The sequence below is a fragment of the Pristiophorus japonicus genome, chromosome 9 (assembly GCF_044704955.1).
Source record: "Pristiophorus japonicus isolate sPriJap1 chromosome 9, sPriJap1.hap1, whole genome shotgun sequence".
In the NCBI taxonomy this organism is placed as follows: Eukaryota; Metazoa; Chordata; class Chondrichthyes; family Pristiophoridae; genus Pristiophorus; species Pristiophorus japonicus.
The window spans coordinates 129,592,080-129,736,258 of record NC_091985.1 but is presented as its reverse complement, the minus strand read 5'-3'; the positions used below and the strand labels follow the sequence as shown (position 1 = coordinate 129,736,258).

At 49.1% G+C, this 144,179-nt stretch overlaps 1 long non-coding RNA gene across 1 annotated transcript; it reads left to right on the top strand.

Moving 5' to 3' along the window:
- The first annotated feature begins 59,182 nt into the window (after window positions 1-59,182).
- Window positions 59,183-98,648, top strand: LOC139273225 (uncharacterized). Its single transcript, XR_011595041.1, has 3 exons — window positions 59,183-59,269; window positions 70,347-70,452; window positions 97,587-98,648. It is a non-coding gene; the product is annotated as an uncharacterized lncRNA (long non-coding RNA).
- The last annotated feature ends 45,531 nt before the right edge of the window (window positions 98,649-144,179 follow it).

The window sequence follows — 144,179 nt, the reverse complement described above, 5'->3', positions numbered from 1 at the left end:
GGCCCCCACGCACACTACCACACACACACACACCCCCCGCGATGTTCCGGCCCTCAGTGGTCTTCTTTCCTCCCCCCACCGATACAACAAAGTCTGTTTGGGAAATGCACCCACACCCACCTGTAGAAATAGTAGAGTCTCCCTCCTTCCACACTGGATGTTGTTGGTTTTTCCCCCTCTCTCCAACTCCTTGCAGAATGGTAAAAAAGTTGAAATGTTTTCTTTTCTCCTCCTCTCCCTCTGGGTGAAAGTGGTGGTGAAGCCCCTTCCTTCCTTCTTTTCCTGGGCTGGTCTCAGGGCTCTCCAGGCAGGAGCAAAAGTTGCTAGCTGCTCTCCTCACTGCTCACAGCTCCAACTGAGCAGGACACGCCTCCACTGCTCCACGATTGGTCCTTGTGCATGAAACTCTTTTGAGTTAACCTGCAAAAACATAAAACATTAAAACCATGCCACCCGACCTGGGTGACACAGCAGACATTTTCAAGGCCCCTTTTTTTTTGGGTTTTTGGTTTTTTTTTGGGGCGCTAAAATCATATTTTTCCAGTGCCCCCTATAAAAGGGAAGGGGGACACTAAAAGCACCGGCAATTAAAACAAATTAAACTTAAAAACGTAAAATCAAATTAAAATTTGGTTGCCGGGCGTGATGATGCACTCCAGTCCCTCCGGTGCCCACCTCTCGCGGAAGGCCGCGAGCGTACCGGTGGACACCGCTTGCTCCATCTCCAAGGACACCCTGGACCGGATGTAAGAGCAGAAGAGAGGCAGGCAGTCAGGTTGAACGACCCCCTCGACCGCCCGCTGCCTGGACCGGCTGATGGCACCCTTGGCCGTGCCCAGGAGCAGTCCTACGAGGAGGCCTTCGGACCTACCCGCTCCCCTCCGCACAGGGTGCCCAAAGATCAGGAGAGTGGGACTGAAGTGCAGCCAGAATTTCAGGAGCAGCCCCTTCAAATAATAAAACAGGGGCTGCAACCTTGTGCACTCAATAAAAACATGGAACACGGACTCTTCCAGACCGCAGAAATTGCAGGCGGCCTGGGAGTCTGTGAACCGGCTTAAAAATTTGTTGCACGGCACTGCTCCGTGCACCACCCTCCAGGCCAAGTCCCCGATGAATAGTGGGAGGACCCCTGCGTAGAGGGCCCTCCATCGGGGACCCCCGCCTCCTCCGGACGGCAAGATGGTACGCCATGGCGTGTCCGGACGGCCGGCGAGGATGGCAAAGTTGAGGGTGTGCAGAAGCAGCCCGTACAGGAAACCCCTCCGCGCGGAACTGAAAGGCACGGAGGGGATTTCCCCGAGGCGGCTCAAGTTGTGAGGCGCCGGCCCCCGAGGGAGGTTCCGGGGTTTGGCGCCGATGAGGAATTCCGTCCGGACGGGGGTCAGTTCGGACGGGATCTCCCCACGTGCTTGAGCCTCCTCGATGCACCTAACGGAGTCAGGGCCCAGAGCTGTTTTTAGCGACTCGATGGCATCGGCCGCCTGGCGGACGTTGGCAGAATTTATGCGCCGCGCCAGCGTGTCTGGCGCCATCCAGCCCGCTCCTCCGCCATCGAGCAGGTCCCTGACCCTGGTCACCTCACCAGCCACAGCCCTCTCTTCCGACCGCCACATAAAACCTCGGCCGTGGAGGTACGGATTCCCGAGCAGCGGCTCCTGCAGGACGGCCGCCACTCCAGCCGGCGGAGAGCTGCGCTTGGTGGAGACTTTGTTCCAGACCCTGATGAGTTCCCTGTAAAAGACAGGCAGCTCCCGGAGGGCGGTCCTGGCACCCCCCAAGTTCACAAACAGGAGCTGCGTGTCATAATTGAGGTCGAGCTGCTGGCGGAAGAAATACCTCGCCAGAGCGCACCACCTAGGAGGGGGCTCGACGTAAAGGTATCTCTGCAGGGTCTGAAGACGGAAAGTCGCGAGCTGGGCGCTGACGCACACCAACGACTGACCGCCCTCCTCAAGCGGGAGACTCAAGACCGCGGCAGAGACCCAGTGCTTCCTGTTGTTCCAGAAGAAGTCCACCAGCTTCTTCTGTATCTTGGCGACAAACGCAGGGGGAGGGGTCAAAGTGACCAGCCGGTACCACAGCATTGCGGCCACCAGCTGGTTTATGACTAGCGCTCGACCCCTGTAGGACAGCACTCGGAGCAGTCCTGTCCAGCGCCCTAGGCGAGCGGCGACCTTGGCCTCCAGCTCCTGCCAGTTCGCCAGCCAGGCTCCCTCGTCGGGGCTAAGGTAGACTCCCAGATAGAGGAGATGGGTCGTGCTCCAGGCAAAAGGCCTGAGCTCCTCCGGCAGGGAGTCCACCCGCCACTGACCCACCAGGAGTCCGGAACATTTCTCCCAGTTGATCCTGGCGGAGGACGCGGCCGAGTAAATCTCCTGGCACTCACGCATCCTCCGCAGGTCAGCGGGATCCTCTATCGTGAGGAGCACGTCATCGGCGTAAGCCGAGAGGACGACCTCCACGCCCGGCCCTTGCAGAGCCAGTCCCGTCAACCTCGTCCGCAAGAGGCGCAGGAAAGGCTCCACGCAAACGGCGTATAACTGGCCGGACATGGGGCATCCCTGGCGCACCCCTCTCCTAAAGCAAAGGGGCGCCGTCAAGGACCCGTTAACCTTAATCAGACACTCCGCGGCGGCGTACAAAAATCGGATCCGGGCGACGAAATGCGTCCCGAACCCGAAAGCGCGCAGAGTTCCGAGCAGATAGTCGTGATCCACCCTGTCGAACGCCTTCTCTTGGTCGAGGGATAGGAAGGCGACCGACAGACCAGCCTCCTGGGAACAATGGATGAGGTCCCGGACCAAATGGATGTTATCGTGGATTGTCCGGCCCGGGACCGTGTATGACTGGTCGGGGTGGATCATGTGGTCCAGCACGGCACCAAGGCGAGCAGACATCGCCCTGGCGAAGATTTTGTAGTCCGTGCTGAGGAGGGAGACCGGACGCCAGTTCTTAAGGAGGCGGAGATCGCCCTTCTTAGGCAGCAGGACGATGACTGCCCTGCGCCAAGAGAGGGGCATCTCCCCGGTCGCCAGACTTTCCCCCAGGACCCGCGCGTAGTCGCTCCCCAGGACGTCCCAGAACGCCCTGTGGAACTCCACGGTCAGCCCGTCCAGCCCCGGGGATTTTCCCCTCGAGAGCCGGGCGAGGGCACCGGTCAGCTCCGCCAGGCTTAGCGGAGCTTCCAGATTTTCGGCGCCCTCCGGGCTGACCTTCGGCAGGTCCTCCCACAAAACTCTACGCGCTTCCTCGCTGGACGGATCCGGAGAGAACAGAGCCCCGTAATATTCACGGGCCCTGTTGTTGACGCCCTCCGGATCCGAGACGAGAGAGCCGTCGTCGGCCAGCAGCGTCAAGAGCTGCTTACGGACACTCTGCCTTTTTTCCAGCGAGTAGAAGAAGGGGGAGCCGCGGTCCAGATCTCGCAGGAACCGGATCCGCGACCTCACGAACGCGCCTCGGGACCCGACGAGCTGCAGGTCCTTCAGCGCGGCCTTCTTCGCTTCGTACACCGTCCGCAGGGCCGGGCCCTGGACAACTTGACCGAGACGGGCTTCTAGGTCGAGCACCTCTTTTTCTAGGCGCCCGACTCTGGCCGCCCGCCTCTTGGTCGACCCCCTCGCGTACTCTTGACAGAAGACGCGGACGTGAGCCTTGCCCACGTCCCACCATAGCCTCAAGGAGGGGAAGCCCCCCTGCTTCCTTCTCCAGTCGGACCAGAATCGACGGAACGAGTCCTGGAACCGCACGTCCTCCAGCAGCCGGTTGTTAAAGTGCCAGTACGCGGACCCCGTCCTCGCGCGGAGCGAAGCGAGCTCCGCCCACACCAGGTGGTGGTCCGAACACGGCACCGGCCGCATGGAGGCCGCCGGGACGCAGGAAACGTACGCCCGAGACACGTAAAGGCGGTCGACTCTAGACCATCCAACTCCAGGCCTCACCCAAGTAAAGGCGCTGGAGTCGGGGTGGAGATTTCGCCAGACGTCCACCAAGTCGAAGGACCCGACCAGGTCCCTCAACTTCTCCATCGCCGTCATGCACTGCGGGGCACCGGAGCGGTCCCTCGCCTCGAGGGTGCAGTTAAAATCCCCCCCGAGGACAATGCAGTCGCCGACGTCGACGGAGCCAAGAAGAGCGGACACCTCTTCAAAGAAGCGCGTTTGCTGCGGGCCGGGATGAGGGGCGTACACGTTCACGAGATGGAGCGGCACGTCCCCCAGGTGAACCGTTACGTGCAGCAAGCGGCCTGGCACGGGCTCCTCGACCCCCAAGATCTCCGGCTGAAAATGCGGGCCCAGCAAGATGGCCACCCCACTAGAAATGGCGGTGAGGTGGCTCATGCGGACCTCTCCTTGCCATTCCAGGAGCCACGTGACTTCGTCTCCCGGAACGGTGTGGGTTTCTTGCAGGAAGCACACCGCATATTTCCCCTCCCGCAGGAGCGAAAAATTGTCAAATCTACGGCGTGCCCCTCTGCCGCCGTTGATGTTGAGGCTGGCTATGGTTATCTTCATGGCAAAAGCATAGTGCAACCTCTACCTTAACCTATTGTGGGGGAGGGAGCGGAGTCTTTTGTTGAACTCCGCTCCTTCAGCAGCCCAGCGAGGAACTTTTTGAGCCGGCGCAGCTCAAGGCCTTGAGCCTTTAATAAGGGCCCGCCCGCGGCCATGGTTTTAGCGGCGGCGCGGACGGACGCGACGAGCAGCCCCGGCTCGGACCATCTTTCCAGGGCCAGACGGGCTTGGTCGCGGCGACCCCGGCACTGGACCAAAAAGTCCCGGAGTTCCTCTGCGGGAATGAGGAGGGTCTCAGTGGCGGCCGCGAGCAGATCCACCGCCTCACTGGCGATGGACTCGAGATCTTCACCCGCGTCCTCCACCGAGTCCCCGTCCCCCTCCGGGAGGTCGCCGCTAGCAGCCGGCCCGTCGACCGCACGAGGTACGGCAAACGGCCCGGCCGCTCCATCTGGCCCTGGCTCTGCCCCGATCCCACCCCCAGGATCGTCGGCAGAGGAGTCCCCACTGGGCTCTTTTAAAATTGGTGCTGGGTCGGGAAGCGACAGCGGAAGGGGTTCCTCGTCCGCCCCAGGAGCCGGGGAACACGGAGAGACCTGGTTTAGAAAATTCTCCAGGTCCACCAAGTCCCTCAGCTCCAAAGTAGAGGGCGAGGGTTGTTGTTCTTCCCCCTCCCCGCCGCCTCCCCCCAGCCCAGCGTGTACGGATTCATTAAACTTTTCCATTTTTTCAGTTTCTACCGAGTCGAGCAAATCCCGGGGGAAGTTGGGTATTGGCTGGGCGGGCTCAGGTTCGGCCTTTTCGGCCCCGCCCGCCTCGGTCCCCGGGACGCTCGACCCGGCGGCTACGCATTCTTCCTCTGGCCCCACGCCCCCCACGACAGGCAGATCTTCCACGCCCTCCCCAGGAGGCAGCGGCTGGGCAGCCTCGACTGCCTCACCCTCCTCGGGGAAAGACTCCTCGCGCCTGCAGCGCAATTTGGGGGCGCTGGTGGGGGACGCGGGACACGCGGCGGGCACCGCCTCCTCCGCGGAGGGATGTTGTTCCCCCTCCGCCTCATTGGGGCGGTGCCTCTTTTTGTTCCTGGGGGCGCGCGGAGTCAGGGAGACCTCCATGTCTGCCGAGGCCTCCCGCTCCGCCCCCCCCTTTTCCTTTTCTTGCCCGCGCCCGGGCCCCTCTGTGGTGTTGTTCAAGGGCTCGGGCACGGGCTCGGGGCACCCCGCGCTCGCCGGTGACGGGGTTGGGCTGAGCGCGGTGGTCAAATCATCTGGCGCACTGAGGGGACCCGCCTCTTGATGTTTTGCCTTCTTCCGCGCCTTCTTTCCGGTCGGACGCTCTCCCTCCCCCCCGCCGGAGGCCCTGAAAACAAAGGCCTCCGACGATGCCCGCGCACCTACGGCTCCCGGCACGCGGACGCAACTAGGGGGAGGGGTGGCGGCGGCGCCAGCCTTGGCCGCCTTCGGTGGTTTGGCGGCCTTGGAGGCGGGGCAGTTCTTGCGAACATGCCCCACCTCTCTGCAGGCATGGCACCGCACGCCGTCCGACGTCCAGAAGACGCGGTAGGCAGTCCCCTCGTGCACCACATTAAAAGACCCCTCCGTCGTCTCCTCCCGCGCCAGCCGGACAAAGAGCTGGCGGTGGAAGGAGAACACGTGGCGCAGGCTGCTCTCCCTGAGGCCGAGCGGTATGGGGTTGATCCCCGACCTTACCTCCCCCAGTTGGTGTAGGTGAGGGAGGAGGAGCCCAGCGGGAACAAAGGGCGGGACGTTCGATATGATGACCCTCTGCGCGGTGGCCTCGAGAGGGTCCACCGGCAGGAACGTCCCGCCCACCGTGAGCCCCTTTTCGAGGGCCAGGGACACCGCCCGCTCCGACCCCAGGAAGAAAACAGCCTTCCCAGACATCTTGGAGGCTGCGACAATGGCCGAGGGGCCGACTACCCCAGCCATCGCCCGCACGCACTCCTCAATGCTCATTGTGGGGTGAGTGTAGCTCTTGACCCCGTGTTTTTTTGTAATGAGTCTGAATGGTGGCAGGGCAGCGGGTGGCGCAGGAGGTGCCGTGGAAGCGGTTGCCACCTGCGCATACGTCTTCGCTGGCCCCGCCACCGGCGTGGATGGGGTCGCCATCACGGGGTCCCTTTAAGGGCTACACCCACCCCAAAGTCACAGGCCTTAATGGTCTTTAATGGCCTCGTATGTTAACTGAGCAGAGGAGCCCTTAACGAGGCACCTCTTCCCTCGTTGGCAATTGGGGAGAGGCCTTGCTCCCTCTGCTCAGTTGTCTTAATTGTTTTTTTTTTATTAATTTGGAAGAAAGAGGCCTCAGAGAGAGAGGGGAGAAACAGAGTAACAGAGAAAGAGAGAGGGGGGTGGGAAGGGGGGGGCTGCGAGGGCAGGTCTCCCCTCGCAGCTGTGGGTGGGTGCACTCCCCAGATGGCAAAACACACAAGCACAGTCTTTGGGTTGGTCTTCAGGTGGGGGGAGAAGACGTCTTCACCTGGGGTAGCTAGAGCCACCAGGCACACACTCCTAACGATGTTAATTGGTGATTTAAACAATCTTCAGCCTGGTAGCTCCAGCTATCCCAGGCTAGGCAATTGGGTGGGGGGGGGGTTCAGTTTTGTGTGGGGCCTAGTTGTAGCAAGGCCCCCACGCACACTACCACACACACACACACCCCCCGCGATGTTCCGGCCCTCAGTGGTCTTCTTTCCTCCCCCCACCGATACAACAAAGTCTTTTTGGGAAATGCACCCACACCCACCTGTAGAATGTAGAGTCTCCCTCCTTCCACACTGGATGTTGTTGGTCTTTTCCCCCTCTCTCCAACTCCTTGCAGAATGGTAAAAAGTTGAAATGTTTTCTGCTTCCTCCTCTCCCTCTGGATAAAAGTTGAAGGTGAAGCCCCTTCCTTCCTTCTCTTCCTGGGCTGGTCTCAGGGCTCTCCAGGCAGGAGCTCAAGTTGCTAGCTGCTCTCCTCACTGCTCACAGCTCCAACTGAGCAGGACACGCCTCTACTGCTCCACAATTGGTCCTTGTGCATGAAACTCTTTTTGGAGTTCACCTGCAAAGCATAAAACATTAAACGGTGCCACCCGACCTGGGTGACACTCCAGACATTTACAAGGCCCTTTTTTTTCCCCCCCTTTTTTTTTTTGTGTTTTTCTTTTTTTTTTTGTTTTTTTTTGGGCACTAAAATCACAATTTTTCCCCAGTGCCCCCTATAAAAGGGAAGGGGACACTAAAAGCACCGGCAATTAAAACAAATTAACTTTAAAACGTAAAATCAAATTAAAATTTGGTTGCCGGGCGTGATGATGCACTCCAGTCCCTCCGGTGCCCACCTCTCGCGGAAGGCCGCGAGCGTACCGGTGGACACCGCGTGCTCCATCTCCAAGGACACCCTGGACCGGATGTAAGAGCGGAAGAGAGGCAGGCAGTCAGGTTGAACGACCCCCTCGACCGCCCGCTGCCCGGACCGGCTGATGGCACCCTTGGCCGTGCCCAGGAGCAGTCCTACGAGGAGGCCCTCGGACCTCCCCGCTCCCCTCCGCACAGGGTGCCCAAAGATCAGGAGAGTGGGACTGAAGTGCAGCCAGAATTTCAGGAGCAGCCCCTTCAAATAGTGGAACAGGGGCTGCAACCTTGTGCATTCAATAAAAACATGGAACACGGACTCCTCCAGACCGCAGAAATTGCAGGCGGCCTGGGAGTCCGTGAACCGGCTTAAAAATTTGTTGCACGGCACTGCTCCGTGCACCACCCTCCAGGCCAAGTCCCCGATGAATAGTGGGAGGACCCCTGCGTAGAGTGCCCTCCATCGAGGACCCCCGCCTCCTCCGGACGGCAAGATGGTACGCCATGGCGTGTCCGGACGGCCGGCGAGGATGGCAAAGTTGAGGGTGTGCAGGAGCAGCCCGTACAGGAAACCCCTCCGCGCGGAACTGAAAGGAACGGAGGGGATTTCCCCGAGGCGGCTCAAGTTGTGAGGCGCCGGCCCCCGAGGGAGGTTCCGGGGTTTGGCGCCGATGAGGAATTCCGTCCGGACGGGGGTCAGTTCGGACGGGATCTCCCCACGTGCTTGAGCCTCCTCGATGCACCTAACGGAGTCAGGGCCCAGAGCTGTTTTTAGCGACTCGATGGCATCGGCCGCGTGGCGGACGTTGGCAGAATTTAGGCGCCGCGCCAGCGTGTCTGGCGCCATCCAGCCCGCTCCTCCGCCATCGAGCAGGTCCCTGACCCTGGTCACCTCACCAGCCACAGCCCTCTCTTCCGACCGCCACATAAAACCTCGGCCGTGGAGGTACGGATTCCCGAGCAGCGGTTCCTGCAGGACGGCCGCCACTCCAGCCGGCGGAGAGCTGCGCTTGGTGGAGACTTTGTTCCAGACCCTGATGAGTTCCCTGTAAAAGACAGGCAGCTCCCGGAGGGCGGTCCTGGCACCCCCCAAATTCACAAACAGGAGCTGCGTGTCATAATTGAGGTCGAGCTGCTGGCGGAAGAAATACCTCGCCAGAGCACACCACCTAGGAGGGGGCTCGACGTAAAGGTATCTCTGCAGGGTCTGAAGACGGAAAGTCGCGAGCTGGGCGCTGACGCACACCAACGACTGACCGCCCTCCTCAAGCGGGAGACTCAAGACCGCGGCAGAGACCCAGTGCTTCCTGTTGTTCCAGAAGAAGTCCACCAGCTTCTTCTGTATCTTGGCGACAAACGCAGGGGGAGGGGTCAAAGTGACCAGCCGGTACCACAGCATTGCGGCCACCAGCTGGTTTATGACTAGCGCTCGACCCCTGTAGGACAGCACTCGGAGCAGTCCTGTCCAGCGCCCTAGGCGAGCGGCGACCTTGGCCTCCAGCTCCTGCCAGTTCGCCAGCCAGGCTCCCTCGTCGGGGCTAAGGTAGACTCCCAGATAGAGGAGATGGGTCGTGCTCCAGGCAAAAGGCCTGAGCTCCTCCGGCAGGGAGTCCACCCGCCACTGACCCACCAGGAGTCCGGAACATTTCTCCCAGTTGATCCTGGCGGAGGACGCGGCCGAGTAAATCTCCTGGCACTCACGCATCCTCCGCAGGTCAGCGGGATCCTCTATCGCGAGGAGCACGTCATCGGCGTAAGCCGAGAGGACGACCTCCACGCCTGGCCCTTGCAGAGCCAGTCCCGTCAACCTCGTCCGCAAGAGGCGCAGGAAAGGCTCCACGCAAACGGCGTATAACTGGCCGGACATGGGGCATCCCTGGCGCACCCCTCTCCTAAAGCGAAGGGGCGCCGTCAAGGACCTGTTAACCTTAATCAGACACTCCGCGGCGGCGTACAATAGTCGGATCCGGGCGACGAAATGCGTCCCGAACCCGAAAGCGCGCAGAGTTCCGAGCAGATAGTCGTGATCCACCCTGTCGAACGCCTTCTCTTGGTCGAGGGATAGGAAGGCGACCGACAGACCAGCCTCCTGGGAACAATGGATGAGGTCCCGGACCAGATGGATGTTATCGTGGATTGTCCGGCCCGGGACCGTGTATGACTGGTCGGGGTGGATCATGTGGTCCAGCACGGCACCAAGGCGAGCAGACATCGCCCTGGCGAAGATTTTGTAGTCCGTGCTGAGGAGGGAGACCGGACGCCAGTTCTTAAGGAGGCGGAGATCGCCCTTCTTAGGCAGCAGGACGATGACTGCCCTGCGCCAAGAGAGGGGCATCTCCCCGGTCGCCAGACTTTCCCCCAGGACCCGCGCGTAGTCGCTCCCCAGGACGTCCCAGAACGCCCTGTGGAACTCCACGGTCAGCCCGTCCAGCCCCGGGGATTTTCCCCTCGAGAGCCGGGCGAGGGCACCGGTCAGCTCCGCCAGGCTTAGCGGAGCTTCCAGATTTTCGGCGCCCTCCGGGCTGACCTTCGGCAGGTCCTCCCACAAAACTCTACGCGCTTCCTCGCTGGACGGATCCGGAGAGAACAGAGCCCCGTAATATTCACGGGCCCTGTTGTTGACGCCCTCCGGATCCGAGACGAGAGAGCCGTCGTCGGCCAGCAGCGTCAAGAGCTGCTTACGGACACTCTGCCTTTTTTCCAGCGAGTAGAAGAAGGGGGAGCCGCGGTCCAGATCTCGCAGGAACCGGATCCGCGCCCTCACGAACGCGCCTCGGGACCCGACGAGCTGCAGGTCCTTCAGCGCGGCCTTCTTCGCTTCGTACACCGTCCGCAGGGCCGGGCCCTGGACGACTTGACCGAGACGGGCTTCTAGGTCGAGCACCTCTTTTTCTAGGCGCCCGACTCTGGCCGCCCGCCTCTTGGTCGACCCCCTCGCGTACTCTTGACAGAAGACGCGGACGTGAGCCTTGCCCACGTCCCACCATAGCCTCAAGGAGGGGAAGCCCCCCTGCTTCCTTCTCCAGTCGGACCAGAATCGACGGAACGAGTCCTGGAACCGCACGTCCTCCAGCAGCCGGTTGTTAAAGTGCCAGTACGCGGACCCCGTCCTCGCGCGGAGCGAAGCGAGCTCCGCCCACACCAGGTGGTGGTCCGAACACGGCACCGGCCGCATGGAGGCCGCCGGGACGCAGGAAACGTACGCCCGAGACACGTAAAGGCGGTCGACTCTAGACCATCCAACTCCAGGCCTCACCCAAGTAAAGGCGCTGGAGTCGGGGTGGAGATTTCGCCAGACGTCCACCAAGTCGAAGGACCCGACCAGGTCCCTCAACTTCTCCATCGCCGTCATGCACTGCGGGGCACCGGAGCGGTCCCTCGCCTCGAGGGTGCAGTTAAAATCCCCCCCGAGGACAATGCAGTCGCCGACGTCGACGGAGCCAAGAAGAGCGGACACCTCTTCAAAGAAGCGCGTTTGCTGCGGGCCGGAATGAGGGGCGTACACGTTCACGAGATGGAGCGGCACGTCCCCCAGGTGAACCGTTACGTGCAGCAAGCGGCCTGGCACGGGCTCCTCGACCCCCAAGATCTCCGGCTGAAAATGCGGGCCCAGCAAGATGGCCACCCCACTAGAAATGGCGGTGAGGTGGCTCATGCGGACCTCTCCTTGCCATTCCAGGAGCCACGTGACTTCGTCTCCCGGAACGGTGTGGGTTTCTTGCAGGAAGCACACCGCATATTTCCCCTCCCGCAGGAGTGAAAAATTGTCAAATCTACGGCGTGCCCCTCTGCCGCCGTTGATGTTGAGGCTGGCTATGGTTATCTTCATGGCAAAAGCATAGTGCAACCTCTACCTTAACCTATTGTGGGGGAGGGAGCGGAGTCTTTTGTTGAACTCCGCTCCTTCAGCAGCCCAGCGAGGAACTTTTTGAGCCGGCGCAGCTCAAGGCCTTGAGCCTTTAATAAGGGCCCGCCCGCGGCCATGGTTTTAGCGGCGGCGCGGACGGACGCGACGAGCAGCCCCGGCTCGGACCATCTTTCCAGGGCCAGACGGGCTTGGTCGCGGCGACCCCGGCACTGGACCAAAAAGTCCCGGAGTTCCTCTGCGGGAATGAGGAGGGTCTCAGCGGCGGCCGCGAGCAGATCCACCGCCTCACTGGCGATGGACTCGAGATCTTCACCCGCGTCCTCCACCGAGTCCCCGTCCCCCTCCGGGAGGTCGCCGCTAGCAGCCGGCCCGTCGACCGCACGAGGTACGGCAAACGGCCCGGCCGCTCCATCTGGCCCTGGCTCTGCCCCGATCCCACCCCCAGGATCGTCGGCAGAGGAGTCCCCACTGGGCTCTTTTAAAATTGGTGCTGGGTCGGGAAGCGACAGCGGAAGGGGTTCCTCCTCCGCCCCAGGAGCCGGGGAACACGGAGAGACCTGGTTTAGAAAATTCTCCAGGTCCACCAAGTCCCTCAGCTCCAAAGTAGAGGGCGAGGGTTGTTGTTCTTCCCCCTCCCCGCCGCCTCCCCCCAGCCCAGCGTGTACGGATTCATTAAACTTTTCCATTTTTTCAGTTTCTACCGAGTCGAGCAAATCCCGGGGGAAGTTGGGTATTGGCTGGGCGGGCTCAGGTTCGGCCTTTTCGGCCCCGCCCGCCTCGGTCCCCGGGACGCTCGACCCGGCGGCTACGCATTCTTCCTCTGGCCCCACGCCTCCCACGACAGGCAGATCTTCCACGCCCTCCCCAGGAGGCAGCGGCTGGGCAGCCTCGACTGCCTCACCCTCCCCGGGGAAAGACTCCTCGCGCCTGCAGCGCAATTTGGGGGCGCTGGTGGGGGACGCGGGACACGCGGCGGGCACCGCCTCCTCCGCGGAGGGATGTTGTTCCCCCTCCGCCTCATTGGGGCGGTGCCTCTTTTTGTTCCTGGGGGCGCGCGGAGTCAGGGAGACCTCCATGTCTGCCGAGGCCTCCCGCTCCGCCCCCCCCTTTTCCTTTTCTTGCCCGCGCCCGGGCCCCTCTGTGGTGTTGTTCAAGGGCTCGGGCACGGGCTCGGGGCACCCCGCGCTCGCCGGTGACGGGGTTGGGCTGAGCGCGGTGGTCAAATCATCTGGCGCACTGAGGGGACCCGCCTCTTGATGTTTTGCCTTCTTCCGCGCCTTCTTTCCGGTCGGACGCTCTCCCTCCCCCCCGCCGGAGGCCCTGAAAACAAAGGCCTCCGACGATGCCCGCGCACCTACGGCTCCCGGCACGCGGACGCAACTAGGGGGAGGGGTGGCGGCGGCGCCAGCCTTGGCCGCCTTCGGTGGTTTGGCGGCCTTGGAGGCGGGGCAGTTCTTGCGAACGTGCCCCACCTCTCTGCAGGCATGGCACCGCACGCCGTCCGATGTCCAGAAGACGCGGTAGGCAGTCCCCTCGTGCACCACATTAAAAGACCCCTCCGTCGTCTCCTCCCGCGCCAGCCGGACAAAGAGCTGGCGGCGGAAGGAGAACACGTGGCGCAGGCTGCTCTCCCTGAGGCCGAGCGGTATGGGGTTGATCCCCGACCTTACCTCCCCCAGTTGGTGTAGGTGAGGGAGGAGGAGCCCAGCGGGAACAAAGGGCGGGACGTTCGATATGATGACCCTCTGCGCGGTGGCCTCGAGAGGGTCCACCGGCAGGAACGTCCCGCCCACCGTGAGCCCCTTTTCGAGGGCCAGGGACACCGCCCGCTCCGACCCCAGGAAGAAAACAGCCTTCCCAGACATCTTGGAGGCTGCGACAATGGCCGAGGGGCCGACTACCCCAGCCATCGCCCGCACGCACTCCTCAATGCTCATTGTGGGGTGAGTGTAGCTCTTGACCCCGTGTTTTTTTGTAATGAGTCTGAATGGTGGCAGGGCAGCGGGTGGCGCAGGAGGTGCCGTGGAAGCGGTTGCCACCTGCGCATACGTCTTCGCTGGCCCCGCCACCGGCGTGGATGGGGTCGCCATCACGGGGTCCCTTTAAGGGCTACACCCACCCCAAAGTCACAGGCCTTAATGGTCTTTAATGGCCTCGTATATTAACTGAGCAGAGGAGCCCTTAACGAGGCACCTCTCCCCTCGTTGGCAATTGGGGAGAGGTCTTGCTCCCTCTGCTCAGTTGTCTTAATTGGTTTTTTTTTAAATTAGGAAGAAAAGGGTTCTCAGAGAGAGAGGGGAGAAACAGAGGGTAACGGAGAAAGAGAGAGGGGGGTGGGAAGGGGGGGGGGGTCTGCGAGGGCAGGTCTCCCCTCGCAGCTGTGGGTGGGTGCACTCCCCAGATGGCAAAAACACACAAAAAACACAGTCTTTGGATTGGTCTTCAGGTGGGGGGAGAAGACGTCTTCACCTGGGGTAGCTAGAGCCACCAGGCACGCACTCCTAACGATGTTAATTGGGTAAATCTTCAGCCTGGTAGCTCCAGCTATCCCAGGCTAGGCAAATGTGGGGGGTGGGGGGGGTTCCAATTGTGGGGGGGGCCTAGTTGTAAGCACGGCCCCCACGCACACTACCACACACACACACACCCCCCGCGATGTTCCGGCCCTCAGTGGTCTTCTTTCCTCCCCCCACCGATACAACAAAGTCTTTTTGGGAAATGCACCCACACCCACCTGTAGAATTGTAGAGTCTCCCTCCTTCCACACTGGATGTTGTTGTGGTTTTTCCCCCTCTCTCCAACTCTTTGCAGAAATGGTAAAGTTGTTAAAGTTTTCTGTACTCCTCTCCCTCTGGGTAAAAGTTGGTGTTGAAGCCCCTTCCTTCCTTCTGTTCCTGGGCTGGTCTCAGGGCTCTCCAGGCAGGAGCTCAAGTTGCTAGCTGCTCTCCTCACTGCTCACAGCTCCAACTGAGCAGGACACGCCTCCACTGCTCTACCATTGGTTCCTTGTGCATGAAACTCTTTTGAGTTTACCTGTGAAAACATAAAACATGTATCCGTGCCACCCGACCTGGATGACACACACAAGACATTTACAAGGCCCTTTTTTTGGGTTTTTTTGGGGGTTTTTTGTGGGGTTTTTTTTGGGCACTAAATCAAATTTTTCCTTTTTCCAGTGCCCCCTATAAAAGGAGAGGGGGACACTAAAAGCACCGGCAATTAAAACAAATTAAACTTTAAAACGTAAAATCAAATTAAAATTTGGTTGCCGGGCGTGATGATGCACTCCAGTCCCTCCGGTGCCCACCTCTCGCGGAAGGCCGCGAGCGTACCGGTGGACACCGCGTGCTCCATCTCCAAGGACACCCTGGACCGGATGTAAGAGCGGAAGAGAGGCAGGCAGTCAGGTTGAACGACTCCCTCGACCGCCCGCTGCCTGGACCGGCTGATGGCACCCTTGGCCGTGCCCAGGAGCAGTCCTACGAGGAGGCCTTCGGACCTACCCGCTCCCCTCCGCACAGGGTGCCCAAAGATCAGGAGTGTGGGACTGAAGTGCAGCCAGAATTTCAGGAGCAGCCCCTTCAAATAATGGAACAGGGACTGCAACCTTGTGCACTCAATAAAAACATGGAACACGGACTCCTCCAGACCGCAGAAATTGCAGGCGGCCTGGGAGTCCGTGAACCGGCTTAAAAATTTGTTGCACGGCACTGCTCCGTGCACCACCCTCCAGGCCAAGTCCCCGATGAATAGTGGGAGGACCCCTGCGTAGAGTGCCCTCCATCGGGGACCACCGCCTCCTCCGGACGGCAAGATGGTACGCCATGGCGTGTCCGGACGGCCGGCGAGGATGGCAAAGTTGAGGGTGTGCAGGAGCAGCCCGTACAGGAAACCCCTCCGCGCGGAACTGAAAGGCACGGAGGGGATTTCCCCGAGGCGGCTCAAGTTGTGAGGCGCCGGCCCCCGAGGGAGGTTCCGGGGTTTGGCGCCGATGAGGAATTCCGTCCGGACGGGGGTCAGTTCGGACGGGATCTCCCCACATGCTTGAGCCTCCTCGATACACCTAACGGAGTCAGGGCCCAGAGCTGTTTTTAGCGACTCGATGGCATCGGCCGCGTGGCGGACGTTGGCAGAATTTAGGCGCCGCGCCAGCGTGTCTGGCGCCATCCAGCCCGCTCCTCCGCCATCGAGCAGGTCCCTGACCCTGGTCACCTCACCAGCCACAGCCCTCTCTTCCGACCGCCACATAAAACCTCGGCCGTGGAGGTACGGATTCCCGAGCAGCGGTTCCTGCAGGACGGCCGCCACTCCAGCCGGCGGAGAGCTGCGCTTGGTGGAGACTTTGTTCCAGACCCTGATGAGTTCCCTGTAAAAGACAGGCAGCTCCCGGAGGGCGGTCCTGGCACCCCCCAAGTTCACAAACAGGAGCTGCGTGTCATAATTGAGGTCGAGCTGCTGGTGGAAGAAATACCTCGCCAGAGCACACCACCTAGGAGGGGGCTCGACGTAAAGGTATCTCTGCAGGGTCTGAAGACGGAAAGTCGCGAGCTGGGCGCTGACGCACACCAACGACTGACCGCCCTCCTCAAGCGGGAGACTCAGGACCGCGGCAGAGACCCAGTGCTTCCTGTTGTTCCAGAAGAAGTCCACCAGCTTCTTCTGTATCTTGGCGACAAACGCAGGGGGAGGGGTCAAAGTGACCAGCCGGTACCACAGCATTGCGGCCACCAGCTGGTTTATGACTGGCGCTCGACCCCTGTAGGACAGCACTCGGAGCAGTCCTGTCCAGCGCCCTAGGCGAGCGGTGACCTTGGCCTCCAGCTCCTGCCAGTTCGCCGGCCAGGCTCCCTCGTCGGGGCTAAGGTAGACTCCCAGATAGAGGAGATGGGTCGTGCTCTAGGCAAAAGGCCTGAGCTCCTCCGGCAGGGAGTCCACCCGCCACTGACCCACCAGGAGTCCGGAACATTTCTCCCAGTTGATCCTGGCGGAGGACGCGGCCGAGTAAATCTCCTGGCACTCACGCATCCTCCGCAGGTCAGCGGGATCCTCTACCGCGAGGAGCACGTCATCGGCGTAAGCCGAGAGAACGACCTCCACGCCCGGCCCTTGCAGAGCCAGTTCCGTCAACCTCGTCCGCAAGAGGCGCAGGAAAGGCTCCACGCAAACAGCATATAACTGGCCGGACATGGGGCATCCCTGGCGCACCCCTCTCCTAAAGCGAAGGGGCGCTGTCAAGGACCCGTTAACCTTAATCAGACACTCCGCGGCGGCGTACAAAAGTCGGATCCGGGCGATGAAATGCGTCCCGAACCCGAAAGCGCGCAGAGTTCCGAGCAGATAGTCGTGATCCACCCTGTCGAACGCCTTCTCTTGGTCGAGGGATAGGAAGGCGACCGACAGACCAGCCTCCTGGGAACAATGGATGAGGTCCCGGACCAGATGGATGTTATCGTGGATTGTCCGGCCCGGGACCGTGTAGGACTGGTCGGGGTGGATCATGTGGTCCAGCACGGCACCAAGGCGAGCAGACATCGCCCTGGCGAAGATTTTGTAGTCCGTGCTGAGGAGGGAGACCGGGCGCCAGTTCTTAAGGAGGCGGAGATCGCCCTTCTTAGGCAGCAGGACGATGACTGCCCTGCGCCAAGAGAGGGGCATCTCCCCGGTCGCCAGACTTTCCCCCAGGACCCGCGCGTAGTCGCTCCCCAGGATGTCCCAGAACGCCCTGTGGAACTCCACGGTCAGCCCGTCCAGCCCCGGGGATTTTCCCCTCGAGAGCCGGGCGAGGGCACCGGTCAGCTCCGCCAGGCTTAGCGGAGCTTCCAGATTTTCGGCGCCCTCCGGGCTGACCTTCGGCAGGTCCTCCCACAAAACTCTACGCGCTTCCTCGCTGGACGGATCCGGAGAGAACAGAGCCCCGTAATATTCACGGACCCTGTTGTTGACGCCCTCCGGATCCGAGACGAGAGAGCCGTCGTCGGCCAGCAGCGTCAAGAGCTGCTTACGGACACTCTGCCTTTTTTCCAGCGAGTAGAAGAAGGGGGAGCCGCGGTCCAGATCCCGCAGGAACCGGATCCGCGACCTCACGAACGTGCCTCGGGACCCGACGAGCTGCAGGTCCTTCAGCGCGGCCTTCTTCGCTTCGTACACCGTCCGCAGGGCCGGGTCCTGGACGACTTGACCGAGACGGGCTTCCAGGTCGAGCACCTCTTTTTCTAGGCGCCCGACTCTGGCCGCCCGCCTCTTGGTCGACCCCCTCGCGTACTCTTGACAGAAGACGCGGACGTGAGCCTTGCCCACGTCCCACCATAGCCTCAAGGAGGGGAAGCCCCCCTGCTTCCTTCTCCAGTCGGACCAGAATCGACGGAACGAGTCCTGGAACCGCACGTCCTCCAGCAGCCGGTTGTTAAAGTGCCAGTACACGGACCCCGTCCTCGCGCGGAGCGAAGCGAGCTCCGCCCACACCAGGTGGTGGTCCGAACACGGCACCGGCCGCATGGAGGCCGCCGGGACGCAGGAAACGTACGCCCGAGACACGTAAAGGCGGTCGACTCTAGACCATCCAACTCCAGGCCTCACCCAAGTAAAGGCGCTGGAGTCGGGGTGGAGATTTCGCCAGACGTCCACCAAGTCGAAGGACCCGACCAGGTCCCTCAACTTCTCCATCGCCGTCATGCACTGCGGGGCACCGGAGCGGTCCCTCGCCTCGAGGGTGCAGTTAAAATCCCCCCCGAGGACAATGCAGTCGCCGACGTCGACGGAGCCAAGAAGAGCGGACACCTCTTCAAAGAAGCGCGTTTGCTGCGGGCCGGGATGAGGGGCGTACACGTTCACGAGATGGAGCGGCACGTCCCCCAGGCGAACCATTACGTGCAGCAAGCGGCCTGGCACGGGCTCCTCGACCCCCAAGATCTCCGGCTGAAAATGCGGGCCCAGCAAGATGGCCACCCCACTAGAAATGGCGGTGAGGTGGCTCATGCGGACCTCTCCTTGCCATTCCAGGAGCCACGTGGCTTCGTCTCCCGGAACGGTGTGGGTTTCTTGCAGGAAGCACACCGCATATTTCCCCTCCCGCAGGAGCGAAAAATTGTCAAATCTACGGCGTGCCCCTCTGCCGCCGTTGATGTTGAGGCTGGCTATGGTTATCTTCATGGCAAAAGCATAGTGCAACCTCTACCTTAACCTATTGTGGGGGAGAGAGCGGAGTCTTTTGTTGAACTCCGCTCCCTCCGCAGCCCAGCGAGGAGTCCCTCGAGCTCTCGCAGCTCAAGGTGTTGCGCCTTTGTCAAAGGCCCGCCCGCGGCCAAGGTTTTGACGGCGGCGCGGACGGACGCCTTGATCAGCTCTGGCTCGGACCATTTTTCCAGGGCCAGTCGGGCTTGGTTGCAGCGACCCCGGCTCTGGGTCAAAAAGTCCCGGAGTTCCTTTGCAGGAATGAGGATGGTCTCGGCGGCGGCCGCGAGCAGATCCACCGCCTCGCTGGCGGTGGTCTCTAGTTCTTCTCACGCGTCCCCCACCGAATCCCCATCCTCCTCCGGGAGGTGGCCGCCAGCAGCCGGCCCATCGACCGCACAAGGTACGGCAAATGAACCGGCCGCTCCAACCGGCCCTGGCTCTGCCCCGATCCCACCCCCAGGATCGTCGGCAGAGGAGTCCCCACTGGGCTCTTTTAAAAATGGTGCTGGGTCGGGAAATGACAGCGGAAGGTGTTCCCCCTCCGCCCCAGGAACCGGGGAACAAGGAGAGACACGGCCATAGGAAATCCCCAGGCTCCCCAAGTGCACCAGCTCCAAAGTAAGGGGCGAGGGTGGGTGTTCCTCCCCCTCCCCGCTGCCACCCCCCGGCCCAGCATTTACAGTTTCATTAAAAACCTGAATTTCAGTTTCTGCCGGGTCGAGCGACTCCCGTGGGAATTTGGGTATTGGCTGGGCGGGCTCAGGTTCGGCCTTTTCGGCCCTGCCCGCCTCAGTCCCCGGGACGCCCGGCCCGGCGGCAATGCATTCTTCCGCTGGCCCCACGCCCCCCACGACAGGCAGATCTTCCACTCCATCCCCAGGAGGCAGCGGCTGGGCAGCCTCGACTGCCTCACCCTCCCCGGGGACAGACTCTTCGCGCCTGCAGCGCAAATTGGGAGCGCTGGTGGGGGACGCGGGACACGCGGCGGGCACCGACTCCTCCGCGGAGGGATGTTGTTCCCCCTCCGCCTCATCGGAGCCGCGCCTCCTTTTGTTCCTGGGGGCGCGCGGAGGCAGGGAGACCCCCATGTCTGCCGAGGCCTCCCGCTCCGCCCCCCCCTTTTCCTTTCCTTTCCCGTGCCCGGGCCCTTCCGTGGTGTTATTCAAGGGCTCGGGCACGGGCTCGGGGCACCACGCGCTCGCCGGTGACTGGGTTGGGCTGAGCGCGGTGGTCAAACTTTCCGGCGCACTGAGGGGACCCACCTCTTGATGTCTCGTCTTCTTCCGCGCCTTCCTTCCGTTCGGACGCTCTCCCTCCCCCCCGCCGGAGGCCCTGAAAACAAAGGCCCCCGACGATGCCCGCGCACCCATGGCTCCCGGCACGCGGACGCAACTAGGGGGAGGGGTGGCGGCGGCGCCAGCCTTGGCCGCCTTCGGTGGTTTGGCGGCCTTGGAGGCGGGGCAGTTCTTGCGAATGTGCCCCACCTCCTTGCAGGCATGGCACCGCACGCCGTCCGACGTCCAGAAGACGCGGTAGGCAGTCCCCTCGTGCACCACATTAAATGATCCCTCCGTCGTCTCCTCCCGCGCCAGCCGGACAAAGAGCTGGCGGCGGAAGGAGAACACGTGGCGCAGGCTGTTCTCCCTGAGGCCGAGCGGTATGGGGTTGATCCCTGACCTTACCTCCCCCAGTTTTTGTAGGTGAGGGAGGAGGAGCTCAGCGGAAACAAAGGGCGGGACGTTTGACACGATGACCCTCTGCGCGGTGGCCTCGAGAGGGTCCACCGGCAGGAACGTCCCGCCCACCGTGAGCCCCTTTTCAAGGGCCAGGGACACCGCCCGCTCCGACCCCAGGAAGAACACGGCCTTCCCAGACATCTTGGAGGCTGCGACAATGGCCGAGGGGCTGACTACCCCAGCCATCGCCCGCACGCACTCCTCGATGCTCATTGTGGGGTGAGTGTAGCTCTTGACCCCGTGTTTCCTGGTTATAAGTGTAAAAGGTGGCAGGGCAGCGGGTGGCGCAGGAGGTGCCGTGGATGTGGACACAGCCTGCGCATACGTCCTTGCTGGCCCTGCCACCGGCGTGGATGGGGTCGCCATCACGGGGTCCCTTTAAGGGCTACACCCACCCCAAAGTCACAGGCCTTAATGGTCTTAATTAGGCCTCGTATATAAACTGAGCAGAGGAGCCCTTAACGAGGCACCTCTCCCCTAGTTGGTAATTGGGGAGGGGCCTTGCTCCCTCTGCTCAGTTGTCTTAATTGTTTTTTTTTTATTAATTTGGAAGAAAGAGGCCTCAGAGAGAGAGGGGAGAAACGGAGTAGCAGAGAAAGAGAGAGGGGGGGGGGACTGCGAGGGCAGGTCTCCCCTCGCAGCTGTGGGTGGGTGCACTCCCCAGATGGCAAAACACACAAGCACAGTCTTTGGGTTGGTCTTCAGGTGGGGGGAGAAGATGTCTTCACCTGGGGTAGCTAGAGCCACCAGGCACGCACTCCTAACGATGTTAATTGGGTAAATCTTCAGCCTGGTAGCTCCAGCTATCCCAGGCTAGGCAAATGTGGGGGGTGGGGGGGGGTTCCAATTGTGGGGGGGGCCTAGTTGTAAGCACGGCCCCCACGCACACTACCACACACACACACACACCCCCCGCGATGTTCCGGCCCTCAGTGGTCTTCTTTCCTCCCCCCACCGATACAACAAAGTCTTTTTGGGAAATGCACCCACACCCACCTGTAGAAGATGTAGAGTCTCCCTCCTTCCACACTGGATGTTGTTGGTCTTTTCCCCCTCTCTCCAACTCCTTGCAGAATGGTAAAAAAATGTTTGAAATGTTTTCTGTTCTCCTCCTCTCCCTCTGGGTAAAAGTGATGGTGAAGCCCCTTCCCTCCTTCTCTTCCTGGGCTGGTCTCAGGGCTCTCCAGGCAGGAGCTCAAGTTGCTAGCTGCTTCTCTCACTGCTCACAGCTCCAACTCAGTAGGACACGCCTTCACTGCTCCACGATTGGTCCTTGTGCATGAATGACAGAAGGATAGTTTGCAGGTGCAGCAGGTAATCAGGAAGGCAAATGGAATGTTGGTCTTCATTGCGAAAGGGATGGAGTACAAAAGCAGGGAGGTCTTGCTGCAACTGTATAAGGTATTGGTAAGGCCGCACCTGGAGTACTGCGTGCAGTTTTGGTCACCTTACTTAAGGAAGGATATACTAGCTTTGGAAGGGGTACAGAGACGATTCACTAGGCTGATTCGAGAAATGAGGGGGTTACCTTATGATGATAGATTGAGTAGACTGGGTCTTTACTCCTTGGAGTTCAGAAGGATGAGGGGTGATCTTATAGAAACATTTAAAATCATGAAAGGGATAGACAAGATAGAGGCAGAGAGGTTGTTTCCATTGGTGGGGGAGACTAGAACTAGGGGGCACAGCCTCAAAATACGGAGGAGCCAATTTAAACCAAGTTGAGAAAAAATTTCTTCTCCCAGAGGGTTGTGAATCTGTGGAATTCTCTGCCCAAGGAAGCAGTTGAGGCTAGCTCATTGAATGTTTTCAAGTCAAAAATAGATAGATTTTTAACCAATAAGGGAATTAAGGGTTACGGGGAGAGGGCGGGTAAGTGGAGCCACGACCAGATCAGCCATGATCTTATTGAATGGCGGGGCAGGCTCGAGGGGCTAGATGGCCTACTCCTGTTCCTAATTCTTATGTTCTTATGTTCTAAAAGAGGGGACTGATGCCGACATTGAAGTTAAGGAGGAAGAGAGTGAAATATTGGATGGGATAAACATAGTAAGAGAGGAAGTATTAGCATCTTTGAAAGTCGATAAATTGCCAGGACCAGATGAAATATATCCTAGGCTATTAAAAGAAGCAAGGGAGGAAATTGCAGAGGCTCTGACCATCATTTTCCAATCCTCCCTGGCTACAGGAGTGGTGCCAGAGGATTGAAGAACTGTTACCATTGTACCATTGTTTAAAAGGGAGGAAGGGGTAAATGGAGTAATTACAGGCCAGTTAATTTAACCTCAGTGGTGGGCAAATTATTGGAATCAATTCTGAAGGACAATATAAACCTTCATTTAGAAAGTCACAGATCAATCAAGGATGCTTTCCTTTATTAGCCGAGACGTAGAATATAAAAGCAGCTAAGTTATGCTAGAACTGTATACAATAGATGGCCGGAGGTCCACTTCATGGAAGGAGGAGAGGTCAGAGTAGCCATAGCCATTGTGCACACCATGTGCTCACCAGGTGCACCACGGTTGAGTGAGAACAGTGCCCTGGGAGAGGCCAGGACATTGCTGGAGGAAGAAACGAAGATCAGGACGTCGCTGAAGGGAGGAAAGCCTGAACATCGCCGGAGGGAGGAAGGCCTGAACGTCGCCGGAGTGATGAAGGCCCAAACGTCGCTGGTCATCAAATTCAGCCTTGAACAACGCGGACCATTTTCCATACCTCGGGAGCCTACTATCAGCAAGGGCAGACATCGACGACGAGGTCCAACACCATCTTCAGTGTGCCAGCGCAGCCTTCGGTCACCTGAGGAAGAGAGTGTTTGAAGACCAGGACCTCAAATCTGGCACCAACCTTATGGTCTATAGGGCAGTAGTGATACCTGCCCTCCTATATGGCTCAGAGATGTGGACCATATACAGTAGACACCACCAGCACTGCCTCCGCAAGATCCTGCAAATCCACTGGGAGGATAGACGAACCAACATCAGTGTTCTCGATCAGGCCAACTTCCCCAGCATCGAAGCACTGACCATACCCGACCAGCTCCATTGGGCGGGCCATATCATCTGCATGCCCAACACGAAACTCCCAAAGCAAGTGCTCTACTCGGAACTCCTTTATGGCAAGCGAGCCCCAGGTAGGCATCGGAAACGTTTCAAGGACACCCTCAAAGCCTCCTTGATAAAGTGCAACATCCCCACTAGCACCTGGGAATCCCTGGCCCAAGATGCCCTAAGTGGAGGAAGAGCATCTGGGAGGGCGCTGAGCACCTCAAGTCTCGTCACCGAGAGCATGCAGTAACCAAGCGCAGACAGCGGAAGGAGCGTGCGGCAAACCAGACTCCCCACCCACCCTTTCCTTCAATGACTGTTGCACCTGTGATAGAGACTGTAATTCCCAGTCACCTGAGAACCCATTTTTATAGAGTGAAGCAAGTCTTCCTCGATTTCGAGGGACTGCCTATGATGATGATGATGTATACAACACTAGTTAGGCCATAGCTTGAGTACTGCGTACAGTTCTGGTCACCACATTACAGGAAAGATGTGATTACACTAGAGAGGGTACAGAGGAGATTTACGAGGATGTTGCCAGGACTAGGAAAGTCTAGCTCTGAGGAAAGATTGGACAGGCTGGGGTTGTTTTCTTTGAAACAGAGGAGGCTGAGGAGAGACCTAATTCGGCACCATTACCTCCCCATTGGACTAATGGGGCCCCAGATATGATGGCAGCAGTCAGTGCTTGCACGCCATCAATTTGAGCCTTCATCAGAGCACACAGTGCATTGATGTCACCATGCACTGACGACATGGCAGAATGCAGGTGCAGTGTGGTCTTGGCCTGCCGTTCAATGGCTACTGCCACATCAGCCATGGCCCGCGCCATCATGTCTGGGACCCCATGGTCACTTATGGCATCCATCATCCTTTGGTATCTACCAAGGATGGGCTCAATGGGCTCCTGAGATGCAAATGCAAAGGTTGAAGCAGCCTCCACCACACTCAAAGCAAGTGCAGCCACGCTCTGTGGGATCCTCACCAATGCACCCATTAGCTCACGGTGCATCTACATTGACTCCCTGGACATGGGTTACAAGTCCAGGTCCCCATCTGCCTGTCTGTGAGCAGGACACATGGGCCCTCTGGAGAGCTGGCCCCCGAGCTTCCCCTCACACAGGGTGTTGCTGCAGGCCATTGGGGCCAGGAGCCTCAGCTTCATCCAACCCCGGGAAGATGGCCTCTTCCACCTGTGACATATTCTTTATGACATCACAACACACTTATACTACAAGATGTCTCTACAGGACTTGTCAGGTGACCTTGTCACATGATGCTTTTATTAGATTAACATCAGCAGTTGCATTACCACAGTAGTCCACTAAGTGGAGCAGTAGTCCACTAGGTGGAGCTCTAGATTAAACTTCTCCCTCCTTAATGAAGAAGTAATTGTAACAAAATAATTATTATACATAACTTGCATGGTAATACACAACAAAAGGTATGGACTTATGTTGTCATATTTACAAATCAAACTTAACCACTGGTTTTCTGTTTTGAAGAGGATACCTTCGCTCTTGAACAGAACCTTCTGGTGAGGTCCTGGAGGTAGGGCTCATCTCCACCCCTACGATGCAGCTCACACATATTGTGCACAAGTTTGACCTGCAATAACAAAAACAAAAAACTTGTTAGTGGCTGTGTAGGTGCTGGTGTGCCACATATAGTCAACATAGCCAAGTTTGCTGATGATACAAAGATGGGAGGAAAAGCAATGTGTGAGGAGAACACACAAAATCTGCAAAAGGACATAGACAGGCTAAGTAAGTGGGCAAAAATTTGGCAGATGGAGTATAATGTTGGAAAGTGTAAGGTCATGCACTTTGGCAAAAAAAAAACCAAAGAGCAAGTTATTATTTAAATGGAGAAAGATTGCAAAGTGCTGCAGTACAGCTGGACCTAGGGGTACTTGTGCATGAAACACAAAAGGATAGTATGCAGGTACAGCAAGTGATCAGGAAGGCCAATGGAATCTTGGCCTTTATTGCAAAGGGGATGAAGTATAAAAGCAGGGAAGTCTTGCTACAGTTATACAAGGTATTGGTGAGGTCACACCTGGAATACTGCGTGCAGTTTTGGTTTCCATATTTACGAAAGGATATACTTGCTTTGGAGGCAGTTCAGAGAAGGTTCACTAGGTTGCTTCCGGAGATGAGGGGGTTGACTTATGAGAAAAGGTTGAGTAGATTCATTGGAATTCAGGTGATCTTATCGAAACATATAAGATTATGAGGGGGCTTGACAAGGTGGATGCAGAGAGGATGTTTCCACTGATGGGGGAGACTAGAACTAGAGGGCATGATCTTAGAATAAGGGGCTGCCCATTTAAAACTGAGATGAGGAGAAATTTCTTCTCTCAGGGTTGTAAATCTGTGGAATTCGCTCCCTCAGAGAGCTGTGGAAGCTGGGACATTGAATAAATTTAAGACAGAAATAGACAGTTTCTTAAACGATAAGAGGATAAGGGGTTATGGGGAGTGGGCAGGGAGGTGGAGCTGAGTCCGTGATCAGATCAGCCATGATCTTATTGAATGGCAGGGCAGGCTCGAGGGACCATATGGCCTACTCCTGCTCCTATTTCTTATGTTGTTATGTTTTTATCTTAAATGTCTGCAGTAGGGTACTCGTGAGTAATATGGCAGTGTGCATATAGGCATTTCATCCTGCGTGGCTTCGCATAGTGGATGTGTGAATGGTGGGTCTGGGACAAAAGCAACTACCAGTAAGTGTGAGGCTTAGGCCTGTGACCACATATGAAGAGTTGAAAGGTGCTGCCAGATGGGCTCAGGCTGAGTAAGGAATTAGAAGATGAGAGACTCTTGGATGGGCAGGGCATGTCTGGTGAGGCGATCGAGGGGTCACAGGCTGGCTTCAGCATGGAGGAGCATGGCCTGGTAGACGTAGAGAAGGGGTAGACATCACAAAGTCTTTACATTGTGTGAGATAGTGAGGTTCACAAGAAGACATTGGAAGATGAATGGAAAGGGTACTCACCCTGATGACCCTAGTAAGATTGTTGAATTTATTGCGGAATTGCATTGCTGTTGTGGCCACCGTGTTCTGGGCTGCAACATGCTGTGCCCCCTCCCTCCACAGCCTTGTCAGAATCCAAGGTGGTGGCTTTCACCCCCTGCAGGCACTCCAGCGAATCTCCACTGCCTCCAGCAGGGAGATAGCTGGTGTCCTCCTTGCTCCTCCATTTTCCACTCTGAAGACACTGTGGAGCTGCTCATGTGCTAACTTACCTTGCCGCGCCTTTGAGACTTGGATTCTTCCGGGGTCTGAATCGGAGTTCGGCGCATGCACAATGGCTCCGCAAAATTTAGCACCATAACTTTTGTTAGCGCTGCGCCCCCCGCCCCCCCCAAGTCAAGTGTGTAACAGTTGATTTTGCGCCACCTTTAGTTCTTAGTCCAATTCTGAAAAATTTCTCAGAGGGAGGCGCAGACTTTTTCAAGGCGATAAAATTACTGCTCTGCCTGGGTTACTGCCCCAACTAAGGCGCGACTGATTTTCTCCCCCAATAGCTTTGATCTTCCCGATATTTAGTTGGAGGAAATTTCTGCTCATCCAGTACTGGATGCCTGACTAGCAGTCTGACAATTTAGAGACCGTAGAGCATGTTCCTGCTAAGGTGCATGCGCGCACAGCTACACAGTAATCTGAAAAGTCCTGCGCAGGCTGCTCACCGTTTTTTACATTGTAAATACTGCGCATGTGCAGAAATTTAAAGAACGGAGTGACTGTTGCCAACAAACCGGAAGCTGTGCAGAAGCGTACTGGGCATTCCAACCATCGGAAGCGTGGGGGTTTATGCTATTTTTAAAATGATCACGCTAACAAGCTTGCTCCCTTCCTGGCTTTCCGGCTTTTTCACCAGCCCACTCCCTTCCCGGCTTAATATTTTTTTTTTTAACGAACCCACTCCCATGATGAACCTGCAGCGCACATGCGCAGACCGCTTCCAGTTCATTGGCAGCAGTCGTGCCCTGAAAAGAAAGCGCTCGCACAGAAAAAAAGCACAGCTTACAGGGAACATTGTAGTGGAGGGATTTATTGATGGGTGATGTCAGCATACATGTGGAACCAGACGTTGGGCCTAAATTCAGCCTCCCAAAAAGGCCACTTACCGCCAGAAAGCGGCGGCCAGGCGGCGGTGTCGAGCGGCCACCGACTTCCGGCCCAATGGCCACCACGATCGAAATTCACCTCGGGGATTTTTCTGCCAGTCCCCATTTCTGCCCCGCTGCTGCCGTCCGTCTGAAGCGCATCATCAAAGTGCGCACCGCCATTCTCCCGCACCTCCATGGCACCGCCCCCACCCCCCAACCCCACGAAATTTAGCTCCAAAAATCAACGATCCGCTGCACGGTGGCCCGACAGTTTATCCTGTTGGTGCACCTTCCTTTCACTGTGTGAGCCATGGCAGCACGGCGGCCCTTCGAGGGAACGGCGCACTGCCGCAGCCGCCATCTGTTTTTTTCGCCAGCCAACTTCCCGATCGGCCGGACAATTATGGCCCTGTGTTCAGCCGGGCCACCGACAGGCAGCCTGGCATCCCCATTTGGGTGCCAGGCCGCTGGCCCGGCCAAAACCCTCCCTGGTGGCCCAGTGGCCGAGCCTAAATAATCACTGCTTCTCTCCCCTTTAAATGAAGGGACAGACATGGTGACACACACACGCACTGAGTGACAAAGGCGGAGACTCCATCCCACCCCTACTTCCGTCCCTCACCAGCACTTACCGCTGCACTTCCGGTCCGCTCCAAAAAAATTGCCAAAGAGCTGAAAATGGAACAAGAGTCCGCCTCGTCTGATGCGATGGTAAAAAGATTTAGATGCACCAGGTTTCCTGTGGGGGTGAATTTCTACCCTGTTGTATTTAAAAATAGATTAACTGGCCGTTCATCTCGTTGCAGCTTGTGGGGCCTTGCAGTGTGCACTTTGGTTGTCACATTTGCTTACATAACTGTAACCGCAGTTCAAAAATAAGTTTGTTGATAGTGAATTGTTTTGGGATGTTTCTGAGAAGTTTGGTGAGGCGCTTTGTAAAATATAAGTGCTTCTTTTCTTTGCTGTAGCTATAGCTTGCCACTGGATGGCACAAGACACACATCTGTCTTTTCGTCTAACTTAATAACAACAATAATAACTTACATTTATAGAGCGCATTTAATGTAGCAAAATGTCACAAGGCACTTATTAACAAGAGTGATATCTATAAAAACATTTTTGACACTGAGCCACAGAAGGAGATATTAGGACAGGCTTGGTCAAAGAGGTTGGTTTTAAGGTGCATGTTAAAGGAGGAAAGAGAAGTAGAGATGCGGAGAGGTTTAGGGAGGAAATTCCAGAGCTGGGGGCCCAGGCAGCTGAAAGCGCGACCGCTAATGGTGGAGCGATTAAAATCGGAGATGCGCAAGAGGCCAGAATTGGAGGAGCGCAGAGATCTCGGAGGGTTGTAGGGCTGGAGGAGGTTACAGAGATAGGGAGGGGCGAGGCCGTGGAGGGATTTGGAAACAAGGATGAGGATTTTAAAATGATCATTTTAATTTTTGAATTTTTCATTTCAGATGCAGTTGCTGTGTAAGTTCTGACTAAACATTATTTACAAAGGGCAGATAATTGGGAAGAAGATATTAAAGATTTCCTAATGATGCAGCCAGTGCAATTAACAACCTGCTACAGCTGCAAGGTATGCTGACTGCATTGAAATGTGAGGAAGGCACTATGAAAATATCTCAGGCGAATGGGAGCTCATTATTTAGCGGGTCTGCCCACACGTTTTAGACTTAAAAAAGCTCCACGACAGTGAAGAGAAAAATGAAAAGTAAAATTAAGGAGTATGTTTATGAGTTCACACCCCCAATGTAGAGTCTCACCTATTGAGAGGATATGTTGGGAATTTTGGCACATACTCCTGGCAGTTCATAATGCATGCTGGGACCACAACTGGTTAAATTACCTCTATAGCCTATAATAATAATAATAATAATAATAATAATTTTTATTTATATAGCGTCTTTAATGCAGTAAAACATCCCAAGGTGCTTCACAAAAGTGTAACAAGATAAAACATATAAATTTGACACCGAGCCACAAAAGAAGAAATTAAGGCAGATGACCAAAAGCTTGGTTAAAGAGGTAGGTTTTAAGGAGCATTTAAAAGGAGGAAAGAGAGGTAGAGAGGCGGAGAGTTTTAGGGAGGAGCCAAACAGTTGAAGGCACAGCCACCGATGGTTGAGCAGTTATAATGTGGGATGTTCAAGAGAGCAGAATTTGAGGAGCGCAGACATCTTGTGGGGTTGTGAGGCTGAAAAAGATTACAGAGATAAGGCCATGGAGTAATTTGTAAACAAGGATGAGAATTTTGAAATCGTGGTGTTGTTTAACTAGAAGCCAATGTAGGTCAGAAAGCACATGGGTGATGGGTGATCGTGACTTGGTGCGAGTTAGGTCACGGGCTACAGAGTTTTGGATAACGCCAAGTTTACGTAGTGTAGAATGCGGGAGGCCAGTCAGGAGTGAGTTGGAGTAGTCAAGTCTAGAGGTAACAAAGACATAAATGAGGGTTTCAGCAGCAAAAGTGTTGAGGCAGGGGCATAGGCGAGCAATGTTATGGAGGTGGAAAAAGGCAGTTTTAGTTATGCTGCGGATATGTGGCTGAAAATGAATTTCAGGGTCAAATATGACACCTAGTTGCGAACAGTCTTGTTCACCCTCAGATTGATGCTAGGGAGAGGGCTGGAGTCAGTGGTTAGGGAACACAGTTTGTGGCGGGGAAGATAATGGCTTCAGTCTTCCCGATATTTAATTCGAGAAAATTTCTGCTCATCCAGCACTGGATATCGGACAAGCTATCTGACAATTTAGATACCAAGCAGGGGTCGAGAGAAGTGGTGGAGAGATAGAGTTGGGTGTCGTTAGCGTACATGTAGAAACATGATATTGTCAAGGGGCAGCATATCGTTGTGAAATAAGAGGGGGCCAAGGACAGATCCTTGGGGGACACCAGAGGTAACGATGCGGGAGTGGGAAGAGAAGCCATTGCAGGAGATTTTCTGGTTACGATTAGATAGATGAATGGAACCAGGCGAGTGCAGCCCTACCCAGCTGACCAATGGTAGAGCGGCGTTGGAGGAGGGTGGAGTGGTCAACTGTGTCAAAGGCTGCAGACAGGTCCAGAAGGACGAGGAGGGATAGTTTACCTTGGTCACATTGACAAAGGATGTCATTTGTGACTTTGATGAGAGCCATCGCGGTACTGTGGCAGGGGCAAAAGCCAGATTGAAGGGATTCAAACATTGAATTCATGGAAAGATGGTCACGGATTTGGGACGTTCAAGTACTTTGGACAAGAAAGGGAGGTTGGAGATGGGGCGATAGCTAGCAAGCAAAGTGGGGTCGTGGGTTGTTTTTTTGAGGAGAGGGGTGATGACAGCAGATTTGAAGGAGAGGGGAACAGTACCTGAGGAGAGAGAACCGTTAACAATGTCAGTTAACATGGAAGCCAAAAAAGGAAGCTAGGTGGTCAGCAGTTTAGTGGGAATAGGGTCAAGGCAACAGAAAGTGGGTCTCATGGACAAGATGAGCTTGGAGAGATCAAGAGGGGAGAGCGGAGAGAAACTGGAGAGAGATACGAGTTTAGGGCTAGGGCAGATGGGAGACTCAGAGGAAGTTTGGCCCTGTGGGCTGGGTGAAGGAAGGGAACTTGCAAATGCAGCTGATCGGATGGTCTCAATCTTTGAGACAAGTAAGTCTATGAGCTCCTCACACTTGTTATTGGAGGAGAGTGTGGTGGAGACAGGGAAGCAGTTCTATTATCATCAAATTCAAGACAGGAGTTGAGCTACTGAAAATAGGGATGATGTGAAATAAGCAACCCTCAGAGATCCTCCAGACCAAGCTGCAGGCTTGCAGACAGTTCCTCTCATATACCCAGTGTGTATTCCGCCACAAGATCATGAAGCTTCCAGGTTTGATTGCCACTTAACCTTCCACACGGCAGTCCCAGAAAGTGGCAGACAGTGGGGTAGATGGCAGGGAAACCCTCCAAGGACCCGGCCCCACCTCCTCCAATGCCATGTGCCCCTATATTTTCTTGTTGCATCAATTTTTTTAAATCCAACAACTCTAAGCGTGGGGACACAATACTTATCTGAGTTTTATCCAGAATATATAGGTGCTGTTTCCTTTTGTTCTGATTTCTGGACTTTGGCTACTTGGCTGGAAAATGGTTCTTCTCTAACCATATATTACACTTTTGGAACCAAGCAGAGCAGGCAGCATCTATCTGATATGACATTATTCATAATATCTGCAGTCTATCTGAAGAGCTTGCAAAAACTTGTTGGACTTCATATTTGGAGTCATGTTCTCCTTTTTACGCAATTAAATATTCAACTTGTTCCTGGATGCTATTTTTTTATTTGATCATGGGATGTGGGTGTCACTGGCAAGACCAACTTTTATGGACGTGTTTATTTGCAACACTTAAAGCTCTGATTGGTCCCCTTGGAGGACAAGACACACCCAACAGTTTCTCTGGAATGTGTAATTAGATTCTCCCTGTCGATGTAATCAGTCACTTTACAAAGTGTAATTAAAGCCATTCTTACTGCCGACTCCAGGTAGAACAGAGCTCACTTGGAACAGACAGGGCTCACCCTCGTGGGTTAAGACCTCCTCCCACTCCCTTAAAACAAGTTCCTGCTCTCACCGCCCAAGTTCCTGGCATACTCCCTCCCCTCCACCCCCCCACCGCCCAAGTTCCTGGCCTACTCCCCCCCTCCCCCCCGCCCAAGTTCCTGGCATACTCCCTCCCCTTCCTCCCCCCCCGCCCAAGTTCCTGGCCTACTCCCCCCCTCCCCCGCCCAAGTTCCTGGCATACTCCCACCCCTTCCTCCCCCCCCCCGCCCAAGTTCCTGGCCTACTCCCCCCCTCCCCCCCTCCCCCGCCCAAGTTCCTGACCTATTCCCCCCTCCCTCCCACAGCCCAAGTTCCTTCCTGACCTACTTCCTCCCTCCCGCGCACAAGTTCCTGACCTACTTCCTCCCTCCCCCGCCCAAGTCCCTGACCTCCCCCAACTTTCTGACATCATCCCCTCGCCCACGTGCCTAACCTTCTCCTACCACCCCACGTGACCCAAGTTCCTGACCTCCCACCACCTAAGTTTCTGACCATCTCCCTCCACCCAAATTTCTGTCCTTCTCCCCCTGCCCAAGTTCCTGACCACCTTCTCCCACCAAATACCCCCCTCTCCCCGCCCCCCCAGGTTACTGACCTTCTCCCCCTGCCCAAGTTCCTCCCTCATGGATTCATGACTTTCTCCCCCCAACAAGTTCCTTACCTACAACCCCCCCCCCCTGCCCGCCACCCGCCATAAACGGGGCATTGTGTTCAGGTAATGGATTGTTAAAAAGTTTATTGGGTATGAAGTGAATAGTGACGGTGTCGTGACTTCTGGATTTCGTCCAGTCTTATCATCTGATTCACGTTCTCGCTCTCAACCCCCCCATTTAGACATGGATTACTTTCTTCCGCCAACCCCAGTATGCTCTCCTAACCCTAACCCTAACCCTAACCCTAACCCTAACCCCAACTCTCTCCCCCTTATCTCCCTCTCTCTCCATCTCTGCTGCTGCTGTCCGGGCCCTGGAACTGCATCTGCTGCGCTGATTTCCTGACCTGCGCCGATTTTGTTAACTGCCCAGAAGGTTTTTCCACAGAGGTCATATACGCCGTCCAAAGAAGAATTGGAGTAAATCGGAGTTAGAAACATAGAAACATAGAAACTAGGTGCAGGAGTAGGCCATTCGGCCCTTCTAGCCTGCACCGCCATTCAATGAGTTCATGGCTGAACTCATTGGCCAAACTTGCTTAAATGGCCAGAATTGGCATGGGTGGCAGGTAACGCCCCCAATGAGGTAAAAAAAAAAACTACCCTAAAAAAATCATAATTAACTGAATTTTACACTGGTATATAATCTTTGGGGCAACTTGGCTTTTTAAATTTAGGCCAAAAAAAGCGGCAGGCACACAAAAATCGGCGCAAATAACTGGAAAATTGAGCCCAAAGTTTTTATTTTTAAATTCCTTTGCAGCGATTCGCCAGAAAAGGGTCTTGTGAATATTTTGCGATTTTTGGTTTTTTGGAAAAATATTTTTTGTGTTTTCCCTCCTCCCTAGGCATCCCAACTTGCAGCGGTAATTGGTCTCAGACTAAAGTTGACGAGGATCCACCGCGAATCCTCATGCAACACTGATTTTTCCCACCAGGCGGATTTTTCCCCACCTTTTCTTGAATCTTCAACCTCGAAATCATAGCGGAGTCACAGGGTTTTGTTGGTGGCAAACCGGTAGTAACGGTTTTGGATGAATTTCCAGCCCTTTCTAGCTAAGGTGTGCTACATATGCCTCTCATTGTTTCACCTGGATTTTAGTTCCGATTGTTTAAACCGTGGGGTTCATAGGTTTTATTGGTTCTTCCAATGCAGAAACCTTCCATTTTCTCCAAGAACAACATTAATTTCAGTCTTGCCTTCATTTGTCTTAAACTCAAAACAAGCAAGTACTTTTAGTGCCTATCTGTTAAGACTGGTAATTAGTGCAGCAGTTCCAGCTTCTTTTGTCTGCCCAAACAATATGTTTTGCAATTTTGTAGTTGTTGCAGATTCTCCTGAAGCTTTTCCAATTGCTTGCTAACTTGCCTGTCATGTCAGATTTTGCTGGAATATTTTCAATATTCAATTCACAGGCCTGTAGAGGGGCTGCATTTCTTATGCTCAACATTTGTTCTATTTTAAATGGCTTTCCTGCTGATATAGCAATACAGAAGAGGTTGCAATAAAATAAAACCAATGCCAGATCAGAACCAGAAGAATTGCATACAGAATAAGTACATCGAGATAGACATAGAAAATAGGTGCAGGAGTAGGCCATTCGGTCCTTCGAGCCTGCACTGCCATTCAATGAGTTCATGGCTGAACATGCAACTTCAGTACCCCATTTCTGCTTTCTCGCCATACCCCTTGATCCCCCTAGTAGTAAGGACAACATCTAACTCCTTTTTGAATATATTTAGTGAATTGGCCTCAACAGCTTTCTGTGGTAGAGAATTCCACAGGTTCACCACTCTCTGGGTGAAGAAGTTCCTCCTCATCTCGGTCCTAAATGGCTTACCCCTTATCCTTAGACTGTGACCCCTGGTTCTGGACTTCCCCAACATTGGGAACATTCTTCCTGCATCTAACCTGTCTAAACCCGTCAGAATTTTAAACATTTCTATGAGATCCCCTCTCATTCTTCTGAACTCCAGTGAATACAAGCCCAGTTGATCCAGTCTTTCTTGATATGTCAGTCCCGCCATCCCAGGAATCAGTCTGGTGAACCTTCGCTGCACTCCCTCAATAGCAAGAATGTCCTTCCTCAAGTTAGGAGACCAAAACTGTACACAATACTCCAGGTGTGGCCTCACCAAGGCCCTGTACAACTGTAGCAACACCTCCCTGCCCCTATACTCAAATCTCCTCGCTATGAAGGTCAACATGCCATTTGCTGTCTTAACCGCCTGCTGTACCTGCATGCCAACCTTCAATGACTGATGTACCATGACACCCATGGTACAACTTAACGATATACGGTATCAACTTAACAACAATTTGTAGTAAAATGTCCCAAGGCGTTTCACAGGAGTGATTTATCAAACAAAATTTGACATCGAGCCATATAAGGAGATATTGGGGCAGGTATCAAAAGCTTGGTCAAAGAGGTAGGTTTGAAGCAGCGTCTTAAAGGAGGAGAGAGGTGGTGAGGCGGAGAGGTTTAGGACGGGAATTCAGCAGAAAAGCACAGTTCTTTGGGAATCTGACTTTTTTTCCAGTTGAAAGCTGCCTCAACTGGACCTATTGCCACTCATGCCCATTGGCTGGACAATGCCACTACTTCCTGCCCCCCTCGCCTAGCAGGTGCCTTATCCTCGCGATACTGGAGTATGCGCCTGTTACTTTATTCAAATAGCCTGATCCCAGGAATGCCAACAGGATCATGGACACTTGGGGTTCAGCGGGCAGAAGTCCTACTCTGTTGTAGGTATGGCATTCCGTAGCGGGATCACAGACTTTTAGGACCGGAGTGACTTATCTCCCATTCTGTCGCTATACAATGTTTGCTCTTACAAGCCAGTAGATAAATGACAAAACAATCTCAAGTCAAAAACATGCCTTGTTTACTGTTCAGCCATATTAGCTAAAGCACTTACAGCTGTTATTCAAATAACCTCAAGGTCAGAGGGAACAGCCAGAGAACTTCATGCACTTGATTACGGGGTACAAAATTACAACAATATTGCTGCAACATTGTGAGAAAATCATTTTTATCATAGAGACAAAAACTAGTTAGTAACAGCAAACTACTGTGGAGCAGAATAATATCCTTGCTTACTGCTAGACCTTAGCTAGTCTACCCACAAGTCCAGTTAGGATCTGTTTGTTTCAATTACCTCAAAATAAGAGACGCGTGATGACAAAATGGGGGCAAAATTACCCCGTGCTCGGTTTGGGGCACTTCATTCGAATAAAACGATTTTCTTTTGACTGGCGATAGGCGGACGTAAGAGCCCCAGAATTGGGCACTTTAACTTAAAAAATCATCCGGGCGCTCTCGAGGCAGGAGGGAGGCGGGAGTGGCGTTCTGTGAGTCAGCACCACGCTGAGCATATCAATGCGATGTGGACCTGCTGCGTCACGCTGACACAACACAATGTTCCTCCCCTTCTCTTAAAGGGGTGGGACGCTGCAAACCATGGAGCCAACTCCCTAGCGCCAACTGGACCACCAGGGAGGGCTTCGACTGGGCCAGTGGCCCGGCACCCAAGAGGGGATGGCGACCTGGCCAAACCAATAATCGCCATTGTCGGGCCGATTCCAAAGTCGGCCGACAATAAGAAAAATATGGCGGCCGCGGCGCAAGGCCCTCTCCTTTCAGGGCGCCCCAGCCAGCACAGCTTTGCGACTCACAAAGCTGTTGGTGGCATCGCCCCGCACCAATCTCAACTCACGCTGGGCAATTTCCCCCGCAGGCCGCAAAGGGGTCGGCGCGGGGCAATAAGGGATATCATCGCCGTGTGCGCCGCTGCCCAGGGTGAAAACTACGGGGCACGGCACAAAGCCTTTCTCGCCCATGGCATCGTGGGGGCAATTCCGGGCGGGTCGCTTCTGCTGCCTGCCCCGGGGCGAAAAGTACTTATCGCCCCAGAGGCGCTAATAGGCCTTTTGCAAAGGGACAATTTCGGTCCCTTCATTTCCATTATAACATAATTAGTTAAAGAGCTACGTGGCTAAGACTAGACTTGTCTTTACTCAAGCCATTAATGGATATTTCTGGAGTGAGTTGTAAGAAGTCAAATGCTATTGGTTTCTTGTAAAGAAACCTGTTTTTATACCAAGCCAAACCTTGGCTACAGACTCCCATCATTCCATCGCTACCAATCTCTCTCCAATTCTATAAGTGTGATTCATTTATTAGCCTAGTCATAAGCTTGGCATCACCGAATCACTACTTCCTCATTTAGATTATCTTTTTTCCTGTTCTTTTCAACCTGGTGGTTTGCATCTCAGTACTAGTCCGTCATGTTTATTTCTCAATTTACAAACAATTGGAAGTCTTTGAAGAGGGTGCTGTCACAAGAGGAGGTCCAGAGCTATTTTCAAAAATATCCAGAGCGAAGCCAAGGAAGACTTTCAAAGTTTAGGTGAGTAGCCTGATGAGCCAAAGGAGGAGGAATGCAAGAAAATGCACCAAGCCAGATTCTCATAAGAGGTATACTCCATTATTGGAAAGGTCTACAAACACAAGGGCCCCGATTTTAACTCTAGGTGGATTCCCCGCTCAGGCCGGAGTTAAAATTACAGTCGGGTCTCAATTATGTCATTAGGCCATAACATGCACATGTAAAGCAGGACACAGTTCGCTCCGGGCGTGTGTCCGTGCTGCCTGCTCCGGAAAGCAGTTTAAAATTGCAGATGTTGGGATCATGGCCGCTTTTGGACAAGTAAAAGCCAGGGCGATTTTAACTGCCCACCCCCCAGGGCTAACATTATCCCCAAATACTCACTTTTTTAGACTTAAATGAAAAAAGATCTCCTAAGAAGGTCAAGAAAGTAATATATAGCCCAATAAGAAAGAGCACTTCCATCAACCTCAAGATTATAGGTAGATAGAGACAAACTATTTCCGCTGGTGGAGTCTAGGGCAAGGGGGACATAACTTAAAATCAGAACTCGGCCATTCAGGAGAGAAGCCAGGAAACACTTCTTCACACAAAGGGTTGTAAGAATAAAAGTGTTTAGTAATGACAAAATTGATTCTGTATATATATATAAATGTTAAAAGATGAGATTATACGAAAAGACAGTTTTGAAAGAGGCAAAATGGAAGCTCACATGTTCTGTTTGTATATTGTCTTCTGGCTGGACAGAGCTTAAAGGAACAAAGGATTGGAAAGCCATTAACTTAATCAAGGAATGGCACTGGGTCCTCCAGACAGACACATGTGTGAGGAGAGCCAATAAGGAACTGCCCTGGAACCAAGACCCAATCCTGGGGCTTTCTGAGAAACAATGGACTTAAGGGATATAAAAATGCAAGCGCAAAGCTTGCTCACTCTCTTCCCTCTTCTCTCCTGAGCACATGGCAAACCATCCTCTCAAGACCAGCCATGTGCTCAGCCAGCCAGAGGAAAGTGACATATACCTTTTTATAATCTGTTGTAACTAAGTCGATCTGTAGGATAGCTGACGACTGCTGATAGATGTGCATGTGTGTGTGTTTAATAAACTATTCCAAATTGTTTTAAAAGAATCAGTCCTGCTATCAATTTAATGCCAGAGATTTAGAAATCTTACAGGGTGTTAGGAGTATGGAACCCTTTCCCACAAAATTCAATAGCTACTAGCTCAATTATTCATTTTAAAGCTGAGATTGATAGATTTTGCTCACCAAGGGTCTTAATGGATATGGAGCCAAGGCAGTTGGATGGAGTTAGGACACAGATCAGCCATGATCCCACTGAATGGGAGAACAGGCTCGAGGGGCTAAGTGGCCACTCCTGATCCTATGGTCCTATAGTCAAGGTGAGGAAGATACAAGCTGGTGTGAATAGATGGATTAAAGAGAAACTGCCACATCTCTCTGGATGTAACAAAAGGCTTGTTTCCCTATTTTTCTCCAAACAATGGAAAGTATATCTGATACAATTCAGGAGCTAGATATAGAAGATATAGACAGACAGACCGACTGACAGAATGACTCCGTGGGTGGCACTTTTGTGTGTTCAAGTCCCACTCCAGAGACTTGAGCACAAAAATCTAGGCTGACACTTCAGTGCAGTGCTGAGTGAGTGCTACATCGTCAGAAGCACCCTCTTTCGGCTGCGATGTTAAAACTGAGGCCCCATCTGTTCTTGTCTAGATGTAAAAGATCCCATGGCAGTTTGGTCATTATCACATTGCTGTTTGTGGGAGCTTGCTGTGCACACATTGACTGCTGTGTCTCCTACATTACAACAGAGACTACACTTCAATAATACTTCATTGGCTGCAAAGTGCTTTGGGACATCTGGTGGTCATAAAAGGTGCTATATAAATGCAAGTCTTTATATATGAGCTTGTGACCTTTTTCTGTTGCATCAGTCCTAGTCCTACAAAGGATCTCTTCTGGTTGACCATGCCAGATCTGATGAACAATCCCACCTGATATATTAATTGTTATGTATGTAACCCTAGGCAACCTGTATCATACCACCACCAGAGGGCCTACCAGTTGGAGTCCCAAGGGATCCCAGCATCCATTGGGAGCACTGTATATAAGCAGGCCTCCCATGCTGTACCAGCACTCTGGAGTTTAAATAATGGAGCTAAGGTCACACTTACTCACTGTCTACGGTACTCAGTTGCATTACTTTATTATGAGCATAACAATTGGCGACGAGATAACCAACAACCATGCGAAAATGCAAAGGACTGTTGGTATCCTGGAGAAATTCTCAGAAGGGGATGATTGGGAAGCCTTTGTGGAGCAACTCGACCAATACTTCGTGGCCAATGAGCTGGAAGGGGATGAGAACGCTGCCAAACGAAAGGCGATCCTTCTTGCTGTCTGTGGGGCAACAACCTATGGCCTCATGAAGAATCTTCTAGCTCCGGTGAAACCAACAACCAAATCCTATGAAGAACTGTAGTCTGGGAGCACCTAGATGCGAAGGAAAGCGAAGATGGCGAAATATTGATTCTACACGTGTCAACAATCTGAAGGCCAGGAAGTGGTGAGCTACATCGTCGAACTGAGGTGCCTTGCAGGACATTGCAAATTCGATGGATTCCTGGAGCAAATGCTAAGAGACATTTTTGTGCTTGGCATTGGCCATGAGGTTATCCTTCACAAACTATTGACTGTTGAAACACCGAATCTGAGCAAAGCCATAACGATAGTCCAGGCATTTATGTCCACCAGCGATAATACCAAACAAATTTTGCAGCATAAAGAGATTTCGGCTAGTACTGTTCACAAAGTAACATCGTTTCAGGCAGGAATGCACATGGCAGAACGTACACGCCGGCAGCTGCATGACCTCAGATGACCCAGAGTCTGCCATCAATCGTTAATGCGAGGCAGTTAACACCTTGTCGGCGCTGCGGAGGTGATCATCGAGTCCATCAATGCTGCTTCAAACACTATGCGTGCAAAGGCTGTGGAACAATGGGACACCTCCAGCAAGTGTGCAGATGAGCTGCAAACCCTGCAAACCACCATGTTGCAGAGGAAGATCGATCCATGGTGGATCAGGCTGAACTAGAGACTCAAACCGAGGAGGCAGAAGTGTACGGGGTACACACCTTCACCACGAAATGTCCACCGATCATGTTAAAAGTTGAACTGAACAGAATTCCAGTATCCATGGAATTGGACACAGGTGCGAGTCAGTCTATCATGAGCAAAAAGGTCTTCGACAGGCTGTGGTGCAACATAGTCACAGGCCCAAGCTTAGCCCCATTCATACCAAGCTAAGAACTTACACCAAAGAGCTGATTCTTGTTATTGGCAGAGCAGAAGTAAAAGTCTCCGACGATGGAGCAGTGTACGAACTCCCACTATGGATTATACCCGGAGATGGCCCAACACTGTTCGGCAGAAGCTGGCTGGGAAAAATCCGCTGGAACTGGGACGACATCCGAGCGCTCTCGTCCGTCGATGACACCTCATGTGCCCAGGTTCTGAGCAAGTTCCCGTTGTTGTTTGAGCCAGGCATTGGAAGTTTTTCGGGGGCGAAGGTGCAGATCTATTTGGTTCCTGGTACACGACCCATCCACCACAAGGCACGGATGGTGCCATACATGATGCGAGAGAAAGTGGAAATTGAGCTGGGCAGGCTGCAGCGAGAAGGCATCATCGCGCCGGTGGAGTTCAACAACTGGGCCAGTCCGATTGTTCCGGTTCTCAAAGGCGACAGCACGGTCAGAATTTGTGAGGACTATAAAGTAACAATTATCGGTTTTTCGCGACAGGACCTGTCATGTATGTAACCAGCATACTACTGTAACCCTTATACAATTGTAACCCTCATGTAACCACTACATACTGTACATACTTACCAGAAATGCGCACCTTGACCACAGGGGGTGTACTTGTGGGAGACACGCCTTACCTGGAGATTCAGGTATATAAGGGGAGGTCCCTCACAGGGTCAGCACTCCTTGGTCCCGGTAATAAAGGTGAAGGTCACAGAGTGACTGTGTCTGCAGTACATGCCTGTTGTGATTATATTTAAGAGTTAAGGACTCAACACCTGACGACGGGAAACAGGAATCACTGAACCCAGAGGATGGCCACCGGTAGCTCAGAGGAACGTTACTGTGTGGGTGAAGACTGGGACGATTTTGTGGAGAGACTCCAGCAGACCTTTGTCACGAAGGACTGGCTGGGAGAGGATGCGGCTGACAAGCGGAGGGTACATCTACTAACAAGCTGCGGGACAAAAACGCTGATGAAGGACCTGCTCACACCCCACAAACCGGCTGACAAGTCTTTTGAAGAGCTCAGCCAGCTGATCAGCGAACACTTAAAACCGGTGAGCAGCATACACATGGCCCGGCACCGGTTCTACACACACTGACATCGGGAAGGGCAAAACATCTCGGACTTCGTGGCAGACTTGCGGCGCTTGGCAAGCCTCTGTAAGTTCTCAGACGCCTGCAGGGGGGAGATGTTAAGGAATTTTTCAGTGAGGGCATTAGCCATGCAGGGATCTTCAGGAAGCTCCTAGAGACCAAGGACTTAACTCTAGAAAGGGCAGCATTGATAGCTCAAACTTTCATAGCCGGGGAAGAAGATACCAAGCTAATTTACACGAGTAGTCCTGGGTCCAGCGTGGCGATGGACCAAGGAATTAACGTGATAAACACGGCTCAAGATCTCACAGTCAGGCAAAGGCATTTTGAAACTGCAGCAGTCAGACAAAGGCATTTTGTAACTGCCCAAGCTGAAACTGACTCTAAGGTGGGCCCCCGACAGGGACAATGGAGAGGGGAGCGGCAATTCACGCCATCAAGGGGACCATTAACACCCACCATCAGAGTGTTTAGAAACAACCAAGGGAACAATCAGAGAGGAATGTCTGCTAACAGTCCTTTTGTGAACAACGATCTCAGCCAATGCTGGAGATGCGGTGGCAGACATTATGCGAAAAGCTGCAGATTTCAGCAGTTTGTCTGTAGGAATTATAATGCCAGAGGACATTTGGCTAGGGTTTGCAAACAGCCGGTAGTGAGGCTAATCTATGAAACAGAGGAATCAGGTGAGGGGCTTGAAGTGCAGGACAATGCCTGGGGTAAAGCCATGGATGCTGAAGTTCAGCGGGTTCATGTGGCTGACGTCCACAGCTCATACACCAAAATGCCACCCATGATGATGAAAGTTTTATTGAATGGCATCCTGGTGCGCATGGAGCTGGACACGGGAGCTAGCCAGTCCCTCATGAGTGCACAACAATTTGAGAAACTATGGCCCCACAGAGCTAGCAGGCCCAAACTGGAGCGAATTAATACGCAGCTACGGACGTACACCCAAGAGATCATTCCAGTGCTAGGCAGTGCAAACGTGGTGGTAACACACAATGGGTCACAGAACCGGCTGCCACTCTGGATTGTTCCGGGAAATGGCCCCGTGCTTTTGGGAAGGAGCTGGCTAGCTGAGATGAACTGAAAATGGGAGGGGTGGGTGGGTGGCACCCCGGACACCAGACCAGTGCACCACAAAGCCAGACCAGTGCTGTACATGATGCATGAGAAAATAGAGAGTGAACTGGACAGGCTGCTCAGAGAGGGCATAATTTCACCCGTTGAATTCTGTGACTGGGCAAGCCCCATTGTTCCTGTCCTTGAAGCGGACGGCTCGGTTAGGATCTGCGGTGACTACAAAGTCACCATCAACCGGGTGTCCCTGCAGGACCAATACCCGCTCCCGAGGACGGAAGACCTTTTTGCCACGTTGGCAGGTGGCAAGCTGTTCACTAAATTGGACATCACTTCGGCCTACATGACTCAGGAACTGGCTGAAGAATCCAAGCTTCTGACCACCATCACGACGCACAAGGGTTTATTCATCTACAACAGGTGTCCTTTTGGCATCCGTTCGGCAGCCGCCATCTTTCAGAGAAACATGGAAAGCTTGCTGAAATCCATTCCCGGCACAATCGTATTCCAGGACGACATCCTAATAATGGGTCGAGACACCGAGGAACACCTCCACAACCTGGAGGAGGTGCTACGCCGACTGGACTGGGTAGGCTTGTGACTAAAGAAGTCCAAGTGTGTGTTTTTGGCCCCAGAGGTCAAGTTTTTGGGCAGGAGGGTTGCCGCAGACGGGATCTGGCCTATCGAATACAAAACAGAGGCGATCCGTCGTGCACGCCGGCCCGGCAACACATCGGAGTTGCGATCGTTCCTGGGACTTTTGAACTATTTCGGGAACTTCCTGCCGAACTTAAGCACCTTAAGCCGTTACACGTGCTCCTGCGTAAGGGCTGTGAATGGTTTTGGGAGGACTGTCAAGAACGGGCTTTCAACAGGGCGCGGAACCTGCTTTGTTCGAACAAACTGTTAACGTTGTATGACCCCTGTAAAAAACTAGTTTTAACATGCGATGCATCATCATACGGGGTTGGGTGTGTGTTGCCCGGCGAAGCATTAATTCATATATTCTGTTACAAATTGTATATTCTGTTACAAATTTTAAATGTCTTGGATTAATTTGAAAATCAAAAAAATTGCAGAACTATTTTTTAAGGCAGGGTAATGGAGACGGACAACTCCAACCGGTGGCTTATGCCTCCAGGTCACTCTCCCAGGCAGAGTGTGGGTACGGCATGGTCGAAAAGGAAGCACTCGCTTGTGTTTATGGTGTGAAAAAAATGCACCAATACCTTTTCGGCAGACCGTTCGAGTTAGAAATGGACCACAAGCCATTAACTTCTCTGTTGTCTGACAGCAAGGTGGTCAATGCAAATGCGTCAGCCCGCATACAGCGATGGGCTCTCACGCTGGTTGCGTATGACTACACCATACGGCACCGGCCAGGCACCGAAAACTGCGCTGATGCGCTCAGCAGGCTTCCCCTTGCCACCACCGAGGGGCGGCGGAGCAAAGCGCTGAGATGGTCATGGCCATTGAGGCTTTTGACACCGCAGACTCCCCCATCACAGCCCGCCAGATCAAACTCTGGACCAACAGGGATCCCCTCCTATCCATGATAAAGAAATGTGTCCTGACGGGGGATTGGGCGCCCACGCACGGGGCGTGCCCCGAGGAGGTCAGACCGTTTCAGAGACGGATGGATGAGCTCTCCATCCAAGGTCACATGTATGGTGGCCGGGGATTGACTCAGTCCTGGAACACTGGGTTCGCAGGTGCACGACGTGCGCCCAGCTGGGCAATGCCCCCAGGGAGGCTCCGCTCAGCCCGTGGCCCTGGCCCACCAAGCCTTGGTAACGCATTCACGTGGACTATGCGGGCCCGTTCATTGGAAAAATGTTCTTGATAATTGTCGATGCATACTCAAAATGGATCGAGTGCATCATATTAAACTCGTGCACGACATCCATCACTGTGGAGAGCCTGAGCACGGTTTTCGCAACCCACGGCTTACCGGACATTCTGGTCAGCGACAATGGCCCGTGTTTCACCAGCCATGAATTCCAGGAGTTTATGTCGGGTAATGGCATCAAACATGTCCGGACGGCGCCATTCAAGCCGGTTTCCAATGGCCAAGCGAAGCGTGCGGTCCAAGTCATAAAGCAAGGCATGCTCCACATCCAAGGACCCTCTCTGCAGTACCGCCTATCGCGCCTCCTGTTGGCCTATAGGTCCCGGCCGCACTCGCTCACGGGAGTTCCTCCTCATGAAACGCACGCTCAAAATGCGGCTGTCCTTCATCCACCCAACCCTGGCAGACATTGTTGAGGGCAAGTGCCAGTCCCAAACCGAGTGCCACGATCGTAACTCAAGGGAGAGGTGGATAGAAATGGATTTTTGTACTTAACCATGCATTGGGACCCAAGTGGCTGGAGGGCACCGTAATTGGTAAAGAGGGAAACAGGGTCATAGTGGTCAGACTCAATAATGGGCAGATATGCCGCAAACACTTGGACCAAGTAAAGAAAAGGTTCAGCATAGACACCGATGAACATGAAGAAGAGCATGAGATGTCAACCACACCACTGCCAGTGGACGAGCAACAAGGACAATCACCAGCATGCACAGTCCCTGCGGCCAGCCCGGACAGGCTGGAATCACCTCAGGTGACAGAAACGCATGCCAAAGCTCAGCCACCAGAGCCTCAACTGCGGCGCTCCACGAGAGAGCGTCGACCACCTGATAGACTTTGAGTCAAAAAGACGTGAGGGGGGAGGTGATGTCATGTATGTAACCAGCATACTACTGTAACCCTTATACAATTGTAACCCTCATGTAACCACTACATACTGTACATACTTACTAGAAATGCACACCTTGACCACAGGGGGTGTACTTGTGGGAGACACTCCTTACCTGGAGATTCAGGTATATAAGGGGAGGTCCCTTGCAGGGCCAGCACTCCTTGGTCCAGGTAATAAAGGTAAAGATCACAGAATGACTGTGTCTGCAGTACGTGCCTTGTGTGATTATGTTTAAGAGTTAAGGACTCAACAGGACCAGTACTCGCTACCCAAGGCAGACGACCTATTTGCGACCCTGGCTGGAGGAAAGACGTTCACCAAGTTGGACCTGACCTCGGCCTACATGACGCAGGAGCTGGAGGAATCGTCGAAAGGCCTCACCTGCATCAACACGCACAAAGGTCTGTTCATCTACAATAGATGCCCGTTTGGGATTCGATCGGCCACGGCTATTTTTCAAAGGAACATGGAGAACCTGTTAAAATCGGTTCCGCGCACTGTCGTTTTCCAGGACGACATACTGGTCACAGGTCGGGACACCATCGAACATGTGAAGAACCTGGAAGAGGTTCTAAGTCGGCTAGATCACGTGGGACTCAGGTTGAAATGCTCGAAGTGTGTTTTCCTGGTGCCAGACATCGTGTTCTTAGGGAGAAGAATCACGGCAGACGGCATCAGACCCACTGAGGCCAAGACAGAAGCCATCAAGAATGCACCGAAACCACAGAACATGACTGTTGTGTATGGAGAATGAGTCAGACTGAACACTGTGAGCTCAAAGTAAAGTGTGACCGTAGTCTTTTATTGCAGGTCTCCAGAGTGCCTCTCCAACCTGTGAAGCCTCCTTAAATACCTGTTCTCCCAAGAGATTATGGGATCCATTGGGACTCCGGGGGATGAGCCCTCTGGTGGCTGTACAGACTAAATACAAGTCCACATATATAACAACACTCCCCCTCAAAGTCAATAGTGTAACTATTTACAATGTGAGTCGATCTGGGACCCTTCTTGCCCTGGTTGATCGTCTCGGTTTGAAAGCTGGTATTGTTGAATCATTTGTTGGGCCCTCGCTGGGCTGCTGTGCTGCTGGCCTTGCTGGGCTGCCTGATGTGTTCGGCCCTGCAGGGCTGTTGTGAAAGTTGGGTTCTGCTTCGTGGTCAACCGTGGTGCTGGTTGCCACTGGTATGTATGTTGGGGGATCAAAAAAGGTAGGGTCCAAGGTGGGTTGCTCAGGATAGTCCATGAATCTGAGTTTGATTTAGTCCAAGTGTTTCCGGTGAACGAGTCCATTTGAAAATTTGACCCAAAACACCCTGCTCCCCTCTTTGGCCACGATAGTGCCGGGACGCCACTTGGGACCTTGTCCATAATTCAATACAAATACAGGATCATTGATTTCAAACTTGCGTGACACATTTGCACTATCATGGTATGCACTTTGTTGAAGCCGTCTGCTCTCTACCTGTTCATGTAGATCATGGTGAACTAACGAGAGCCTTGTTTCAAGTGCTCTTTTCATGAGCAGTTCAGCAGGTAGGATCCCAGTGAGTGAGTGGGGTCTCGTGCGGTAGCTAAGCAGAACTCGGGATAGGTGAGTCTGCAGTGAGCCTTCAGTTACCCTCTTCAAGCCTTGCTTGATGGTTTGCACTGCTCTCTCTGCCTGACCATTGGACGCTGGTTTAAACGGAGCAGATGTGACATGATTGATCCTGTTACGGGTCATGAATTCTTTGAACTCAGCACTGGTAAAACATGGCCCGTTGTCGCTCACCAGGACATCGGGTAAGCCACGAATGGCAAACATGGCCCGCAGGCTTTCAGTAGTGGCAGGGGACGTGCTAGCCGACATTATCTCACATTCAATCCACTTGGAGTATGCGTCTACAACCACAAGCACGGGCCTGCATAGTCGACATGTACCCTAGACCACGGAGGCTCGTGTGGAACATAAACACATAAGCATGACTCATTGATACCGGGCCACCACATGTGGGATCTGGCTATCGCTTTCATCATCACGATGCCTGGGTGGGTACTGTGGAGATCATTGATGAAGGTGTCTCTGCCCTTCTTGGAGACCACTACTCGATTGCCCCACAGAAGGCAGTCTGCCTGTATAGACATTTCATCTTTGTGCCGCTGGAACAGCTTTATCTCTTCCTGCATTTCCACTGGGACACTGGACCAGCTCCCGTGAAGCACACAGCTTTTGACTGGAGATAATAAGGGGTCCTGGCTTGTCCAGGTTTTGATCTGCCAGGCAGTGACAGCTGATTTCTCACTCTCAAATGCTTCCATAACCATGGCTAGAGCTGCGGGCTGCGCCATTTCCACCCCCGTGGTGGGCAATGGCAGCCTACTGAGAGCATTGGCGCAGTTTTCTGTGCCTGGCCTGTGGCGGATGGCGTAGTTGTATGCGGACAATGTGAGCGCCCATCTCTGGTGCGGGCCAATGCGCTGGTATTTATCTCTTTATCTCGGAAAACAGGGATATAAGTGGATTGTGGTCAGTTTCCAATTCGAATTTTAGCCCAAACAGGTATTGATGCATTTTCTTTATCCCATAGACACACGCTAACGCTTCTTTTTCAATCATGCTGTAGGCTCTCTCAGCCTAAGACAGACTCCTGGATGCATAAGCAACGGGTTGCAGTTTCCCAAAATCATTAGCTTGTTGCAATACACTCCCGACGTCATATGACGACGCATCACATGCTAGTACCAAACGCTTACATGGATCATACAACACAAGCAATTTGTTTGAGCATAACAATTTTCTCGCTTTTACAAAGGCATTTTCTTAGCTTTTGTCCCAAACCCATTCACCCCCTTTTCATAGTAAGACATGCAGTGGTTCTAGCAGTGTGCTGAGACCCGGTAAGAAGTTACCAAAGTAGTTCAAGAGTCCCAGAAACGACCGCAGCTCCGTTACATTCTGTGGCCTCGGTGTGTTCTCGATTGCCTCCATCTTCGCGTTGGTGGGCCTGATGCCGTCCGCCGCAATCCTCCTTCCCAAGAACTCCACTTCAGGCGCCAGGAAAACACACTTTGAGCATTTTAACCTGAGCCCCACGCGGTTGAGTCAACTAAGAACCTCCTCCAGGTTCTGCAGATGCTCGACTGTGTTCCGATCTGCGACCAAGATGTCGTCCTGGAAGACCATGGTGTGCGGGACCGACTTCAGTAAACTTTCCATGTTTCTCTGGAATATCGCCCCCACTGATCGAATACCAAATGGGCATCTGTTATAAACAAAAAGACCTTTGTGCATGTTGATGCAGGTGAGGGCCTTCGATGACTCCTCCAGTTTCTGCGTCAAGTAGGCTGAAGTCAGATCCAGCTTCACAAACGTCTTTCCTCCCACCAGCGTTGCAAAGAGATCGTTGGTCTTTGGTCGTGGGTATTGGTCTTGCAGGGAAAAACAATTGATAGTTACTTTGTACTCGCCACAGATTCTGATGGTGCCATCTCCCTTGAGGACTGGGACAATAGGACTGGCCCACTCGCTGAACTCGATCGGTAAAATGATGCCCTCTCTTTGCAGCCGGTCTAGCTCGATCTCTACCCTTTCTCTCATCATGTACGGTACTGTTCTTGCCTTGTGATGGATGGGTCTCGCCCAGGAATTAGGTGGATCTGCACTTTTGCTCCTTGGAATTCCCCGATGCCTGGTTTGAACAGCGAAGGAAATTTGTTTAAGACCTGGGCACACGAAGTGTCGTCAGCGTGCGATAGCGCTCGGACGTTGTCCCAGTTCCAGTCTATCTTTCCCAGCCAGCTCCTGCTGAGCAGTGTGGAACCATCGCCCGGTACCACCCAGAATGGCAGCTTGTGCACCACTCCATCGTAGGAAACTTTTACGGTAGCACTGCCGATTATAGGAATCAGTTATTTTGTGTAAGTTCTTAGTTTCGTGCGAACTGGAGTTAAGACTGGCCTTGAGGCCTTGTTGCACCACAATCTTTCGAAAGTCTTTTTGCTCATGATGGACTGGCTCGCGCCCGTGTCTAGCGCCATTGACACCGGGAGTCCATTTAGTTCAACATTCAGCATTATCGGGGAACAATTCGTGGTGAATGTATGCACCCCATGTATCTCTGCTTCCTCCATCCAAGACTGGTTCGTCGTGATCCTCCGTGGATCTGTCCTTCTCTGCAACATGGTGGTTTGCAGGTTTAACAGGCTTTGTAGCTCGCCTGCACACTCATTGGAGGTGTCCCATTGTTCCACAGCCCTTGCAAATGTACTCTTTGAATCGGCATGAATGGAAATGATGATCATCCCTGCAGCGCCAACAAGGTGTTAATGGCCTTGCATTCATCACCCTTGATGGTGGACTCTGAGTCATCTGTGGACGTGCAGCTGCAGGTATGTGTGACCTGTCCTGCACGTTACGATTCGAAAACAACATTACTTTGTTCACAGTACTTGTAGCAGCACTTGTGTGCTGAGAGATTTGCTTCATACTGTCACTGGTGGAAATGAACACCTGGGCTATCGCTATGGCCTTACTCAAGATTGGGGTCCCTGCAGTCAAAAATTTGCGAAGCATGGTTTCGTGGCCAATGTCAAGTACGAAAATATCTCTGAGCATGTGCTCCAAATGTCCTTCAAATTCGCAATGTCCTGCAAGGCGTCTTAGCTCGGTGACATAACTCGCCACTTCCTGGCCTTCAGACATTTTGTAGGTGTAGAACCGGTATCTCACCATCAGAACGCTTTCTTTCAGGTTCAAATGCTCCCAGACCAGTGTGTACAAATCGTTGTACGATTTCTCCGTGGGTTTCGCTGGAGTGAGCAGATTCTTCATGAGGCCATACGTTGATGCCCCACAGACGGTGAGGAGGATCACCCTTCGTTTGGCAGCGCTCTCTTCCCCACCTAGCTCGTTGGCCTCAAAGTATTGGCCGAGTCGCTCCACAAAAGTTTCCCAATCATCTCCCTCCGAGAATTTCTCCAGGATGCCCACTGTTCTCTGCATCTTTGGGTTCGCTATCTGTATCTCATCGCCAGTTGTTGTGTATGGAGAATGAGTCAGACTGAACACTGTGAGCTCAAAGTAAAGTGTGATCGTAGTCTTTTATTGCAGGTCTCCAGAGTGCCTCTCCAACCTGTGAAGCCTCCTTAAATATCTGTGCTCCTAAGGGATTATGGGATCCCTTGGGACTCCAAGGGATGAGCCCTCTGGTGGCTGTACAGAGTAAATTCAAGTCCACATATATAACAGTGACGGAGCTGCGGTTGTTCCTGGGACTCCTCAACTACTTCGGTAATTTCCTATCCGGGTTAAGCACCTTGCAAAACCCCTACATGTGCTACTATGCAAGGGAGATGACTGGGTATGGGGGAAATCACAAGAGGCTGCTTTTGAGAAAGCCAGAAATCTGTTATGTTCCAACAAACTGCTTGTTCTATATAACCCATATAAACGATTAGTGCTAGCTTGTGATGCTTCTTCATACGGAGTCGGGTGTGTGTTACAACAAGCTAACAAATTGGGAACAATGCAACCGGTCACATATGCATCCAAGAGTTTGTCCAAGGTCGAAAGGGCTTGCAGCATGATTGAAAAAGCATCTCTGGCATGTGTTTACGGGGTGACAAAAATGCACCAGTATCTGTTTGGTCTCAAGTATGAGCTAGAAACTGACCATAAGCTGCTCATATCGCTATCTCAAAGAGCAAAGGGATTAACACCAATGTCTCTGCCTGCAAGCAAAGATGGGCGCTCATGCTGTCTGCATACAACTATGTAATTCGCCACAGACCAGGCACAGAGACCTGCGCTGATGCTCTCAGTCAGCTACCACTCCCCACCACTGGGGTAGAAATGGCACAGCCTGCAGACTTGCTCTTGGTGATGGATGTATTCGAAAATGAAAAGCCACCCATTGCGGCCCGCCAGATCAGGACCTGGACCAGCCAGGATCCTTTACTGTCCCTGGTAAAAAACTGTGACCTCCATGGGAGCTGGCCCAGCGTCCCAGCGAAGGTCCATGAAGAGATCAAGCGTTCCAGTGGCACAAAGATGAAATGTCCATACAGGCGGATTGTCTTTTATGGGGTAATCATGCGGTTTTGCCTAAGAAAGGCAGGGAAATATTCATACGCGACCTACACAGTACCCACCCAGGCATAGCAATGATGAAAGCTATAGCCAGATCCCATGTGTGGTGGCCCGGCATCGACTCAGATTTAGAGTCATGCGTGCACCAATGCAATACTTGCTCGCAACTGAGCAATGCACCTAGAGAGGCACCGCTAAGTTTGTGGTCATAGCCCTCCAAACCGTGGTCTAGGATCCACGTTGACTTTGCGAGCCCATTTCTAGGCAAAATGTTTTTGGTTGTTGTGGATGCTTATTCAAAATGGATTGAATGTGTAATAATGTCTGTAAGCATGTCCACTGCCACCATCGAAAGCCTACGAGCCATGTTGCCACGCACGGCCTGCCTGATGTCCTTGTCAGCGACAGTGGGCCATGCTTTACTGTGCTGAATTCAAGGAATTCATGACCCGCAATGAGATCAAGCACGTCACATCTGCTCCATTCAAGCCCGCATCCAGTGGCCAGGCAGAAACCAAAGCTTGAAACGTGTGTTGGAAGGCTCCCTGCAGACCCACCTATCCCGAGTCCTGCTCAGCTACCGCACCAGACCCCACTCGCTCACCGGGGTTCCCCCAGCCGAGCTGCTCATGAAAAAGGTGCTCCAAACAAGGCTCACTCTAGTCCACCCTGATCTCCATGATCACGTCGAGGGCATCAACAAAGCATGTAACATGATCGCGCAAACTTGTCATGCGATATTGAAGTCAATGACCCTGTTTTTGTACTCAATTACGGACATGGTCCCAAATGGCTTGCTGGCACTGTCATAGCCGAAGAAGGGAGTAGGATGTTTCAGATCAAACTTGCCAATGGACTAACTTGCAGAAAGCATTTGGACCAAACCAAACTGCGATTCACAAACAGCCACGAGCAACCTGAAGAGGACACCACCAACTTCAACCCTCCAACACACACACAAGTGACAGCCGACATCACGGTTGACCACGAAGCTGAACTCACCATCCCCAGCAGCCTGGCAAGGCCAGATGCCCAGCAGCCCAGCAAAGAAGCAACCAACTCACCCACACCTGCATTTGTACCGAGACGATCAACAAGGGAGCGAAAAGCCCCAGATCGTCTCACCTTGTAAATATGTGTACTATTGACTTTGGGAGGGAGTGATGTTATGTATGTAACCCTAGGCAACCTGTATCATACCGTCACCAGCGGGCTTACCCATTGGAGTCCCAAGGGATCCCAGCATCCCTTGAGAGCACTGTATATAAGCAGGCCTCCCATGCTGTACCAGCACTCTGGAGTTTCAATAAAGGAGCTAAGGTCACACTTACTTACTGTCTACCGTACTCAGCTGCATTACTTTATTAAGAGCATAACATTAACCTAACTTTCTTTTTACAGTAGTAGAAAATATTAGCAAATAATGATCATTAGATACTTGAAAACTGTTACCATTTAGTCTAGTTTTCAGTTACGTTTAAATGATCCAAAAATCCAACTGTTCCAGTTACCCAGTAGTCAGTCTTCGTCAGTAATTTCTATGCATTAGCTAAGAGTCATGACACGGCCATGGGTATTGGCAACCACAGTGGCAGTTGTTAACTATCATGGACTACCCATATATTCAATAAATAGTATTTTTCAATTTCAGGAACATTTTTAATCTCTGAAGGAGTTTGTAGTCATGCGTACAATTGTATCCTGGCCATTTGGAAACCTGTAAATACATGAAAGTCATGTTGGGTGGTCCTGGGGTAATAAATAAGTTGATGTACTGTTTTCTTGAACAAATGCAGTTGTGTGTGATTTATTTAGAAAGGGGAAACTAACAAGCTGCTAAAATATCGCAGGTTGAATGCCCTGAAATTGTGCTGTGTGATATTAGTAACAAACATGCTAAATCATTGGTATGAAATTCCTTTGTTTGATATTTTAGAATGATAAAAAATAATGTACCCACAGAAGGAAGCTATTTGGTGCATTGCACCTAAGCTAGTTTTCTGAAAGAGCTATCCATTTAGTCCCATTTCCTTACCCTTTCTCCATTCCCCATATTAATTAAGGCATGGCAATAAATTTGCTGATACCTTTGTTAAAATGGACAAAGGAATTTTATATGAACTGTTACTAAGCTCACCCAGCACAATCTCAAAAGAAAGTGAGGGCAATACTGACTTGGCAGCCATGGTTAGAGAACATGGCTTCTGGCTGTGTGGTCCCACTGATCTTCTTTCAAGTGCTGACACAAGTAATCTCTAGCAAGGTGGCATATGCCTCGAGCTTGTCTAGTAAGTAAGCTAGGAGGCAAAACTTTTCCCCATTAGCGCTTATTCTCCACTAGTTGGTTCAACATAGTCAAATAACTGGCAACAGTGATGACAACTGATGTGGTGAGTCTGCCTTTTATATGTTTATTGCAGAATAATTGACACAGCGATGATTTAGATGTACGTGTAGTGGTTCAGTTAAGGAAGAATCATTTCTGAAAATAGCATTTGGATTTTGGGGGAATGCTTTGCTTATATAATAGGTTATGAAAACACTCGGGTCCAATATTCAATAAGCAGAAACAAATCTGCTCAATGTCATGTTCTGGGAACATGCCATTACTACAATTCAGAGGCATAAGTTGCACAAAAACACTTAAGTCACATTGAGAGACTGCAAATGTTTTGGAGTGGAGAGCTTGTCAGTTTCTGGATATAATCCACTGAACTTATATTTTCTGGAACAACGGAGCTTTTGTTAGCCATAGGTATTAAGGGATATGGGGCAAAGGCGGGTATATGGAGATAGGTCCCAGATCAGCTGTAAACAGGCCGAGGGGCTGAATGGGCTATTCCTGTTCCTATGTTCCTAAAAAACTAGAACATTTGGCATCTCTTCACTAGATTCAATTTCATGCTATTCAGAAAATGGCTGTTACAGTTGTCATTGTTGTATCAAAGACTCCTCAAAAGTGAATTTTGCCATCAATTAAAGCATTTAATTTTAAAGTTATTCATTACTTTGACCATTTTACATCACCTCTTAGTTCCCAACATTGTTTTCTAGGTACCATATACGTTGGAAACTAGCTTGTGCATTTATACAGCCAAACCCCTCTCCCTACTCTACAGTTCTTATGAGAATTTTTGGAGCATTGTTTGAGTGGAGGAAATAAACTAGCTGCCCAAGACTGGTCCACTCTGGCCTCTCACTGAAGAGATAGCAACTTTAGGGGAGAGTGGAAAATATAAAGTTCATAAAATCTACCCCATGCAAATATATGGGAACATTGACTTGATCTTTTGTATATGGCTAAAAAAACACCATGGCACATATCTAGTCGATGCTCACAAAGACAGAAAGCTTGGACACTTCTACCTAGTTTAGCTTCTTGGTACTACAACCTTCAAATTGTTTTTCTTTGTGTTCGTTGTTGCTGTTATCATTAGAAATCAGGCAGTGTGCTAATTGCCAGGAGGAATACTAAACCTGTTATTTTTAAAACAATTTGCTAGTGAATAATTCTAGCTGTAACTGATTAGAATGTATAGATAGGCAATATGAATTGTATCAACTTGCAACAGAACTCAAGGTGCTTTTTGAATAGTTATAGAACAGCTGTCAGGCGTGAACAAATCATTATTTTAATCTTCATTTTTCCCTTTACAATCGGATCGGGTATAAAAACTGTTGCAAGACAGTTTATTTACATCATAATTATTTGCTTTAGGTTTTATGGTGTAATGCTGGTTGTTGGTTGGAGAGTCAGACTATACAACAGTTACAGCATGGTGCATGGGTACTAACAGGGATGCTGTGACGGTGACAAGTTATCAAAATTGCTGCTGTTAAAATGCGGTTTCCCCTAAGGACCTGCAGGTATAAGCTGAATTGGCAGCGCTGTCATATCTAATAACTACAATTAGAAATGGTGCATGTGTTGGTACTGTGAGCTTTTGAAGATGATGTATTCATTTACAGGACTTTACATCTTTCACGTTTTTTTGACAGTTTAGTATGACTGAAAATACCCTTCGGCTAATGGCATCTCTAACCAAAAAAGAAACTGTCAGATGTCTCTCTGGTGACCCCTTGAGCTGCCTGTCAAGTTGGTACTTTGGGGAAATATCCATTATATCCCTGTAACTCAGGTGGAATAATCAGCACAACCTGGTCTCAGTTATTAACCCAGCGACTGAATTGTTAAAGAGTGGTCAATGTGACCCTCACACCCAGAAGGCTGTCAGAAAGCTAGCAGTGCTGCCATATGGTGAATGAAAGGGTGGGAACAGGATGGTCCCAAATGAAAAGAAGATTACAAGAGAGCAGATATAAAAGGTCAATTGAGCCCAACTGTTATGGGGAGTAGTCCATAAGCTGACTTCCATACTATGTGGGATCTTCAATGAAGAAATCAGTACAGGCCAGCCTAACTACCACCATTTTGTGTAGCAGTCTGGGATTGCAAATGGATGACAAGACTCTAGAAAGCATAGAAGGAACAGCGTAAATGTGGGTGTGTGCAGGTACTTTAGCTAAATGAAGGGAAGAATGCAAAGAGTTGGATGAGTGTTTAGCTGAGAGAAGGTTTATAGTGATGATCATGTTTCTGTACAAATGGTTCTACAAATTCTGGATTTTACTGCATTGAAATGGTGTCCAACATAGTTGTGAGGGGATAATAACTGAAAATGCTGGAAATACTCAGCAGATCAGGCAGCATTTGTGGAGGGAGAAACAGAGTTAACATTTCAGGTTAATGACGTTTTGTCAGAACTGAAAAAAGTTCGAGATGTAACAGATTTTAAGCAAGTACAGAGGGAAAGGGGGTGGGAGGAAAGAACAAAAGGGAAGGTCTGTGATAGGGTGGAAGGCAGGAGAGATTAAATGACAAAAGGGATGATGCTAATGGGACAAATAAAGAAACAAATGATGGGTCTACAGAAGGTGTAAATGGGAACAGCAGAATCATCTGCAGTTGTAAGAGGATTTTTTTTGTCTTTTTTTCACTATCAAAGTCTTTTTTTATTCTCGTGTTAGAAAGAAAATGGAAGCTTTGTCTTTGTTGATGTGAAGGGGGAACAGCAGGAACAACGGTTTACCATTTTCATTTGTAGTGTTGCCACACTTAAGGCAATTTACAATTTTGAAATGTGCTGACACGTTTCAACGTGAATTCTGTCACTGTAAATGCTTCACGATAACTGTTGGAATAACTAAAGGTGACATTGACAAGGGATCAAGGTTTCAGTAGGCTTGACAATTAAAAGCCTAGATTTTCCACAGGGGTTTGGATCCCACTGAGAGGCTGGTGCAGCCGGGGATGGTGGCTTGTGGTAAACCCGTTCGCGACTTGAGCCCGCCCTCTGTCCCAAATCTTCCTATGATTGTGCTTGTTAAGCCCGCTCTGCGGACTTCCCGACCAATTAAGAGGAAACCGGTCTGATGACGCATCATCAGCCAGTTTCCTTAAAGGGACCGTGCCCACAATGATTTTGACAGTTCTTCTGTCAGTGTTCTACAGCATTGAGGTGCAGCAAACACTGAAAAGCACTGCACAGAGATGCACAGCTGCACCCAGGCTCTCCCATGAAACCCTCCAGATGCTTGTGGACAGAGTCACAGCATGCAGGGAGGTCCTCTTCGCTTCCAATGGGCGGAAGGGACCTCCCCAGGACACCAATGCAGCCTGGTTGCACATTGAACACAGGCGTGCATTAGAAGGGTGCCATCAGGAGGACCTGAAGGATCTCAGTAGATCAGGAAACATTACTGCAAAGCCACACTCAACCTCATCCCGCTGTGCCACTCATCATATCCGATCACTCTGCCTTCCGTACTCTACCCCTGCACATCCTTACACCACCCATCCCTCTCTATTTACCTTATCAGTTCCCCATCTCACTAGCCACCCCTCACAGTCACCCTCATCCTTGTCCAATCATATCAACTAACAACACACAAGGGTAGGCACTTGGGTTCATTTAAAGTCTTAAAACATTAAAATCTTTATTTTCAGCACTTTGCGTTCTTGGACAGATTTGTGTGCACCTTTGGAAGTGGTTTAGTGAGTTGTAGTGAATGGTGAGACATAAGGGCACCCCCCACAAAGTCAAGTGAAGTAAATGTGGCCATGGTGAGGCCATCCCTGGCCTCCCGGGCAGCAATGCACCTGGGGGTTGATGCCCTGTGTCCTGCGCAGCATAAGGTGATTGCGGAGAAGTTTGGTGTTGCCGTTGGTGATGCTGGTGTGTTTAGTGATGTTGATGTTGGGGCTGATTGTGGTGGGATTCTGAGGACCAAGGTAAGATTTTATCAAGGGTACCAATGCTGCTGGAATAGATGGCAGGTGAGGTGGAAATGACAGAAGTGATCTGTCAATGGTGAGAGAGGTTGCTCCAAGGAGGAAACAGTGATTAAAGAGTTCACTACAAACAGTTCCAACCTGCATACAGCTCAAAAGTCTCTTCCAAAACCTGAAGGCTTCATCTTCTGACATTGTAAAGTGAACAGCTGTGAAATGGTAGCTTTTATATGACTTTTGCAGCTGTGAACTTGCTACAGCAATAGAGAGTCACTGAGAACTTGACTCCACTTACTTGGCATGTTCCGCGAGGGACGGCAAACCCCTCAAAAAGTTGGTAAAATTGTAAGTGCCTGCTTTTAATCCTTTTAAATAGCACTAAACTACCTGTTAAGTACCTTAATGAAGTGGCCCGCCGCTTGGTGTCGAGTCTGCTATCCGAACGCAGATATGACGGGTCAGAAACTCACACGGAGGCGGGTTCAGAGTGGGATCCTGACCTGCTGTCAATTGGGGCCCGCCTCCAAACCCATACTCGTAGGGCTGGGAAGATGCCGGCTGGAGTGTGGGAGGTGGGATTTCTGCCTACCCAACAGCATGAACACAGACCCTGCTCTAGTTTGTGGGATCAACCTCATTGAAATAACGTGGGTGACCTCCAGGATTCTGGAAATGCCTTTCATTGCTACCTTGTCAGTTTGTGGGCATTAAATAGAGCTAAATGGCTGCCGCAGCTTAATTAGGAAGGCATCCTCATGAAACCTCGGACGAAAAAGATGAAATATCTGTCTGTAAAAACATTTGAAGCATCTGTTATATGGCACAGAGTCCCTTTTCCTGACAATCATTTTTGTATGTACATGCCCATGAAGTAGTGCAGTGCTCTTTATACATCCACCTTTCAGAAGTGTTCCTTCATTCATCCAATAAATGCCAGCCTTGCCAGCCATGCCTACATCCTGTAAACAAATAAATTTAATCCGTACATATATTCACCTCACATCAAAAAGCATTGCATGCAATATCCTTGCTTTTGGGTTGCACACTGACATCTGGATTTTACTGCAGGTAATGGTTATTGAAGCTAATTTGACCCTTCTGGCTTTCTTTATCCAGGACAAGAAAGCCCATAACAGGAAGGAGAGATTGGCCACAAATGGCCCCCATTGAACATGACATCTCTAGCTTTCAATGAGGAAAAGCACTGCATATCCTGGGTAGGAGAACACATCAAGTATGTTAGAGATGTGAACATAGGAGGGTAGTACCAGCTGAGGGTTCATCATGACATTTTAAATCTCTACTTATTGCATCTTCCATAAATTGCTCCCCCCAAAAATTATGCAGTGAGTTGTGACCTGGAATGCACTGCCTGAAAGGGTAGTGGAAGCAGATTCAATAGTAACTTTCAAAAGGGAAGATATTTGTTATTCGTTCATGGGATGTGGGCATCGGTGGCAAGGCCAGCATTTATTGCCCATCCCTAATTGCCTCTGAGAAGGTGGTGGTGAGCCACCTTCTTGAATCACTGCAGTTCATGTGGTGAAGTTATTCCAACAGTGCTGTTAGGGAGGGAGTTTCAGGATTTTGACCCAGCAACGATGAGGGAACAGTGTAAGAGGTGGTTTGCAGAGGGTCAGCTTTCCCTTCTGACCTTATATGAGCGGTTTTGAATCGCTCCCACACCCTTGGTTCTAGACACTGGAATTATGAAGGGACTGTGACAGACTTGGACAGACAATTGGTTTCAAGGTAGGAAGCAGGTATGGCTTTATTGTGTTTAAAAAGAAGTAAAAGGCACACCTTTAATAACACACACAGACCAATACACACTGAGGGGTACAACACATTGAATAAATTGTCAAATTACAGCCTGTGGGGAAAAGAATACAGCTTAAACTCTAAATAGGGTAAAGAGGAGAATGCAGATACATTTACACAAGTTATCCCAGCCTCCCCCCTCCCAATTCCCCTAACTAACTAAGTTATAGCTCTGGGGGCTCAGGGGCTATGCTCACCAATCCCCTTTAGGCAGTTGCCGGTGAATCACGGTTTCGGGGTTCGCTGTACTTGGCCTTCGAGGCGAGCCGCACCCCGGACAGAGGAGAGGACTTCGGACTGCGTCGTCTTCCGTTGGGGTGCGCCCGTTGATGCGGTAAGTTGCGTTTCGGATGTATGGGGTAAGTACCCACTTTCTTTGGTTTTAGTTAGTCCTTTTAGGTAATTTCTCACCCGTTGGCCGTTCAGAAGTAGATTGTAGAGTGGTTGTCAATTTGGTTGCTGACAACCTTCTGTTTCGTGGGCCTCGTGCTCGGTCAGTTCCTGATCAGTTCTGGTAGTTTCCTTCACTATTCCATTTCTTCACTGTAGAGCAAGCAGGCTGCTTGTCTGTGTCTGTGTTCCAGTCTGTGCTCTGCTTCTCTCCTGTCTTCTGCTAGTTTCTGTGTTCTGCTTGTTTTGAGTTCTGCTAGTCTTTCCTTGTAAAACTGGGGGATAGATATATCCCAAAAAAAGGCTCCGTTATCTCCCATCAAATCTCTTGGGCTCGGTTTAAACTGCTCTGCCCATTGATTTTCAAATGTCTCCTTTGTCAGTAGTAACTCGATTAGGGTGTGAGAATGTGCTATCACTGGTTTTGCATTGTTTTTAGATTGTCCAGTTTTTCTGACCATGATTTCCATTGTGCTTGATTGGGTAATTCGATTATCTCTTAGGGGGTGAATAGTTTCCCCAGACAGTCTGGGATTCTTAATACACGAATTTTGCCCCACCTCCTGTATTTGGTAACTCCTTTTCACAGCCAAAATGTTGTAGAATCTTAAAATTGATATGCTCCTTCCCATAGATGTTTAGGGGATCTCAAGCTTCTGTAATTTAGGTCCATTTTGAATTCCCTTTCCTATGAGTCCAAACACCAGGGGGGGAGGGGGGTCTCCATGAATGCATCCCCTTTTATCCCCCGCAGGCTTCGTCTGCCCCTTTAAACTCATTTTAAAAGCCCGGAAAGGGATTCTTCTCCTTTGTAGGGGAAAGGTAGCTGGAATCTTTGCGAGATATTGGTAAATTCTACATTCCCCCCTGTGATACCATATCACTTATGGTATCATTCTTCGAGGTGAGCAAAGCTCCTGACTTCCAAGAGATAACCTTCCCCATAAATTAGCTAAACTAATACCCAAAATGCATTACACTTATGCAACATCACCATAGATGCACACTTTTCCCTTTACAGGTACAAACTTTTTACATTTACACCCTCCCAGCTTGGAGGGGGTTCAATCACTACAATTGCATTTCAGCACAGTTACATTTCATTTCAGTTACATTATATTCACCAGCATATAGGCAACGTACAACCACATTACAGAAGGAAAAAAACATAGATTAAAATTAAACAACATCAATTGGTCTCCTGAGGTTTGTCCATCACCCGGTAATGTCTGGATCCTGCCCTTGAGAACTGCTCTCAGGCTGGCTGACACACAAGACAAACGCAAAATAATCACCTGCACATTACTGCAACATTACCCTCAATTCTAAACTAAACCTTAAAATGTAAAATGGTGCAGTCAGCTGCCTTAAACTAAAATTAGAGCGATGTACAACCGGCACCCGTCTCCGGGTGGCCTGGTTAGTCCCTGTCAGGCCCATGCCTTGTGCGGCATGATAGCCGCCTGGATGCTCAGGTTTCCCCGCAGCTGGTGAGCTGGAGACCCTTGTCTCTGGGACAGCTCGATGCTACTGCTCCGTGAGACCCTCACCGCTGGAGGCGGCTGGCTGGTGGTCCCTACTCTGAGCAGCCTCTGTACTTCTCACCTTCAGCCTTTCCTGTCGGGCTGCCCTTCTCCTAGGGTAGAATCGCTGAGGCTCAGATGCCAGTGACCACGGTATCTTTGGCCATGGTGTACGGAGGGTCCTTCTCAGGGCTTGGGTTACTGGGGTTGCGTCCGAATCCCAAACGATGGATGGGATAGCCCCTCCAGTACTGCAATTCACCGCCCCTATAGGCACGGTTTCTGAGCCTGCCACATTCCCTGTGGGCCTTCCACCGTCGGGGGCGGCCAATGGAGGGTCCCTGTCCTGAGGACGGTTCACCCCTCCCGGCTGCCCTCTGTGCTTGGCTGACCCTGGGTTGTACAGCTTGCACTGGTTGATGTGGAACCACTTAGTACGGCGGGGCAGCTTTATGGCATAGACCATCGAGCTTGTCTTGTCCACAATGCTGTATGGCCCCATATATAATGCTTCAAAAACCCCGACCCGAGCATAGTTCCTCACCATGACCTGGTCCCCTATCTCCCATTCGTGGTGTTTGCTGGGTTCTAGCAGCAATCGGTTACTCTGATGCTGTCTGCCCATGTTACTAGCAGCCTGCCAGTGAATCTGTTTGAGGTGTTCAAACACATTCCTGACAAACCGGTCCCGGTTCACCTCTCTGAGCTGATCTTCTGTGAGCACCGGGGCTAGGACATGGGTGGGGGTCCACATGATCCGGCCAGTCATGAGCTCGTATGGGGAATACCCGGTGCTCTTTGACTGGCTGGCTCGGATCCCCATTAGGACCAATGGTAAAACCTCCACCCACTTTTGGGGTGAGTCTCCCGTTTCCTTCCGCAGCCTTTCTTTGATGGTGCGGTTTAAACGCTCCACAATACCCGATGACTGTGGATTGTGGGCAACGTGCCATTTCCCCTCAATGCTGAGCACCTTAAGGGTTGCCTGCATTACCTGCCCGGTGAAATGGCTCCCTTGGTCCGACTCCACATACTGTGGGAGTCCCCACCGGGAGAACACTTCCCTCACTAGAATCTTAGCGGTCCCTAGTGCGGTGGCTGTTCGGCAGGGGAAGGCTTCAACCCATTTTGAGAACATGTCCACCAGGACTAGGCAGTATTTGTAGCCTCCCTGGGCGGTGGGTAGGGGCCCGATGTAGTCAATTTGGATTGACTGCCATGATCCCTCTATCCTCCTGACGTACCTTCCTTTTCTGGGGGTCAGGGTTGTTCGCAGCACACACCAGGCAGTTTGCACAGAACTCGCGGACGTCCTCCCTGAGTCCCCGCCACCATCCTGCCTGTTCCACCCGTTGCCAGGTGGTCTCAGGCCCGGGGTGTCCCGCTCCTGGACCCTCATGGGCCAGTTTTAGGAATTCCCTCTGGTGCTGCTGTGGCACGACCCATTGTCCCTCTTTAAACAGCATGCCTTCCTTAATGATAATGGCTGCTGTGCCGTACGGTCCTTCTACTCTCTCTCCTCTAGCTAGCGCGTTCAGGACAGCTTTCAGGACTGGGTCCTGTGCCTGAACTGTTTTTAAGTCCGGGGCCAAAGCTATCCCTGTACTCTCTGCTGCCCTGTTCTTATTCTTGACCGCTGCGATGCGGCCGATGTCATAGGGGTCCAAGAACTTTCCCGTGCGGGCACCTTCTTTGGCCAGTTTGTCAGCCTGTTGGTTTCCCTCTGCACGGGGTTCGGTTTTTGAATGGGCCTTCACCTTATGTATGTAGACCTTTCCCTTTTCCCCCACCGCTGTTATGATTTTCTCCAGCAGGGGCTTGATTGCCAGGGGTCTCCCGTCAGCGGACGTGTATCCGCGACGGGACCAGATAGCCAGGTACTCCGTACATGAATTGCAGGTAAGCATACTATCCGAGTAAATCGTGTACGGGGTAGGGAATTCCTCAGGGTGGGTCACCACGTACATTACGGCGGACAGTTCAGCATGCTGGACGCTCATGGTGCTGGGGAGCTTGATTGCCAGGGCAATACCTGCCCTTGGGTCATAGACTCCGCACCCAGTGAGTCGTTCGCCAGCAGATACCGTGCTGGACCCGTCCACGTAGATGTCCCGGCCTGTAGGGTGTAACCCCGCCCGAAGGCCAATGTTCACCTTCCATACCCCTTCTATGGAGCACCTGTGGGCTTTCCCTGGATAGATTAGGTTGGCTGCGAGCCTTGGCTCGCGGGGGCCTTCTACTCTGAGGTCCATCTGGGAGAGGAGCAGAGTCCAGCGAGCAATTCGGGCACTGCTCACCGTCCCGTCCTTAATCCTCCCATCAAGGAGCATCTGAGTAGGTGTGTGGTGGGTTAGGAGTATTAGAGGAGACCCTCCCATGAAGATCAAGGATCTTTTCACTGCCCAATGTGTGGCTAGGAGGTGTCTCTCACAGTTGGTGTACCCCTTCTCCACATCTGTGAGGATCCTGGAGGAGTAAACCACCGGTCTCAGCTGACCGTGCCGCTCTTGAAGCAGCACTGAGCTCAAACTGTCCCCGCTGGCTGCCACCTCCAGGAAAAACTCCTTTCCTACATCTATCGCTCCTAAGGCTGGCGCGGTCTGCAAGTCCTTCTTGAGCTGATTAAATGCTGCCTCGCAACCCTCATCCCAGTCCCACTCTACCCCCTTGTGTAGGAGCCTGAGCAGAGGGGCTGCGGTGGCTGCATAATCCGCAATGAAGTCTCTGCAGTACCCGGTGAGCCCTAGAAAGAATCTTACCCCTGTCACTGTGTTGGGGGCTGGTAACTCCTGTACTGCCTCCCTTCTAGCCTTGTCTATGGCCCTTTCCCCAGCGCACACAGTCAGCCCCAGGAATTTGACTTCCTTCTGGCCGATCTGTGCCTTCTTGGGGTTTACTTTAAACCCTTCTTCTTTTAGCAGCTCCAGCAGCTCAGCCAGCAGTGGGCCATGCTCCTCCCCCTGATCGGTGAACAGGAGCAGGTCATCCACATACTGCACCAACTGCTGGGGTCTGCTAAAGCCCTTTAAACAGTTCGCCATACATTGGTGAAAAATGCTGGGACTATTGTGGAAGCCTTGGGGAAGGCAGTTCCACGTGTATTGTTGGCCTTAAAGGTAAAGGCGAACTTGTACAGGTCCTCCCTTTTTAAAGGAATGGACCAGAACCCATTTGAAATGTCCAGCACCGTGAAAGTGGTCGCAGATGCTGGAATACTCCCTATGAGATCCGCTACGGCTGCTACAGTGGGTGCACAGGCAGGGATATTCTTATTTAGTACTCGATAGTCCACGGTGGCCCTCTATGAGTTGTCCGGTTTCTTAACTGGCCACAGTGGAGAGTTCACATGGGTTGCTATCGGTCTTAACACCCCTTGCTCTACCAGTGATCCCAGCGCCGTTGTCAGGTCTGCCTCTGCCTCCCTGGGGAAGTTATATTGCTTTTGTGGTCGGGTTATGGAGTCCCCTTCTATACTAACTTCCACCCCCGTTACCTTGCCACAGTCATGTTTGTGGGTGGCAAATGCTGCAAGGTGTGCCCGTACATATGCCTGGTACTCCACTGGGGTATTACTGACCAGTAATTCCAAGTCGTAACCCTCCTTTGGCTTCACAGTACACAATGTTCCCTTGGCCCCTTTTTCTGGGATCACCGCCACCTCACCTTCCCTGTCAGTCACTATGGCTCCCCATAGACAGTGGTTCCTGAGATCCACTAGGAACTGGTGGCCAATGATAAAATCAGCCCCCAGGATCCCTTTTCCCTTCTGCTCCCATTTCATCAGGACACACTTCCATTTGGTTTTGAGTGTCCCTAACTGAATGGTGAGCGGGATGGAAAACGAACCAGTTTGCTCATTGCCTGTGAACCCCACTAGACTGTACGGGACCCCGTTCGATAGAGGTGAGGTAGCTGGGTTATCTGCATATACAAGGGTGCTGGAAGCACCAGTATCTAGCAGGTAGGTCCCTTTCACTTTCTCCACCTCCATCGTAATGCACGGTCTCTTCCAGGCATCGTACTCTAGGGAACACAGGTACACAGGCTACGCTGGCTCTAGTCATGCATCTGGGTGGGTTGGAGCAGAGGGTTTTACCATACCGGCTACTGCACCAGTTGCGATAGCTACTGCTCCCTGTCCGTTTATGAGTGTCTGTAGGGCGGCTACGAGTGTCTCATATGAGTCGGGTGTTCCTGCCCCCGCCTTACGGGCTGGGGCTGAAGTGGCCTTTCCCTTAGTCTCTTTCCATGGGTTCCTACAGTCCTTCCTCCAGTGCCCACTTTTCCCACACCCAAAACACTCGCCCCCTTTGTGGGGAGGGTTCCCACCTTCCTGATGCCTCTCTCTCTTGCCTTGGCTGGGTTTAATCTCATGGACCCTCCCTTTAGAGGAGGGCTCCTCTGTCCCTCTACCGTTCCGATAAGCCAGGGTCAGCTGTCTGACCACTGTCTCCTCGGTGGTTCTGAGATCTCTTGGATCGAACCAGACCTCGGCTTTTGCCTTTACTCCAGGTAGGCTGTTTGCCATCAGGCTGCGGAGCCAGTGAGCCAGCTCATTAGGGTTCAGGTGGGCCCGGTCAAGAACCCCACTACAGGCCCTTTCGTAAACCGGCCACAACCTGTCGGCGAAAGCCTGTGGAGTCTCCCCATAGAGCTGCACTGTTTTCTCCACTCGGGAGAAAGGACTCCCTTCATTCATACCCATGACATCTAGAACCTCCTCCTTAACCGTAGCGTATGTGTTTCGCCCCTTTCTGCTGTCTGCAGAGATGGAATGGCACAGCTTGGTGTCTAGCGAGAAGAGCAACAGCTTAGCCTGCTCCGAATCATCGCACCCGTTAATATCCCCTGTGTGTTCCACTTCCAGGAAGTGTACCGAGGGATCCCCCTGTTGGGTGAGCTTACTTAAGTGGCCAATCATCGCCCTCAGGTTTTGGGTGTCGTGGGGGACTATGAAGTTGCTTTCTAGGGGTCCTGCTGCCCCATTGGCATCAGGCGGGCCAAACTTCTGCTGCCGGATCGGGTGCATTGGCCTTGGTTCCGGCCCTTCTTGTATTGGCTCGCCCTCTTCCCCCTGCTGCCAAGCCGAGTTAAAACTCAGGGCTGTCGCTGTTGGTAGTTCGCAATCCTTACCTGCCCCGCACTCTGGCTGACACCCCTGCTGCTCCGGGCCATTCCTGGGAGCTACAGGCGGTGACTGAGGGGTTTCTCCTTGCCCAACCAGGTGTTCCTGGGCTAAAACCGGGTTTATCAGGCACACCATGCCTTTAGCCCGGGATAGAGCAAGGTTCAAGCTTTGGATCTGCTGCTGGCAGGGGCCGTGGTCTCCTGCCTCAAATTCCCTGGTACTGGCTACCTTATAGGCTACCTGAATGTTTCTCACCCTCTCCCCGTACTCTTTAACTTGCTTGGCGAGGCGGGAATTCTCTTCCCGCAATGCCAGTTCGCTATTCTTGGCTTCAATAATCTGACACTGTAAAAGGTCCAGTTGGGTTTTGTACCTTTCTTTAGTGAGCGCTCTACTTTCCTTTAACTGTCCCACCTCTGTCCACAGCCTTTCCCCGACTGTGGCCCTTGCGCTGGACCTCTCTTCTGCCTGTCTCAATACTCCCTTTAATTTCTCATTCTTCTCATCTAGAAGCCGGATCTGTTGCTGAAGGCAAATTAGCCAAATGGCCTTCTCTATCGACCTTTTATGGTCCTTGCTCTCGGTCCATTGAGCTGCAGCATCTTCTGGATGCTCAGCATACAATAGATCGAGTACCCACTCCTTAGCCACATTTACCCTCTTAAACACATGAGGAAATCCCCTCTTCCATTTTGCTTCGTTTCCTGAAATCAGTCTCTCTCTTATCACGTCCCTTGTACCAGTGTCCCATCTGGGTCGCCATTATGTAAGGGGTGGTTTGCAGAGGGTCAGCTTTTCCTTCTGACCTTATATGAGTGGTTCCGAATCGCTCCCACACCCTTGGTTCTAGACACTGGAATTATGAAGGGACTGTGACAGACTTGGACAGACAATTGGTTTCAAGGTAGGAAGCAGGTATGGCTTTATTGTGTTTAAAAAGAAGTAAAAGGCACACCTTCAACAACACACACAGACCAATACACACTGAAGGGTACAACACATTGAATAAATTGTCAAATTACAGCCTGTGGGGAAAAGAATACAGCTTAAACTCTAAATGGGGTAAAGAGGAGAATGCAGATACATTTACACAAGTTATCCCAGCCTCCCCCCTCCCAATTCCCCTAACTAATTAAGTTATAGCTCTGGGGGCTCAGGGGCTATGCTCACCAATCCCCTTTAGACAGTTGCCGGTGAATCACAGTTTCAGGGTTCGCTGTACTTGGCCTTCTAGGCGAGCCGCACCCCGGACAGAGGAGAGGACTTTGGACTGCGTCGTCTTCCGTTGGGGTGCGTCCATTGATGCGGTAAGTTGCGTTTCGGATGTATGGGATAAGTACCCACTTTCTTTGGTTTTAGTTAGTCCTTTTAGGTAATTTCTCACCCGTTGGCCGTTCAGAAGTAGATTGTAGAGTGGTTGTCAATTTGGTTGCTGACAACCTTCAGTTTCGTGGGCCTCGTGCTCGGTCAGTTCCTGATCAATTCTGGTAGTTTCCTTCACTATTCCATTTCTTCACTGTAGAGCAAGCAGGCTGCTTGTCTGTGTCTGTGTTCCAGTCTGTGCTCTGCTTCTCTCCTGTCTTCTGCTAGTTTCTGTGTTCTGCTCATTTTGAGTTCTGCTAGTCTTTCCTTGTAAAACTGGGGGATAGATATCCCAAAAAAAGGCTCCGTTATCTCCCATCAAATCTCTTGGGCTCGGTTTAAACTGCTCTGCCCATTGATTTTCAAATGTCTCCTTTGTCAGTAGTAACTCGATTAGGGTGTGAGAATGTGCTATCACTGGTTTTGCATTGTTTTTAGATTGTCCAGTTTTTCTGACCATGATTTCCATTGTGCTTGATTGGGTAATTCGATTATCTCTTAGGGGGTGAATAGTTCCCCAGACAGTTTGGGATCCTTAATACACAAATTTTGCCCCACCTCCTGTATTTGGTAACTCCTTTTCGCAGCCAAAATGTTGTAGAATCTTAAAATTGATATGCTCCTTCCCATAGATGTTTAGGGGATCTTAAGCTTCTGTAATTTAGGTCCATTTTGAATTCCCTTTCCTATGAGTCCAAACACTGGGGGGGGGGGGGGTCTCCATGAATGCAGCCCCTTTTATCCCCCGCAGGCTTCGTCTGCCCCTTTAAACTCATTTTAAAAGCCCAGAAAGGGATTCTTCTCCTCTGTAGGGAAAGGTACCTGGAATCTTTGCGAGATATTGGTAAATTCTACAACAGCGATATATTTACAAGTCAGGATGGTGTGTAACTTAAAGGGGAACTTGCAGGTAATGGTGTTCCCATGCGCTGCTGCCCTTGTCCTTCTAGGTGATAGAGGTCGCAGTTTTGAGAGGTGCTGCCAAGGAAGTCTTGGTGAGTTGCTGCAGTGCATCTTGTAGATGGTACACACTGCAGCCACGGTGCGCGAGTGGTGGAGGGAGTGAATATTTAAGATGGTGGATGAGGTGCTAATCAAGCGGGCTGCTTTGTCCTGGATGGTTTTGAGCTTCTTGATTGTTGTTGGATCCAGGCAAGTGGAGAGTATTCCATCACATTCTTGATTTGTGCCTTGTAGATGGTAGAAAGGCTTTGGGGAGTCAGGAGGTGAGACACTCTCCAGAGAATACCCAGCCTCTGACCTGCTCTTGTTGCCGCAGTATTTATGTGGCTGGTCCAGTTAAGTTTGTGGTCAGTGTTTACCTTCAGGATGTTGATGGTGGGGGATTCAATGATGGTAATGCGTTGAATATCAAGGGACGGTGGTTAGACTCTCACTGGTTGGAGATAGTCATTGCCTGGTACTTATGTGAGTGAATGTTACTTGCCACTTATCAGCCCAAGCCTGAATGTCGTCCAGGTGTTGCTGCATGCGGGCATAGACTACTTCATTATCTGAGGGGTTGTGAATGGTACTGAACACTGTGCAGTCATCAACGAACATCCCCACTTCTGACCTTATGATGGAGGGAAGGTCATTGATGAAGCAACTGAAGATGGTTGGGCCTAGGACACTGCCCTGAGGAACTCCTGCAGTGATGTCCTGGGGCTGAGATGATTGACCTTCAACCACCACAGCCATCTTCCTTTGTGCTTGGTATGAGTCCAGGCAGTAGAAAGTTTTCCCCCAGATTCTCATTGACTTCAATTTTTCTAGGGCTCTTTGATGCCACACTCGGTCAAATGCTGCCTTGATATCAAGGTCAGTCACTCTCACCTCACCTCTGGAATTGGATAAATACTTGAAAAGGAAAAAAAATACTGGGGAGTGGGATTAATTGATTAGGCTCTTTCAAAAATATGTCACAGGTATGATGGGCCGGATGGCCTCCTTCTGTGATTATCATTTCATGGTTCTAAGAAACCCTCCTGTCAAACCTTCTATTGAAAGTGATATTTGAGCACTGCCCCTCAGAAAATCCTTCTAACCTCTCTTCCTCTTCTCCTGTAGATGTGAAAACAAGACTAAAAAGCAAACATACCCACTCTCATTCACTCCTAAACACCAACTCAAAGGCTTCCACCTCCAGAGAGTGAACAAGAGAGGATTTCACTGGGTGAGTACCAAGCATGAATAAAAGGGCACATTTGATGGTGGTACATGATGAGGAAGATGTGGCTGGCACGGTTGGTGCAACATCAAGCATTGTTGCAGGCAGATGGAAGCTTGGGTGGAAGATTCCACCAGCAGCATGTGAAGCATATTGGAAGACCATTTAGCAGCTCTGCAAGTACAGCATGGGTTAGATACAGAGTAAAGCTCCCGATACACTGCCCCATCAAACACTCCCAGGACAGGTGCAGCTCCAGTGATATTTGCAGTGAAGACCCCTGCTTTATGTTTGGGTGCTCAGACTACTGCCATAGAGGCCTCAGGTGTCAGATTGGAGAGGGCCGCCTTTTGTGATCTGTATAGACTTGGTGACTGGTTGCAAACAGGCAGTGAACTTATTGGAACCATTAGGTTGGCTTTCCTCAGTGATCATGCAGAGCCAGTGCCCAGCACCAGTGGCATGGCTGGCATGCAGATGATGGTGCAGCCTCTCAGGTGGGCAGCAGATTCAAGGCCTTTCCACCAACCTATTACGATGCCTACACATAGAGCGTAAAGGAGGCAGGACCAGGTGACTTAAGAACATAAGAACATAAGAAATAGGAGCAGGATTGGCCATTTGGCCCCTTGAGTCTGCTCCGCCATTCAATAAGATCATGGCTGATCTGATCATAGACTCAGCTCCACTTCCCTGCCTGCTCCCCATAATTCTTTACTCCCTTTGCAATTTTTCTCCATTTAAATTATAATTTGATTTTCTATTATTTCTACCAAAGTGGATAACCTCACATTTTCCCACATTATACTCCATCTGCCAAATTTTTGCCCATTCACTTTGCCTGTCTATATCTCTTTGCAGATATTTTGTGTCCTCCTCACAATTTGTTTTCCCACCCATCTTTGTATCATCAGCAAACTTGGCTACATTACACTCAGTCCCTTCATCCAAGTTATTAATATAGATTGTAACTAGTTGAGGACCCAGCACCGATCCCTGCAGCACCCCACTAGTCACTGTTTGCCAACCGGAAAATGACCCATTTTTTCCGACTCTCTTTTTTGTTAGTTAGTCAATCCTCTATCCATGCTATTAAATTACCTCCAACCCCTATGACCTATGTAGCATCTCAAGAAGTGCCGTTTGTAAACCAAAGGTTTCCTAGGCAACACACCCTCTCTTATACTGCTATCCAATCACACTGATGTCAATGTCAACTATGGTGGATTCATTTGTATCTACCATTAGTTTCAGCTGATATCTCACAGAATGTCCTTGGAGGGAGCTAGATATAACTAGAACTTTACACAGCCACTTCATGATCACACTGATTAAAAAACCTACTGCTCGCACCTTGAGTACGGTGTCCAATCCTGGTTCTTGGGTCACAAGGGAAACGTTGAAATCCTCGTAGAACTCTATAGGGTCTGCTGGTGATGCAGTTTTTTATATGGGAATCCTTCAGGTAATTCCACTCTGACAAGAGCAGGAGGAGGAGGAGGAGGAGGAGAAGACAAGGAGCAACAGTAAGGAGGAAGGAACAGTCAAAGTTGCGGCTGCAAGCATAGCAGGCAGTAAGAGGCACGCTCACAGGAATCTTACCCTCCCAACAGTTTACAGGCCCAGCACAACATACTTGCAGTTTTATGAGGAGCAGTGCGCTTCTCTGGGGCGGCTGTCGCAGAGCTGTGTCACTTTTTGCAACAGGGCCTCTGACAAACTGCCACAGTTAGCACAGTATTGCCTGTTCCAGTCAAGGTCACTGCGGCCCTCAGCCATTATCATCTGACTCCTCCCAGGCTGCACAGGGCATCACTGAGTCTGCAGTTCATGCTTGCATTAAACAGATGACTGATGCCATTTTTGCCAGAGCAAATACTTTCATCACTTACCCCTCCTGGGCATCCAAAAGCAGCCAGATGGGGCTCCAGCATTTCCACAGATTGCTCAGCTTCTCCCAAGTCGAGGGCCTCATTAACTGCACCCACGTCACCCCACAGGCTCCTCAGACCTCCCCCTCCCCAGTGCTTTTGGGAATCACAGGGGCTTCCACTCCATTGATGTGCCACTGGTGCGTGATCACTAACAGCGCATCATTCAGGTCTGTGGCTGTTTTCCTGGCAGCTGCCACGACACCTTTATATTGCGTGACTTACCTACTGTGGCACTTCCCACAGTGAACGGCCTGCTGAAATGTTGAACATTAATGAAAACATTTTAATGTGACGGAGGCAATAAAACAATAGAATTATATAAGAAACAACTGGATGGTGTAATGGGAAGGGGATCGTTAGGTCTTTCTGGATGGGTGAACTAAGATGGACCAAATCGCCTTTCTCATCGATAACTAGCTTGTGATTCCTGCTAGGGAGTGCATGTACATGCATGTCGGATGAGGGGATAGGATCAGAATTGGTAGTGATGTCATTAGCCACCTGCCTATACACAGTGACTAGACTTGCGCATTAAATATAATCACTTGACTGCTGCTGCTAATGATATATGTGACAAAAATGAAACATCTGTCTTGTTTTAACTTATTAGAGGCTCAATTAATCCATTTAATAAAGGTTTTCAAAATGATGAGCGGTTTTGATAGAGCAGATAGAGAAAAAGTTTTCCTGCTGGTGAGCGGGTTAATAAGCAGAGGTTATAGATTTTAAATCATTGGCAAAAGATCTAGAGGGGCGATGAGGAAAATTTTATTCACTCAGGAAGCTGATTCCACAAATTATTTAAAAATGGAATTAGACAGGTACTTGAGGATGAGGAATTTACAGGGATACGGACAAAAAGCGGGAAGTGAGACTGAGCAAAACTGCTCTTTTAAAGACGCAGCACAGTCATGATGAGTCGAATGGTCTCCTTCTGTGCTGTAAGTTTCTATGATTCTGAACAGTGTTAAAAAAACAGAGCTACAGTCAGAATCTTGTCCCAAAATTTAACTCCAGACAAATATTGCAAGTTTCATCAGTCATCTACAAAGCTTGAGGGAGGGACCAAACTATTGTCGTACAGTACCTTTAATGTAGTGAAACATCCCAAGACGCTTCATAATAGCGCTATCAATTGAATTTTAGGCAGGTGACCGAAAGCCTGGTCAAAGAGGTAAGTTTTAAGGCATGCCTTAAAGGAGGAGAGAGAGGTGGAGAGGTAGAGAAGTTCAGGGAGGGAGTTCCAGAGCTTAGGGCCTAGCCCTAGGCAGTTGAAGAGGCAAACTGTGAGCAGGGGCAGACTGCGATTTGCTCAGTTATGTGTTTCACAGCCAATTATGCTCATATATAGTTGACAGTTATTGAAATTCAGGAAGTGCCAGTGGCTGTCTTCAAGATTATTTAAGAAACTGTGGTGGTTCAAATTGAAAAGTCAGCTTGGAACTTGCAATGGATGGAGCTCAAACCCAGTTCCCACAGTGATCAGCACTAGACAAAAAAGAAACAGTGTATGTCCTGTATAAAAGATATTTTGAAAACAAATATCTTAGCATTTAGATTCCAACCTTTTAATGTTTTCCTTTCAAGGAGATACAGAAGAATTTCTACAGTAAATTATAGATATATATTGTATATTACTGCTGTATATTTGCTTGGTCATCTTTTGCTAAATAATGAAATGCTTAAACATAAAACTAGGTCTGATGTTGCAATGAAAAACTGGGGAAATTGTATTTGGGAAACTCAAAAGTATGTCACACACATGTACGTATATAAGAAGATAACTTCATTCCTATATATTTGTTCCTAGAAATTGCTTATCATTGCTTATAACTAAAGAAACATTTTAGTAATCTGCACAGGAATTATGAATATAAGTTACAGCTTTGAAAATTTTCCATATACTGTAAAGAAGTTTGTTGGAATAGTGTTATTTTCATTGACAAAATTGATCAAACTAACAGCATTTGATATGTAAAAATTCACAATTCATTTTTAAAATGCATATAAATTCAAATTTGGTATAATAAACAGAAAAGCAGTAAAACTGAAGCTTTCAAGGAGGGTTGGTATCTATCAGCCATCCTGTAGAGACCTAGGTTTCAATACAAGTAACAGCTATTATGTATGTATCTCATTCCAGCTGACAAACAAGATTTATGCATTCATAAAATACAGCTGACAAAAGCTTGAAGCAACAGAAGTACTGGCATGAGTCACAAAGCTCCTTTTTAAATCCATGTGATAGCAATCACGACTGTGCTTATTGAGATTCTAGCATGATGAAGTACATCAGCACTTAGAGCTGCTAGCCTCTGTCTTACAGACTAAATTATTGTTTATTTTTAAGTCTATTTGTGCTGCCATTAGGTTGATTTAATACGCAAACATTAATTTACTCAGTTCTGGTGAATAAGAACTAATCTGTTGAGCGGACCTGATTTTTCCTCTTCACAATGCCTTGTCAGCATCAGTTTCCAGCATGTTAGGGGAAGGGAGAAATGAATGGAGTCCTATGTCCTCCGCATTAGGGCGTGACATGCATTTTCCCTGACGTAATAGACAGGGTCAAGAGCATAACATCCAGGTGCGACGGTAAAATGCTAGTTCCATGGAAATGATATAGAGGTAACCTTAAAATGTCTTCTGAGCCATTTTTCTCATCTTATGATGGGCGGGGGGAGGGGGTTGGGGTCTGATATTAAGGGTTCCCAAATAAAGAGGGTGTCAGATGTCACCTAGCAACACTTGACAACAGAAGATGTTTAAAAGAGCAGCTGAGCTAAATTAACATGAGTAGCAAAGGAATAGGGAACTATAGAGTAGTGGGGAGCAGTGTGCTTCACTGTGTTGGACCAGGGATTCAGAGGAATTACTGGAGGTGTGCCGCTCATGTCTTGCTTGTCACCGAGCTGTCACACAATAGATTTCCCCTTCGGGGTCCCATTGTAAAGTTTGCAACTTGGAGTAAAAGGAAAATGATGAACAAGATGCTCCTACTCACAGACACCTTACCAACAAAATTTATCAGCTGAATGCAATTGTTTGGACTTTATATACAATCAATGCCTTTCCAGATTCAGATTCACCATAGAGTCATAGGGCTGGATTTTACCAGCCTCATCAGGTCCATGGCGGGTGATGTCAGTGGCAGGCCCTGGACTCGCTGCTGGCTCCAATCGACTGTCCAAAATGATTTTCCCCTGATCGCGTGTTTTCCGGCCAATTGAAGGACGAGCGTCTGATGACGTCATTTGATGATGTGTCATCAGCCGATTTGCTTAAAGGGACCATGCGCTAATCGATTTTGACATTTGTGCTGTCAGTGTTCTAAAGCTTTGAGGTGCTGTAAACAATGACAAGCACTGCACAAAGGCTGTACTCAGGCTCTCCCATGACTCTCTCCATATGCATATGGAGGGAGTCAGAGCACAGAGGGAGGTTCTCTTCCCTTTCAATGGGAGTAAAAGACCACCCCAGAAGACCAATGCAGCCTGGTTGCACATTGCACATATACAGTAGACCATATACAGTAGACATCTCAAATCACTGGAGATATACCACCAACGATGCCTCCGCAAGATCCTGCAAATCTCCTGGGAGGACAGATGCACTAACATCAGTGTTCTCAATCAGGCCAACATCCCCAGCATCGAAGCACTGACCAGCTTTGCTGGGCGGGCCACATTATCTGCATGCCGGATACAAGCCTCCCAAAGCAAGCGCTCTACTCGGAACTCCTACACGGCAAGCGAGCACCAGGTGGGCAGAGGAAATGTTTCAAGGACATCCTCAAAGCCTTTTTGATAAAGTGCACCATACCCACCAACATCTGGGAGTCCCTGGCCAAAGACCGTCCTAAGTGGAGGAAGAGCATCCGGGAGGGCGCTAAGCACCTCGAGTCTTGTCGCCGAGAGCATGTAGAAAACTAGCGCAGGCTGCGGAAAGAGTGTGCGACAAACCAGACACCCCACCCACCCTTTCCTTCAACGATTGTCTGTCCCACCTGTGACAGAGACTATAATTCCCGAATTGGACTGTTCAGTCACCTGAGAACTCACTTTTGGAGTGGAAGCAAGTCTTCCTCGATTTTGAGGGACTGCCTATGATGATGATATGCACAGGAGGAAACAAGCAGGGATGTGGTCAGGAGGACCAGGCTGCAGTGGCACAAAACCTTTGATGATCTCAGTAGACCATGAACCGTTTCTGCAAAGACACACTCAACCTCATCCTACTGTGCCTCTCATCACATCCCCATCACTCTGCCTTCCCTACTCTACTCCTGAACATTCTTACTCACACCAACTTACCTTGCACTACCACCCATCCTTCTCTATCTACATTATCACTTCCTCAGCTCACGAGTCACCCCTCACATGCACCCTCCTCCTAATCCAATCATACCAACTAACAACACACAAGGTTAGGCACTTGGGTGTTTTAGCCAATGTTCATGTAAAGTTTCTGTTAATGTTCTGCCCATCATTGGAATCTTTATTTTCAACACTTTCTGTTCTTGGACAGATTTGTGTGCACCTTTGGAAGTGGCTTAGTGAGTTGCAGTGAATGTTGCAACATAACGGTACCCCCCCTCCACCCCGCAATGGTCATGAGTGTGAAAGGAATTGCTTGGACATTGTAGGGATGCTTTATGGTGTTGGTGTGGGGTGGCGCTAACCTGGTACATCATATGGCAGCCAGTGTGTACAGCATCAAGTGAAGTAAATGTGGCCATGGTGAGGCCATCCTTGGCCTCCCGGGCAGCAATGTGATCAGGTGCTGATGCCCTCTGTCCTGTGCAGCATCAGGTGATTGCGGAGTAGGTTTGTTTAAGTCATCCTCGACTCTGAGGGACTGCCTAAGAAGGAGAAGGTGTTGCTGTTGTTGGGGATGATTGTGGTGGGATTCTGAGGACCAAGGTGAGAGAGTATAAGCTGTTTCCATGCTGATGGAATAGACGGCAGGTGAACATAGGTGACAGAAGCAATCCATGAATGGTGAGAGAGGTTGTTCCAGTGAGGTGACACTGGATAGAGAGTTTGCTCCAAACACTCCAACCTGTATAAAGCTCAATCTGTCTTGCAAATGCTGTAAGCAACAGCTTCTGAGCTTAGAAAGTGAACAGCTGTGAGATGGCAGCTTTTAAACCACATTTCAAGCTGTCAAGTAATGAGATGGTTCCATGGCTATTCAACTCCCGCCCAGTTTAACAAACGTGATCCCTGAGCAGCGTGGACTCCGTTGGCGAGCTGGTAAATTCTAAAGGTGAGCTCTAAATTGTTGTTAATCCTCTGTTAACAAGGCCATAAGAACATTAATTGCCTCCCCCGCCGCTACATGTCGGGTCTGCTCAGCGCTGGCAGACATTTGGGAAAGGCACATAGTGGCGGGTAGACAGCAGGTTCTGACCCACTTAAAAAAAAAACTTTTCCACCTGACCTGCCACTGATTGCGCCTGCTGATTGCATGGAAAATTCCCCCCATAGAGTCGTACAGCACGGGAGGCCATTCGGCCCATCATACCTGTGCCGTCTCTTTGAAAGAGCTAGCCAATCAATCCCACTCTTCCGTTGCTCTTTCCCCATCACTCTGCTGATTTTTCCTTTTCAAGTATATATTAAATTCCCTTTTGAATGTGACTATTGAATCTTCTTCCACCACCCTTTCAGACATTGCATTCCAGAACATAATAACTCTGCAGAAAAACAATTCTCCTGATCAACCCTCTCTGGTTCTTTTGCCAATTACCTTAAGCCTGTGCCCCCTGGTTACCGACCATTCTGCCAGTGGAAAGAGTTTCTCCCTACATACTCTAACAGACACCCTCAAAAGTTTGAACCCCTCTATTAAATCTCCCCTTAACCTACTCTATTGTAAGGAGAACAACCCCAGCTTCTCCAGTCTTTCCACATAACTGAAGCCTCTCATTCCTGGTACCATTCTAGTAAATCTCCTCTGCACCCTCTCCAAGGATTTGACTTCCTTCCTAATGTGTAGTGGGCAGAATTGGACACAATGCTGCAGCTGGGGCCTAACCAGGGATGGCAAAACTGGGTTTTGTAACTTGCTGCAGGAAGGTCCGCATCTTGGAAAGCAGAGTAGACACGGTGGTGCCAGTGGGAATGAAAGTGACAGCTGTCCAAGTTCTTTTCCCCACTGCTTCAGGCTCTCTTCAGGCAGTGTGGACACCAGTAGTGTCAGTCAGTCTGCAGTACATTGCTGTGTAAAGCAGATGACAAGCATTCTTTGGCAGAAGCAAACAATTGTCTCACCTAACTGGAAGCAGCTGTGGGAAACTGCCTTGCAAAGCCCAGGAATCCAGGGCAGCGGAGTCAAATGAAGAGCTGTACCATCTGCCGTGAGGACATTTGCTGCTAGCACGCACCATAAGGCTCGCACAGCTAGTTACAGGATATGGTCAGCTGCAGCCCGAAATCAGCACCTGCAGCTTTCTTTATTTTGGCTGTCACATCTTAATTGTCTGCCCAAGCATCACTGGTAAAGCCTGTTAATAGGCTGGAGTGCTTTTGCTCCATTCTAAAAGCTTTGAGAATTTTTGTCCCCTATTGTGACACTCTCCTTTAATTGTCCTCATCCTTTTTCATTTGCATATAATTCTTCGCAAAATCAACTACCCTGTATTACAAAGTATTACAAAGTATTTACAGCACAGAAACAGGCCATCAGCCCATTTGGCCCATGCCGCTGTTTATACTCCACACAAGCCTCCTCCCACCCTTTTTCATTTAACCCCATTAACATAGTCTTCTATTCCTTACTCCCTCTAGTGCTTAGAAACATAGAAACATAGAAACATAGAAAATAGGTGCAGGAGTAGGCCATTCAACCCTTCGAGCCTGCACCACCATTCAATAAGATCATGGCTGATCATTCCCTCAGTACCCCTTTCCTGCTTTCTCTCCATACCCCTTGATCCCCTTAGCCGTAAGCCATATCCAGCTCCCTCTTGAATATATCCAATGAACTGGCATCAACAACTCTCCTCGGCAGGGAATTCCACAGGTTAACAACTCTCTGAGTGAAGAAGTTTCTCTTCATCTCAGTCCGAAATGGCCTACCCCTTATACTAAGTCTGTGTCCCCTGGTTCTGGACTTCCCCAACATCGGGAACATTCTACCCGCATCTAACCTGTCCCGTCCCATCAGAATCTTATCTTGCTTCCCCTTAAATGCATCTATGCTATTCGCCTTAACTACTCCATGTAGTAGCGAGTTCCACATTCTAACCACTCTCTGGGTAAAAATATTTCTCCAAATTTCCCTATTGGATTTATTAATGACTATCTTATATTTATGGTCCCCAATTTGGACATACCCACTACTAGAAACATCTTCCCAACCTCTACCCTATCAAACCCTTTCATAGGCTGGGATTTTGCCAGCGCTCAGAGTTGATTTGGAGGCGGATCCGCTGTAAAAATCTAAAAGATTGAGTGATAATGTAGATAGAGAGGGATGGGTGGCAGTGCAAGGTAAGTTGGTGTGAGTAAGAATGTGCAAGAGTAGGGTAGGGAAAGCAGAGTGATGGGGATGTGATGAGTGGCACAGCAGGATGAGGTTGAGTGTAGCTTTGCAGTAACCTTTCGTGATCTACTGAGATCATTGAAAGGTTTGCGCTACTGCAGCCAGGTCGTCCTGACCACATCCTTGCTTGTGCCCTCCTGTACAATGTGTAACCGGGCTGCGTTGGTCTACTGGGGAGGTCTCTTCTGCCCACTGGAAGGGAAGAGAGCCTCCTTGTGTGCTCTGACTCCCTCCATAAGCATCTGGAGGGAGTTATGGGAGAGCCTGGATGCAGCTGTGCACCTTGTGCAGTGTTTCACAGTATTTGACAGCACAACTGTCAAAATGAATGTGGGCATGGTCCCTTTAAGGAAACCAGCTGATGACGCGTCATCAAATTACATCATCAGACCCACTTCCTTTCAATTGACCAGGAACTTCGCAGGTCGGGCTTAACAAGCCCAATCAAAGTAAAGTCATTTCAACAGAGCGGGCTGCAACCAGGAGCATACCTGAAGTTGCTCGCCCCTCTCCTGACCCGGTAGGTAAAATCGCGACCATACTCTTGAAAATCTCTAACAGGCCATCCTTCCGTCTTCTCTGTTCTAGAGAAAGGAGCCCCAGCCTGTTCAATATTTCCTGATAGGTACAACCTCTCACTTCTGGTATCATTCGAGTAAATCTTGTTTGTATCTTCTCCAATGCTTCTATTTTTTTTTATAATATGGAGACCAGGGGCTAGATTTTACACTTTTGTGCATATCGCCCAAAAATGGGTGTTATTTCCGGCGTGGGCGGTAAAACTGGGTTTTCAGATCGCTGGTTTCTCGCCCATTCTCAAAGCACCTAGTCTCCACTTTTGAAATTGGGCGTTACTGCGAGCAATATGAAATGGGCGGTAGCGTTAAATCTCTCTGACCTTCTGCCGTAAAGTGGCGCCGTCCTTCGCAACGGCATGGCAACGCTCGATTCCAGCGATTCAGGAGGTCAAGGGTAATCATGACATGTGCAGAAGAGGAGACAGAGAGAGAGGGAGCTGAGAGGGACTGAAGATGTGTGTGGTTGTGGTGTGACTGCTTTGGGAGGAAGGAGGGAGAGTTTAGAGCTTTAGAGCAAATAGGAAAACAAAAATTAATTGTTACCAGCCACATATTTGCCCAAGTTTGGCCTATAATGGAGGGAGAGGAGGAGGCATCACAGCACGCTGTGGAGTCTGATGCTGGCGAGAGCAGTGAGTTGGAAGAAGAGCATATTGGAGGGCGCAAAAGAGCAAGGAGGTTCTCGGATGAGGCAAATGCTTCCCTCCTGCAGGAGGTCGAGTTACGCTGGGATGATTTGACACAGGGAGGGAGTAGGAAACCCACCCCAAAGTTCTACCAGAAGATATGGACCGAGATAGCAGAGGTGGTCTCGTCGGCGACCAATGAGGTGCGTGAGGGCAACCAATGCCGCAAACGATGGAACGACCTTGTGGGATCTGCAAGAGCAAGTATTACATTTAATTACATGTACTTATGTATTTATATAATTTGATTTGTAACAGTCATGAGTGACTATCAGCAGATGTGAGATCGTTCACTTTTACCGGAAATGTTGTACTCAAAGCTTGCGGTCACAGTGTATGTCATTAGGTAAAGAATGATAATGATCATAATAATCATGATTACATCTGTCGGTTATGTGTTCTATCAGTCTCTGTGATAGTACCTAGCAATGATATCATGCAATGATCTCATACCATGTCGTCCTACAGAAGAAGCTATCGACAATGAGGTCCATGCAGAGGCGAACAGATGGGGGGGCCACCAGTCCCCAGCGACATCACTGAGATGGAGGAGCGGGTGCTCGCACTCGTGGGGAAGCACACCCGGACAGCCGCGGAAGCATCTGCAGACCCTGAAGTGATGCAACTTGAGTAAAGTTTACACCATTGCATGCTGTAAAGTCAATAGATGCCACACCCATTCATATCTGAACAATCATATATGATAGATGATTTCTAAAATTGTCCAAGAAATAATGCTGGCCTAATGAAAATCATTGCAATGTAAATGTGTTGATGGTCATGAAATGTGATGTCCCACACAAGAGAGTAATGTGCATAATTAAAGCACATGGTATTGGAGGTAATGTATTGACGTGGATAGAGAACTGGTTGGCAGACAGGAAGCAGGGAGTCGGAATAAACGGGTCCTTTTCAGAATGGCAGGCAGTGACTAGTGGGGTACCACAAGGTTCAGTGCTGGGACTTCAGCTATTTACAATATACATCAATGATTTAGATGAAGGAATTGAATGTAATATCTCCAAGTTTGCAGATGACACTAAGCTGGGTGGCAGTTTGAGCTGTGAGGAGGATGCTAAGAGGCTGCAGGGTGACTTGGACAGGTTAGGTGAGTGGGCAAATGCATGGCAGATGCAGTATAATGTTGATAAATGTGAGGTTATCCACTTTGGTGGAAAAAACAGGAAGACAGAATATTATCTAAATGGTGACAGATTCGTAAAAGGGGAGGTGCAACAGGACCTGGGCTTCATGGTACATCAGTCTTTGAAGTTTAGCATGCAGGTACAGCAGGTGGTGAAGAAGGCAAATGGCATGTTGGCCTTCATAGCTAGAGGATTTGAGTATAGGAACAGGGAGGTCTTACTGCAGTTGTACACAGGCTTGGTGAGGCCACACTTGGAATATTGTGTTCAGTTTTGGTCTCCTAATCTGAGGAAGGACATTCTTGCTATTGAGAGAGTGCAGCGAAGGTTCACCAGATTGATTCCCGGGATGGCAGGACTGACATATGAGGAGAGACTGGATCAACTGGGATTGTATCCATTGGAGTTTAGAAGAATGAGAGGGGATCTCATAGAAACTTATAAAATTCTGACGGGATTGGACAGGTTAGAGGCAGGAAGAATGTTCCCATTGCTGGGGAGTTCCAGAACCAGGGGTCACAGTCTAAGAATAAGGGGTAAGCCATTTAGGACCGAGATGAGGAGAAACTTCTTCACTCAGAGAGTTGTTAATCTGTGGAATTCTCTACCGCAGAAAGTTGTTGAGGCCAGTTTGTTAGATATATTCAAAAGGGAATTAGATATGGCCCTGTCGACCAAAGGGATCAAGGGGCATGGAGAGAAAGCAGGAAAGGGGTACTGAGGTTGAATGATCAGCCATGATCTTATTGAATGGCGGTGCAGGTTCGAGGGGCCGAATGGCCTGCTCCTGCACCTAATTTCTATGTTTCTGTGTTTCGATGTGATGATTTTGATAGTGGTGGTGCTTTTGTCGTGCACTTGCTGTGTGTAGCACTGGACTCACCTTGTGACCCTAGCTCCTCTAATAACCTCATTTGTGTTTTGAAGCTCAGCCAGCAGCGCAGCCCCAGGAAAGACATCAGAAGCCAGAAGGTGGGGCGCGGGGCCCGACTCTCCAGACGATCCTACATCTGGTGCTGAGGAGCTCCGATTCTCGCCCGTCAATCCACTGGGTCTGTTTTCTATGGATGAGAGCACGAACTTCGAGGAACCTGTATCGCCACGCTCCAGAAGCCATTCCACCCCAAGGCCATTTAGTGCTCCTCCGGTCATTCCCACCTTTACTCTAGAGGTACCGGCCCCAAGCACCTCGCCACAGGGCACCCCATTTGTCCCCAGGATGGCACCAACCATGCGGAGGCTTCGTGGACGCAGCAGGTCTGGTCCACGAGCGCAACACGAGAATGGAGAGATGGTACAGTTGTCCAGGAGGACTGTAGACATTGGTGACAAGCTCATCGAAGCATTAGGGGGCGTATCCCAACAGCTGGCCACCTGGTCCGAGTACATTCCGTGCATGGCGGAGTCCCTGGATGCGATAGCCAGGAACACTGCTGCCACAGCCCTCCCAGGGTCCCAGAGCGCGGCATTCCACCCCTAGGTTCCGCACCACCACTGCGAAAGACAGATGAGAGGAAGGACCAAGATCCTGCTTCTGTATCAGAGAATGTTCCCCCCTCAGCAACCCCCCGCTCCCGTAACCGTGCAACCACCACCTCTGCCTTCAACCCCCCCCCCCCACAATGAGGCACCACCTGAGGAGCTCCTCGGCCAGGCACCATGGAGCGAGGACGGGAAGGGATAGAGGTGGGGAGAAGAAGGGGAGGGGGGAAGGAAAATGAGGTGCATGTCCACAGGTGATGGCTGGGTTATATCTCCATCTGGGTGTATGTAATTTGTTGTAATGTATGGGGGAAGGGGACCACCCTCCTGCTTTGCCTTTGTATTCTGTGTTGCTGGACATGTTGAACATTTGATTGATGTCAATGGTGGAAAAAGTGGGGTGTGGGCGGGGGTTGGGTGTTTTTGCCTGTGATACTTATGATTTCAGACCAATGTTAGTATAAATGTTTTTTTATTGAACATAACCTTGTTGCACATTGTCTCAGATAGCTGGAGCGTTACACACTGGTGATTCCTTAACATGAAAGGGTTAAATACAACTTAACTTCAATCAATGTAAACTTTAACTGGCACCAAGGTGATGGGCACCATTGATGCCTGAGCTGCACACACACACAGCAGTGTGTCAGCATTGTCACTCACAGCAATGTTCTTTCAGGCAAATTGTTCAGATATCAGCTCCTCACTTAAGAGTCTTGTAGCTCTGTAGCCACCATGGGCCCTTTCCTGAGGTCTGGAGGGGGGCGCGGGCATGGTTGCATAGCCAGCCTGATTGTCTGGCCCGAGGTCAGCTTCCAGCCCCTCGTTGACCTCTTCCTTTCTCTCCTGAGGTGTAGCATCAGTCCCTTCTGGCAATTCTTGGCCCCTTCTGATAGTCAGGTTGTGCAGCATGGAGCACATGGCCACGAATTTACCTACTTGCTCAGGGTTGTATTGTAGCTCCCCTCCTGAGTGGTCCAGACATCTGAAGCGCTGCTTAAGCACAGTTATTGTTTTCTGGACCACATTGTGTGTGACTCAGTGGCTCTGGCTGTATCGTTTCTCGGCTTCGGTGTGGATGTCACGCAGCGGGGTCATCAGCCAGGTGGCGAGGCCATATCGGTTATCACCAAGCATCCAGCATTGTCCTTGTGGCTGACTCTTAAAGATGTCAGAGACAGCGCTCTCACACAGGATGTGAGCCTCTTCGAAGGTGTCCAGACATTTGGCATTCACTGCCATTATGATCTGGTTGTGGTCGGCAACTAGTTAGACCTTCAGGGAGTGAAATCCTTTTCTGTTACGATAAAGCTCTGGGTCCTGAGAAGGTGGCCGCTTGGTAATGTGAGTGCACTGTCTTGCTCCCTGCACCCTGGGGAACTTAGCAAGGTGGTAGAATGCTCCAACCCTGTCAGTCTGAGCCTCTGTGGTCATGGGGAAGCTGATAAAGTCCATCCTTCACGCGTACAGGGCCTCCGTGACCTGTCTAATGCAGCGATGGGTTGCATGGTGAGACAGAGGGCAAATCTCGACTGCGGAGGCCCGAAAGGAACCGGACATGTAGAAAGGTGACCTTGACTTCGACCGACACTGATGTCCTGATGGTAGGCTGCATATGTGGCCTGATGAGCTCACATATTTCATTGATCACCACCTTGTGGAAGCGCAGTCTCTGAAGGCAGGTGTGTTCGGACACGTCGAGGTAAGACCTCTTTTCCCTGTATGTACAAGGTGTGTATTGTCTGGCCCTCCTCCTTATTCTTGCACATCTTAAATTGGGGACATAATGATGTGTATCACACATTGAGCCATCTGCACTCCCATTTGCGTATTAATCGTTGCAGGCTGAGAAATGGCTGGCCCCATTGCAATGAAATTATAATAGCGATTGATCAGAAGCAATAATTTCCTCACAAAAATACACCTAGATTAAACCCCCAGTAGTCCAGAGTCTGAAAATATGTCTGTTGAAATGGTCACTTCACCTGAGAAGAACTCCAGAGTCGATCCAAACTCCCCCGAAGTTGAAGCAGCCTTTTGAATGAAGCGACCTGCGATTTTAAAAATGGCAGCCACACCGCTGGCTTTAGTTCAGAACAGTTCCACTTTTTCCGGGTGGTTTTTTGGGCAAGTGATATTGTGGACGATTTATGTGCGAGATGGTGAAAGTGATGTGGGCGATCTCCTGGGCGTTAGTTTCGCCAAATGTGATCTTTACGACCAAAAAAAATGGGCGGGCGATATTATTGAATCTCGGTGTTAATTCCGTGTAGCAAGTAAGGCTGGGCGATATTTTGGGCATTGATTTTGCCCATTCTACTGATTCCACTCCAAAAATGTGGACGGGCGGTATTATTTTTTTCCCGGTGTTATGCACATGGGGAAAGTAACACTCGGCGATAAGTTTCCGAAAATTGCCCGTCAGTTTCCATTTTGTGGTTAAATGGGCGATATCTGGGCGTATACGTCATTTCAGTAGTAAAATGGACGTTAAGTGGGCGTTAAGCATGCAAAAAACGTGGAAAATTTAGCCCCAGAACTGTTCACAGCACTCCGTGTGGTTTAACCAAGGATCTATACAAGGTTAAAATAACTAGTGCGCTTCTTAAACTCTGTACTTGCTTATAAATTGTTGAATCTCTTAACTTTTTCCCCTTCTAATGAAAGGTCACCAACCTGAACGTTAACTCTTGTTTCTCTCTCCACAGACGATGCTGAGTGTTTTCCAGCATTTTCTTCAGGATTTAGCATGTGTTACTTAAACTTAACCTGATCTGCACTCAGATCTGTGATAAAACGCTATAAATGAGCTGAAGCAAGAAAGGAGAAAGCACATTAACGCTCAGCTCTGATTAGGACAAGTTCTTAGTCTTTTTAGCCATGACTTGCACCACTAGATGAAAATTGGCCCTGTAAAGTCCTTACACAATACCACAAATCCACACGATGCACATTCTATGGACAAGGTCACTCCATGACCTGAACCTTTATTCACAGGACCAAGAAGTGATGACCCTGCGTGGGACCTCCCTTTATAGTCCTGGGTGACCAGGTGAAGAGTGTCTCCCACAAGTTCACCCCCTGTAGTCAAGGTATGCATTTCTTACGTATATACAGTATTGCAGTGTTGTTACATAAAGGTTACATACATGACATCACCTCCCCCTCAACATCTTATTGGGATCATAGGTTAGGTCTCTTGGGTGGTCTGCACTCTCTCGTGGAGCGCCGCAATTGGGGCTTTGGTTGTTGAGCCTTGGTATGCATGTCTGTCACCTGTGGTGATTCCGGCCTGTCCGGGCTGACCGCAGGGACTGTGCATGCTGCTGAATGTTCTTGTTGCTCGTTCACTAGCGGTGGTGTGAATACCATCTCATGATCTTTCTCAGGTTCCTCAGTGTCCATGCTGAACCTTTTTTTTACTTGGTCCAGATGCTTGCGGCATACCTGCCCATTGTTAAGTTTAACCACTATGACCCTATTCCCCTCTTTGTCTCTGACAGTACCCTCAAGCAATTTGGGCCCCAAAGCGTGATTGAGAACAAATATAGGGTCATCAATTTTTATACATCTCCCCCTTGAATTTCGGTCATGGTACTTGTTTTGGGACTGGCGCTTGCCCTCAACAATGTCGGGCAGGACTGTATGAATGAGGGACAGCCGAGTTTTGAGTGTTCGGTTCATGAGTAGCTCCGCGGGCGGGATCCCCGTGAGCGAGTGCGGTCGGGACCTATAGGCCAGCAGGAGGCGCGGTAGGCGGCATTGAACGGAGGGTCCTTGAATCCAGAGCATGCCACGTTCCGCCTGGCCATTGGAGGCCAGCTTGAACGGTGCTGTCCTGACATGGTTAATGCAATTACCCGACATGAACTCCCGAAATTCATAGCTTGTGAAACATGGGCCATTATCGCTAACAAGGATGTCCAGCAAGCCGTGGGTCGCAAAGACCGTGCGCAGACTCTCCACGGTGGTGGATGTCGTGCACGAATTCAAAATGATGCACTCGATCCATTTCAAGTACGCATCAACCACAATGAGAAACATTTTTCCCATGAATGGGCCCGCGTAGTCTACGTGAATACATGACCATGGCCTGGTGGGCCAGGGCCACGGGCTGAGCGGGGCCTCACTGAGGGCATTACCCAGCTGGGCACACGTCGTGCACCTGTGAACACAGTGTTCCAGGTCTGAATCAATTCCCGGCCACCACACATGTGACCGGGCAATGGCCTTCATCAGCACGATGCCTAGGCGCTCGCTGTGGAGTTCCCTGATAAATGCTTCCCTGGCCCTCTGGGGCATGACTACCCGGCTGCCCCATAGTAGACAGTCGGCCTGGATGGAGAGCTCATCCATCCGCCTGTGAAACGGTCTGACCTACTCAATCCCCAGTCAGGACACATTTCTTAATCAAGGATAGGAGGGGATCTCTGTTGGCCCAGATTTTGATCTGGAAGGCTGTGTTGGGGGAGCCTGCGCTGTCAAAGGCATAGACAGCCATGACCATCTCAGCGCTTTGCTCCGCTGCCCCCTCGGTGGTGGCCAGTGGAAGTCTGCTGAGTGCGTCAGCGCAATTTTCGGTGCCGGGCCGGTGCCGGCTGGTGTAGTCATACGCAGCGAGCGTGAGAGCCCATCACTGTATGCGAGCTGACGCATTGGCATTGACGGCCTTGCTGTCTGACAGCAGGGATGTTAACGGCTTGTGGTCCGTTTCTAATTCGAACCTCCTGCCAAAAAGGTACTGATGCATCTTTTTCACCCCATAGACACATGCGAGTGCTTCCTTCTCAACCATCCCATAACCCCGTTCAGCTTGAGGGAGCGACCTGGAGGCATAAGCCACAGGTTGTAGTTGGCCCTCAGCGTTACACTGCTGCAACACGCACCCAACCCCACAGGACGATGTATCACCTGTCAGAACCAATTTCTCACGGGGGTCGTACAGAGTCAATAACTTATTTGAACAAAGTAGGTTCCGCGCCCGATTGAAAGCCCGTTCCTCACAGTCCCCTCAAAACCAATCACAACCCTTACGCAGGAGCACATGTAGCGGCTCCAACTACATGTGCTTAAGTTCGGCAGAAATTTCCCAAAATAGTTCAAGAGTCCCAGAAATGAACGCAACTCCGATGTGTTGCAGGGCCTGGGCGCTCGTCGAATCGCCTCCGTTTTGGATTCATTGGCCGAATCCCGTCTGCAGCAACCCTCCTGCCCAGAAACTCGACCTCGGGAGCCAAAAACACACACTTAGACTTCTTGAGTCGCAGGCCTACCCAGTCCCATCGGCGTAGCACCTCCTCCAGGTTGTGGAGGTGTTCTTCGGTGTCACGACCGGTGATGAGGATGTCGTCCTGAAATATGATTGTTCCAGGAATGGATTTAAGCAGGCTTTCCATATTTCTTTGAAAAATCGCGGCCGCTGATCGAATGCCAAACGGACACCTGTTGTAAACAAACAGTCCCTTGTGCGTGGTGATGGTGGTCAGTAGTTTAAATTCTTCGGCCAGTTCTTGGGTCATGTAGGCTGAAGTGAGGTCCAACTTGGTGAACAGCTTGCCACCTGCCAGCATGGCAAAAAGGTCCTCCGCTCTCGGGAGCGGGTATTGGTCTTGTAGGGACACCTGGTTGATAGTGGCCTTGTAGTCGCCACAGATCCTGACCGAGCCATCCGCTTTTAGGACAGGACCGATGGGGCTTGCCCAGTCGCTGAATTCAATGGGCGAGATGATGCCCTCTCTCAGCAACCGGTCCAACTCGCTTTCAATTTTCTCCCGCATCACATACGGCACAGCTCTGGCTTTGTGGTGCACTGATCTGACGTCCGGGGTGATGCGTATCACTTCTTTGGTACCTTTGAACGTCCCGACGCCAGGTTGAAATAGTGACTCAAATTGCTGTAGGACCTGTGAGCATGAACTTTGCTCCACAGATGACATGGCGTACACATCCCCCCATTTCCAGTTCATCTCAGCTAACCAGCTCCTCCCCAACAGTGTGGGACCATTGCCCGGGACAATCCAGAGCGGCAGCCGGTTCACCGATCCATTGTGTGTGACTGCCAACATTGCACTGCCTAGCACTGGAATGATTTCTTTGGTGTACGTCCGTAATTGTGTCTCAATGTGTTCTAGTTTGGGTCTGCTGGCTTTGAATGGCCACAGCTTTTCGAATTGTTAAACACTCATGAGTGACTGGCTGGCCCCCGTGTCCAGCTCCATGCGTACAGGGATGCCGTTTAATAGGACTTTCATCATCATAGGTAGCGTTTTGGTATTTGAGCTGTGAATGTTTGCCACATGAACCCGCTGAACTTCAGCATCCATTGATTTGCCCCAAGCGTCATCCTGCCTCGCAGACCCCTCATCTGGTTCATCCACCTCGTATATTAGCATGGTTACAGGCTTTCTGCACATTCTGGCTAAATGGCCACTGAGGTTACAATTTCTGCAGACGAACTGTTGAAACCTGCAAGTCCTGGCAGCATGTCTGCCCCCACACCTCCAGCATGAACTGAGATTCCCATTGTTGTGGACAAAAGAGCTGTTACAAGGCATTCCTTGCTGATTGTCCCTTTGACTGCTCTTGAGCACCCTGTTAGTGGGTGTCAATGGCCCCATCCCGGGCCGCATTGCCCACTGGGGGGGCGTAAATGTCCATTCAGCCTGCCATTGTCTCTGTTGGAGACTTACTCTTGGGTCTATTGCTGCCTGGGGTGTCTTGAACTGCCCTTGCCTGCCTGCGGGGCTCTGTGTCACGTTTATGATATTGACTCCCTGATCCATCGCCACGTTGCAGGCAGAATTGCATGCGTATATTGTCTTGGTTTCCCCTCCCTCGCCATAAAAGTCTGAGCCATCAACGCCGTCGCTTCCAAGGTCAAGTCCTTGGTCTCAATTAGCTTTCTGAAAATCCCAGCATGACCGATGCCCTCAATAAAGAAATCCCTTAGCATCTCCCCCCTGCAGGCATCTGTGAACTTACAGAGGCTGGCCAAGCGCTGGAGGTCCGCAACGAAATCCGGTATGCTCTGTCCTTCCCGACGTCGGTGTGTATAGAATCTGTGTCGGGCCATGTGTACACTGCTCGCTGGTTTGAGGTGCTCACCGATTAGTTTGCTGAGCTCCTCGAAGGTTTTGTCCGCCGGCTTCTCGGGTGTTAGCAGGTCTTTCATGAGCGCGTAAGTCTTAGGTCCACAGCTGGTCAGCAGATAAGCCCTTCGCTTGTCGGCCGCTGCATCTCCCAGTCAGTCCTTCGTGAAAACTCTGCTGGAGCCTCTCAATGAAATCGTCCCAGTCCTCACCAACACAGTACCGTTCATCTGTGCTGCCGGTGGCCATTCTCGTGGGTCGTTGATTCCCGTTTCTCGTCGCCAATGTAAAGTCGTTACACAATACCACAAATCCACACGATGCACATTCTATGGACAAGGTCATTCCATGACCTGAACCTTTATTCACAGGACCAAGAAGTGATGACCCTGCATGGGACCTCCCTTTATATACCTCGGTGACCAGGTGAAGAGTGTCTCCCACAAGTTCACCCCCTGTGGTCAATGTGTGCATTTCTTATGTATATACAGTATTGCAGTGTTGTTACATAAAGGTTACAGGCATGACAGGCCCCAGTGAGTATTATCTTCTCAAAGCTGCGCCATAGGTTAGCAAGGCCATAAAAAAAGCAAACCATGCACTCATGTTTATTTCTAGAGGGATAGAATTATAAAATAGTGAAGTTATACTAAACCTATATCGAACCTTGATTCGACCACACTTAGAGTACTGTGTGCAGCTCTGGTCGCTATATTATAAACAGGATATAGAGGCACTGGAGTGGGTGCAGAGAAAATTTACAAGGATAATACCAGAAATGCGAAGGTATATGTTATACTCATAATAAATGGTCAAGCCGAGTACTGTGTATAATGAGCAAATGTGACCTTAGCTACTTTATTGTAGTTCCAGAGTGCAGGTACCTCGTGGGTGGCCTGCTTATATACCGTGCTCCCAAGGGATGCTGGGATCCTTTGGGACTCCAACAATAAGGCCCTCTGGTGGTCAGGTGTTATGCAGGTTACAAGGAGTTAAATACATAACATCACTCCCCCGTGAAGTCAACTGTACACTTATTTACAAGGTGAGACGATCTGGGGCTTTGCAATCCCTTGTCGATCGTCTTGGTACAAATGTTGGTGTGGTTGAGTTGGTCAGTTCTTCATTGGGCTGCTGGGCAGTCGGCCTTGCCGGGCTGCTGGGAATGATGAATTCTGTTTCGTGGTCAACTGTGATGTCAGTGCCACTTGTGTGTGTGTTGGAAGGTCAGAGTTGGCTGTGTCCTCTTCAGGTTGTACGTAGCTATTGGTGAACCGCAGTTTAATTTGGTCCAAGTGTTTTCTGTGCGTTTGTCCATTGGTCAAATTGACCTGAAACACCCTCCCCTCTTTGGCTGTGACCGTGCTAGCGAGCCATTTGGGACCGTGTCCATAATTGAGTACAAACACAGAATCATTAATCTCAATATCGCGTGACAAGTTTGCGCGGTCATGGTACACACTCTGTTGATGCCGCTTGTCCTCCACGTGATCATGTAGATCAGGTTGGACCAGAGAGAGCCTTGTTTTAAGCGCCCTTTTCATGAGCAGCTCGGCTGGGGGAATCCCTGTGAGTGAGTGGGGTCTGGTGCAGTAGACGAGCAGTACTCGGGAGAACCGGGTCTGCAGGGAGCCTTTCGACACGTGCTTCAAGCTTTGCTTGATGGTCTGAACTGCCCATTCTGTCTAGCCGTTAGATGTGGGCTTGAACGGCTCAGATGTGACATCTTTGATCCCGTTGCGGGTCATGAATTCTTTGAATTCGGCACTGGTGAAGCACGGCCCATTGTCGCTGACTAGGACATCGGGCAGGCCGTGCGTGGCAAACATGGGTCGTAGAGTTTCAATAGTGGCCATGGACATGCTTACAGACATTATTGCACATTCAATCCACTTTGAGTAAGTGTCCACGACAACCAAAAACATTTTGCCAAGGAATGGGCCTGCATAGTCTACATGGATCCTCGACCACGGTTTGGATGGCCAGGACCATAAACTTAGCGGTGCCTCTCTGGGTGCATTTCTCAACTGAGAGCAAGTGTTGCACTGGCGTACACATGACTCTAAATCTGAGTTGATGCCTGGCCACCACATGGGATCTGGCTATGGCTTTCATCATCACAATGCCTGGGTGGATGCTGTGCAGTTCACAAATAAATGTGTCTCTGCCTTTCTTGGACAAGACCACCCGATTGCCCCACAAAAGACAGTCCGCCTGCAGGGACAGCTCACCTTTGCATCTGTGGAATGGCTTAATCGCTTCCTGCATCTCCACTGGGACACTGGACCAGCTCCCATGGAGGACACAGCTTTTTACCAGGGACAGTAAAGGATCCTGGCTGGACCAGGTCCTGATCTGGTGGGCCGTAACGGGGGATTTCTCGTTCTCAAATGCCTCCATGACCATAAGCAAGTCCGCTGGTTGTGTCATTTCCACCCTGGTGGTGGGCAATGGTAGCCGACTGAGAGCATCTGCGCAGTTCTCTGTGCCCGGTCTGTGGCAAATTACATAGTTGTATGCCGACAGCGTGAGCACCCATCTTTGGATGCGGGCAGAGGCATTGGTATTGATCCCTTTGCTCTCGGAGAATAGCGATATAAGCGGCCTGTGGTCAGTTTCAAGCTCGAACTTGAGGCCAAACAAGTACTGGTGCATTTTCTTTTACCCCGTAAACACACGCCAGAGCCTCTTTTTCAACCATGCTGTGAGCCCTTTCGGCCTTGGACAAACTCCTGGATACATACGCAACTGGTTGCAATATTCCTGATTCATTAGCCTGTTGTAACACACACCCGACTCCGTATGACGATACATCGCAAGCTAACACTAGTCGTTTACGTGGGTTGTACAGAGCTAGCAGTTTGTTAGAACACAACAAATTTCTGGCTTTCTTAAAGGCAGCCTCTTGTGAATTCCCCCATACCCAGTCGTCTCCCTTGCGCAGTAGCGCAGGAAGGGGTTCTAGCAGCGTGCTTAACCCAGGTAGGAAATTACCGAAGTAGTTCAGGAGTCCCAGTAACGACCGCAGCTCCATCACATTCCGTGATGGTCTCCGTCTTGGCGTCGGTGGGTCTGCTGCGATCCTCCTTCCTAAGAATTCGACTTCCTGTGCCAGGAAAACACACTTCGAGCGTTTCAACCTGGGCCCCACGCGATCCAATCGACTAAGGACCTCCTCCAGGTTCTTCAAGTGCTCCATGGTGTCCCGACCTGTAACCAATATGTCGTCCTGGAAGACCACTGTACAAGGAACCGACTTTAGCAGGCTCTCCATGTTCCGCTGGAAGATGGCTGCAGCCAACCAAATCCCGAATGGGCATCGGTTGTAAGTAAACAGACCGTTGTGCGTGTTGATGCAGGTGAGGCCCTTCGACGTCTCCTCCAGCTCCTGCATCATGTCGGCCAAGGTCAGGTGCAGCTTGGTGAACGTCTTCCCTCCAGCCAGGGTGCAAATAGGTCGTCTGCCTTGGGTACCAGGTACTGGTCCTGCAGCGAGAAACGGTTAATCGTTACTTTATAGTCACCGCAAATTCTAACTGTACCGTCCTCCTTGAGTACCGGAACAATCGGACTGATCCAGTTGTTGAACTCCACCGGCGCAATGATGCCTTCACGTTGCAGCTTGTCCAGTTCGATTTCCACTTTTTCACGCATCATGTACGGTACCGCCCAAGCCTTGTGGTTGCTGGGTAGTGTACCGGGAACCAAATGGATCTGCACTTTCGCCCCCGAGAAACTTCCAATGCCTGGCTCAAATAACAAAGGGAATTTGCTTAGAACCTGGGTACATGCGGTGTTGTCAACTGACGAAAGTGCTCGGATGTTGTCCCAGTTCTCCCCCTCCAGCTTCTGCCAAATAACGTGGGGCCATCCCCTGGCACAATCCATAGCGGGAGTTCATGTACTGCTCCATCATAGGAGACTTTGACTTCAGCACTGACAATTACCGGGATTAGTTTCTTTGCATAAGTCCTTAGCTTTGTGTGAATGGGGCTGAGTTTGGGCCTGTGTGCCTTCTTCCCCCACAGGCTGTCGAAGGCCATTTTACTCATTATGGACTGACTTGCCCCCGTGTCCAGCTCCATAGACACTGGAATGCCGTTCAGTTCAACTTTCAACTTTATTGGTGTGTACCCCGCACACCTCTGCCTCTTCCGTACGAGTTTCCAATTCCGTCTGGTCCACTGTGGACTGATCTTCCTCTGCAACGTGGTGGTTTGCAGGGTTTGCAGCTCACCTGCCCATTTGTTGGAGGTGTCCCATTGTTCTGCAGCCATTTCACGTATAGTGCTTAAAGCGGCATTGATGGGGCCGATGATCACCACCGCAGCGCCAACAGGGTGTTAACTGCCTCGCAGTAACAGATGGTGGTGGACTCTGGGTCAATTGAGATCGGGCCAGAATGTACATTCTGCCCTGTACATTTCTGCTCAAAACCGACGATACTTTATGCACATTACTGGCCGAAACTTCTTTGTTCTGTGAAATCTGCTTGGTGTTGTCGCTGGTGGACATAAATGCCTGGGCTATCGTTATGGCTTTACTCAGATTCGGAGTTTCTACAGTCAACAGTTTGCAAAGGATTGTCTCATGTCTGATGCCCAGTACAAAAAAGTCTCTGAGCATTTGTTCTAAGAATCCCTCAAACTCACAATGTCCTGCAAGGCGCCTTAGTTCGGCGACGTAGCTCGCCACTTCCTGGTCCTCCGATCGTTGACACGTGTAGAACTGATATCTCGCCATCAAAACACTTTCCTTAGGATTTAGGTGCTCCCGGACCAGCGTACACAGTTCTTCATAGGATTTCTCTGTGGTTTAGCCGAGGCCAGGAAATTCTTCATGAGGCCATACGTAGAAACATATAAAATTCTGACAGGGTTAGACAGGTTAGATGCAGGAAGAATGTTCCCAATGTTGGGGAAGTCCAGAACCAGGGGTCACAGTCTAAGGATAAGGGGTAAGCCATTTAGGACCGAGATGCGGAGGAACTTCTTCACCCAGAGAGTGGTGAACCTGTGGAATTCTCTACCACAGAAAGTTGTTGAGGCCAATTCACTAAATATATTCAAAAAGGAGTTAGATGAGGTCCTTACTGCTAGGGGGATCAAGGGGTATGGCGAGAAAGCAGGAATGGGGTACTGAAGTTGAATGTTCAGCCATGAACTCATTGAATGGCGGTGCAGGCTAGAAGGGCCGAATGGCCTACTCCTGCACCTATTTTCTATGTTTCTATGTTTCTATGTTGTTGCCCCACAGACAGTTAGGAGGATCACCCTTTGTTTGGTCACGTTCTCATCCCCTTCCAGCTCGTTGGCTATGAAGTATTGGTCAAGTCTCTCCACAAAGACCTCCCAATCGTCCCCCTCTGAGAACTTCTCCAGGATGCCGACTGTTCTTTGCAATTACCTCGTCGCCAGTTTTTATACTCATAATACATGGTCAAGCCGAGTACTGTGTGTAATGAGCAAGTGTAACCTTAACTCCTTTATTGTAGTTCCAGAGTGCAGGTACTCATGGGTGGCCTGCTTATATACCATGCTCCCAAGGGATGCTGGGATCCCTTAGGACTCCAACAGGTAGGCCCTCTGGTGGACAGGTGTGATGCAGGTTACAAGGTTACAAGGGGTTAAATACATAACAGTATACATATCAGGAAAGGATGAACAGGCTGGATCTCTTTTCTCTTGAAAAAAGGCTAAGGGGTGACCTAATAGAGGTCTTTAAAATTATGAAAGGTTTTGATAGAATGGATAGAGAGAAAATGTTTCCACTTGTGGGGAAGAGCATTACTAGAGGCCATCAATATAAGATAGTCACCAAGAAATCCAATAGGGAATTCAGAAGAAACTTATTTACCTAGAGAGTGATGAAAATGTGGAACTCGCTACCACACAGGGACTGGTTGAAGCGAATAATATAGATGCATTTAAGGCGAGGCTGGACAAGCAAATGAGGGAGAAGGGAATGGAGGGTTACACTGTTAGATTTAGATGAGGAAAGACAGGAGGAGGCTCAAGTGGAGCATAAATGCCGGCATGGACTGGTTGGGCCGAATGGCCTGTTTCTGTGCCGTATATCCTATGGAATGCTATGTAATCCGGTGCGTAGCAAAGCAGTGCCACTGAAGAAGGGCTCGGGTTTGATGCCCAAGCAGTAGGTTAGATCGCTACCATTGGTCTCAACATCATTTGGTTTCAGTAGGAGAAGATCATCCAGGGATCCCCATCCTATTCGCTCATAGACAAACAAAGTATTCAGCTGTAAGTTTAAAACAAAATGTACAGCGGGACATCAGCTACAAAATAGCTTGACATTTCTGATGAATAATTAATCCAAAATGTTGGCCTAATTTTTCACTTTCAGATGCTGTGCTTTTTAGTTATTTTTGTTTTTTTTTAGTTTGGATCCCAGTATTCTACATTTTCTTATCATAACCATCAAGCTGTGTTTATATCAAAGGGCTTTTCTTCCTGATTAGACCTTCAATTTTAACGCTAATCTTGCATGCTGCCTTTGCTCACTGTTTCATCTGATGCGAGCCTTGCAGCATCTGTTCAATGCACGCTATCATTTTATCTAAATAGCGGTGATTCAGGAGTATGTGTATGTGTCGATGTGTCTGTTAATCTGTGTCTATCATTGCTAGTCTAACTCTTCCTCATTTAATGTTCTGCTGCAGTGATAGGCTGTAGGAAACAATGGCCCGGATTTTGCGGACAGCGGGAAAATGATGGCGCTCGCTCCTGACCTCGAAGAAAGTTGCCCATAAAGCTTTAGCGGGCTCTGTGGCGCCGATTTTCCTTTCTCTGATGTGACTTTCCATCTGGTGCCATCTATAGGCGATCGGTGGTGTCCAGCAACAGTGATGTCATCAAGCAGGCCGAACAGCCTTAAGAATTCTCACAGATGCAAACCAGGACGTAAAAATCAGATTTTATCATTCACTTTTTAATAATTTTACAGAAAGCTGAATAAAGATTGGGACATACACATTGGATTAAGATAGAAGCTGAAATATCATAAACAAACTTAATTTTTAAAAAATATTTCAAAAATCTATGGAATTTTTATCATGAACTGGAGTGAATGAGACTCCACATATAAAATTAGTATTTCAGGGACAGAGAGGTGGTTCAGCAGTAATTGTGACTTAGTATGCCGTTAAAAACTCAGTTACACCTCATTTAACAAGGCTTAACATTTTCAATGGTTTTTACAGTGATAATAGTGCGTAAAAAGTTGAAGTTTCCATCAATTCAGTGATTTCTAATTGATTCTATCTGAAAAGACTGCAACAATGCATCTTGTGGAGGAAAAGGTTATCACTGACAGCAACTTCCGGATTTCTGCATTTGACTGCACATGTGCGGATGCCAGAAGTTGCTGTCAGTTGTACACAGTAATGACAGTAAATTCTGGGCCAATATGAAAATATCCAGGGGAAGTAAAATAACAGGTTAGAAACAGGAAACAAGTCTGCCAAAACCCATTCTCCCCCATCTGGGCCGTGAGTTGACAGTGAACGTTCTGCGATAAGACCTCATTTATTATTTTTTGTGGCCCTTCAAACAATAGATAGAACTGGAAACAATGTTAATGGGAAATTGCACCATGCGCAAAATGAGTACATGATGTAAAATGTGATGAGAAGCACTGACTACTGTAGTGGGACAGTCAAGGGACTGTTTGGGTGAGTATGCGGGTGTAATGTTCCAGTCACAATGAATGCAGCTGAAATACTCAAAGTACATTTGGGAAAATCAAATATTATGTCTTATTACCAATTCAAGTTGCTGTGTCTACAGGGGAAATAAAACAATAGCATGGTCATCATCAAATTTTACCAGTTGTATTTCTGCGACTTAGCTCCTCTCTCTGGCACATGGCAGCGCCAGCCTTTTAAGTACCAGGAGACTTTTTCAGCTTCTAAGAACTGCATAATTTTTCTTCCACACAAAAGGCACTCAGGTCGTTGAAGATGCTTTAACCTACTCCCCCAGTGTATTTAAGTTACCCCTTTCTTCTTGTCTCCAAGATTCATCTTTGCTCCATCATTGGCAGCCGTGCCTTCAGCTGCCTAGGGCCAAAGCTCTGGAATGCCCTCCATAAACCTCTCTGCCTCGCTACCTCTCTCTTCTCCTTTAAGACGTTCTTTAAAACTTACCTCTTGTCCTTATATCTTCTTATGTGGCTCGGTGTCAAGTTTTATTTGACGATCGCTCCTGTGAAGGGTCTTGGGACATTTTACTGCATTAAAGGCACCATGTGAATGCAAGTCGCTGTTGTTGCTGCATCCACTCTGATACAGGTGAAAACAGCATTCTGAAAATGCATAATGAACAATGAGATGAAACCGTTCTGTTCGCTGCTTCACTTATTTATACTTTAGCATGCATCTATCATCTTCAAGCTTTGAAAAGGAATACATTAATTAAGTCATATTTTTGCTCAGAGCATAAAATTATCCGCCAGGTCATCAAATTTCAAGAATTTTTGCTATGATGTTATTTAATTTATGGGTAATTTGGGCAAGTTAAATGTAATATGATTTTCATGAAATTCATTAATTCCTCTAAAGCTGCTTAATCGAGAGAAAGAAGATTGAGAAGGCCACAACTGCAATTCCTCTGGGGAAATGCAATGAAAGCCTTGGTCAATCATAGTGCAGCTAAATATTGCTAAAAGCATCTGTCAGAAAAATCATACTTTATCCTCATCAGGACTCAGCTAGAGAGGTTGCTAGACTGTATGGCTTAGGCTATTTTCACGATTCCTGAACAATTAGCTCAGTATTTGTCCCATATCTCCACATTTCCTGAGGCACACAGCAGTGACAGAAACCAGAAACTTTTATCTTTTTATGATAAATTGTTCTGTTTTCCACTTGACTGAGGAAGCTTTTCTCATTATTTTTTTCTCTCCTTTCTGAAATCCTGTTTTGCTCTCATGCAGACGATTCATGCATTTGGATGCCAGTTACGCTCCAGCCCACTTAATATGATTTCCTTACAATATTATCTCTTGGTGTTTTTCACAGGTTCAAATTTCTGTGTCAACTTTTCCTTTTAATTGTCCATCACCAAGACCAGCTTTTTAATTTCAGCTTCTGTACAATAATTCTTACACTGAAGCCTCTGCCATGTGATGACTAGTCATCTCTGCCACACTTTCAAATCTCCTCATTCATTATAACATTCTTTGTTCTTCTCATTCCCAGTCATCCTAAATCTCCCAATCAATGCTCGCACATTTCTGCTCCATGTCCCTGCACACAGCTAGCATATTTCACTAGCTTTCTGTACTTTTCTAATGTTGTCACCCCTCCCTATCTCTGTGACCTCCGACAGCCCTACAACCCGCTTGAACTCTCTGTTCTCGAACTTGGGCATCTTGTGCATCCCCACTCCATGTGCCCCACTAATGGAAACCGTGCCTTCACCTGCCGAGGTCCCACACTCTTTCCCTAAACGTCTCCACCTCCGCATCTTCCTCTTCTCCTTCTCAAAGCCCACCTCTGTGACCTGACTTTTGACCACCCCTCCTAATAGCTTCCTCTTTGACTATATCTTCTTTCCTTACACCTCTGTGAAGCACCTTGGATGTTTTTCTATGCGAAAGATGCTATATAAATGTAAATTGTTATTGTCATTGTCCCCTGAAGAACTGTCAGCTCCACCATGTGCACACTATTTATGCACAGCACCATAATTAGCTTCTGACTGGTAATAGGTGTAGAAATTGGTATGTGTTGTTCCCGTTTATGGGGCGTAAAACAGGCGCGAAGCACATCAGTGCAGCAGTGGAACTACCTGCGTCCAATCTGTGAAGCGGTGGTCCTACTGCCAAATTCAAGGGGACCCATTTTTTTTAGACAACCCGGGTGGACATTAAAACTCTCGTTGGGCCCCTTGAATATGTAAATTAGAGGCCTAATGCCTGTGGAAGGCCCCGTTTTCAAAATCAGTCAGCAATGAACAGGGACAGGCCTGGCGTCTGCTCCACTTGGGGTTCTTCAATGGCCCTCTGGCGCCAGGAGGAGCAGGAGTGTTCCCTTGACTCCACAGGCATCACAATTGGCTCATCCCCTGCCCCCACCACAGCTGGCACTTTGCCTGGGGATGTGCAGCAAGCATCTACAGATTTTGATCAGGTCTCAGGCCTACCTATTCTAACCCAGGGACCAGCCCCTGCACAGTACACCCTGGAGTTATACAACTTCTACCTCTACATAATCTGCACTGGTGGAAAGCCTGGTGACCAAGCTCTGTCAACTTCTTATGTCAATTAACAACCCATTTTTCCCTTCCATTTTTCCTTTCACTCCTCACCTTCACAACCTCAGTAAGGCTGACTTTTGCAATGACCATTGTTCAGCTGGCCGCTTGCCTATTTTGTTTTATGTTTCATGATATTTTAATTTCATAATTCCTCTTTGCCTTCCTAATTGTTTTTTGACTTCTCTCCTAATCTCTTCATATTCTCCCTTATCATGCATTCCCCTGCTATCTTTGTACTTAATGTATGCCTCTTCCCTTACCCTCAATTGTTCCTTTATGGCTTTATTCATCCATGGAGTCTCATTAGTACTTAGTTTGTTCTTTCCTCTTAGCAGAATATATTGATCCTGCATTCTGTTGAACACCGTTTTAAATGTTTCCCATTGCTGTTCTACATCGTTGTTTGCCAATATTATTGCCCATTTTATTCTCAGCCCCTCAAAATCAACTTTTCTCCAATCTATTATCCTGGTTTTCATCATACTTATGTCCTTCTCAATTAACATCTTAATGCATATTGTATTATGGTCACTATTGCCTAGTAGTTCCCTTACTTTTACTTCTCTTATCAGCTCTGTTTTATTCCCCATTATTAGATCCAATAGCGAAACCTCCCTTGTTGGGATTTTTGCATATTGGGTTAGAAAGGAGTCCTGTACGCATTGTGGGTGCTCCATTCCCTTATCCCCTTTACCTACCTACTGCAGGGATCAGTGCTGGGGCCCCAACTATTTACAATCTATGTTAACGATTTGGAAGAAGGGACTGAATGTAACGTAGCCAGATTTGCTGACGATACAAAGATGGGAGGAAAAGCAATGTATGAGGAGGACACAAAAAATCTGCAAAAGGACATAGACAGGCTAAGTGAGTAGGCAAAAATTTGGCAGATGGAGTATAATATTGGAAAGTGTGAGGTCATGCACTTTGGCAGAAGAAAAATCAAAGAGCAAGTTATTATTTAAATGGAGAAAGATTGCAAAGTGCTGCAGTACAGTGGGATCTGGGGATACTTGTGCATGAAACACAAAAGGATCGGAATGCCTCAGTGCTATCGTTGCCCAGGAACACAGATGATTTGACATCGACAGCGCCGCCCTAATCGAGACTAGGCGGGCAGCGGAAGACCAGCTCAAGGAAAAAGGTGGTGGTTACACCTTCGTCTGGAAAGGTAAACCAAAAGAAGAATGCCGCCTCCATGGGGTAAGCTTCGCAATAAATAATGAGCTAGTTGGGCATCTGAAAGACTGCCCTTGTGGGAGAATCGAACACCTCATGACTCTGCACGAGCTGCCTCTTTTTAAACTGTATCTAGGTCAGATGACTCACTACTGGTCAGTTGTTTACAGAACTGGTTTTAACTAGCTGCTCATTGCCTCCCACTGGAGAGTTACCTTGTTTACCTCTGCCTAAACCTGAAAGATTCCCAACTATTTAACTTTTCCCCTTTAAATTAAACTGCTACTTACTTAGAAGCTACTGGCAATTGCCACTAACAATTTACTCCAGCCTCCAAATGGTTTAAAGAGAATAACCCTTAAAACTCACCCACTTACCAAACTCACAAATGCCACTCTATTCGAGCCATTCTGACTGCCGACTCCAGACAGGAGAGAGCTCACTTGCACAGGTTAAGACCGCAAGTTCCTGCCCCATCCCCCAGCTCAAGTTCCTGATCCCCCCAGCCCAAGTTCCTGTCCCATCCCAGCCCAAGTTCCTGTCCCATCCCAGCCCAAGTTCCTGATCCCCCCCAGCCCAGGTTCCTGCTCCATCCCCCAGCCCAGGGTCCTGACACCCCCAGCCAAGTTCCTGCACCCCTCCCAGCCCAGGTTTTGGCCCCCCCCCAGCCCAAGTTCTTGATTTCCCCCCCCCCTCACCCTGGTTCCTGCCCCCTCAGCCCTAGTTCTTGATTCCCCCCCAGCATAAGTTCCTGATCCAACCAGCCCAAGTTCCTGATCCCCCCAACACAAGTTCCTTTCCCCTACATCCTGTCCATGTTCCTGATCCCCCCAGCACAAGTTCCTGATCCAATCAGCCCATGTTCCTGATCCACCCAGCTCAATTTCCTCCCCCATCCCAGACCAAGTTCCTGCCTCATCCTAGCCTAAGTTCCTGACCTTACCACCCCCCTTCTCCCCCCCCTCCGCCTGCCACACCACTGATGGGACATTATGTGTGGGGCATGGATTGTTCACAGATTTATTAGGTATGAAGTGGATAGTGACAGTGTCGCGATTTCCGGATTTCATCTAGTCCAATGATATCACTTATCACACATGCACCGAGCTTTCCGAGAAATCGGGTGTGGGTGTAAAGGGGGTGGGTTTGGAAGAACGGGATCCATCTTCCCTGAGTTCCCTCTCTCTCTCTTCCCTCTGATCCCCTCTCCCGCATCCCCTCTCTCTTCCCCATTCTCTCTCTCCCCAGTCTCTCTCTCTCTCTCTCTCTAGTCCCTCTCTGCCTCTCTCTCTCTCCCCCCAGTCTCTCTCTCGCCCAATCTCTCTCACTCTCCCCCAAGTCTCTCTATCTCCCCCAGTTTCTCTCACTCTCCCCAGTCTCTCACTCTCCCCCCAGTCTCTCTCACTCTCCCCCAGTCTCACTCTCTCTCCCCAGTCTCTCTCACTCTCCCCCCGTCTCTCTCACTTACCCCCAGTCTCTTTCTTTCTCTCCCCAGTCTCTCTCACTCTCCCCCCAGTCTCTCTCACTCTCCCCCCCGTCTCTCTTACTTTGCCCCCAGTCTCTCCCCAGTCTCTCTCACTCTCCCCCCAGTCTCTCTCACTCTCCCCCCCGTCTCTCTTACTTTGCCCCCAGTCTCTCCCCAGTCTCTCTCACTCTCCCCCCAGTCTCTCTCACTCTCCCCCCGTCTCTCTCTCTCCCCAGTCTCTCACTGCCTCCGATTTTTTCTCTCCCACAGAAGACCGCGAAAATGTTGATGTAGATAATCACAGCGATATTTTAGGCATAAGTCTAAATCAGCAAAGCAACGTGGTCAGCACCAACTTTCAGGCTCAATAGAGGCCCCACTTCCGGTTTTGCGTTTGATTCTGCGCATGTGTAGCACATTGGGGGCTGAGTACAGGTCAAACATGTGCAGAAGGAGACACAAAAAACTGTTGCAAATAATCACTCCGTTAATAAATACAGTGAATTATTGAGGCCTCAACACAAGATTCTTGCTGGACACCACTGTCACATCCTGCCAATTAGAGTACCTGCCCATTATCCCTAATCTCTGTCTCTTTCAATTCCATGGGCTTCAACTTTAACAGTCTCTTATGAGGGACTTTAATAAATTCCTTCGGGAAGTCCATATAAATAACATCCATAGACATTCCCCTCTCCGTTACTTTAGTCATACCTTTAAAAATTCAATCAGATTTGTCAGGCATGACCTACCTTTCACAAATCCATGCTGGATCGCACTGATCAGCTGAAAATATTCAGGGTGTTCAGTCACCCTATCCTTAATTACAGACTCTAGTAATTTCCTGACAACAGATGTTAGGCTAACTGGTGTATAATTTCCTGGTTTCCCTCACCATTGTTAAATAGCGAAGTAATATGTGTAATTTTCCAATCTAAACAATCGGCTCCTGAATCAAGAGAACTTTGGAAGATTATAGTTAGGGCATCTGCACCTACTTCTTTTCAAACACGAGGATGGAAACCATCAAGTCCTGGGCAATTGTCACTCTTTAGTGCCATTATTTTCTTCAATACTGTTATTTTGCTTACGTTAATTTTGGTGAGTCCCTGCCCTGATTCAGTATCAGTTTCCTTAGGATTTCTAGCATACTGACCTTTTCTTCTACTGTAAATACTGATGCAAAGTAATTATTCAACATGTCCACCATTTTCTTTTTTTTTCATTGACAATACAGTGTGACGTCCGAAATCCGGAAACCTCGGGACTGAGGCCGTTCCGGATTCCGGGTATTTCCGAATTTTGGAACGTCTTTGCCTGGGCCGAGGGAGGTAGGTAGGGTAGGGGAGGTGGGGGAGAGTCAGTTGGGCTGCTGGAGGTCTGGGGGAGGGATTGGTCGGGCGGCCGGAGATCTGGGGCAGGGGGTTGGTCGGGTCGCTAGAGGTCGGGGGTCGGGGGGGTGGAGTCGTTTGGTCCGCCGGAGGTCGGGCCAGGGGGGGGGTGGGGGGGTTGGTCAGGCTGCCAGAGGTCAGGGCGGGGGGATGGGGGTAGGGTTGGTCGGGCCGCCAGAGGTCGGGGGGGGTGGTCAGTCGAGCCACCAGAGCTTGAGGGTGTCAGTTGAACCAAGGCTGGAGGATGTCGGTTGGGCCGCCAGAAGTCGGGGGGGGGTTGGTCGGGGGGCGGCCAAGGCGGCGGGGGGGTGGAGGGGGAAGGTCGGGCCGAGGCCGGGGGAGGTCTGTCGGGCCGCCAGAAGTCGGAGGGGTTGGTTGGGGGGGCAACCAAGGCCGGAGGACGGGCGAGGTCGGGCTGAGGCCGTGGGAGGTCGGGCGGCTGGAGGTCGGGGGAGCTCGGGCCGGAAGCTGGGGGAGGCCAGGCGGCCGGGTATCGGGGGAGGTCGGGCTGAGGCCGTGGGAGGTCGGGCGGCTGGAGGTTGGGGGAGCTCGGGCCGGGGGCTGGGGGAGGCCAGGCGGCCGGGGATCGGGGGAGGTCGGGCTGAGGCCGTGGGAGGTCGGGCGGCTGGAGGTCGGGGGAGCTCGGGCCGGAGGCTGGGGGAGGCCAGGCGGCCGGGTATCGGGGGAGGTCGGGCTGAGGCCGTGGGAGGCCGGACGGCTGGAGGTCGGGGGAGCACGGGCCGGGGGCTGGGGGAGGCCAGGCGGCCGGGTATCGGGGGAGGTCTGGCTGAGGCCGTGGGAGGCCGGACGGCTGGAGGTCGGGGGAGCACGGGCCGGGGGCTGGGGGAGGCCAGGCGGCCGGGTATCGGGGGAGGTCGGGCTGAGGCCGTGGGAGGCCGGACGGCTGGAGGTCGGGGGAGCACGGGCCGGGGGCTGGGGGAGGCCATGCGGCCGGGTATCGGGGGAGGTCGGGCCGAGGCCGGGGGAGGTCTGTCGGGCCGCCAGAAGTCGGAGGGGTTGGTTGGGGGGGCAGCCAAGGCCGGAGGACGGGCGAGGTCGGGCTGAGGCCGTGGGAGGTCGGGCAGCTGGAGGTCGGGGGAGCTCGGGCCGGAAGCTGGGGGAGGCCAGGCGGCCGGGTATCGGGGGAGGTCGGGCTGAGGCCGTGGGAGGTCGGGCAGCTGGAGGTCGGGGGAGCTCGGGCCGGAGGCCAGGGGAGGTCGGATTTCGAAACATTTTCCGGAATCCGGATGACCCCACCACGAATAGGCCCAGTGTTCGTATTCCGGAACATTCTGGATTCCGGAACTCCGGTTTTGGACATCGTACCTGTATTATCGTTATCCGTTTTCAAGGGGCCAACATTGCTCCTCTTTGTTCTAATATCATTGTAAAAGAAATTCTGTTAATTTTGATGTCCCTTGCAAGTTTCTTTTCATGCTCCTTTTTTGTAGGTCTTACTACCTGTTTTATTACCCTTTGTTCTTTGCATCTTTCCCATTTGCCAGAATCCGTGCTATTTTTTGCATTTTTGGAGGCTTTTTTTTAGTTTTATGTTGTCTCTGACCTCTTCAGTCGTCCATGATTGTTATTTTTGCCAAGCAGAGCTCTTACCCTTTAGGGTTATAAACCAGTTCTGTATCACATTAAATTATTTTTTAAACAAATCCCACTGATATTCTATCATTTACCCATTAACAGATTTGCCCAGTTTACTGTGGACAGTCTCTGTATCATCGTATTGAAGTCGGCCTTAGCTAAATCTAGAATCTTAGTAGCTGTTTCGTTTTTCTCCCTTTCAAATACTACGTTGAACTCGATCATGTTCGCTATTGGATAAATGTTCACACACCATTAGGCTGTTAACTAAACCTGGCTCATTACTCATTACTAAATCTAATATGGCATGCTCCCTTGTTGGTTCTAGGACATATTGTTGTAGAAAACTATCCCAGACACACTCAAGAGATTTTACTACCTTTCTGACATGTGCTAGTATGATTATCCCAATCTATATGAAAGTAAAAATCCCCCATTAAAACCACTCTGTCTTTACAATATGCTTGTCTAATCTCTGCATTTATACAATCTACCACTTTAGAGCTGTTACCAGGGGACCTATACACAACTCCCACTACAGTCTTAAATCCTTTCCTATTTCTTAATTCTACTCCACTCCACTCCTCTTGATATATCGGGGCCGAAATTCAGCTCCCCAAAAAGGCCACTTGCCGCCAGAAAGCAGCGGCCAAGCGGGGCGGAGTTGAGTGACCGTCGACTTCCAGTCCAATGGCCACCACCAGTGAAATTCAGCTCGGGAATTTTTCTGGCGGCCCCCACTTCTGCCCCACCACAGCTGACCCGTCATAAGTGCGTAGTCAAAGCATGACACGCCGATATCCCGCATCGCTAGCGAAATTTAGCTTTAAAAATCTTCCATCTGCCGAGTGGTGCCCCCGACAGCTTTTTCTGTTGTTGCACCTTGTTTTCTGTGTGTGGGACTTGTCTATGCGGTGGCCATTAAAGGTGAGGGCGCTCTGTCGCGGCCGCCATTTTATTTTTTTGCCGACCAACTTCCAGATCGGCCGGCCAATTATGACCCCGGGTTCGGCTGGGCCACCAACAGGCAGCCTGGCATTCCCTGGTGGCCCAGTGGACCTAACCTAAAATATTGCAGTGTCTCTCCCCTTTAAGTGAAGGGGAGAGATGTGGTGACGCAATCGCGTCATGACATCATCACCACTCTGCCGATGACTGACAGCGGCGGTAACACCGTCCCGGCTCCACTTACGCCCTTCTAGAGTGCTTACTACCCCTCTTCTGCCCCCATTATGACCGACTTCTGGGCTGCTTAAAAAAAACTGGCAAATAACTGAATTTCGAAAAGGAGGCGACGTCATCTGACACGGCGGAAAAAATACTTCAGGATCGGTAGGTGCGACCCGTTTCGGGCGGTGGTGAATTTCGTCCCCATCCTCTCTTATCATTGTAGAGATTTCATCCTTAAGCACGAAGGCTGCTCCTCCCCCTGACTATTTTGCCTATATTTCCTGTAGACATTATAGTCTCGTGCCTTTACTTCCCAGTCCTGACCGTGTTGCAGCCATGTCTCAGTAATGGCTACCATGTCATACCCTCCAAGTTGAATTTGCACCTGCAGTTCATTCAACTTCTTCCTTATACTCTGTAAGTTTGTATAAAGATGCTTATTTGGGCCACACACCCTAACCTGTCCTTCAGCTCTAATATTTTACTCACAGGTTTCTTATTTCTCTCTCCTGATTTAATCACTTTACATCTTTTTGTTTTCCCTTTACCTGTACTGACTAAAGCACAATTTCTCACGGGTACTCTACTCTCTTCCCTTTCATTTGTTTTTGAACGAGTATTTTTACCACATTTTCCACCTGAGTCCTCCTCCCTATCATTTACTAGTTTAAATTCCGTGTGACTGCCCTATTTATCCTTTCCGTTCGAACCCTGGTCCCAGCTTGATTCAGGTGGAGCCCATCTCAACGGTACAGTTCCTTCTGGGGAAGTCCCAGCAGATTGGAAACCCGCAAATGTAACGCCCCTATTTAAAAAAAGGAGACAGACAGAAAGCAGGAAACTATAGACCAGTTAGCCTAACATCTGACATTGGGAAAATGCTGGAGTCCATTATTAAGGAAGCAATAGCAGGACATTTGGAAAAGCATAATTCAATCAAGCAAAGTCAGCATGGTTTTACAAAAGGGAAATCATGTTTGACAAATTTGTTGGAGTTCTTTGAAGATGTAACGAGCAGGGTGGATAAGGAGGAACCAGTGGATGTGGTGTATTTGGATTTCCAGAAAGCATTCGATAAGGTGCCACATAAAAGGTTACTGCACAAGATAAAAGTTCACAGGGTTAGGGGTAATATATTAGCATGGATAGAGGATTGGCTAACTAACAGAAAACAGAAAGTCGGGATAAATGAGTTATTTTCCAGTTGGCAAACAGTGATTATTGGGGTGCCTCAGGGAACGGAGCTGGGTCCTCAACTATTTACAATCTATATTAATGACTTGGATGAAGGGACCGAGTGTAATGTAACCAAGCTTGCTGATGATACAAAGATGGGTGAAAAAACAAATTCTGAAGATGATTCAAAAAATCTGCAAAGGGATATAGACAGGCTAAGTGAGTGGACAAAAATTTGGCAGATGGAGTATAATGTGGGAAAATGTGAGGTTATCCACTTTGGCAGAAAAAATTGTAAGGGATTCTCAGGGAGTGTTGTTGTGCCTTGGGTGTCTCTCTCTGGGCTTCTGCCCTCACAGCTTATGTCTGGCCTGTGAGGTACCCTGAGTGCTGCAAGAGCACCCCTGGAGAGACTGTGTCCACAGCTTATGAAGGGGGTTTTGAGACTCGTGCGTCCCCACAGCTTATGCCTAGCCTGTGAGGCACCTGTGCATGTCAAACACTCCTAACCCTTTCTTCCCTAGCCTGTGACGCACAGTTGAGCATTTTCAAGGCGCTCCTGGCTTCCCTTACACTGTTCTGACATAAGACTCACGATCAGGAGATGTAATACAATAGAACTGAGACAAGGTGATTCCAAGAGGAACTTAGGCTTCCAATATATTTGACAAGGTGTATCTCAACAAACAGCAATACACCAACAAAACAATCCCCCTAAATCCCACTAAACGGACACAACGAAAATCTTTACACAAGTTTAGCAGTACAATGCCCAACCTCCCACCTTTCCTGGCCTAACTGAGTTGGGAGTTCTGGGGACCAGAGGTTATACTCACTACTGTGCCTTCTGCAGTCTGGTGGTTTGTTTCTTCTATCTTCGGTGTCTTCGGACACTGGTTTTCCTTCAGTGTCAAGAGGCTTGCTGGTTGTTGGATCACGAAGGCAGGGAACCACACACAATGCGTCAGAAACCCCTTTTTAAAGGCAGATTATCCAGTCCGCCTCTCCTGCTGAAATCGATCCTTCCCATTGGTGGGCTTTGTGATTTTGAAAAATGCAGCAGTTTTAGATTATTGCGGGTTTTTTCCACTGATGTTAACCTACTCAAGGTTTGAGTGGGTGTTGATTGCGTTGGCCTTCTGTAGCCATTGTGTAGGCCCTTGGGTTGTTTTGGGTTCCCTAGTTTTCTGAAGGTCTGCATAATTTCCTTCCATAGTGTAAACATGGGGAAGACAATAGCCCGATAATGGCGATGAGTCAGTCCCACAGTTTTCGAGCAAGTGCTCTCCCATTGGCTTGAAAGCCCCATGCTTCGGGCTGACTCTGTCCCACCATTGGCCCTCCGGTGTCCTCCCCCGTCCAATCACTGCTCTGCCAAGGTCAAACCGTCTCGGTTTCAATTCACAGCACAGACCGATCCCACAGCCCTTTTCCTTCTGGGTAAAATGAGGGTTTTTTCGTCCTCCCCTACAAATAGAAAAGTAAATTATATTTTAAATGGAGAAATATTTCAAAGTGCTGCAGTACAGAGGGACCTGGGCGTCCATGTGCATGAAACTCTTTTTGGAGTTCACCTGCAAAAACATAAAACATGTATCCGTGCCACCCGACCTGGATGACACACACAAGACATTTACAAGGCCCCTTTTTTATTTATTTTTTTGTGTTTTTTTTTTGGGGCACTAAAATCAAATTTTTCCTTTTTCCAGTGCCCCCTATAAAAGGAGAGGGGGACACTAAAAGCACCGGCAATTAAAACAAATTAAACTTTAAAACGTAAAATCAAATTAAAATTTCCATGTGCATGAAACACAAAAAGTTGTATGCAGGTGCAGCAAATAATCAGGAAGGCAAATGGAATGTTGGCCTTTATTGCAAGGGGGATAGAGTATAAAAGCAGAGAAGTCCTGCTACAACTGTACAGGGTATTGGTGAGGCCACACCTGGACGACTGCATACAGTTTTGGTCTCCGTATTTAAGGAAGAATATACTTGCATTAGAGAAGGTTCACTAGGTTGATTCCGGAGATGAGGGGTTTGACTTGTGAAGATAGGTTGAGGAGGTTGGGCGTGTACACATTGGAGTTCAAAAGAATGAGAGGTGATCTTATCGAAACATGTAAGATAATGAGGGCACTCGACAAGGTGGATGCAGAGAAGATATTTCCACTCATAGAGGAAACTAAAACTAGGGGACATAGCCTCAGAATAAGGGGCCGCCCATTTAAAACTGAGATGAGGAGAAATTTCTTCTCTCAGAGAGTTGTAAATCTGTAGAATTCTTTGCCCCAGAGAGCTGTGGAGGCTGGGTCATTGAATATATTTAAGACGGAGATAGACAGATTTTTGAGCGATAAGGGAATAAAGGGTTATGGGGAGCAGGCAGGGAAGTGGAGCTGAGTCCATGATCAGATCAGCCATGATCTTATTAAATGGCGGAACAGGCTTGAGGGGCCAAATGGCCTACTCCTACTCCTATTTCTTATGTTCCTGTCCCAATACTGATGCCAGTGTTCCATGAATTGGAATTCCTCTTTCGCACACCACTCCTTCAGCCATGTGTTCACCTCTCTAATCAGCTTATCACTATTCCAATTAGCACATGGCTCAGGTAATGATCTAGAGATTATAACCATTGAGGTTCTATTTTTTTAAATTTAGCTCCTAGTTCCTTGTACTCTGCAAACAGGACCTCTTGCCTACTCTTCTCTATGTTGTTGGTCTCAACATGGACCACACTGACTGGATCCTCTCCCTCTCTCTCTAATATCCTATCAAGCCAGTTCAAGATGTCTCTTACCCTGGCACCAGGTGGGACTCTTGATCTTGCTTACAAAGAATGCTCTCTGTCCCCCTAATTATTGACTCCCCTATAACCACCACATTACACTTCCCCTCCTTTTTCTCCCCCCTTTTGACAGCCTCCAGCTCCAAGGTACCATGGTCTGCATTCTGGCTGTTCATCCAACAGTCTTTATCCTTATCCTCACAGGTAGCAAGTACATTGCACCTGTTGAATAGAATCAGTTTCTGCAAATCCTCGTTCTCTATCTCGTCTGGGTTCCACTTACTCTGCACACTATTGATCACACCAACCCCTCGTTCTGAAACTGCACCTCTCTACAAGATGTGACCGAGATCTGGAGAAAACTACTTAGAATATACAGCACAGAAACAACTGGTCTGTGCCAGTGTATATCCAGATACTGCTCCCACTTCCTTATGTGTCAGAGTGTCTCCAACTCGCACTCCAGTTCAATGACTCTGAGCCAGAGAGATTCGAGATGGAGACATCTCCTGCAGATGTGCTCGCTTGGGACAGTCTTGCTGTCCACAAACTCCCGCATACTGCAGTCCAGACACACAACCAGCCTACCATATTGTAGTCTCGATTATTTATATTATTTATATCTACTTTCTAGTTTGTTGGGTTTTTTTCTACACACTAACTTGCACTAAGCATTAAAACATTGGAAAAATGTAAATGCCTCTATTTATTAGACTACTATCTAAACTTACCAGAAATAAACTTAAGACTTGTCCCTGAACTGATCAGGAGGAAAAAACACTCCCCAGCTGCTCACCAGTCAGCTCCTTCCCTTGTGCTGACGTCACTTTCGATGTTTTTTTTTTACCTCTCTGCCTGATACTCACGTTCCCTCACCTCCAGGCTCTCCGATTCTGCAACTAATTGTTCATATGCTAAAAATACTCAATACTCATCCTTGATCTTGATCTTAGTTTGCTCGGATTCTGCTGCTGCTCCTCCCTCTCTGCACTGATTCTGACATCACTCTGACATCATTCTTTCAATTTCTGCCTATGTTTGAGTTGGTCTCAGTTTCCGCTGCTTCTGGTCTGGGGCCTCCTCTGCCGCCGGGCTTTACATCCCAGTCTGCTCTTACTCCGCTCCCATTCCTTCTGGTCCATTCTGTACACCTGAAGGATCCCACTGTATCACCCCACTCACAGATTCGCCCAAGTTAGCGGCCACCCAAAACCTCAACTGACTAATGCATTGATCGAATCATGATCTATTTTTCTCCGGCATGCTGGTCCACCTCATCCATACTGTGCAGCCATTTCATCACTCTTCATTCGTTTTCATTTCCCATCTTACCAATTCATACCTGCCTCTCGTATTTTTCTTGCTCCACCACCTACTCAGTCTATAACCAGTGTAATGCTCTTTCCTTTGCAACTGCTCCCATTACCTTCCTAAACTTTCTTTCCTGCATCACTAACTCTGCCTCTTCCTCAGGATTCCACTTTCCTGGATGTACAGTAGAACGGGGTGATTTTCTTACGATTTGTTACGATGCTGTGAAGCCTATTGCTGTTATGTGAGGTGTTATTGTACACAGATGTATTGTGTCTTCTGCCAGCTGTTCCTACGATCATGTGGCAGGATGAGGTGGGGGTGAAGCAGTAATTATGCAAAATGCCCTCGGGTGCATCTTATAGCACGCCAACAGGCCTGTTGAATGTTTTTAACTGCTGTGATGCTGGGACATAAGAACGTCTATAGAAAATTCATCGTAGCTAGCTCAACTTTATAGAAATTAGGTGGTTTGGCTGTAGACGTAAATGCCTTGCTACAACCTGATGGCTTAGTTTTTAATCATCTGCTCTGATGTGTGTTCTGTTTATGCCACACATCATGGTGTTTGTGATTTTTAAAATGCGCATTCCTCTTTGTTGTCTGTTTCTGATTTATCTGGGGTCCTATGCTGCCTACAGCTGGGATGGTTGCAGGGCCGGAAGCATTGGTACTTAGGTGCTCAGTGGTTAGAGTCATTGCTGGATCAACGAAAGAAAGAACTTGCATTTATGTAGTGCTTTGCATGACCTTGGTTTGGAGTACAAGGGTGAGGAAGTCTTGCTACAATTGTACAGGGTCTTGGTGAGACCACACCTGAAGTACTGCACACAGTTTTGGTCTCCTTATCTAAGAAAGGATATATTTGCTGGAGAGGTGCTGCAACAAAGGTTCACTAGACTGATTGCTGAGATGAGAAGGCTGTCCTATGAGGAGAGATTGAGTAGAATGGGTCTATACTATCTGGAGTTTAGAAGAATGAGAGGTGATCTCATTTGAAACATATAATATTCTGAGGGGTATTGACAGAGAGGTTGTTACCCCTGGTTGGAGAGTCTAAAACTAGGGGGTCATAGTCTCAGGATAAGGGATCGGCCATTTAAGACTGAGATGAGGTGGAATTTCTTCATTCAGAGGGTTGTGAATCTTTTTAATTCTCTACCGAAAGGACTGTGGATGCTGAATTGTTGAGTATAATCAAGACAGAGATTGATTTTTGGACATGGGGAATCAAAGGATATGGAGATCGGGCTGGAATGTGGAGTTGAGGTCGAAGATCAGTCATGATCTTATTGAATGGCGGAGCAGGCTTGAGGGGCCATATGGCCTTCTCCTGCTCCTAATTCTTATGTTCTCTCAGGACGTCCCAGAGCGCTTCAAAATCAATGAAATATTTTTGAAGTGCAGCTACTGTTTAATGTGGGTAAACCTGGTGCTAATTTGTGCACAAGTTGCTGCAAACAGCAGCGAGATAAATAACCAGATAATTTGTTTCAGCGATGTTGGTTGAAAGATAAATATTGGCCAGGACTTTGGGAAAACTCCTTTGCTCTTCTTTGAACTAGTGCAGTGGAATCTTTTACGTCCATCCAAGAGGGCAATCAGTGCCTCGGTTTAACGTCTCATCCGAAAGATGGTACCTCTGACAATGCAACTCTCCCTCAGTGCTGCACTGACAATGCCAGCCTGGTTTATGTGCTCAGGTCTCTGGAGTGGGACTTGAACCCACAACCTTCTGACTCAGAGGTGAGATCAATTTGTGACAATGCCCTGTTGTTCCCACTAATAGCATTGGTTGAGTTCTATAGCACAAGAGTAGAAGGGGAATCGGGAAAGCTAAATAAAGGGCATCGAAAGAAGAAAGGCAGAACAGAAGAGAGGCATCCACATACAGGGCAAGGGCAGGCTAATATAAAATGGAGAGCAGGCGCTAAAAATTAAACAATCGCCAGCCACCAGGCTCAGTGAGAGAGGATTGGATCTGCAGAAAAAAGTTCCAAAATATTCCCAGCTGTATAGCAGACAAGAGCCATAAACAATTGAGTGTACATCACTAGGGTGAATCCCACAGGAATGGTATTTATTATAAAAACAACAGCTGTAGCTCAGTGGGTATCATTCTTCCCTTTGAGTCCAAAGATTGTGGATTCAAGCCCAACTCCAGACACTTAAGCATAAAAATCTGGGCTAACACTCCATTGCAATACTGAGGGCGTGCTGGACTGTCGGAGGTGCGCTTTTTGGATGAGACATTAAACTGAGGCCCCGTTTTCCCTCGAAGGTGGGCATAAAAGATCCCATGTAACTATTTTGAAGAAGAGCAGGGGAATTATCCCCCGTGTCCTGGCCAATATTTATCACTCAATCAACATCACTAAAAACAGGTTAGCTGATCATTATCACACTTGTGGGAGCAGGCTGTGTGCAAATTGGCTGCCATTACAACAGTGACTATAAATCTTTCTTTTCTTTCAATAATTCATTAATACCAATGAGCAGTGTAATGTCTGTAAGCTTGTAATGTTTGTAGCTCCACACTGTGGATGTGGACATATTGTGTACTGCAACTGCAGGGTTACTAATAAACAGAACTAGGCAGATTTCCGGAGACTGCCGAGAGAACTGCCTGCCATGTTAGGAAGTTGTGTGTGCTGTACAAATTGTAAAACGTGCCCTCATAAAACAAATGTTAGATCCAAATTCAAGGAAACGACAGTTGTCATTGGATCACAAATTGGCTAATTTTTTGGTTACATATCGAAATACTCATACAACTACAGGTAGAACACCAGCAGAGTTGTTTCTCAAACGACAGCCACGAACCAGATTCTCGTTGTTAAAGCCAAACTTGGCACAGTCCATAGAAGAGACACAATTAAGACAGAAAGAGAATCAGGATAGAGGTAGAGTAAAAGAGAGAACTGTGAAATTAAACCAGAAGGTGAGAGTGAAAAACCATCACCATAAATGATTAAAGTGGTTACCAGGAAGAGTGGTGAAGATATGTGGTCCTCGCACATATTTGGTAAAGATGTTTGATAATAGACAGGTTAGGTTTGTTCATATTGCTCATATTTTACCTACAGACATGGAAGGAGTTGAAGGGGTGAGAATGATTCAATTATTTCTGACTCATCAGATAGTTTTGATATACCAATAGCAAATCCTAAATCCAATGTACTGGAAACAATTCCAGGAGAGAATCAGAATGAAAGTCTGAGTCTAAGTCAGGAAAACAAAGGACCTGAAGTTAGAGTGAGTTCAAATGAAAATCAAGGAAATTCCGTGGAGGAAAACGTTCCTCAGGATGAGCCTCGAATGAGTTTAGATTCGACACCACGTTTGGAAGGTTCTGTTCGAGAGCGAAGGTATCCTCTTCGAAACAGAAAACAAGTGGTAAAGTTACATTTGTAAATATGGAAAAAAAACTAAGTTTATATCCTGTGTTATGTATAAACATGAAGTTTATGTATGATGTTTATTATAATAACTTCTTCATTAAGGAGGGAAAAGTGTAATGTCTGTAAGCTTGTAATGTTTGTAGGATGTGGATGTATTGTGCACTGCAAGTGCAGGGTTAATAATAAACAGAACTAGGCAGATTTCCGGAGACTTCCGAGAGAGCTGCCTGCCATGTTAGGAAGCTGTGTGTGCTATGCTCTGTGAATATATCACAAGCAGCAAGAGAGATAGGTAGAAAACAGTGCTAACCTTGAAAACACAGCAAAGATCAGAAGACCACCACTTCACAAATTGGGCCTGAAATTTCTGCCTTCCTACGTCTGTATGGAGGGTGTACAGACCCGGGGAGGCATCGCAAAAGCCGGTTTTCGGCGCGCAATGCGCATGCGCCGAAGATCGGCTTTTCTGGTCTGTCAAGTTCTGGCTTGACAGATCCAATGCATCTCGGCAGCAAGGTCATTCACATGGGCAAGATTGCATTACCTGCCCATATCTTGCCCAGCGAATGGCGCATATCCTACTTTTACCAGTGTAAGAGTTTTAAAACATATAAAAAACATATAAAGATAACATTTAAAAACATTTTTATGTTAAAAACCCTGCCCACTAAGGTAAGTTTATTTTAAACCCTAATTACAAAACTTTTTTAAAAATCGGAAAAATATTTTTTTCTAACACATTTATTAACTTTAATTTAAATTAATTTTAATTATGTGAAGTGTGTTTTTTTATTTTTTATGTTGTGTTTAGTGTGTTTGGGTTTATTTTTCTCATTAATAGCAATGAGAACTCGTAGATATGGAGTTCCCATTACTAATAATGAGAATACTGTACCTGCTTGGTTGTGTAATCACACGTGCATCCGAACGTCAAGGACGGGAGCGCGTTCCGATGCGCGCGAAGAAAAGGTCTCCCCACCGGAATCGCAGGCACCTCCAGGACCACCAGATAAATTCGTACAAATTCTGAGGTCGGAGGCGTTCGTCCGAAGTAAGCCTCCGACAGGAATTTCAGGCCCAATGTCTTTTCAATGCACCAGCATTTATGACTGGATTACATATAAATATTGTATCTAAGCAGAGATGCAGTTGTGATACTCTTCGCTCACTCATCTGAAAAAAACACAGTCCTACCAACATTCCTGCACTTTGGTGGGAGTCTATATATAAGCTCACAATTTCTCACGCTGCCACCTCATGATCACAATCACACAACAGCAACAACTTGTATTTATATAGCACATTTAACATAGAAAAACATCCAAAAGGCGCTTCACAGGAGCGATTATCAAGCGAAACTTGACACCAGGCCACATAACGAGATATTAGGACAGATGACCAAAAGCTTGCTCAAAGAGGTAGGTTTTAATGAGTGTCTTAAAGGAGCAGAGAGAGATAGAACGGCGGAGAGGTTTAGGGAGGAAATTCCCGAGCTTAGGGCCTAGGCAGCTGAAGGCACGGCCACTGATGGTAGAGCGATTAAAACCGGGGATGCGCAAGAGGCCAGAATTGGAGGAGTGCAGAGATCTCAGAGGGTTGTAGGGCAGGAGGGGGCTACAGAGGTAGGGAGGGGCGAGGCCATGAATTACGGCAGTAATTCCCAACTTCAGTCCAACATTTCTCCTGTTTCTTTCACTGTCCAGCAAAAGAAAATTTTGCGGAGATAGGACTATCCCACCATTCATAGCTAAAGCAAAAGGGCCCTAATGTTAACTAATTTTATGAGTGACTCAAAGTAGAAGTGCCAGCAGTCACAAGATATTGGCCTGGACTTTTTGGTTAGTGGCAAACGAATGCCGCTCGCCGTTCATTACACGTACACTTGCCCACAAACTTTTGGGGCTTCTGCACTGGAACTTACGGTGGTTAGAAATTTAAAACAGCACAGTGCCCTCTATAGGGGATATTCGATCTGTGTGAACATATGTGTCCTTAACCAATCAAATTCAAGAATCCTTACTGAAACACCCCCGGGTGGGTTTAGGTCGCGTGGGAAGTAAAAATGTAAATAATCACAAACCCGAACCCAAACTGTCTGGAACCTGCCTGCTTCCAGTTTTAATGGAGGCGGGACGGGGGCGCGAGGAACCGGCTCTCAGGAGACGGGTCGCTCATTTAAATATTTTAATTAGGCTGCATGCAGCCTGAGAACGACTAAAAAAATGATTAAGAAAGGGAAGATAGATTATGAAAGTAAACTAGCACGAAATATAAAAACAAATAGCAAGAGTTTCTACGGGTCTATAAAAAGGAAAAGAGTGGCTAAAGTAAATGTTGCTCCCCTGGGGAATTAATAATGGAGAACAGGGAAATGGCAGAGACGTTGAACACATATTTTGTATCAGTCTTCACGATAGAAGACACTAAAAATATCCCAATAGTGGATAATCAAGGGGAAATAGGTAGAGAGGAACTTAATACAATCACTATCACTATCACTAGGTAAAATAATGGGACTAAAAGTGGACAAGTCCCCTGGACTTGATGCTTTACATCCTAGGGTGTTAAGAGAAGTGGCTGCAGAGATAGTGGATGCATTGGTTGTAATCTACCAAAATTCTCTGGATTCTGGGGCGGTCCCAGCAGATTGGAAAACCACAAATATAACACCCCTATTTAAAAAGGAGGCAGACAAAAAGCAGAAAACTATAGACCAGTTAGCCTAACATCTGTCATTGGGAAAATGCTGGAGTCCATTATTAAGGAAGCAGTAGCGGGACATTTGGAAAAGCATGATTCAATCAAGCAGAGTCAGCGTGGTTTTATGAAAGGGAAATCACGTTTGACAAATTTACTGGAGTTCTTTGAGGATGTAACGAGCAGGGTTGATAAGGGGGAACCAGTGGATGTGGTGTATTTGGATTTCCAGAAGGTATTCGATAAAGTGCCACATAAAAAATTACTGCACAAGATATAAGCTCAAGGGTTTGGGGTAATATATTAGCATGGATAGAGGATTGGCTAACTAACAGAAAACAGAGAGTCGGGATAAACGGGTCATTTTCCGGTTGGCAAACAGTGACTAGTGGGGTGCCACAGGGATCGGTGCTGGGCCCTCAACTATTTATAATCTATATTAATGACTCGGATGAAGGGACAGACTGTAATGTAGCCAAGTTTGCTGATGATACAAAGATGGGTGGGAAAACAAATTGTGAGGAGGACACAACAAATCTGCAAAGGGATATAGACAGGCTAAGTGAGTGGACAAAAATTTGGCAGATGGAGTATAATGTGGGAAAATGTGAGGTTATCCACTTTGGCAGAAATAATAGAAAAGCAAATTATAATTTAAATAGAGAAAAATTGCAAAGTGCTGCAGTAAAGAGAGACCTGGGGGTCCTTGCGCATGAAACACAAAAAGTTAGTATGCAGGTACAGCAAGTAATTAGGAAGGCAAATGGAATGTTGGCCTTTATTGCAAGAGGGATAGAGTATAAAAGCAGAGGAGTCCTGCTACAACTGTACAGGGTATTGGTAAAGCCACACCTGGAGTACTACGTACAGTTTTGGTCTCCATATTTAAGGAAGGATATACTTGCAGTGGAGGCTGTTCAGAGAAGGTTCACTAGGTTGATTCCGGGGTTGACTTATGAGGGTACGTTGAGTAGGTTGGGCCTATACACATTGGAATTCAGAAGTATGCGAGGTGATCATATTGAAACTTATAAGATAATGAGGGGGCTCAACAAGATGGATGCAGGGAGGATATTTCCACTCATAGGGGAAACTAAAACTAGGGGACATAATCATAGAATAAGGGGCAGCCCATTTAAAACTGAGATGAGAAGAAATTTCTTCTTTCAGAGGGTTGTAAATCTATGGAATTCCCTGGCCCTGAGAGCTGTGGAGGCTGGGTCATTGAATATATTTAAGGCGGAGATAGACAGATTTTTGAGCGATAAGGGAGTAGAGGGTTATGGGGAGCAGGCAGGGAAGTGGAGCTGAGTCCATGATCAGATCAGCCATGATCTTATTAAATGGCGGAGCAGGCTCGAGGGGCCAAATGGCCTGCTCCTGCTCCTATTTCTTAAGTTCTTATCTTATGTTCTTCCAGTGGAGTGGGGAATGCTGGAGGAGAGGCCGGAACCAACAGTTCGATCGGAGCGCGGGGGGGTTCCAAGCCGGGATGGGGGAGGGGAGTGGCAGAGATCCAATCCCCGGGGGGAGGGGTCCAATCCCTGAACAATGTGTTACAGACCAAGGTGCGCCTGTTCCCGTAGGCACAGATTGCTTCTTTTAAACAAGTTTTCTTTTTGGTGCAAGGCAATGCCTCAGACATGTGGCACTGTCACGACTGAAAATATCACATTCAAGATTTGCCCAATTTGACAGTTCTTAGAACTTGGAAATTACAGAGTCAATTTTCTGCTTGCACTTAAAACAGATTGCAACGATTAACAGCAATCATCAGCTTGTAGGGACATTTATATCTAGGACTATTTGCAAAATAACAATGTTGTTTTTAAAACGGCACTGAACAAGAATGAAGAATAAGTTAATGGGAATATAAATTCGAATGAAATTTGAAACAGGGTACTTTTCGAAACAGGCCTTTCAAATGTTTTGACCTTTCACAATGAATACCAGCATGCTTTATGCTTTATAGCCATGCTGATTTAGAAATGAGTTTGTTTTTCAATCAACAATATAGAAAAATAACTTTAAACTCACTGCCCGAAAGGGTGGTAGAGGCAGAAACCCTCATATCATTCACCCTGACGTTCCTCAGGGTTGCACTCCTGACTGTTATGCTGAGACCATGTCCAATTGTGCCTTAAAGTTTATACCCTGCTGGAGTTTCCAGGGTCAGTGGGAGGGTCACCAACTTACCTAAGGTGCATCTCTGGGACCCACCATCTACCACCCTTTGTGTGAATAAGTATTTCCTAACTTCTCTCCTTAATGGTGTGGCTCTGATTTTAACGCCATGTGCCCTTCTCCTAGCTTCCCCCACCAGCGGTAAAAGTTTCTCTCTACCTTTTCCATCAATTCCTTTCAAAATCCTCAAAGCCTCTAGCAAAACACCCCTTTACCTTTTATAATCCAGGGGATACAAGCCTAGTTTATGCAATCTCTCCTCATGATCTAAGTGCTGCACATCTTCCAAGGCCAATATGTCATTTCTAAGATGCGGTACCCAGAACTGTACATCGTACTCCAGACCACAGCTTTGTACAACTGTATGGCTTCCTATGTCCTGGCAAAGTTGAATTTTACTGCCCAGGAAATCCAGAACACCACTTCAAATTAAAGGATAATAGTAGGACAAAGGAGCATGGATGGATTTAGGATGTGTCCAGAAATCTTACTTCACACAAGAAGCCATCAACGCAAGCAATGGACTTCCACATATGGTAGTGGAAGCAAAATCCAGGCATCCATTAAGAGCAAGTTTGATACTGTGATAAGGCAGATTCTCTCTAAATGAACCAGCTGGGATGGGACAAATAGCCTTCCTTATTCCATAGATTTAAAGTCATTGGTGGAAGGTTTAGAGGGGATTTGAGGAGAATTTTTTTCACTCAGAGGGTAGAAACATAGAAACATAGAAAATAGGTGCAGGAGTAGGCCATTCGGCCCTTTGAACCTGCACCACCATTCAATAAGATCATGGCTGATTATTCACCTCAGTACCCCTTTTATGCTTTCTCTCCATATCCCTTGATCCCTTTAGCTGTAAGGGCCGTATCTAACTCCCTCTTGAATACATCCAATGAACTGGCATCAACAACTCTCTGCGGTAGGGAATTTCACAGGGTAACAATTCTCTGAGTGAAGAAGTTTCTCCTCATCTCAGTCCTAAATGGCTTACCACTTATCCTTAGACTGTGTCTTCTGGTTCTGGACTTCCCAACATCAGGAACATTCGTCCTGCATCTAACCTGTCCAGTCCTGTCAGAATTTTATATGTTTCTATGAGATCCCCTCATATCCTTCTAAACTCCAGTGAATACGGGTCCAGTCGATCCAGTCTCTCCACATATGTCAGTACTGCCATCCTGGGAATCAGTCTGGTGAACCTTCGCTGCACTCCCTCAATAGCAAGAACGTCCTTCCTCAGATTAGGAGACCAAAACTGAGCAGAATATTCCAGGTGAGGCCTCACTAAGGCCCTGTACAACTGTAGTAAGACCTCCCTGTCATTATACTCAAATCCCCTAGCTATGAAGGCCATTTGCCTTCTTCACCGCCTGCTGTACTTGCATGCCAACTTTCAATGACTGATGTACCATGACACCCAGGTCTCGTTGCACCTCCCCTTTTCCTAATCTGCCGCCATTCAGATAATATTCTGCCTTTGTGTTTTTGCCCCCAATGTGGATAACCTCACATTTATCCACATTATACTGCATCTGCCATGCATTTGCCCACTCACCTAACCTGTCCAAGTCACCCTGCAGCCTCTTAGCATCCTCCTCACAGCTCACACCACCATCCAGCTTAGTGTCATCTGCAAACTTGGAGATATTACACTCAATTCTTTCATCTAAATCATTAATGTATATTGTAAATAGCTAGGGTCCCAGCACTGAGCCCTGCGGCACACCATGAGTCACTGCCTGCCATTCTGAAAAGGACCCGTTTATCCCCACTCTCTGCTTCCTGTCTGCCAACGAGTTCTCTATCCACGTCAGTACATTACCCCCAATACCATGTGCTTTGATTTTGCACACCAATCTCTGAAAGTCCAAATACACCACATCCACAGATTCTCCCTTGTCCACTCTACCAGTTACATCCTCAAAAAATTCTCTTTCATAAATCCATGCTGACTTGGACCGATCCTGTCACTGCTTTCCAAATGCGCTGCTATTTCATCTTTAATAATTGATTCCAACATTTTCCCCACTACTGATGTCAGGCTAACCAGTCTATAATTACCCATTTTCTCTCTCCCTCCTTTTTAAAAAAGTGGTGTTATATTAGCTACCCTCCAGTCCATAGGAACTGATCCAGAGTCGATAAACTGTTGGAAAATGATCACCAATGCATCCACTATTTCTAGGGCCGATTCCTTAAGTACTCTGGGATGCAGACTATCAGGCCTCGGAGATTAATCGGCCTTCAATCCCATCAATTTCCCTAACACAATTTTCCGCCTAATAAAGATTTCCTTCAGTTCCTCCTTCTCACTAGATCCTCGGTCCCCTAGTATTTCCGAAAGGTTATTTGTTTCTTTCTTCGTGAAGACAGAACCAAAGTATTTGTTCAACTGGTCTGCCATTTCTTTGCTCCCCAATATAATTTCACCTGAGTCTGACTGCAAGGGACCTACGTTTGTCTTCACTAATCTTTTTCTCTTCACATATCTATAGAAGCTTTTGCAGTCAGTTTTTATGTTCCCAGCAAGCTTCCTCTCATACTCTATTTTCCTTCTCCTAATTAAACCCTTTGTCCTCCTCTGCTGGATTCGAAATTTCTCCCAGTCCTCAGGTTTGCTGCTTTTTCTGGCCAATTTATATGCCTCTTCCTTGGATTTAACACTATCCTTAATTTCCATTGTTAGCCACAGTTGAGCCACCTTCTCCGTTTTATTTTTACTTCAGACAGGGATGTAAAATTGTTGAAGGTCATCCATGTGATCTTTAAATGTTTGCCATTGCCTATCCGCCATCAACCCTTTAAGTATCATTCGCCGGTCTATACTAACTAATTCACATCTCAAACCATTGAAGTTACCTTTCCTTAAGTTCAGGACGCTAGTCTCTGAATTAACTGTGTCACTCTCCATCTTAATAAAGAATTCTACCATATTATGGTCACTCTTCCCCAAGGGGCCTCGCACAACAGGATTGCTAATTAGTCCTTTCTCATTACACATCACCCAGTCTAGGATGGCCAGCCCTCTTGTTGGTTCCTCGACATATTGGTCGAGAAAACCATCCCTAATACACTCCAGGAAATCCTCCTTCACCGTATTGCTATCAGTTTGGTTAGCCCAATCTATATGTAGATTAAAGTCGCCCATGATAACTGCTGTACCTTTATTGCATGCATACCTAATTTCTTGTTTGATGTTGTCCCCAACCTCACTACAACTGTTTGGTGGTCTGCACACAACTCCCACTAGCATTTTCTGCCCTGTGATATTCTGTCGCTCCACCCATACAGATTCCACATCATTCAAGCTAATGTCCTTCCTTACTATTGCGTTAATTTCCTCTTTAACCAGTAACGCTACCCCACCTCCTATTCCTTTCTGTCTATCCTTCCTGAATGTTGAATACCCCTGGATGTTGAGTTCCCAGCCTTGGTCACCCTGGAGCTATGTCTCCGTGATGACAATTATATCATATTTGTTAATTGCTGCCTGCGCAGTTAATTCATCCACCTTAATACGAATACTCCTCGCATTGAGGCACAGAGCCTTCAGGCTTGTCTTTTGAACACACTTTGCCCCTTTAGAATTTTGCTGTGATATGGCCCTTTTTGATTTTTGCCTTAGGTTTCTTTGCCCTCCACGTTTACTTTTCTTCTTTCTATCTTTTGCTTCTGCCCCCATTCTACTTCCCTCTGTCTTCCTGCGTAGGTTCCCATCCCCCTGCCATATTAGTTTAACGCCTCCCCAACAGCACTAGCAAACATTCCCCCTCGGACATTGGTTTCTGGTCCTGCCCAGGTGCAGAGGGTGGTGCGGGTCTGGAGCTCACTGCCTGAAAGGGTGGTAGAGGCAGAAACCCTCATATCATTTTAAAAGTACTTGGATATGCACTTGAATTGCCATAACCAACAGGGCTACGGACCAAGAGCTGGAAAGTGGGATTCGGCTGGATAGCTCTTTGTTGGCCGGCGTTGACACGATGGGCTGACTGGCCTCCTTCTGTGCTGTAAATTTCTCTGATACCAATCCACCTTGTAATCCCGAGATGGAATGAAGTCTGTTCTGTTCGTAAGGGTTCTGTGTGAAATTAGTTTAACTAGTCTCAGCCCAGTTCATTGTGGAGAAAGGAATAAAGAGAAACGTTGATGGGGTTAGATGAAGAGCGGTGAGAGGAGGGATGTGGAGAATCAACACCGGCATGGACCTGTTGTGCCAAATGGCCTGTTTATGTGCTGTAAATACTATAAAATACTGTGTAATATCAATAAAGAGTGAAGCTGCTGATTTTTATTTAATATTTATTTGCAACTTTCAGTAAATGTGACTTTATTGCCTTAACACATTTATGAAGGAATATCAGGCCTGATTTTAATGGTCGGGCCTCATTAGCATGCTGCTTCCTCACCAAAAGAGTCGGAAAATCGTCGTAAACCTGCTGCCTGGCTGATAAAATTGTATGGTTCAGAGGTCCACTCTCAGGGAACCATGGAAACGACCCCTGAAAGAAAGAAAGAAAAGACATGGGGCTAGAACCTCCACATTTTTTGTCCACTTAACGCCCATTTTACCGCTGAAATGACGTATAACGCCCAGATATCGCCCATTTTGGCACAAAATGGAAACTGGCGGGCATTTTTCAGAAACTTAGCGCCGAGCGTTACTTTCCCCATGTGTTTAACGCCAGAAAAAATATTACCGCCCGTCCATTTTTTTGGGACGGAATCAGCAAGATGGGCGACTTCAATGTCCATAATATCGCCCAGCGTTACTTGCTGTGCGGAATTAATGCCGAGATTCAATATTAATGTCCACCCACTGTTTTTTTGTTGTAAAGAGCATATTTACCCAAACTAGCGGCCAGGGAGGTTGGCCATCATCAATTTCACCACCTTACACACATTTCGCCCACAATATCGCTCGCTCAAAAAAACGCACACAAAAAGTGGAACTAACCAGGACGAATCACAGCGTTATGGACGCCATGTTGTCGATCACATGTCGCGTCCTTTAAAAGGCTGCTGTGCTTCAACCTCGGCGGAGTTCGGATGTACTCTGCAGGTCGTTGGAGTTCATGTGAACATCTCTACAAACATCTTGACCACACTGTGACTGATTGAAATTGAAGAGGTGTGTTCATTGGGGCATTCCTTGTTTGTGACCAATCGGTGGAAAACAGAGAGCTACTGCAATGGGGCCAGTCCTTTCTCACCCTCTCTTGGTGACCAAATACATGCAGCAGACTCGACATCGCCAAAGGAACGCTGCACTGCATTATGTGCCCAATGTGCGAAGTGACAGACAGATGAGGAGGACCAGACGTTACACCCCCTCACAAGTACAAGGAGAAGCATTCTTACCTCGACTTGCCCAACACCACCTGCCTTCGGAGACTGCGCTTCCACAAAGAGGTTATCACTGAGGTATGCCAGCTGATAAGGGCAGATCTGCAGCCTGCCAGCACCATCAGAACTGCACTGTCCATCGAGGTCAAAGTCACCGCGGCACTGTCGGTCTACGCCTCAGGTTCTTTTCAGGCCACAGCTGGTGACATTTCTCAGCCTTTCTCAGCATGCCACACATCACTGCATTAGACAGGCCACAGAAGCCTTGTACACATGCAGGAGGGACTTGATCAGCTTCCCTATGACCAGGGAGGCAAAGAGTGAGAGGGCTCTAAGTTTCTGCAGAATTGCAAACATCCCCAAGGTGCAGGGACCAATAGACTGTACACACATCACGATGCGGGCACCTTTTCAGGATGCTGAGGTTTTCAGGAACCGCAAAGGATTCCACTCCCTGAATGTCCAGCTGGTTGTTGACCGCCAGCAAATTATACTGACTGTGAATGCTCAATTTCCGGGCAGCACCCATGAAACGCACATCCTGCGTGAGAGCACTGTATCTGATTTGTTTAACAATGAACCACAAGGTCAATGCTGGATGCTTGGGGACAAAGGATATGGCCTTGGCACCTGGCTGATGATATCCCTGCGTGACACCCACACCGAGGCCAAGAGGCGATACAACGAGAGCCACAGAGCAACTCGCAATATCGTTGAGAAAACCATTGGAGTGCTGAAGCAGCGCTTCAGATGCCTGGACCATTCAGGAGGTGAACTCCAATACCACCCTGAGCAGGTAGCTCAATTCATGGTGGTCTGCTCCACGCTACACAACTTGGCTATCAGGAGGGGACAAGAATTGCCTGATGAGCCTAACAGTCCACCTCACCAGAGAGAGGAAGAGGAGGACGAGGAGGTGGACGCTGATATCAGCCCAGACAATCAGGTTGATGCTGAAGCCATGCCCCCGCCCCCCTGTAGACCGCATGAAAGGCCCCATGGTGGCATGATAGCTGCAGAGCCTTACATCAGGAGCTCATCAATGATCGCTTTGCCTGAAAGAACTTTGGTGTTATTTACAAGGCTGACACACTGCTGGGTGTGCAGGTCATACATCAATGGTGGGCATCACCTTGGTGACAGTTAAAGTTTAAGTTGATTGAAGTTAAGTGTGATTATATCCTTTGATGTTAAGGAATCACCAGCGTGTAATGGTGCAATTATCTGAGCCAATGTGCTGTAAGGTTTTATTAAATAAAAAACATTAAACCGAACATTAGTCTGAAATCATCAATATTTCTGTACAAACCAACCCTCCCCCCCCGCCCCCCCATCCCCACTTCTCCTCCCCACCTCTACCCCTTCCCCCTCCTCTCCTGATTCCAAGCCGCCTGGCTAAGGAGGTCTTCAGGCGATGCTTCATTGAGGGGGGGTGGGGGGCGAGTGGGGGAAGGGCGGGATCGGTGACAGCCGAAGCGCTGCTTGGACGGATACGGGAGAGGACGGTCCCAAGGTGGGAGCGTGCTCCAAGCCATAGCAAGATGTTGCTGCTGGCTCTCATGTGTGGTTGGCAATGGGGGTGCGTCACCTTGGGGTGCAGTGCAATGCTCCGGGACCACTGGGAGCCCTCTACCACCAGTGTTCCTGGCTACCAGCTCCAGGGCCTCCTACATCCCTTCCATTTTATATATTATTTGTTGGATAAAAACTCAGCGCCAACTATATTCTTGGTGCTTAGTGAGCTTTTTGCTGCTGGTGAATCTCCGTTGTTCCTCCCACAACAGCCAAACAAGCACACACCACAACCACACATGCTTTCAGTCCCTCTGAGTTCCCTCTCTCTCTGTCTCCTCTTCTGCTTGACCTCCAGAATCGCCGGAATGGAGTATTGCCATGCCATTGCTAAGGATGGCCACACTTTACGGTAGAAGGTCAGAAAAATTTAACGCCACCGCCCATTTGATATCGCTCGCGGTAACGCCCATTTTCAAAAATGTAAACTAGATGTTTTCAGAATGGGCGAGAAGCCGATGATCTGAAAACCCTTTTTGAATGCCCACGCTGGAAATAATGCCCATTTTGGGGCGCTAAGCTCAAAAGTGGAGGTTCTAGCCCATACATTTCTATTAACAGCACAATCACCGGACGTCTCAAAGTGCTTTACAGTCAATGAAGTACTTTTGGAGTGTAGTCACTGTCATAATGTGGGAAATGTGGCAGCCAATTTGCACACATCAAGCTCACACAAACAGCAATGTGATAATGACCAGATAATCTGTTTTGTTATGCTGATTGAGGGATAAATATTGGACAGGGCACTGGGGAGGGGAGGAGGGGGTAACTTCCCTGCTCTACTTCGAAATCATGCCATGGGATCTTTCACATCCATCTGAGAGAGGAGAGCAGACGCGTGTCCTTGCCGCCTGGAATTTAATATTGTATTCAGCCAGATTGGGACAGGAACAGTGTAGGTAAATCTCCCCCTACATTTTAACTGCCCCCCAACCCTGCCTGGTTTCCACTGGGTGGAAGAGGTTAAAATTCCTTCTCCCATCATTGTTTTTATGAAGCTGTTTTGTGTGAGTAGGAAACAGAGTTACCTAAATCATTTTCACCATGAGAATATGAGCGAGGGACACAATGAGGCGTTCTGACAGGATTTATGTCATTGGATTGTGTGCTATATAAAGAAGCATTGCAAACTTTGCCAAACTCTTCTAATGATGACTGTGTCTCTTGAAAGAAAAGAATCTCAATTCCCTCTGCTCAGTTGCATTTTGAGATGTGTCAAGCCAGGTCAGAACCCATCAGCTACGTCATGCGGGTATACAGCTCTAATTGTGATGTGATTTACAATTTCATCATGCCCTCTGATTGCTGTTTGCACAGTCATATGGTGTAAATTTTCATCAATTGTCAATGCTGTACAGAAAAAACAATACAAAACCACTGATCGTTTTTTTAAACAGTAATTTCTCCATTTAATTCATAGACTCATAAAAAAGGGAAAAAAAAGAGCAGGACTTGCATTCATATTGCACCTTTCATGGCCATAGGACATCCCAAACAGCATTACAGACAATGAAGTACCTTTGGAGTAATGTAGGAATTACGGCAGCCAATTTGCGTACAGCAAGGTCTCACAAACAGCAATGTGATAGTGACCAGATAATCTGTTTTAGTGATGTTGGTTGAGAGATAAATATTAGCCAGGGCCTCGGGGAGAACTCCCCTGCACATACAGCACAGAAGGAGGCCATTCGGTCCATCATGTCTGTGCCAGCTCTTGGAAGAGCTATCCAATTTGTCCCACTCCCCTGCACTTACTCTGCCACTGGAAACAGCTTCTCTTTAGTTACTCTAAACCCCTCATAATATTGAACACCTCGATTAAATCTCACCTTCTCTGCTTTAAGGAGAACAATCCCAGCTTCTCTAGTCTCTCCACATAACTGAAGTTCCTCATCCCTGGGATATTTCTAGTAAATCTCCTCTGAACCCACTCCTAATCCTTGTCATCCTTTCTAAAGTGTGGTGCCCAGAATTGGACACAATATGCTAGCTGAGGCCGAAGCAGTGATTTATAAAGGTCCTTGCCTTTGTCGTCGACGGGGCCAAAATTGCCCTTCGTGCACCTGCCATTAGTGCGTCCGGGAGGTGCTAATGGGCCGCAAAATGTTTTTCGCCCGGGCGTGGCAATAACAGCGTCTCCCGCGGAATTGGGCAAGGATTTTGAGGAGGCGGTACGAGGTAGCGCTGTGTGCAGTGCCCTGATACTGCCCCGGAAGTGAAATTCGGCTGCACACCCTCACTTACTATCTGGCGGTGACAATTCAGCTGTTGAGTTGGAGTCAGGAGTCAGCTGGAGCAGCGCTATTTAAAGGCACCATCTTGAAAAAAAATGTTGACGGCCATTACTTTTTGCAGCTTGCTAACACATAGGCGGAATGGCTGGTGGACAGATTGCAGCGATTTTGGCATCAAGGTCTGTTCTGCCTCCTCACTATTCTCCTGTATCATTCAGGGCAGATTTCAAAGCACAATATTTATCTTGTTTCATGGGGCCTGTGTTGCCACTCGACCTCCTGCTCCGACGTTACTGTCAGAGCCAGCTTAGGCGAAAACAAAGGTGGATACAAATGCAGAGAGAAAGGCATAGAGAAAAGCAGAGAGAAAGGCAAGAAGGACATGGAGCAAGACAGGGAGAGACACAGGGAGCAGCACAGGGAGAGGCACAGGGAGAAAAATATGGAGAAAGATGGAGAAAAACAAGGAGAAAGGCAGCAAAATGTGGCCAGAGAGAGAAGGTCCAACACAGCTGGCAACAGGAGACCTTACCCTCCCAGGGTATTCTCCTACATCAGTTTCATTGAGGAACAATGTGTTCGAAGGCTGTGCTTCAGCAAGGACATGGTCACAGAGCTCTGCCATCTGCTGCAACCAGACCTCGAGCCTCAGACCCGAGTGAGGACGGCTCTCTCAGTGACAGTCAAGGTCACCATTGTGCTCAATTTCTATATCAATGGATCCTTCCAGTGTGCAACAGGAGACATCGCCAATATCTCACAGTTTGGTGTCCATTGCTCCATCCGAAGGAGGAGGGACAACATCCCTTTCCCCATGACCAGGGAGAAACAGCACGAGCGTGCATATGGCATCGTCAGGATAGCGGGCATCCCCACGTTGCAGGGTGCCATTGACTGCACCCACGTAGCTCTGCGGGCACCGCATCGGTAACCGCAAAGGCTTCCACTCACTGAATGTGCAGCTGGTCTGTGACCACACACACATAACCCTCACTGTCAATGCCCACTATCCTGACAGCAGCCACGATGTCTTTATCCTGCACGACGTCTTTATCCTAGTGTGCTAGCTCTGTTCTAGCCACCATATCAAGCTCACGGCTGGCTGCTCAGAAACAAGCCACTAGGAACATCATTGAGCAGACCATTGGACTACTGAAGCAACGGTTTCGCTGTCTTGAAAAGAGTCCTCCAGTACTCGCCTGAGTGGGTGTCCCTATTCGTCGTCGTCTTCTGCATGCTGCATAACCTCGCCATCTTGAGGGCACAGCTATTACCATCAGGCATAGCTGCACCACCTGAGGAGGAGGAGGAGGATGAGGAGGAGGAGGAAGAGGAGCAGGAGCAGCAACAACAGCGATGGAGGAGGCCGCACGGCTGGTGGAAGGCACTTGTGTGTCAGGGCCAGAGACTACAAATGGCCTTGCTCTGGGTCTGGAAGGTTGCTCTAGGTTGCACCACCTCAGGCTGGGCAGCAGAAGTCTGGGCTGCCTGGGTGCTGGCCAGCAACGTGCAATGGCGGAGTAGCAGTGGTGGGCTCAGGAATGCTGCCACTCCCACTGGGCAGCACCTCAGCATCCCCACCAATCTGCTGGAGCACAGTTTGGTGGGCTGCTGTGACACCGTGAGATCCCCGGTGAACTGTGGTGGACCCAATGGCGATGGCAGCAGTCAGAACACGCGTGGCATCCAGCTGAGACGACGTGAGAGCAGTGTGAGACTGGATACCAGCAGTCACTGACTGCATGACACCAGTCAAACCATGCATGGCATCAAGCTGAGACTGCGTGAGAGCAGTCTGAGGCTCGATGGAAGCACTCACTGACTGCATTACAGCACTAAGATGTTGAGTTGCTTCCACCTGTGCTGCAATGGAAGCTGCCCATGACACGTGTCATGAGGTCTGGATCCACACGGTCTCTCTGGGAGTCCTCCATGCTCTGTACCACTGCCGAAAGGCTCTCGGGCACCCCTTGCCAATTGCACCTATGATGTCAGAGTGCATGGCCATCACCCTTTGTGTGAACGCCTCCCCATCGCGGTCCTCACCTGATCCTCTGAAGCAGAACTTGCGCGCAAACCCGCCCTCCAGGAGATGGCTCCCAAGGTTCCCTTTCCCTTTGGCCTTGCTGCAGCCTACTTGGCCCCGGTGCATCACCCAGTGCAGACACCTCTACTAGCCAAACGTCTAAGGAACTCGTAGTGCCAGCCTCTGAGCTGGTGCCTGCGGGTGAATGAAGGAATGACACAGTGCTTGGCTTCTTCTCCTCCTGCTCTTCCTCTCCCTCCACAATGTCTTGGTGGGGCTTAGGTGCAGGCTCAACAGCTTCTGCCTGGTTATCTGAAAGCATAAATGGCACAAGACTCGCATTAAGGTGAGAGCAGTGAGGCAAGAATGGAGCAAAGAATGCAGACAGTATCGGGAGCTGGAAAGTGATAAAGCCTTCTGGTGTGTGGGAGGGGGAAGCGGTATGAGAAAAGGAGAGGGGATAAAGATACCGTTGTTGCCCCCAGTGGGGTCAACATCTCCGCCGGCCACGGCACCCACCACCCACTGGTCAATGAGCCCCAGCACTCGCTCCTCAAGGTCAAAGAGGGGCCACAGGTCAGTTAAAACTAGTTCTGTAAACGACTGATCAGTAGTGAGCCATCTGACCTAGATACAGTTTAAAAAGAGGCAGCTCGTGCAGAGCACGGAGTGCAACAGCATAGAGCGGCATTTGTGAGTTTGGTAAGTAAATGAGTTCGGGCAAGCGGGGGTGGCAGGTGCTGTTTTGTCTTGTTTTTCCTACCAGTGTTGACACTAGAGCAGCTGATAAGGAGTGCGAGAGTAGGAGACGGAGGCCCAGAGACCAGCCCAACCAGTCGCAGACAAAGATAGAGGGGTGTGAAATCGAGAGGTGACATCACAGCCAAGCTGGTAAGTGGTTGGCTGTTCGACTAGTAAGTATAACTCTCTTTTAGGCTGACTTTTAGAGTGGTTTAATTGGCAGTGAACTACTAAGTAGCTGTTTGGTGTTTAAGTAAATTTTAGTAAGTAAATTAATTTAAGGATTAAGTCATGGCAGGAGAGCTTGGACCCATGTCATGCTCCTCCTGTGCTATGTGGGAAGTCAGGGATGCTTCCAGTGTCCCTGACTACTATGTGTGCGGGAAGTGTGTCCAGCTGCAGCTCCTGACAGACCGCATGACGGCACTGGAGCTGCGGATGGACTCACTCTGGAGCATGCGCGATGCTGAGAATGTTGTGGAGAGCACATTTAGTTAGTTGGTCACACCGCAGGTAAGGGTTAGGACAGATAGTGAATGGGTGACCAAGAGACAAGGCAAGAGCAGGAAGGTATTGCAGGAGTCCCCTGTGGTCATCTCCGTCCAAAACAGATATACGTTTTGGATACTGTTGGGGGAGATGACTTACCAGGGGAAGGCACCAGCAGCCAGGTTCATGGCACCATGGGTGGCTCTGCTGCACAGAAGGGTGGGAAAAAGAGTGGGAGAGCTATAGTGATAGGGGACTCTATTGTAAGGGGAATAGATAGGAGTCTCTGCGGCCGCAACCGAGACTCCAGGATGGTATGTTGCCTCCCTGGTGCAAGGGTCAAGGATGTCTCGGAGCGGCTGCAGAGCATTCTGGAGAGGGAGGGTGAACAGCCAGTTGTCGTGGTATATGGAGATACCAACGATATAGGTAAGAAGCGGGAAGAGGTCCTACAAGCTGAATTTAGGGAGCGAGGAGTTGAATTAAAAAGTAGGACCTCAAAGGTAGTAATCTCTGGATTGCTACCAGTGCCACGTGCTAATCAGAGTAGAGGGAGCAGGATAGTTAGAATAAATACATGGCTTGAGCAGTGGTGCAAGAGGGAGGGATTCAAATTCCTGTGACATTGGAACCAGTTCTGGGGGAAGTGGGACCTGTACAAAAGGGACGGTCTGCACTTGGGCAGGACTGGAACTGATGTCCTGGGGGTAACATTTGCTAATGCAGTTCGGGAGTGTTTAAACTAATATGGCAGGGGGATGGGAACCTATGCAGCGAGATAGGGTGAAGTAATATGGAGTCAGAAACAGATGGTAGAAAGGTAAAAAGCAATGGTGGAAGGCCGAGTAAACAAAGGCAAGAAATAAAAAGGGCCACACTACATCATAATTCTAAAAGGACAAAGGGTGTTAAAAAAACAAGCCTGAAGGCTTTGTGTCTTAATGCAAGGAGTATCCGTAATCAGGTGGATGAATTAACTGTGCAAATAGATGTTAACAGATATGATGTGATTGGGATTACAGAGACGTGGCTCCAGGATGATCAGGGCTGGGAACTCAACATCCATGGGTATTCAACATTCAGGAAGGATAGAATAAAGGAAAAGTAGGTGGGGTAGCATTGCTGGTTAAAGAGGAGATTAATGCAATAGTTAGGAAGGACATTAGCTTGGATGATGTGGAATCTATATGGGTAGAGCTGCAGAACACCAAAGGGCAAAAAACGTTAGTGGGAGTTGTGTACAGACCTCCAAACAGTAGTAGTGATGTTGGGGAAGGCATCAAACAGGAAATGAGGGGTGCATGCAATAAAGGTGCAGCAGTTACCATGGGTGACTTTAATATTCATATAGATTGGGCTAACCAAACTGGAAGCAATACGGTGAAGGAGGATTTCCTGGAGTGCATAAGGGATGGTTTTCTAGACCAATATGTCGAGGAACCAACTAGGGGGGAGGCCATCTTAGACTGGATCTTGTGTAATGAGAGAGGATTAATTAGCAATCTCGTTGTACGAGGCCCCTTGGAAAAAAGTGACCATAATATGGTGGAATTCTACATTAGGATGGAGAATGGAACAGTTAATTCAGAGACAATGGTCCAGAACTTAAAGAAGGGTAACTTTGAAGATATGAGGCGTGAATTGGCTAGGATAGATTGGCGAATGATACTTAAGGGATTGACTGTGGATGGGCAATGGCAGACATTTAGAGACCGCATGGATGAACTACAACAATTGTACATCCCTGTCTGGCATAAAAATAAAAACGGGAAGGTGGCTTAACCATGGCTATCACGGGAAATCAGGATAGTATTAAAGCCAAGGAAGTGGCATACAAATTGGCCAGAAATAGCAGTGAACCCGGGGACTGGGAGAAATTTAGAACTCAGCAGAGGAAGACAAAGGGTTTGATTAGGGCAGGGAAAATAGAGTACGAGAGGAAGCTTGCAGGGAGCATTAAGACGGACTACAAAAGTTTCTATACATATGTAAAGAGAAAAAGGTTAGTAAAGACAAACGTAGGTCCTCTGCAGTCAGAATCAGGGGAAGTCATTACGGGAAACAAAGAAATGGCAGACCAATTGAACAAGTACTTTGGTTCGGTATTCACTAAGGAGGACACAAACAACATTCCGGATATAAAAGGGGTCAGAGGGTCTAGTAAGAAGGAGGAACTGAGGGAAATCCTTATTAGTCGGGAAATTGTGTTGGGGAAATTGATGGGATTGAAGGCCGATAAAACCCCAGGGCCTGATGGACTGCATCCCAGAGTAATTAAGGAGATGGTCTTGGAAATAGCGGATGCATTGACAATCATTTTCCAACATTCCATAGACTCTGGATCAGTTCCTATGGAGTGGAGGGTAGCCAATGTAACCCCACTTTTTAAAAAAGGAGGGAGAGAGAAAACAGGGAATTATAGACCGGTCAGCCTGACATCGGTAGTGGGTAAAATGATGGAATCAATTATTAAGGATGTCATAGCAGCGCATTTGGAAAGAGGTGACATGATAGGTCCAAGTCAGCATGGATTTGGGAAAGGGAAATCATGCTTGACAAATCTTCTGGAATTTTTTGAGGATGTTTCTAGTAGAGTGGACAAGGGAGAACCAGTTGATGTGGTGTATTTGGACTTTCAGAAGGCTTTCGACAAGGTCCCACACCAGAGATTAATGTGCAAAGTTAAAGCACATGGGATTGGGGGTAGTGTGCTGACGTGGATTGAGAACTGGTTGTCAGACAGGAAGCAAAGAGTAGGAGTAAATGGGTACTTTGCAGGCAGTGACTAGTGGGGTACCGCAAGGTTCTGTGCTGGGGCCCCAGCTGTTTACACTGTACATTAATGATTTAGACTCGGGGATTAAACGTAGTAACTCCAAATTTGCGGATGACACTAAGTTGGGTGGCAGTGTGAGCTGCGAGGAGGATGCTATGAGGCTGCAGAGTGACTTGGATAGGTTAGGTGAGTGGGCAAATGCATGGCAGATGAAGTATAATGTGGATAAATGTGAGGTTATCCACGTTGGTGGTAAAAACAGAGAGACAGACTATTATCTGAATGATGACATATTAGGAAAAGGGGAGGTGCAACGAGACCTGGGTGTCATGGTACATCAGTCATTGAAGGTTGACATGCAGGTACAGCAGGCGGTTAAGAAAGCAAATGGCATGTTGGCCTTCATAGCAAGGGGATTTGAGTACAGGGGCAGGGAGGCGTTACTACAGTTGTACAGGGCCTTGGTGAGGCCACACCTGGAGTATTGTCTACAGTTTGGTCTCCTAACTTTAGGAAGGACATTCTTGCTATTGAGGGAGTGCAGTGAAGGTTCACCAGACTGATTCCCGGGATGGCGGGACTGACCTATCAAGAAAGACTGGATCAACTGGGCTTGTATTCACTGGAGTTCAGAAGGTTGAGAGGGGATCTCATAGAAACATTTAAAATTCTGATAGGTTTAGACAGGTTAGATGCAGGAAGAATGTTCCCAATGTTGGGGAAGTCCAGAACCAGGGGTCACAGTCTAAGGATAAGGGGTAAGCCATTTAGGACCAAGATGAGGAGAAACTTCTTCACCCAGAGGTTGGTGAACCTGTGGAATTCTCTACCACAGAAAGTTGTTGAGGCCAATTCACTAAATATATTCAAAAAGGAGTTAGACGTAGTTCTTCCTACGAGGGGGATCAAGGGGTGTGGTGAGAAAGCAGGAATGGGATACTGAAGTTGCATGTTCAGCCATGAACTCATTGATTGGTGGTGCAAGCTCGAAGGGCCGAATGGTCTACTCCTGCACCTATTTTCTATGTTTCTATGTTTCTATGTTCCGCTCCTCCAGCCCTCTGCTGCTCCTGTCTGTCTGCTGATTGGTCTGCAAAAGAACGAACACGTGTGAGTAACAGTCCAGCTATATATGTGAAAGATATACCTGCTGTGGTTGAATAGCTGTGAATTTAGGCAAGGTGTGCGATGAGGATGTGATTGTGAGTATCTTCAGATGAATGTTGGGTGAGTGGTGGGGGAGTGGTGGTTTACACACTGTGCACAGACAGAGATTGAGAGGCTGGTATGGAGGAGGTGTGGAAACTTGTACTCACCTTCATCACCGACCTAGGTCACTGAATTTTTTGAGGCTTCTCTACACCACAGTGCAGGCCGACGCCTCTTGCCACACGGCACGGAAAACCTGCGGTGATGGCCTCCTTCCCGATGCAGGGAACAGTGACTCCTTCCTGGTCTCGAGTGCCCCCACCAATGCCTCCAGAGCCACATTGTTGAATCTTGTAGCCCTCTCCCTTGAAGGGGGATTACCAGCAGCCATTTTTCTAGCTTCCTCAGCTCCAGAGATGAGTGACTGAAGTTCAGCAATGATGAAAATGAGCAGCAGCAGGTTCAAGTGACCTCCCCTTTACGAGCCAGATTGAGCTGGAGTCAAGGATTGAAAGCTGATTGCTGAATGGAACTCAGCTGAAATTGGGTAAGTTTCTGTGAATAGCCCCCCCCCTGTAGCGCTCAGCTGAGGTCATTAGCTCCTCATTTACCGCCCCCCTTCACTCCTGGGGCGAAAATGCCCAATTTCATACCATTTAGCAAGGCATCTCGCCGGGCGCTAAATTTTCTCAAAGTAAAAAATTACCGCCCCAAATGGGTCGCTACCAAATTTTGCCCACTGTGCCTCTATTTATAAAGCCAAAGATCCCAAATGCCTTTTTAACAATCTTCTCAACTAGTCCTGCTACCTTCAAAGATATTGTGCAATTAAAATGATAAATCCTTTTAACATTCTCAGGCAAACTCTCACTGGAGCTCAATCTTTCAAGTTTGGGATCAGAAGCAGGAAAGTAAAATTAATCAAACATGAATCCAGACTCCAATTATTCAGGGTAATATGAGCAAAAAAAAGATTAATTTGTGACTATCTTTCTAATATGAAATCCTGTTTTATCTCACACTGAACGTGATTGCAAGTACGCTGAATGTACTGACATCTTTCAGAGATAGTGTGCATTGTCACTGACCTTTTCTATCCCATCAAATTCCCACCTGGTTTTCAAATTTATTCTTCAAGGATGGAGCACAAACTATTAGAGTTTCTCCTGTTTGCTGTGAAAGAATGTCAGAGCGTGTCAGAGCTGTCACTGTATCAGGAGGCAGTTGATGGAGCGTTGATAACCATCAGTTTGATGAAATGGAGTAAAGCTGCGAGTCCAGATTCATTTGCAGTTACCAGTGGCTCTGAGGATTGCTGTGCTTTGATGAAGTATGCAGCAAATCTCAGGTCGGAGTCCTGAAGCAGTGTTGACTGGCTCTTTCATTAAAGGATTGCCATCCTGTGACTGTCTTCACTGGAACGCCAGCTATCGGCTTCCTCCTCTCTTGCCTTCATTAATGGCCATTATTGCCTCATTTATATCGCAGGGAAGACTTATAGATTTATATAACATTTAGCAGAATCCATCTTTCGGATAAGACGTTAAACCGAGGCCCCATCTGCTCTCTCAGGTGGATGTAAAAGTTCCCATTTAGAAGAAGAGCAGGGGAGTTCTCCCCGGTGTCCTGGACAATATTCACCCTTCAACCAACATCATTAAAAAGAATAGATTATCTGTTCAGTATCACATTGCTGTTTGTGGGAGCTTGCTGTGCGCAAATTGTCTGCCGTGTTTCCTATATTACAACAGTGACTACGCTTCAAAAGTACTTTGTTGGCTGTAAAGCACTTTGGGGTGTCCTGAGGTCGTAAAAGGCACTATTGTAAAGACACAAGTGTAAACAGAATTTGACAGAGGAACAGGTAAGCGGTGATAATGTGCAAAATGGTATTTATTTGTCTAGCATCCTTATCATGTAAAGCAATCACATGCATGAGGTACGAAATGGTGTATATCATGCTGTAATATACGTGGGTAAAACAAATGAAGGACAGAGACAGGATGAGTTGCTAGTCCGTGTGCTTGCTTTATTAGGCCAGAGTGAACTGAGCATGCTCATACCAAACCATGTGATAATACATTACACTGCTTTCTGCCTTCTAAAAAATATATGTATTCCCCTCTCAAATACAACAAAACTTTAGCCCCAACTTTCCCAGTATTACAAGTACCACATAACAAAAACTCCTGGCTGTTTTTCTTTTAAATGAACTGCAAATCCAGTTTAATAACAGCTTTGCAGAGCCTCCCTGATCTCCTTACAGAAGGTTTTGATGTTGAACCAATTTTCGGGCTCTTTCGTTTTGGTTCCAAACTCAAAGATGATGCTAGTTCTATCTCAGATTTGCTTGAATCTGATATTTCAGTTACTGAAGTCTGAGCTGAGTCAAACTCATGTATGTGTTCATGATCAAATGGTTCAAGATCACTATCCAATCCAGGCCAATAAACAAAGCTTCTTGCAATTGATTTCTTACTGACAATATTTGGATGTTCAGTATGAAGTTCATCCAGAATTCTCTCTTTCAAAGAAGTAGGTACCACCAGTCTGTTTCCCCACTTGACACAACCTTGCTCACAAGACAATTCAGTATGACAGTTATGGAATCGTTTCAATTCTGCGTCCATACATTCGTGTTTTTATACACTCTTTTCAGTACTGAGCCCTTTTGAGTCACATCTGCAATCTCAATTGCATTCACAGGAAAGTCTCTGTCAACAGAACCTAGTGTGAAAATAGCACCTTCCCTCCGAACACACAAGCCCTCATGTGGCAACCTGGACAAGGTATCTGTGATTGAATTTTGCTTTGAAGTGCGATATTCAATCGTATCGTCATATTGTGACAACAACACTGCCCAATTTTGCATTCTTAATGCGACCATTGCAGGGATGGCAGATTTGCAAGGCTCCAATATTGCTAGGAGCGGTTTGTGATCGGTTGTCAGTTTTTACTAGCACTCCGTTCTTTTTGGGCTTCATTAGCTCTTCCTCCACCTGACTTTTCAACGCATAGACCTTGCCTTACAATAGACAGGCTTCACATTGGATTTGATGCGGATATGCGCGTCATACCCAGTGATGTCTGCATTACTATCTGTGAACATGCTTTCGTACTTGTTCAACATTGTGTCGAGTCGCTTATTTGAAGTATCTACACTGAAGACGTTTTTCCAGTCTAGTTTTAACTTTCTCAACTGTACATTCCATTTATCCACATGTCTCTAGGATTTCTCCAGAGTACGTTTTCAGCTCTACGGTACTCTTTGTAAGTGGTACCTGATTAAACTTATTCTCATATGTGTCCTTATTCATGACAGAGCAGTCTGCCGCCGTGTGGATACACATAGTAATATATTGCTCGTTGATCAAAAGTTTTGTACAGTAGTCTTTCTCATGACTGCTAGCGTTGCCGCTAATGGCATAGATACTATAAATGCCTAGTTCTTCAACCTCAGGTGTGTTCACTTCAATATTGTGAACTCCTCCCTTTTGTTGTCGCTGCTTTGTGTTGCCACTAGAATGGTTCTTACTTCCTGTTTTTGATCTAGCTCTGCAAGCTGTTGAGATGTGGCCTTGCTTCTGGCAGTGAAAACACTTTACATTTCTGTATTGGCAGGACTGTGGTGAATGAATTCCATTGCAGCGATAACAATTCACTGAACTGCTCTCACCAACATGCTTTTGACTCGGTCTCACAGCTTCGGCAGTGGCTTTGTGACTGTAGACCTCAGCTGCACTAGTCACTTGAGTTGGACGGAGCTCCCGAGCATTCTTAGGCGCCATTTCCATAGATAGAGCAATTTTGCATGCTATGTCAAACGTTATGTTCGGAGTGTTCAGTAACTTGGACTGTGTGTGATCATCCATCAGTCCACACACAAACTTATCTGGCAATGCATGATCCAAAAATGTGCCGAAGTTACAATGCAAAGACAGGTTCTTAAGAGCGACAATGTACTCACTGATGGTTTCACCTTGTTTTTGGTTTCTGGTACAAAAATTATAGTTGTCTGCTATTTGTAACGGCTTTGGGTCAGAATGGCCCTCAAATTTCTCAACAATATCTTCAAATGATGAATCCTTTGCTTTCCCTGGGGCGAGTAGGTTTGTCAATGTTCCACAGACATCTGGCCCGATTTCCATTAGAATTTATTTTTCCGTTTACGATTACTTGATGTTGAGCTTGAACATTTTCATCTGCACCTTTGGTCTCAATAATGTTATTGGCCTTAAAAAACATCTCCATCTGCTCAATGTAAGAATTGAATGGCCTGAAAATCGCGGCCTCTCCGGGCGCGTACGATGTGCACATGCACTCATGCACCGAGAACCAGCTTTTGCGATCTGGGAGAAGGATATTTGCGGGCGGGGTTTTGCCCAACTTTTGCCCAGCTATTTGCCAACTTTTGCCAAGCGAATGGCCTTCAAACTTTTATGCCTGGTAAAAGCAGGCGCATAGCCTACTTTTACCAGCGAAAGAGTTTTAAAACATAAAAAAATTAAGTTATTACTTATTTTTATATTAAAAACCCTATCTATGAAGTTTATTTTTAACACTATTAAAACATTAAAAAAAACATTAAAAATAAAAAAGTGAGGAGTTTATGTTAATGTTTTATTTGATTTTAGGGGTCTTCTCTTGATAGTAATGGGAACCCGGAGCTCCTATTATTATGAATGTGAATACTACATTGTGATGGGTGGTCCAGGCCCACATGACCCCAGGATACGCATACGATCCTGGAAGACCTGGGCCTGTATGCTGGACTGCACAACTAGGTCTCGGAGCGTAATTCTACGCTCCTCTGGGACCACCAGGTATTTTCATTTAAAAAATGTTGGTTGGGGGCGTCCACCCGCAGGAAGACTCCGACCGCAATTTTCAAGCCAATAGTTTGCGAGCTCAGTCATACATGCAGAGGCTTCTGATGAATCCTGTAGGCGCAGCCATGATTGTCCCGATCCCTTCGAACAGTGACTGAGCACGCCACTTGTGTACCTGTGCAAATCAATGCTGCTGTTGCTGTGTATACAGACACGCAAAGGCGAAGCATAGATGAATCTGCATCAGCATTAACGGTAAAACATCGCAAAAATTCAGTTTAGGTGTTACAACTTCACTCAAACTTGTCCACTTGCAATGTTGAACACAGTGCCATTCTCTGATCCCTAAAAATAGCTTTGGGATCCCATTCTCGTCAGCAAAATGTAATATATGTGGGTAGCACAAATGAAGGACAGAGACAGGATGAGTTGCAAGTCCATGTGCTTGCTTTATTAAGCCAGAGTGAATTGAGCATGTCATACCAAACCATGTGATAATACATTACACTTGTGTACGAAGAACCTACATTTCCCATGTGATAGACATATGATGCACATACACCTGTGGCCTAATGTATTTTTTGTTAGAATGATGCAATGATACAGCACAGAAGAATGTTATTCAACCCATCATGCCTGTGCTGACTCTTTGAAAGAGCTATCCAATTAGTCCCACTCCCCTGTTCTTTCCCCATAGCTCTGCAACATTTTCCTCTTCAAGTATTTATCCAATTCCATTTTGAAAGTTGAATTTGCTTCCTCCACCCTGTCAGGCCGTGCATTCGAGATCACAACAACTCCCTGCTTTAAAAATCTCATCTCACTTTCGGCTCTTTTGCCAATGACCTTAAATCTGCGTCCTCTGGTTAACAGCCCTTCTGTCAGTGGAAACAGTTTCTCCTTATTTACTCTTTATCAAAACACTTTATGAATTTGAACACCTCAATTTTAAATCTCCCCTTATCCTCTCTGCTCTAGAGTAACTAAGTCCCGCATCCCTGGTACCATTGTAGTGAAACTCCTCTGTAGCCTCTCTAAGGCCTTGACATCCTTCCTAAAGCATAGTCCCAAGAATTGGGCACAATACTCCACTTGAGGCCTAAACAATGATTTAGAAAGGTTTAGCATAGCTTCTGTTTATAAAGCCAAGGATGCCATATGCATTTTTTAACAGCCTTCTCAACTTGTCTGACCACCTTCAAAGATTTGTGTACGTACATCCCAGGGTTCTCTGTTCCTGCATCCCTTTTAAAATTGTACCCTTAAGTTTATATTGCCTCTTCTCATACTTCCTACCGAAATGCAGTACTTCACTCTTCTGTGTGTTAAATTATATCTGCCATGTGTCTTCCCATTTCACCAGTCTGTCTATGTCCTCCTGAAGTCTCTTACTTTCCTCTCACTGTTTACTGCATTTCTGAGTTACTTGTCATCTGCAATCTTTGAAATTGTGCCTCCTATACCCAAGTCGAGGT